The sequence below is a fragment of the Pieris brassicae genome, chromosome 8 (assembly GCF_905147105.1).
Source record: "Pieris brassicae chromosome 8, ilPieBrab1.1, whole genome shotgun sequence".
In the NCBI taxonomy this organism is placed as follows: domain Eukaryota; kingdom Metazoa; phylum Arthropoda; class Insecta; order Lepidoptera; family Pieridae; genus Pieris; species Pieris brassicae.
The window spans coordinates 1,403,964-1,523,788 of NC_059672.1; the positions used below are offsets into that span (position 1 = coordinate 1,403,964).

Here is a 119,825-nt window from a genome sequence, read left to right on the forward strand (position 1 = left end):
CCCACTAATACAACGTGTAATTGAGTACGCTGAAAATATCGAAGTTTATTAAAATTAAACTCAGTACAACGTGATGATTTTTATCAAAAGAAATTGCCACGGGCCCCAGATGGTATAGCTACGCCACTGATTAGATTAATTCCAATTCCAAGCCAGAACGTACGCAATTATCAGTTTCTTTAATGTGATTGGGATGCGAGTAGCAATAAAATAGAACATGGTTTATATTTTTTATTTATATATACATTTACGTTAAGCTACTTAGCGAATTTCCGCCGCAAGACACTTGTGCTTTCTATGAAATCAAAAACTATGCCTACATAAAAGTTAACCTCTGAACCAATTTAAGCGCCAATAAGATTGAATCTAAATCAGTCTTATTAATTGCTACTACTAAACTGTTTTCATCACAGCGTTAACTTAATTTCAGAGAAATACAAATATCTCAGTAAAAACTATAATACCGGAGTAAAAATATGTTGAAATAAATCACTAACAAAAACCAGTATTAAAGTTTTAACTAACGGACAGATCCGTTTTCCTCTCAGCGTTAACACAAATGACAGATATACAATATTACCGATTTAGATTTTACGTACACTTATTACGTATCAAATAAGTGCAGAGATGTTGACATTACCGTTGAATATTCTTCTAAGATTGAGTAGCTATTACTTTAACTCGACAAGCTAAGGTATTCAGAAACGTGACAGTGGCACACAGTTAAGTCTAGACTCCTATGTGAAAAATGTATTGTATTTTTTCATACGGAAATCATTCATCATCAGGTTCTTGTTTCTGAGTTACCCTAGCAGGGTGAAATAGAGCTAATACCCAACATTTCATTATGCATATTTGAAGTATAAAGATTTCATTTGTTCTAAAAAAATAAATGTAAATATTGTGTGGGGTCCTATTTTCGCGTAGGTCGGCAGAAAACCGCTCCATAGAGCTAAGATCCCCTCATTTTTTATTATATTCATTAAAACAGTTACTTGTCCCGCGCCTTGCGTTGAATTTTGGATTCTGGAATTTTTACAGTGAGTTTAATGACTATCTCTTTTAAGTAATATCTATATATTATATATCTATAGGGTAGGTGAGCGATCTCTTTTTCTGGATTTAAAGCAATATAAAATAATATCCTTCCCCATAACGGTTAAAAAACGGCGAAATAATCGAATTTTGATTAATTAATTTAAATTTATTTCAAACAGGCAACTATTTTAAAAGTTTTTTTTATGTATTAGGAGGTAACCCGTTTGTTCACCTGATATTAAGTGGTATCGCCGCCTATGTACACTCAAATTGCCAGAAGGTTCGCAAGTGCATTATCGGCCATTAAATAATTGGTACGCTCATTGCTTTAAGGATCCTAAGTCGAATTAATTAGTTCGGAAATGCTTCAGAGGGCACCTTAATAAATAAATTTAGTTTTGTCTTTTGTTACCATAGCTTTTACACATTGATAGAAAACACTTTAACCGGATCGAAGCTATTCACTATTATAAACTTACAATTATTTTACATAATTTTAAATCTTTGTCACCGTGACCACGCGCGCTGTAAAGCACGCGAAACGTTGGATTTTTTTTTAAATTATGTAAAGTAATTATAAGTTTATAATAATACATAGCTTCAATCCGGTTAAAAAGTGTTTTTTTTTTCAATAAATTTAGTTTTTAAACAAGTACGTTACGTTAAAATTTAATCAATAATTTTAATCGAGCTGTGTAATCGTGGAAAATTTGCCAATAATAAAAAAAAAATTGCGTGAAAACACGGCACGCTCATTAAACACAATTAATTCATTCATTCGTTAATTCAATTAACCTTTAAAAACTAAGTCAACTAAATTCATTACAACGTACAAATCTTCGTAATATAATATCCTTTTGGATAACAATAAATCGACTACAAAAGTGTAAAGACAAAAATAAACGTATGATCTTAAGAGTAACGTTAAACTTATCGGATTTGCGCAACGTCCAACGTATATTAAGGTACAAAATTATCTCTTTCTTTCTCTTCTGGCTTTAACGGGAAATAACCAACTATAGGAATTAACTAATTATACCTCGTTTTCACAATATCTACGGGAAGGGAGGCCGCAGATGTAACTAGACCGGCAATCATAGCGCATGTAGCGTGCAGGGGTATACCGTCAGCCATCCCCCTTGCTAGCAACATTTCACGTGACTGAAACAAAAATTATTTCTTTAAGAGATGGATTAACAGCTCGGTTGTTCATGTTCAGTCTCTCAGCATGAAAGCTCACATAACCAGCTTATTACTTTATTCAACTGAACATTAATCAAATAACTAGATGAATAGTATTCGTTTAGATATACCCCAAGAATAGGGTCATAACTTTTGACATAAACATAAAATTTATTTATTTAAAAAAAAATTGTGATGACACCTGCTGGTAAGTAGATAGTTGTGCGCCATTGACCACCATCGCTCTGGTGACAGTCGCGGTCATTCCACGCATGAGAGCACCGGTGCCTTCTTCGCGACATATCCTGAAAACAAGTGAAAGTAGAAAACTTGACAGGCGTTTAACCTCAACCTAGCGGAACCTATACGCTGTTTTGCTGATACGTGGATGCAAAATGCATTAAATAGTTAAAAAAAAATGTTGTCTTTAAAATTGTAGAAATTGTTTTTGTTTTGCCAAGTTTTAATTCGCTTCCTGCAACTCGAATCCGTAGATTTTCCAAGCAGTTTAATTTCTTAACTATTCCAACCATGGATTTATATATTTTTTTATATGTAACAGGGCAAACGGGCAAGAGGCTCACCTGATATTAAGTGATACCGCCAGTCACACTGACAGAGGCATTCATTTGTTTTAAGAATTGATACGCTCTTTGCTTGAAGGACCCTGAGTTGAAGTGGCTCGGTAACACATCAATGGGCAGCTGGTTCCACATAGTGGTGGTGCGCGACAAAAACTGCCTTGAAAAACGGTCAGCTAATACGAATTTCGTATTGTGCCTCAATGTCCGATGATATAAACTCAGCAAGTATTAATTCGAACAACTCTGAACATTATTCATGGTAAATGCGAGACTCGATTCGATGTCTAGTTTCTATATAATGTATATAATTACAAGAAAGCTGCAGAACTCTTAAGGAGACTTTAAGGGGGTAATGCTACAAATATTTATGAACCGTAATAAAGATTGTCTGCTACAAATGTATAAATACCTGGCCAAAGCATCAATTACATGTTTATAATTCCTTCGTTTATCAGGCGGCAGTCTTCCGTCTGCCGTCATTCTGATGAGAGCAATTTCGGCTGGATTTCCAATCAGCGCGCCCACTCCACCTGCTATACTTCCTAAACCGATTTTAGCCGCGAGATTGGGTGTGCCAAAGTTTCTGTACAAACGTCAAAAGAATATAGAAAATAATATGTCAAAATTATACCAGAAACCACGAACAAATATTTTTTTGGTACCTGTTATCAAAAAAGACCTAAAAAAAAGCGCCACTGGTTTTTTAAATAAGGTTTTGTCACGTTTATTTAAAAAACAGTGATAAAAAATTCTAATGCTATTAGCTATTGTTTTAGCTACATTTATCGCACTCTATAAAAACACGGTTTAGGTTAAAATATGCTCACGATTGATAATAATCAAACACTGCATTGAAACATCCTAGCCGTCCAGTTGTATACGTGGCTTGACGGAACAGCGCTGCACTGAGGCCATTGTAGAACCCAAATACACCATCACTTTTCATAATACCACCTACAACTTCACCAATGGAACCTTTGGGGCCAGCCAGCTGCATCCTCGTTTTGATAAGATCCATAGGTTGTACCACGCATATTGCGAACATTCTGTAAATTTTATTCTTAGACACTTTATGGACAAAATAATCCCCTACCACCTCAACATTCCACAACTAAGCGTTTTTAAAAAGGCAGTTTCTACCGCGCACTACCACTATGTGGAACCAATTCGATTTAATGTCCTTCAAGAAAAGTACCAATTCTTAAAATGCCGGCAACTCGAGCCCTCAGGCATTGAGAGTGTTCATGGACGGCGTTATCACGTGATATCATGTGGGCTCACTTCTCTCAGGAGGCTTCCTGTCCCTTTGCCACCTTCTAAAAGAAAGACTATCATCGTTTTGTGCGTGAAGCGTTAGACTTAGCGCTAAGTATGACTTCTATGTGTCAAATCTAATACGCTTTTGGCTTTAGGCGCAGTTCCAATAATGGTAGGTTTTATACAGTATTTTCGTAGTGAATTGTATCAATTGTTTTTAGTTGAGACAGAAGTCACAGAGTGTCTTGCACATAATTAGAGATTTAATTTTAATTCGTTAAAATGCTGGCCTAGTATCTGCGTTAAATTAGTGATTTGGTACTTCAATACCAATAATAAAATCGTAAGGTACTAGACGAATTAATCGCTGGAACTACTGAACCGATTTTAAGTTATTTCACAAGTAACACTAGGTACTAATACTGCCTATCCGCTAATACATGTATTATAAGAGCTAAAATCGGCACATCATGGTCATAAATATATAATATTCATATACTAGAATTGTGTTTTGATAGATTTATTACGGTTACACCAGTGTATCCTGTCTTTTATCCTATAAACTTAGCTCAAATGCTTTTACATTATTGTTATGTAGATAACACACTGGCAACCTAATGGGCTGATACGCGCGTATTTGCAGATGTGGCTAAATTATTCAACCTGAAAGAGTTCAAAGAGGGTGCACTAATTACATTTTCAAGAAGCCTATTTCAGTCAGCCACTACTTGGTTTGGGAGTTCTTTAGGTAATTTCTATTACATTGAGTGGTCTTAAAATAAAAAGCTTTGGAAGCTCGCTTAAAATAAAGAGCTTTGGAACATTATAGTGGCCAGTAAAGATTTTATAGGTTTCAATGAGATTTCCGCCTACTTCCGAAATCAGTAAGATCAAGTGCTTCAGACCCTCTTAATATATGTTCCATTGACAGACCCCCGCAGCACCATACTCAAAAGATTACCAGATGCCAAGAGCAATAGAAGAACACTTAATACTCACCCACTCAAACCACCTATAACGAAGTTCACCCATCCTGGCATAGTCTTGGGAGCTGGAGGCTTTTTATCTGCCATTTTTATATATTTTCCTATTTTTTTTCTATCAAAGTTTTTTATTTAATTTTAAAGTAATCCATTTTATATGGTTTCAGTTCAGTTTGTGACATTGGCATTTCTTTTTATAAATGTTGACATAGTCTTTATAGGTTTTTTTGTTTTTTACGGGATTTTATGTCAGATAATAATTTCTAGTCCACGCTTGTGTAGTCTATACACTATGCCTACACCACACGACCTGCAAAAAAATGCAAAAAAAAATATATATATCCCTTAACCAATTGTGAGGTTGTGACATGTGACACACTGATCATATTTGTAGCGACCTCTATTATGTGGCTACAATCAGCACGATGCCGTTATATACTGAGTCGGACCAAAACTCATTCCAACCGCTGAGGAAAGATTCTACGAAATCTAGTTTTTTATCTGCCCAAAAATATTTATTTAAGTATCTATTTCTTATAGTAGTATTAGCAACAATTATTCATAGTTTTTATTTACTATATGATTTTACACACAAATCTTTCAAGATTATTATATTATTTTTCTTTTTTGGCATCTGAGGCGCAAACTAACTGTTGTGGGCTCTAGCAGAATGACCAGCGCTGTGGAACCACCATTGTGCTGTGGAGCAGACGTGCACAGCAGAGCACAATGGTGAGCCAAGGTCAGTTACTACCACAACACGCACACATTACACACTCTAAATGTACCTTATTCCTTTATTTATCTGTTTTGATTATTATTATTATCATTTTGTGTTTCTGTGTTTGGTTAGTAAAAAAAATATAATGTTTTGTTAATAATAACATAGATGGCGCTATTATCATTAAATTGATATGATTTTTAGTTTAGACGTGATAAATTTGATAACTGATGCACTATTCGTTTGTGAGATATATATAAACATTATTCGGCCTCTACACTAGGAAAATCAAGTAAGCTAAGTTTAAACGAGGCGAAATGAGCACCGAGGATTCATCACGCTGTGACGAAAACATCAAAAAAGCCCACAAATTTGAAATATCCGAAAAGTCAAGATAGGGAGACCATAAAGTTATCAAAGGCTTTTGTTAGACACATCCTAGATGAATATAGTGAAGCTCTGTTCAAAGTGGGTATAAATAATTTAATGTAGATAGTTTTCTAAGACATCACTAAAGCTTAACCGTTGCAGTAAAGTGCCGCAAAAAGGAGTGACCTTTCTCAGTAACAGTTCAAGTTTCGTACTAAAACCTATTATTTTATTTGCTCCAAAAGTGCATTTTATGCTATTGTATCGCGCACGCATTACTTTTGTCACCGTTACATTTAGGTTGTTATCGTCACGTCATGTTTCTAAGTGGAGTGACGAAGGCTGACGGTGACTTTTTTGAAGTCGAAGCGTCATTTGCCGATATGGATTTCGAAGAAACGGTTGGTTAACCCAAACATTAATAAAAAACTTTGCTTAAAGCTTGGTATTTAATAATGTTTGCCCATGCTATGTTTCAAATTAAAGTCTTTTAGTGTTTTATCATAGAGTGCTGGCCTCTTTTCCACTTCTTCAATAATGTTGTCATTTAAAGAAAACACTTTTTTAACGGATTGAAGCTATGTTTTGTGGTTTTACATAATTTTTAAATTTTCCGACGTTTCGCGTGCTGTACAGCGTGCATGGCATGTAAAATAATTATAACTTTATAATAATACATAGCATCAATCCGTTAAGAAAGTGTTTTCTTTAAATGTGTAAAAGTTATTTTAATAAAAGACAATACAATGATGTCATTATCAATATCGTCTTTTCGGATATTCACTTTTTGTGTTGATGATGACGATTGCGAACGCACTAAGTACACTGAGAGTGATAATTTTGTCACTCATGCGCGCACTGCTATGAAAACCGACAGGCGCGGTGGCATTTTCGTCATGGGCTTGTACGCCGGTCGACGTACATAAATGTCTCCCAGTCACGTTGTAACATGGGTGCATCTCCATACACACATACATCTTATGGATGAGGGAACAGTTACGGTGACAAAAAAAACATGCGCACTAGCCCTTGGGTTATATAACAAGAACTTGTAGATCTGAAATCTGAAAAGAATAACTTCCATACATTAAGTAATCTGGTGCATACAACACAAGTAGATCGACTCTTAGAAAACTTAATAGAAAAACCTATCATAACAAATTTAGAACAATATTCTGAAGACATGTTTCGTTATTGTATTCATTACCTAAAGGCATTTTGAAATATGGGTTACTATAATTTTCGTTATATCAATTATAATAAAACACAATTAATAAAGGATGTGATGAGATGATACTCAACGTATGATATGTTGAGATTTCTTTTTATATGCATACGACACTTAGTTAAGTTAGTTTCTTGTTATTCCAGCTTCGCATCCACACTACCCCCCTTTTTTTGATATCCGAGGTGGAAATGCATTTTCGCATCCTGCCCTCAAAGGTTGCAGGGGTATGTGGGGTTCGACCCACGCCAATATCTCTGCTATTCAGAGACTGGGTGAACAATATCTACTAAATCCACCTCGAGTAGTTCCTACAAAGCCGCGTTACAGAGGCTCCGGAGTCACTGTCGGATTCTAACGGGACCTCAACGGCATGTTACACTCACAAACCTCCGGTGGAGTACACACTACATAGAAGGTAAGAGATGGGCATATCTTCTCTGTACTTCCCATCTTCTACCCGTAGGATTCGTCCTAAAGCGCCCCCTCTCTCGTTCTGTTGTCTCCTTCTGATCCCCACTACCCATAATGTTATCTTAGTTATAAGCTCATGTTTGAAACAATTAAATCTTAAGTCGCGTCAAAACAAAATATAATATAAATAAAATGTTTTAACGACCTTCAGACTTTTATGCAAGCGATAACGATACATATTAATAAGTACGAGTGTGACACAACTATTATATCAATACAAGTAACTTTTAGATAATTTCCTAAAACTATTGTCATCATTGTATGTCACTTTGTAATAGAACCGTACCTTCATGGCGTGATATTTTCCACACATTTTTGCGTTTTTGAACGCTTTGTATGATAGATAAAAGATGGAATTTAGACAACTATATGGAAAGGAACAATGAGGAATAAGAGGAAGAGGGCGCCCCAAAAAAGGTGAAGAGAAGAAGCGGTAGCGAATGGAGAAAATAAGCCATTCTTAGAGTTAGTTGGAAAAAGCTGGAAGAGGCATTTATTTACACGTGAAGAGTTCCGATCGACGGTACTGAAGTTAGCTACGATAACAAGAAAAGAAAATGTAAAAAATCTACGTATGTATGTATATGTATGTATATTATTTCTATGTAATTATTGGATATTAAACGGGCTTTTATTGTTATTATTATTGCCACCGACCAGATAAAATTATTGTTTTGCCGAGCATCGGCATTCGGTTGAATAAGTCATGGAGACTGATGTATCCACTTAAATATTTTTATTCATACTTGATTACTGACACAGACATCATCAACGAACATCATCATTTATGGTCGATCTCTAGATCCTCTTCATTATCAACTCGAGAGGCCGTACTTGCGGCCCAGGTACCCGGATATTTAACAAAGCGCTAACGATATTTTATATATAAACCACCCGTTAGCAACGGGTTTTTTTTTGATTATGATTAACGAATTTCCAAACATTATTACATTTTCCAAAGTCTTATTATTTGCCGACGACGTTAAGGGTGTTTAAGTAATAAGGCGTTACTTAAAAATTTGGATAAACTGCTGCATTGAAATGAAGAACTGATGACCTTTAGTGCGTCTCCAAATAAAATTAATAAATCCTAAAAAAAAAATCCTAAAAATTGACGAATTTTAAAAAGCTTGGTGCTTGTCCCTATACTAATTCTATAGTGTGCTAGCAAATATAAAAATCTTACCACAGTTAAGAGCCTCCGTTTTAATAGTGTTAAAACTTTAAGACATAACCACCTAAAACTATGACGCAAGCGAAGCGACTTTGTTGAAGTTGGCAGCCCTAATTACCTAAAATGATCGCATACAAAGTTACGATGACGGTGCACAAAAATCGTTTGTTTCGACCTTGGCCGTGACGATTAAGTGACGTCATTGCGTTAAAAAGTATATTTACGTCACTACCGCTTACAGCTGCACGTTCATGTGTTTTTTGCAAGATTTTATTATATTTCAATAAATTTATACAATACTAATCAACTATACCTATATATAATCCTTGAATCACACTATCTATTAGTGGAAATATAGTGCGTTCTGGTAATCGCGTTCATATAGGTCGTACACGTAATTTTTGTTTCGTTATAATCGATTTTTAACAAAATAAAATTTGAGTAGTAAGGTCCAACACTACGTGGATCGATAGGCGTTATTTGACCGAATTTTATCGATTAAAATAAGTTCCTCAATATCGCGGGCGCACGGGTCTTTTACTCCCGTACGTCAAAATGTATATTTTTATTTATTCATACTTCGTTGCAAAAATAAAACAAACACAAATAACACAATACATAAAAATTACAAGGGATGCAATGTACAATTTGATTGGTGTCTCGTATGTAAATCTTCCCTAAGTTATGACTCCCGTATGCCAAAAGCATAATCAGTAATTTAAAGTCATTGACAGTTAGTAATGGTCACTCATATATACAATTTTGGAGGCATTGTGGACCAAAGTATTTCGAATGTTATGCTATTTTTGTGTATAGGTGTTATATGTTATAATAGGATGCAAGCTATGTTTTATACCAGTAAGTGAGGTGAGACTTTTTTAATGATTTGGACATACATAACCTGTCAATCAATAAATAAAAAAAAGATGATAACGAAGAACATTGTTCTATCCATAAGAGAAGTGGATGCGTAGCCGTCCCAAGCAAACCTGTATCCGATGAAGCTAGAGCTGGAAAGACTGTGGACACCCTCTGCCCTATCCAGGAGTCAAAAGAGAATAATTTATTATTATACGTTAAGTTTTCCATAAGTTATTGAAAATGAGAGGTACTTGTTAGGAGATAACGCGAAACATTAATTAATTTGTGTTCAAAGTGTCGCTTGATTAGATTAAATGCGACTAGCAACTATTTTGAACTGTGCTTTACAGGTTTTACTGTATAAACCCAGCCTTCTGTGCCTGACAAACGTTTTTCAATTGTAGGGTCAGATTCAGAGACGAGAATTAGTTTGAAGTATTGCTGATGTACGAGAAATTCATATATAGTTATATGATAAAATAATTTGTTACTGAGTCACCACCGCCTGATCAAAACATCTGCTGTGACGTATCAAGACGTAGCGCAGTTTATTTCTAAATTAGACGTTTAGGCAGGCTGCCTTTCTTGCTAAACGTTAAACTCCAGACAAGTTTTAACACCTAACAATGAACACCTATATTTTTATCATTGCTTAGCCAATGTTTGTTATAAAACTTTGTTATTATATATAAATACTAATACTTAAAAACCCTATTCAACGCTTTCTGATAAAGCATTTTTTTAATGACTGTTAGTGTAAACATACTAATATAACTATATGACTAATAACAGCCGTTCAATCAGCCAGTCTTGATTATATCCAGTCAGTCGATCAAGTAGGAAATTGTGAAATAACTTGGATCGATGACGTTTCATTGCTTCCTTGGCCTTTTCATTTCAATTTGGTTCCACATTCTGCCACCTAGCGCAGAAAGCTTTCCAAACTGTCAATATGGCGTTGCTCATGGTTTCCAAAAAACAGCAATGTTACATTTTAAGTCTCTCTCTTCATTCGGCAGCTCATGTCTGAGATTCGTGGTCAGCAAGAAAGCATTTGGAGCGGACCATCTGTTGGTGAACGGCCACGTGTTTGCCTTCTGTGTTACCAACCGGGATCAGTTTTTCCAAGTTCTCATCGCCTCTGGGGATTGTATAGCCGAAGTATGACAAAATTCGCTATGTATATAGGTAGACAGGCGACTCATGCATTTAAAGATATTAGACATTTTTATGTCAGAGGTTTCATGTTTAATTACTGTCACATGGACAGCCTATCGTACGCATGGCCTAAGCATTAACCAGCCACTTTATTAAATGATGCAGGAAATGCTACCGCGGAATATCACTTAGGTCGCTTAAACGGCGCTGTTTAGTTAAAGGGCTAGGCTGTTGATTAAACTGTTGTTGATTAGTTCGCTGCGACGTTAACAAAAGATGTGTTATTGACATTAGGTGTTATCAGCGCGTCAATTCCGTTTGTATAACATAACAAATGCTAATACATAATACGAGTATATAGCTGACTTGCTGTATAAATCGAATTTAAATTTCATCTAAATGGGATGACATACCTAGTTTGGGTCTGGGATTCAGATTTCTGTATCTGATGTAAGATCATTCCTCAATCCAAAAGGCGAGTAGGTGATCAGGATTATGCACGGGAGCCGTTCACTGTTTGCATTTAAGCCAAGCCGGTTTCCTCACGATGTTTTCCTTCACCGTTCGAGCGAACGTTAAATGCGCACATCGAAAGACAGTCAATTGGTGCCCAGCCGAGGATCGAAACTATGATCTCGGGGATCAGTGTCCCACGTTGTAGGCACTAGGCCAACAGTGCACTAGTATTGAACTTTACCATTCTTTTTTCTATTTCATAAGCGCTTCTCTCTTAACTTGTATTTTTGTTCTATATATGAGTTTCCAAAGTATTGACAAGCTTTTGTGAATACAATTTAATTTTTTATAGCGCAATTACTGACGTAACATTTTAGAAATAAGGGCCTAATCAAGGCAGAATCTTATCAATATTGACTATGTCTTGAGATTCTTATCTGACTACCGCCTTGAGTCACAACTATTACTTCATAACTATCGTTGCGTTATTAATGTTCTAAACTATAAATAATTTCAATTATATCCATCTATGGCTAAGTATGAGGGTGAGTAAAAAAAAGAGTGGCGGAGAGTTTATTGCCAGTTCTTCTCTTCCCTTGATTTGAGAACTGGTAGTAAGTGTAAAATAAGAAGCATTTTATATACATTTCTGAATTTGACGTTCATAAGTGTACATTGTGTTACCTATATGAATAAATGATTATGAATTTGAATTCTGGGTATGCAATCATTTATTTAGCCTACTGTGCCAGACTTTTACGCTTGTCGCCCTGGGATGGCCAGGATCCTCGACTAACCAGTGATTTGAGCGCCATGTCTTTTCTTGATGTTATATGATAACGCCGCCCATGGACATTGAAATTGCCCAAAGGCTCACAAATGCGTTGCCGGCCTTTTAAGAATTAGTACGTTCGTTTCTTGAAGTAGCTTAAGTTGGTTTCGGTTCGGAAATGCTCCAGCGGGCAGCTGGTTCCATATAGTGGTAGTGCGCGGCAAAACTGCTTTAAGAAACACTCTGCAACTGCTGGCTGCAGGTATTATTCCGAACAACTCCTCTGAACATTCTGAATAATAAATCCGCAGAAGATGCATCTAAGAGAACCCACACATCTACGCAACGCCAAGGGATCCAGCCACTCAAAGAAATTAAGTTTTGTACGTCAAAAAACATCAGTACAAAACTAAATTGAATTGATTACGTTAATCAAACATATTTTAACGCAATACTAATAATTATAATATAACACACAATATGGATGACGTGTAAATTTCAATATTAAACTGAATAAAATTGATAATGGTTCTAATACAGATAAATAAAGGAATATTTTATATTTTATATGCTCTGTTTATCTATGAATTCATTAAATTTATATTATAAGATATACTAGTGGACCCATTAACATTTATTTAAATAAATTATTCGAGGAGTTGAATATTATTACATAATTATTTAATGCAAAATAATAAAAAGAAAGTTTGGGTTGTCTCACACCGATTATGCTCAAAAAATAATTAAAGGTCGTATGTATTTTTTACAGACAAATCATTAAAAATATAATCGAACATATCACTAAGATATAAAAATAGACTACATCATACGACCTATACACAAAATAAAATCATACAAAATCGTTTAAACCGTTTCAAAGGAGTTTGGTTACAAACACCGTGTCTCGAGTATATTTCATATAAAGATATACTTTTTGAGTATAACAAATAATCTATATTTATTTTCAAAATGCTCAGTTAAAATACTGTTGTGTTCTGTAATGAACAAGGCACGAATAGAAAATGGCACATAATAGAATCACTAGATAACTGCGGACGTCGATTGGAATAAGTTTTATTACAGATTATATAAAAGATAAAATTATTTTAAACAAAGTACTAGTATATAAAAGTTTGGTTAGGAACAACTACAAAGTAATTAAAGCCGATAACGAGGACCCTGCACCCAACTCCAATACAAAACGTAAAATGAAAATAAAATAGGATAGGAAATCTATGGCGCCGCAATGATAACGTCAATCCAAAATCGAACAATAGCATCTCAGTAAAAACATCTAAAAGTTACACACCAGCAAGACTGAAAAAAAAATTGTTCTATTAGTTGGATTTCTTGCTAGGATATTTTTGATATTTTTATTGACTATTCAGCTAATATTGAAATCGGACCGATGGCTGGCCATGCGTGATACTCGTGAACGGGTGCTTCTTGTGGTGACTGATCGTACTCGAATTCGTGTATGCGGTGATGTTAGTTATTTTCGACTATGTGTTTGCGTGTTGTTCCCACGAGAATGTAAGTGCGTGCTCCTATTTGACCATGCCTCCTGCTGATGTCATGTGGAACATGGTGTGATGGTTGCAGCTCCTTACAAACGTTGTGTAATACAAGAAAAAACTTGGCGATTAAAAAGAGTGGCGGCGAGTTTATTGCCAGTTCTTCTATTCCGTTCTACGCCCTTGACTTGAGAACTAGAAGTAAATGTAAAATTATAATTAATTTAACTTCTTTTTGACGTTCATAATTAGTGTACCTGTTTACCTATATGAATAAAGATATTTTGAGTTTGAGTTTGTCCAGGGTATTCAAGATGGAAGGTGTTAACAATAATCTTCAGCATGTTTAAGTATTGTAATTGGGTCGGAAACTCCATCATGAAATCGATACCGGAATGCTAGAAGCATTTAATGTATACTTCTTTTTTATTGACGTTCATAAGTGTACATTGTGTGTGTTGTGTGTGTACCTATATGAATAAATGATTTTTGACTATTAGAGCACTGGTATTATCTGTCTCAACAGGGTCGGGAACATTACGACGCTAAGCAATTACTGCCTCAACTCCATTTGCCTCCATTTTGTAATTTTAACAAAATTTGGCGATTAAGAGTTGCCAAGTGCTTCCAGTGCCTCTTTTGTTCTACGTTAGTTTGGGTAGGAAATAGTAGTGAATGTAAAATAAGTTACACTTAAAAAAGATGCTGTTTGTATGAATAAGAGGGCAATTCGAAGCTGGATTAAAATAAAAGAAAAATTACTTTTATTTTTTATTAATACATTAAATATACACTTAAATTATTAAAGCAAATTGTCTTATGACGTAATAATACAGATTATTAAATGCAGTTATTTTGTAAATTAGTTCTGGGAAAAATACCATTGGTGTCATACACCAGAAAGCGTACTAATTTTTTTTAAATATCGAATTAGTGGCCAGTAATAACTCGGTTTACTTTTGCCTATTCTTATTTAAATGTCTTTTTTTATTACAATACATTTGAGAAATCGGATACATTCACAAATTATAACTTTATTAACAAAAAAGTATTGTCTATTTTAAAATTCAGTTTTAGGTGCTTTCTTGATGTAGGTCTGGAGTTTTGGCTGAGAGTACACCGCGTCAACCACTTTTTGGAAGCTTGGGTATTTCTTTTCTAGGTCTGGAACTTGGAGCATCACCTTTAGGTAGTCGAACATTCCAGCGAAGACGAAGTCTGCCCAGGTGAGCTGAAAAATAATGCAGAACTTAAACACAGTTCAGGATAAATGGCGAATATCAACATGAATATAAGGAAAAATTAATAAATGTTTTTCAATTCGATTTCATGTATGAATTTTATTTCTAACAAGATCGAGCGCGGTATTTATTACGCTTTGTAACGATGCGATATTATTTTAATATATGTCAACTCAAAAACTTTTAAACTAATTTAAAATATATCGAAATCCTTGTGGAAGGAATGTCATATAATCTACACGCTTATCATTTTGTCTGAATATGATAGTGTAGCTTCATTGAAGCTATCAACTGTATCCTTTACATTTTTTTTAATCGCTCCGATAGCGACTGTTTTTGGTTATGCTGCTTTTCATGGTATTCGAATCACCATAGCAACCGAATCCCAAACTCTAACTACAACTACATAATAATAATGTTCACAGTTAAGCGTTTTTTAATAATTATTTATAAATATTATATTTTTGATTCCTTTTTAATTGTTCGACTGTCGTCTTGGTAACGATAGTATGAATAAACAAATACCTTTCCAACAGCAATGTGTCCGTTGTTCTTTTTGATGATCTCGTCCAGTTTCTCAAGTAATGCCGGGTAGACGTCCTTACTGAATTCCGCGTGCTTTTTGGCCTTCAATTCCGCGTCAGCTTCGTATTCGACGGTAGCAGCCTCTGTAATTGATTACATCTTTATTCTTAACCTATGGTTAAATTTAGACTCCGACTCACCATGTTTTATTATTAACTTCATTAATAAAAGTTTTACAAGAAATTAAAATTTGCGTTCTCAAGTAGGTCTGGTAAATAATAATTCTCTGGTGTATTTATATTATGAAGTGTTTATCAATAATAGTAAACACTATAGAGTATAGCTGTTATTTAGATCTTAGTATATAGCAAAGTATTAGTTACCACATTCGCTGGAACGGTGAAGGAAAACATAGTGCCATGTTAGAATTAGGTTTGAGGGAAGGAAATTTCCGAAAGCCTATTCCAGTTAACCACTTTTTTGGGTTAAGCTTCGGATGCGTCATCGATGTCGAATATTACAATTAATGTTACTTACTCGCACGGACATCATTAACGAAGTCGACATTCTGGTCGATCTCCAGATCCTCTTCAGCATTGGCTCCGGAGAGGCCGTACTTGCGGCCCAGGTACCGGGAGAGGGCAAAGCTCTGTGCGTAAGCCTTACCATCGATCTCTAGTACCGGCATCTGGCCGAAAGGTGTCGCTGTAAAAAAATATATTTTTTTCACACTACATTCTTTGTTTCATAATTATGAAACAGGAATACTTAGAATGATTTAAACATTATATTGTGTTAGATTGATTTATAAATATTCACTCTGGGAAGTTGCCATTACTAGCTTGTAATAGGATTCAATTTGTGGCATAGAACATAGTGTGGGAGGCTGACGTTATAAAAGCAGTCACAAATTCAAAAGGATAGGCCCTTCTGCTAAACAAAGGCCCGAAGGAGACCCCGATACATTCAAAGCCGCCCAGCAAAGTCAACTTAGATTTGAGCAAAAAATCACCTTCACTGTGGAAGGCGGCTTTTAAATTGTTAGCCAAAAGCGCGAATTAACGCTCAATAATCATAAATGATTTACATTTCTACATGTAAAATATACTTTTGGATACACCAAATAATTATTTTATTCAGTGCACACGCAACACGTAATCTACATGGAGATACTTGGTTGTTATCGACTGATTAGATTAATTGTGGCTGGCAATTAATCAATTACGTTTGTGTGTGTGTTTCATTGATTTTTTTGTAGGTATAGAGAAGGTTTTTGTAGGTTAGGGTAACATTTGGATGACTCACGTAGCTCGAAATCATATTGGATTTGAAGTAGGTACGCTACCTTAATTAGCATTGAGTCTCCACTCCGATTATTATCATTAGACATTGTATGTGAATAAGGATATGAATTAACATTTAACAATAATCGTATGTCAACCGTGACGAATCCAAAATAGCGCAACGAGTATGTGCTACACTTTATCTAACGGTTACCGCAAGGAAGACAGCGGCAGATCTCCAAAAAAATGTTGCTTAAACTATATCAAAACGAGTGTTTAACAGGTGGTGGTCGTAAGACATGTTATCACTTATAAATTCGGATTGTACAACCTAGATAACAGTACTTATGCGGATAACACGAGTACTATGTAGATGGCTTTTATTTTTAGAAGGTAATTACCACAGCACATGGAAGTCAACGTTTATCGATATATAAGACATTTGAGTCTTGGTCATATATTCGTCTACGTCATATATTTGATAAAAATATGTTCCATCGGATAAACAGACGAAGATAATATCTAAGTTTCCGAGTCGAGACCGCACGATGTAGTTACTAAAACCGTGGCCTTTAAATGTAAATGGACAAGACCCAATGGACACAAAGGCTGCTGGAATGAAGACCTCGACATAACAAAAGACCAACTGGCCACCCGATGCCTGTCAGTTGGATGAAAATGGAGGACACCTAAGTCCAAAGATGGATCTAAAAGAATGGATTATGACGATGATGATGAAGTCGCCTATATATCAAAAAGTGTTGGATTTCGAAATACGGAAGACAGTTTACGCTACAATTTATACCTATAAATATGTAATTCTTGCAATTTAATTTAAAGCTTAGGTGTCTAATTCATTATGGTTTAAGGTTGACTAAAAATACCAATTTTAAAGAGATCACAGAAAATCTGGTAATAAAACACATTGCTTGCACTCGGCCAACAAAGTCGTAAAGCAATTTTACGACTGTTTTAATATTTTGCATATAACTGTAATTCATTTTTTTCAGAATTTCTGCAAATCATTTTATTATTAATAAACACGATGATATCTTTATTCCATGGAAATTATTTTGTTTACTTAACTTTGATTTCCTGAAGTAGATCGCAACAAACATAAATATAGTTTTCTAACAAATAACCATAAAAGTTAATGCGACAGAAAAGAAATAAAGATTCTCTGTTAAAAGAAGATCTCCGTTGTACCAACGTAATAATATTTCCGTAAAGAGAGTGTTAATACGTTATTACGTTCGAGACATTAGTCAAAATGTGCCGCCGTAATGTGCGGTCACTGTGGTGTCTTCCGTAATTATATTTAAACGGTAAAACAATCGTAATAAGCTTTTGCTCTTCAGTCTATCTAGATGAATTATTGTAATATACATTTGTTTTTTTAACTATTAACACTAAATACAAAACAATGTTAAAATCGTCAAATAATTTAAAATAATAGATTTCATTAGTATCCTAGTAAGTAGCTTTTACTTTTACGACTTTGCTCCCCGGGGCAAGCGATATAGCGAGTTGATCCTATTGGCAGAACAGGAAATTAGAAGAACAATAACCCTAACAATTCCTAAAAGAGTTCAAAAAGGCACTAATTACACATTCCGGAAGCCTATTCCAGCCACGACTCGGTTTGGTAGAAAGTTCTTTGGGAAATTCGAAATATATTGGATGTTCTTCAGTTTTAGAGAACTTCGTCTCAAATGTGTGTTTTCACTTAAAATAAAGAGCTTGTCAATTTCTGGAACATTTTACATATATATGTAAATATTTCAAAACTGTTTTGGGTGCGATACGGAATTGGTGCTTAATAATAGTTGTTTATATATTTATTTGAATGCGACATTCAAGAACTATGTCTAAAGTATAAGTATCTACAGTCCGGAAGTCATTTTCGGAACTACTGAATTAATTTTGTTTTTTTTTAATTGGAATAATAAAGAATATTACTTTCGGCATTTTGAAATGTTTCATCTTGACATTGTAGACACATAGACAATGTCATCAGTCGGAAGGTTCTCTAAAGAATTAACCCTTAAACGCTTGCTTTTCTGTTATGGCAAACACATGAATAAGAAAGCCTATGTATCGTATAGCAGCCCTTCTTTTTCTCTACTTTGCTACCTCTATCTCTATGCTTTGGATTTCTCCATTGCTGTAAACGATTTGATATATGTTTATTAAATATACATACATGGCTTAAACGCAGGCCAGTCCTCCTCGGAAATCCTGTTGTCTTCAAAGTCCTGGCCACCATAAGCGAGGAGTAGACGAACGCTCTCACCAAGGGCCTTGAGGGGGAAGTAGTAGAACTTGACATTAGGCATGATGATCTGAAAATATTAGAATCTGTGAAGCAATTTTACATTTATTTAAAATAAAATGTGAGTATAGGCGCATATAGAAACGGCGGCACTAAAGAAAATTTTCAGAGCCCTTAAAACTAGACCAAAGTTTATGAATGGGAATGTTCTGGAAATCATTGAAAACTACTGCATTTTATTCTATCAACTGGCTGAATATCTTTCACGCCGCTAGTTAAACTTTAGTTTAGAGAGGCTAAATAAACTAGTTGGCTGCGATATATATATTATTCCAAATTTAAACATATGATACAGAATATAATAGGTCTCCTATAAAAATTCCATTTTTATCTTACTCTATTCTCTGTTCATCTTCTATTAGTTTATAGTATATATGGTGTATAAGAAAAATATGATGCGGAAATTGATTTCATTTTTTCAATGGATATAAAAATAAGAAATAGTTTTTGTATTTGATTTTAAGCTTTTAAGAAACAAATTTATAATACTTTTGTGTTAGAGATGATCCAGGATTATTTGAATAAGTAGAGGGTAACTACACTTGCAAATATTTAACATATATTCTACTGATTTAAAACAAAGTGTCAAGTGATACTTACAAGTTTGATTCCAAACAGCTCCAAAAAACTCGCAAATAGCGCAAAGCGTGCTCTCTACTTAAACCCAAAACCTGTATGTGTCGTTCGCGATTGAACGGTTCAATATAACCAGATCTTTAAATCCTCGCTAACGAATGAGTCACTTCGTTGAAAATGATTCGTTCGTTCAATAAGGTCGCGGCGCGCCGTAGCGTTCCGAGGGAATGTGATCTATGAGAGAAAAAATTTGCAATTTACGACAGAGACAATCAAATATGATTCTTAAGTGTAAGTTAATTGGAGCTATAATCTATTTTATTCTTTTAGTTTGCTTCTACTTCAGTTTAATAAGCTACTTTATGGTAATACAAATAAGGTTCAAACTTCAACATTAGTCAGTCATGGAACTACTAATTAAACTAGCCGATATATTTCGAAAAGTTACTCTTATTTTTTAAAACAAAAAAGTTCCCATTTCAATTTTATATTTTAGTGCCATAGTGACATGTTGATTATTAACGAAGTGGCGCGTGAAAGTCATCAAATACGAAAGGTTCTCTCAATTAAAGTAATAACAATATAAGTTTAGGGATATTGATTTATTAAGTAAGTTATTTAAATAATTTATATTTGTTTTCTAAAACTAAATATTTTAATGTATTAATGATTTATGTTGCACTTTGCTCTTTTTGTTGCTTTACAATCCGTTATCCGGAACCTTTAAGTTCGAAATAACCTATAGTTTGTTTGAAATTGAATCAATCGTGAGATATAACGGGTGGAACGAACAAGATCATTTTGTCAATTGCTCAAAATTGATTCAGATCATTCAGATTGAGCGAACTACACAGTACACATGTATACTCAATTGACAAAAACAGCAAACCAAATTGATATAAATGAAAATGGTTTCATTTAATAACACTTGACAGTGACGGTACCTGACTGTTACAACTCTTTATACTTGACATTTGACTAATTAGCAGTTGCACTAGATAATAGTTATAATACTAATTACTGCGTTTTTAAGGCAGTTTTTTCTTCGCAAGGTTTGTGCATTAGCCAAATGCACCCACTGAAGTATTTCCGAATCAATTCGACTTAGGAGACTACTTCAAGAAAAGAGAGTACAATATACAAATTATTATATGGCCGTTAACGCACTCTAGAGCTCCGTGGAATTGAGAGTGGCGGTGTCACTTAAAATCAGGTGCTTCTGCCCGTTTGCCTTGTTTATTAAAAAAAGATGGGTTACATTAATGTAAACCAAAATGTATCTCAAGCTCTTCTCCCCTGAAAGAAACAGTTGACAGGTTATGAGAATACAGTTATCTCTGTTATATTTTTAACAGTAGGAACCTAAAATACAAAGCTATTTATTTTTACGTAACATACATGGACAAAATGTGCGTCTTAGTGCGGAAACTAAGTCAAACTAAATATATTCATACTCGTAGTTATTTATTTTGTATACATGATCACTTAAAGACTCCCTTAATCATAAAAATTAAATCAGTTTAATTCTTAAAATTTCAAGACTCGGAAGGGATATTAATTACATGTAGGTATGTATTAATTGGTAACAATGTTTTGACTTAGGTACAGTAAGTAATCACTTCTGATCAGTGAGATACTCTTATGAATACTCATTAGGAACATAAATTGTAAGGCTTTTTATGTGGACATTAAAATGATCATAAGGCAACGTTAGAGCAGTGTTGGCCTAGTGGTTTCAACATGCGACTCATCCCTGAGGTTATATGTTCAATCCCCAGCTGGGCACTAATTTACTCTCTATGCGCCCATTTAACATTCACTTAAATGGTAAAGAAAACCATCCAGACATGCAACAATTAAATAAATCTGAAATTTACCTAATTCACTTGGAGAAACAGCAAATAAATTTCACCAACTATAGATTATAAATCTGCTACAATAAAGAACTTGCATGTGGACCAAATATTTCCAAGGCAATGGCGTTAGCTTACAGTAACAGAATTTTTATTATGTTTATATTTAAACAGTTCAAAAATTGTATAACAGATATAGACTGTTTTTCTCAACAGGTTGTCCTAAATTTTTAAGCAAAAGCTTTAGAAGAGAAAATGCAAATAAATTTACTCTCACATATACACTCTCATTAAGTACTCTTAGTAGTCTTTACTAATATTTTTTAAATTTTAATGCTGTTTGTCAAACGGACATAAAAATAGATCAGAGCATTAGCATGGGTAATGATTGTGATGATGATGATGTTTACGGTTCACGAAACTTATGTGATTGTGACTGTGACTGAATTAGTGAGTGACCGGACAATACCCCAAAAACAGTTCAGGTTCAGATAAAAATGGTTTTATTTAATGTGTCCCATGTTGTGAGCAAATAGTTTTAGGTGAATGGTAATTGGTTATATTGTAACATATGTAATACACATGCTCAAAGTAAAACTTTATATCATTCAGAACTAGTAAACTTTATTTTCTTTGATAACTTTTGACTAATAGAGTCCAATTATAAACTGTTACTGTGCACACTTGGTATTGTTCAAGCCAGTTATTTGGATGTCATTCAAATTCCTGCAAAAAAATTAAGGAAGGTATTAATGGAGGCACTTCTCCGAACTTTTATCAAAAATAATCTTTTTCCAAGCTCTTCCCTGTACTTTTTTTCTTTAAATAAAGTTAAATATAATAAAAGAAAATAACTATGTTAATACTTATAGCAGTTTAAAGCTAAGGGTGCTTGTATTTTTGGACAATATTTGTTTACAAAATATTATAGGGATTCTTCAATTGCTCTTTGACCCCATGTCTAGGTTATTCATTTTCGCCAATTTGAAAATATTAAATTGTTCATGCAACAAGTCGCAACACACCAGTAATAACTAAGCATATTTAATAAGAGATATCTAATTTTAATTTAGTTATTAAATATATACCTTATGCAAAATGGAACATGTGTGTAGAAATGTTACCATGGACAACACAATTTTTTATGTTTATGGTGAAAGTTCCATCTCATAATGACATGGTGCCTTTAAAATAGTTCTCTTTTTAAGTAATTTTTTGTTAAATTACCTTGGTACACTTTAGATATGATTGCTTAGTAATTATTTTGCATCCTGCATTATCTGTTTCTTTTAGGAGACCAGTTTAGGTGAGAAAATTCCACATATCATCTGAAATAAAGTTAAATGATTATAAATTTATTATTAATGTAGGATGTTATACAAATAACTGGATGCTAACAATAATAGACTATTTAAAAACAATTTCAATTATTATTTATTGGATGATATGAACACTACATTAATACTTCTGAACATTTATTATCAATGATAAATGTGACATCACACCCAAGTAATAAATCTGGCAGAAAGTGAATTTCATCCCTTTTCTCCAAAGATAGTAAGTTGTATGGTGTATAAATGAGCTGTAGTACTACAGTGTCCAAATATGTCTATAAAGGTACAAAGAAATGGTTGGTCTGTTCCAAAAGATCCCAAATAATAATAAACTTTAAAACAAATGTATAAATAACTAGATCACAAGACCCTGAGTATTATAAGAATTCAAATATTTTAAATTATTAAGGAATTTTTTTATGTAATATGTCTGTTTTACAAGGTTCGAGATTTACAGTTGAGGCTTAAGAGTATTCAATTTGGTTTTATGAGGGTGAGATCAGCTCTGAGATTCATGAATCCTTCACCACCATAAACCCTTCACACCATACTGTCAGTAGTAAGAATTATACATGTATAAGTAGTTAATACCATCTTTAACAGGTTCTCCAGTTATAAAAATATATGTTAGTGCTGCCACCAGCAGGTATTTGGCAGAAACAGTGTTGATTGTAGATAACAAGATGAAGGAGGATTGCCTCCAGATTTTAATGCTAAATGCACTAATTTACAACCAGAGATCTATAACAAAAATATCTTGATAACCTTTAAGTAAATTTATAATTTTAATTCTACTTACTCATGAACATTCCTAACGGCTGAAAAAGCTAACAATTATTTATCATTGACATCTTTTGTAATAAACTTATATTTTACATCAATGTTAGAATGTTTCTACTCTACACCAGTGTAGTTGTATTAATTATTATACCTTTTTTAAAATGCTTTCTGTATTCATATTTGTGCATTTGTGTTGGTATTTATGGATCTCCAACTCTTCTTAAAGTTATTTCCTTGTCATACCTCGAACCGTATTTCCAATCTTCAACTATGCTAGTTTTATCGTGGAACGAGCATATAAATGTAGGTCCTTTTTGTATCATTGTTCTTGTTTGACTATGCAGTCCTTCACCTGTCCACTTTTACAGAATGTACCCTCATCTTCAAAATTGATTAAAACTCCGATTTTGTTGTACACTAGATTTGAGACGTCAAACTTTTAACATACATCTAAGTAGTATACAATAGCATTTATTTCGATCTTAGAGTATTCCTTTGATATTTCAGTTATAACTAAGCTTGGAGATACCTAATATTTTGTTAAGTTTGCTGGTTGGACTCCATGCTCAATAAATAATATATTGTATTTATTAATGCGTTATGAAGAAAAATAATAATAAATATACCTCCTAAAAACACTACACCCACAGGTTATCTTGTTCCTAAACTATGGAGTATGGACTAGTATTTCCTTCAAACCTTCCTCCATGTAGTCCACCGAGTATGACTAGTACAAACTAGTCAAATGTCAAGTATATAATGTTGTAACAGTTTTAAGTACATTAACGTGTTAAGATAACAGTTACTGTCACTGTCAAGTGTTATTAAATAAAACTATTTCGTAATATTTATCAATTTCGGTAACCTATTTAACTTGGCAATTGAGGTTTTAGGTCTCAGTTGAGACTTGAGAGCACGCTCTGCACTATTTGCAAGTAATTATTTTGAAGTTGTTCGGAACCAAACCAGTAAGTCTTTCACTTCATACTTTGTTTTAAATCAGAATATTAAATCTTTGCTACTGTAATAACCACCTACTCAGTCTATGACTGCAAATACCGGCTAAAATAATTATTCATCACTAAAATTGAATTAATAATAAAGATAAATTAAATATTTACTTGTCGCGTTCCGTTTATTTAAGGTCGTCAAGTGTATAACACAACAATATTTTTTTTCGTAATATTTTTAGCTTATTTATAAAATATCTTCTCTAAATATCTATCATTGAAAAATTAAATTAATTTTTATATTTTTCTTATACAAGATTAACAGTTAATAAAGTAAAATAAACATTGAACAGACCAAATAAATATATACTGTAAAATATTAGTGTGTCATTTAAATTTATTGTTTTTTTAATTGTAATTAAGTTGATGGACTATTTACGCAAACAATACATGAAGAATAGAAAAACGATAATACTTTTGGATAATTTTGTATTTGGTTTTAATTACACAAGTACACATAAAAGAAAGAATTACTAAATAAAATTACATTTTCGTAAGCTAAATTTTGGTTGTAGTCTAGAGTACTATGGTTTTTTCAATGATTTCAATAAAACAACTAAACCCACTCATAATCTTTGGCCTATCTAGGGTTATTTTTTAGGGCTCTATATTTTTTTCGGTGTATTAGTTTCTATATAACCTTTTTTTTTAATAAAGGACTCCTACATACTAGCCTATCGCACGCAGTCAGTCAGATATGTGACCGAGTAGCTAGGTAGCAGGGGAGTGTCGAAGTCTCCCCTTTCTTAAAAAGGGACATTATTAACTTAGAGGGTTGGCGTCTCACGCCGGGCCTGATGGGCATGGCCATCATATTTATGGGCGAGTTGGAGCCCGCCGACCGGTGCCACCCGCGTTACCTCTTGTGTTAATAACAGTGTCAGTGACATGTTTGACAATGTTGCCGCAGAATTTTTCCAGTTGCGATCTGTGCTTAAGCAACACGTTGGATAGCCCATCCCGGGACACCCTCATACCAGTCTCTCACTTGGCCCTTTCAAATGTTGCATAGTCAACAAGTAAATGAACCACCGTTTGGTCGGTTCTGTCATCACAGTCACACACGGGGCTCGTCAGTTTGAGTCTGTGTAAATAGTGTCCAAAAGCCCCGTGGCCAGACAGGATCTGCGCCTTGTGGAGTACGAAACGCTTTGTCTTGAATTGTTTGTATCCTGTTTTTGTATCTTTAAAAATATTTTTGTGACTGAGGCTGTTTCGCCCCCCACATAGCGCTCGTTCCAGTTGACTATAGTCTTTGAGTCTTGTCAGTCGTCGCAAGTAGAAAAGCGGATACGCTTCATACCCCATTCGCGTCCCCGTCTCCCCGAGGGCTTCCCCGGCGAGAGCATCTGCCCTCTCGTTTCTCGGAGTGCCAACGTGCGCCTTAACCCAAAAGAGTTCAATTTTTTAATTCTATATAACTAGAATTGTATACGAAAAACAGCTTGTGTATGGCAATCAAGGTTTATAATAATTTACCAGAAACATTCAAACTCAAACTCAAAATATATTTATTCATGTAGGTAAATAAGTACACTTATGAACGTCAAAAATAAGTTAAATTAATTATAAATTTACTTTTACTATCAGTTCGCAAGTCAAGGGCGTAGAGCGGGCAAGAAGACCTGGCTAGAAACTTTCCGCCACTCTTTCATCGATTAAATGTACTATTTTCGGAAAAAAAATATTCTATTTATTATTATTTGCGTGAAACATTATAATTAATATTAATTTGATAACGTAATATATTTTAATAATGTGATGATGTAGAAATAAAATAATATGTATAAGAATTGACTATAATGTTATGACTCATGTTGACGTGTGGCAGAATATGCGAACTTTAATTTGTACCATAACATAACATTTCTGTACCATATTCTTGAAAATAAATTATCATTATTATTTGTGCCTATACTCACATTTTATGTGAAATAATTGTAAAATTGCTTCAAAGATTGATACTAATAACAATTTCAGATCACCATGCCTAATGTCAAGTTCTACTACTTCCCTGTTAAGGCTCTCGGTGAGAGTGTTCGTCTACTCCTCGCTTATGGTGGCCAGGACTTTGAAGACAACAGGATTTCCGAGGAGGACTGGCCTGCGTTTAGGCCATGTATGTATATTTAATAAACATTTATCAATTAGTTTACAGCAATGGAGAAATCCAAAGCATAGAGATAGAGGTAGCAAAGTAGAGAAAAAAAAGGGTTGCTATACGGTACATAGGCTTTCTTATTGATGTGTTTGCCATAACAGAAAAGCAAGCGTATAAGGGTAATTCTTAAGAGAAACATCTGACTGATGACATTGTCTATGTGTCTACAATGTCATATTGTACAGTGTTGCCAGATCAGAGGATTTCCCCCTAGATTTAGGGGTTTATCAAGCGTGTTAGGGGCAGAATAGGGGGAAAAAATAGTTAGGGGAAATTTCAAAAACACACAAAACAGAGTTTTTTTGCTATTGTATATCACGATCCTCATTTAAGAACTAAATTGTAGTACGAACATAGCAAAAATGGTCGCAATCGCAAAAACCGTATAAAACTTAAACCCGTAAATCCATTTTCTATTATATATACTTTGCCTAATGCCTTTCATTTCCCAACAATCCCAACATGACCGCCGCTTTAAAGAATGGCGCCATCGCCCATGCTACCATCCGCTTGGTGAGGGCGTCCTAGGGGATTTCTGGGGGGAAATCAAATTAGTCTAGGGTACATCGTCGATACCATCTGGCAACACTGCTACATGATTTACTCCGTAATTTCAAAATGCCGAAAGAAATATTCTTTATTCTTCCAATTAAAAAAAATCAAAATTAATTCAGTAGTTCCGAAAATGACTTCCGGACTGTAGATACTTATACTTTAGACATAGTTCTTGAATGTCGCATTCAAATAAATATATAAACAACTATTATTAAGCACCAATGCCGTATCGCACCCAAAACAGTTTTGAAATATTTACATATATATGTACAATGTTCCAGAATTTGACAAGCTCTTTATTTTAAGTGAAAACACACATTTGAGACGAAGTTCTTTAAAACTGAAGAACATCCAATATATTTCGAATTTCCCAAAGAACTTTCTTCCAAACCGAGTCGTGACTGGAATAGGCTTCTGGAAGGTGTAATTAGTGCCTTTTTGAACTCTTTTAGGAATTGTTAGGGTTATTGTTCTTCTAATTTCCTGTTCTGCCAACAGGACTGTTAGGGTCAACTCGCTATATCGCTTGCCCCGGGGAGCAACCTCGTACAAGTAAAAGCTACATACTAGGATACTAATGAAATCTATTATTTTAAATTATTTGACAATTTTAACATTGTTTTGTATTTAGTGTTAATAGTTAAAAAAACAAATGTATATTACAATAATTCATCTAGATAGACTGAAGAGCAAAAGCTTATTACGATTGTTTTACCGTTTAAATATAATTACGGAAGACACCACAGTGACCGCACATTACGGCGGCACATTTTGACTAATGTCTCGAACGTAATAACGTATTAACACTCTCTTTACGGAAATATTATTACGTTGGTACAACGGAGATCTTCTTTTAACAGAGAATCTTTATTTCTTTTCTGTCGCATTAACTTTTATGGTTATTTGTTAGAAAACTATATTTATGTTTGTTGCGATCTACTTCAGGAAATCAAAGTTAAGTAAACAAAATAATTTCCATGGAATAAAGATATCATCGTGTTTATTAATAATAAAATGATTTGCAGAAATTCTGAAAAAAAGAATTACAGTTATATGCAAAATATTAAAACAGTCGTAAAATTGCTTTACGACTTTGTTGGCCGAGTGCAAGCAATGTGTTTGATTACCAGATTTTCTGTGATCTCTTTAAAATTGGTATTTTTAGTCAACCTTAAACCATAATGAATTAGACACCTAAGCTTTAAATTAAATTACAAGAATTGTAATATTTATAGGTATAAATTGTAGCGTAAACTGTCTTCCGTATTTCGAAATCCAACACTTTTTGATATATAGGCGACATCATCATCATCGTCATAATCCATTCTTTTAGATCCATCTTTGGACTTAGGTGTCCTCCATTTTCATCCAACTGACAGGCATCGGGTGGCCAGTTGGTCTTTTGTTATGTCGAGGTCTTCATTCCAGCAGCCTTTGTGTCCATTGGGTCTTGTCCATTTACATTTAAAGGCCACGGTTTTAGTAACTACATCGGGCGGTCTCGACTCGGAAACTTAGATATTATCTTCGTCTGTTTATCCGGTGGAACATATTTTTTATCAAATATATGACGTATACGAATATATGACCAAGACTCAAATGTCTTATATATCGCTAAAAGTTGACGTCCATGTGCTGTGGTAATTACCTTCTAAAAATAAAAACCATCTACATAGTACTCGTGTTATCCGCATAAGTACTGTTATCTAGGTTGAACAATCCGAATTGATAAGTGATAACATGTCTTACGACCACCTGTTAAACACTCGTTTTGATATAGTTTAAGCAACATTTTTTTGGAGATCTGCCGCTGTCTTCCTTGCGGTAACCGTTAGATAAAGTGTAGCACATACTCGTTGCGCTATTTTGGATGCGTCACGGTTGACATACGATTATTGTTAGATGTTAATTCATTTCCTTAATCACATACAATGTCTAATGATAAGAATCGGAGTGGAGACTCAATGCTAATTAAGTTAGCGTACCTACTTCAAATCCAATATGATTTCGAGCTACGTGAGTCATCCAAATGTTACCCTAAGCTACAAAAACCTTTTCTATACCTACAAAAAAATCAATGAAACACACACACAAACGTAATTGATTAATTTCCAGCCACAATTAATCTAATCAGGCGATAACAACCAAGTATCTCTTTGTAGATTACGTGGTGCGTGTGCACTGAATAAAATAATTATTTGGTGTATCCAAAAGTATATTTTACATGTAGAAATGTAAATCATTTATGATTATTGAACGTTAATTCGCGCTTTTGGCTAACAATTTTGACTTTGCTGGGCGGCTTTTAATGTATCGGGGTCTCCTTCGGGCCTTTGTTTAGCAGAAGGGCCTAGCCCTTTGAATTTGTGACTGCTTTTAAACGGTTCTATGCCACAAATTGAATCCTATTACAAGTAATACCTAGTAATGGCAACTTCCCAGAGTGAATATTTATAAATCAATCTAACACAATATAATGTTTATTAAATCATTCTAAGTATTCCTGTTTCATAATTATGAAATAAAGAATGTGAAAAAATATATTTTTACAGCGACACCTTTCGGTCAGATGCCGGTACTAGAGATCGATGGTAAGGCTTACGCACAGAGCTTGGCCCTCTCCCGGTACCTGGGCCGCAAGTACGGCCTCTCCGGAGCCAATGCTGAAGAGGATCTGGAGATCGACCAGAATGTCGACTTCGTTAACGATGTCCGTGCGAGTAAGTAATGTTAATTGTAATATTCGGCATCGATACGCCTCCGAGGTTTAACACAAGGGGTTTCCACTTCCGGGCGAAACAACGTTTACGCTTTTTATTAATAATTACAAAAATATTTCCATATTCATTAAAGTATCTTATTGGTTCTTATTCTATTGCTGTATAAATATACGAATGGTTAAAGTTCATAATAGAATAAATATAATTTTAATATTTTAAAGAAAAGCCACGAATATGGTCAGACACAAGGAACAAACCTTATAAAGACTGTCTGAAAGCACTTAGTCTTACTGATTTCGGAAGTAGGCAATTAAGAGGAAATCTCGAAACCTGTAAAATCTTTACTGGCCACTATAATCATGCAAGAACTGAGAAGCGTAATTACTAATTAGTCTAGTTCTCTGAATTCTTTTAGAAATAGGCTATTTCAATTATTAAGCTGATAGTGTGTTTATCTACATAATAATAATAATATAGTATATAATAGAGAATTATATTTATTTCCTACACTCAAACCTAATTCTAATTAAAACCGCCACTAGAACACCTAGAATCATATGTCTTATGTTTATGGATATACATTGTACATATAATTTTATTTTATTAATTACTTAAGAAGTCATATGGAACATACAAGTCATACAAACATACTGTAAAACAAAAAACTTGGCGATTATTTATTATTATTAAATATTATTGCCAGTTACACCCGCTCGTATGTTGAAGCAAAACATCATGATGAACCGGGAATATAGTATCATGTGTGATGTGGTAAACTTTAATAAAGAAATTAAAAAAATCGTGCTTTCTTGGTTCTGTGCCTAGTTCTCTTAGTCTTTGTACCTTATTTTCCCGCCATATAAAAAAAAACAAAGCCTCCCAAAAACCTAGACAAAATAGAGAGATCTTTAGATTAAAATCGTCGAATTTTTTCGTGATAATTCTAATATGCGGGCTTATTTTTTGGGTCTAAGGCATGCCGGATTCCTCACGATGTTTTCCTTTACCGTTCGAGTAAATCTTCTTACTACTATAAATCCACATACATACATATCACTAATACTCCAAGGTCTAAATATGAGATATTACATACTTATATTAATATCCGTGTTTGTGGCGCGGAGTCTAAATTTAACCATAGAGTAACAATAAAGATGTAATAAATTACAGAGGCCGCGACCGTCCAATACGAAACCGACGAGAAATTGAAGGCCAAATATCACGAGGATTTTACTAAAAATGTCTACCCGGAGTTGCTCGAGAAACTTGACGAGATCATCAAAAAGAACAACGGACACATTGCTGTTGGAAAGGTATTTGTTTATTCATACTATCGTTATCAAGACGACAGTCGAACAATTAAAAAGGAATCAAAAATATAATATTTATAAATAATTATTAAAAAACGCTTAACTGTGAACATTATTATTATATAGTTGTAGTTAGAGTTTGGGATTCGGTTGCTATGGTGATTCGAATACCATGAAAAGCAGCATAACCAAAAACAGTCGCTATCGGAGCGATTAAAAAAAATGTAAAGGATACAGTTGATAGCTTCAATGAAGCTACACTATCATATTCAGACAAAATGATAAGCGTGTAGATTATATGACATTCCTTCCACAAGGATTTCGATATATTTTAAATTAGTTTAAACGTTTTTGAGTTGACATATATTAAAATAATATCGCATCGTTATAAAGCGTAATAAATACCGCGCTCGATCTTGTTAGAAATAAACTTCATACATGAAATCGAATTGAAAAGCATTTCTTAATTTTTCCTTATATTCCTGTTGACATTCGCCATTTATCCTAAACTGTGTTTGAGTTCTGCATTATTTTTCAGCTCACCTGGGCAGACTTCGTATTCGCTGGAATGTTCGACTACCTAAAGGTGATGCTCCAAGTTCCAGACCTAGAAAAGAAATACCCAAGCTTCCAAAAAGTGGTTGACGCGGTGTACTCTCAGCCAAAACTCCAGACCTACATCAAGAATGCACCTGAAACTGAATTATAAATTAGACAATATTTCTTTGTTAATAAAGTTATAATTTGTGAATGTATCCGATTTCTCAAATGTATTGTAATAAAAAAGACATTTAAATAAGAATAGGCAAAAATAAACCGAGTTATTACTGGCCACTAATTCGATATTTAAAAAAAAATAGTACGCTTTCTGGTGTATGACACCAATGGTATTTTTCCCAGAACCAAGTTACAAAATAACTGCATCTAATAATTTATATTATTACGTCATAGGACAAAGTGCCTTATTAATTTAAGTGTATATTTAATGTAAATAAAAAAATAACAATATTTTTTTCTTTTATTTTAAACCAGCTGGGATTTAGACATTAATTCATAGTTTCTTAAATTTTTCTTATTCATACAAATAGCATCTTTTTTAACTGTAACATAATATTGGACATTTGCTATTTCCCAAACTAACATAAGAGAGAGCTCTTCTGTTCTATCTCTCTCTACTGGAAAGAAACCCTTAGAAACTCCAAGGTCGCCAAGTATTTGTTAAAAAATACAAAAGTCCTGCAATGGCCTGTTGAGGCATTAATTGCATAGCATCGTAATTCCCGATCCTGTTGAGGCAGATTACAACACCACTGTTTTTATCTGATCGTCTCCAGCTTCGTTAATGTCGCCTGGGACTTCAGTGCCCAGGGTCTGCGATACTTGATCCCCTCGGTCTCATCCATTTACCGGGTAATCAGCGCTGGACGGAAGTCCGACCAGACCGACTTTGCTGGTGTGTACTTTTAGATGTTTTTACTGAGATGCTTTATATTGTTCAGTTTTGGTTCGACGTTATCGTTGGGGCGCCTTAGATTTCATATATATATATCTTTTTTTTTCATGTTACATTTTGTATCGGAGTTGGGTGCAGTTTTAGGCCTTTGAAATTGAATATATGATTCAGAAACGACACTTAGCACGATTTCAAGTATGTGAAAATCCAATACATTTTTGCCTTACGGGAGTCGACGACGAGTCGATGTGGAGTCTCTCTGCATCTTCTCCGATTTTACTATGGAGAGTGTTTAGAGGAGTTGTTCGGACTAATGTCTGCAGCCGAGTTTCATCATCGGACGTCACAACTGAGCGTTTCTTATGGAAGTTTTTGCCTCGCATCACCACTATGTGGAACCAGTTGCCCACTGAAAAATTTCCGAACGAATTCGACTAATGGTCTTTCAAGAAAAGACCGTTTCAATTCTTAAAACATATAGCCAAAGATGTAAAACATAATATATACATAAAAGTTCAAAACTTTTTGTTGTCAAAGCTTTGTTGACTCAGCAATGCCTATTTCAACTTTGTTGTGTGGTGTGTAAGTATCGGTATATACGAGAGGGTGTGTAAGTGGGGTGAGCTCATGATGCAGGTTATTTAGCACTGGACATTCGTTTATAAGAAGACCTTGGCCTAGGTCTTGACTTATTCAGTATTATGTTGCAATAAAACTCTATACACAATAAAGATTATATTCTTAATAATAACATAAGATTAACATAATAATAAGGTAACGTATCACCACGACCAGGAGTCCGTGGAATCTCAATGATGGAAGTAGTGACGTCTGTAAATAGAATACAATGAGTTCCTTTGGTGTAAATGAGAAAGATAGTTGAATGATTGCACCGAGACCTTGAAGATGTCGATAGCTACAATTTCAAGCAATTGCGGATTTTCAATATCACGCTGATGTTCCCATATAATCGATTTAAAAATTCAACATTGACATGGAATCACCTTCAGTGCTTATTACAACCTAGCCGTATGATATGACGAAGCCATAAATACTGAAACAAAGTAAAAAAATATTTGTTCTGTTGCAAATATATTTATTACTTTTACAGTGTATTAGTTTAATACATAAATATAAAACAATTTAAAATATAAGAAGCTTATTCGAGTGGTTTCCATTGGCTGCAAAACAGTATTAACTGTGAGGTCAGTTATCAATAGAAGCACGCACTATTTCCATGGGAACATTCTTCACTGCCAATCGTACGCTTTGTGTTAGGGACTCCAATTTATCATGGCGTTTAGAGCTAGCTGTACTCTCTAAAACTTACCATAAATCATAATCCAGCGGATTAAGACCGCGATTAGACGACGGCCAGTCTTCGGCTCTGATGAAGTCCGAAACCTTCGTTTCCAACCAAGACTGCGTAGACCGAGCTTTATGACCCGGCGCCGAGTCTTGCTGGAAGGACCATTCTTGGTTATTGAACATGGTGTTAAGGGGCTTCACTATCTTCTCAAGAATGATATCTTGATACACTTGTGCCGATCTTTTGATACCTTTTTGATAAAAGCATGGCTCAGTCTCTACTTCATAGCTACTAATACCCCACCAAATCATCACTGAAGTCGGATAGTGCCCACGTTGCAGTCTATCGACTAATTGGAAAGCTTCCTTAGAGCTTTGAGCATAAATACGGTCATATTGTTTGTTAAAATGATGCTCAATTGTAAAAATGTTCTCATCCGTAAACAATTTTTTTCTGTGACCTCCCTTTGCTTACCGCTTCAGTAGTTGTTTCGATTTTATCTCCCTATTCTGTTTTAAAATATCAGTTAAAAAATGACTAGTACGTCTCGTATAGGCTACAAGTCCTAAGTCGTCTTTTAAAATACGCGACATGGTTTTAGGATCTTCATCTCCCGAGATAAAATGTTGATGTGAGATGTTTTAGGTGGACTAAATTGTTCGTAGGGTCGAAGGTAGACAGTTTGAAGTGTCCATGGGCGCCGGTATCACTAACCACCAGGTGAGCCTCCTGACGGTTATTTTTGTCACCGTTATAGTAAATTTTTTATAATTGTTACGTCATGTTTCCTTAGTGGAGAACGCTGACGAAGGTTGACAGTGACAAAAGTTCTTTGATATTGAATCGTCATTTGCCGATATGGATTTCATAGAAACGGTCATTGTCTTTGAAATCATCAGACTCAGAAGAAGAAAAGCGCTTTTTTTGGAATCACACCTTTGAAGCCACAGGCTACTAAGTGGATAGTTCTACAATATTTTCTGTAAACTTCGAATGAGTGTCAAATGTTTTGATGCATTTATTCGCATTTTTTTTAATTATGATAATTTTTATTGATTTCATATATAGATTATTATTTCTTAAACATCTAGAAGGCCTATGGGACCTATTCTTCAGCATTACTTTCTTCTTCGCAGTCAATATCCTCTGCATTTCCTGAAGTTTCTCGAGTATCCAAGCTTGGGACAAGGAATAAAAGTTGGTCGAGTAAATTTTTACAGTTCTATTGCTGAGCATTTTTAGTATGAAATTCGAAAATCGTAATATGATTAATTATTAGTTATAATTATGATAACTTTTTCGATTTTTGTAGTTACTTTAAGCAGAATACGAAATTCCACCCGCATCACCTCGATGTCCGCCGTTGCAGAACTGAGCGTTTCTTAAAGCAGTGATTGCGTCCTCCACCATTATGTGGAACCAGCTGCCCACTGAAGTATTTCCGAACCAATTCGACTTAGGGTCCTTCAAGAAAAGGGCGTACCAATTCTTAAAAAGCCGGCAACGCACTCGCGAGCACTCTGGCATTGAGAGTGTCCATGGGCGGCGGTGTCACTTAACATCAGGTGAGCCTCCTGCCCGTTTGCCCCCTATTTTATATATTGTTAACACCTTCCATCTTGAATACCCTGGACAAACTCAAACTCAAAATATCTTTATTCATATAGGTAACACAATGTACACCTATGAACATCAAAAACAGAAATGCTTCAAATTTTACATTTACTGCCAGTTCTCAAATCAAGGGCGTAGAACGGAAGAGAAGAACTGGCGATAAACTCTCCGTCACTCTTTTTAATCGCCAAGTTTTTTTAATGTATTACACAACGTTTGTAAGGAGCTGCAACCATTACACCATGTTCCACATGACATCAGCAGGAGGCATGGTGAAATAGGAGCACGCACTTACATTCTCGTGGGAACAACACGCAGATACATAGTCACTTAACATCAGGTGAGCCTTCTGCCCGTTTGCCTCCTGTTACATTAAAAAAAATACATGGCGCTCACGTTCATATATAGCCATATCTATGGCTATATATGCATGTGCATATAATTGAAATTATTTATAGTTTAGAACATTAATAACGCAACAATGGTTATGACGCGATAGTTGTGACTCAAGGCGGTAGTGAGATAAGATAATCTCAAATATAGTCGATATTGATAAGATTCTGCCTTGATTCGATTTGGTCTTTATTTACAAAACGTAATGTCAGTGGTTGCGCAATAAAGTTTTTTTTTTTAAATTGAAAATGTCTCAGTAAGAGTGCACTTTTTAAAATTTGAATATTTTTTTTTTCATGCAAGTTGCAACTCTGAAATTTGACAGATGTCAACTCTGTTTATCCCGATTATTAAAAATCTTTCCGAAGGAACAACGCGTTATAATTGTGAAAACTCATTACAAAATGGGAAACGCTGAAACCGCTCGCAAACTTAGCCAATTTTTCATCCGAGAAAAAGCACCAAATGTGTCAACCATTCGTAGAGTGGTCAAAAACTTTGAAGAAAATGAATCAATTATGGATACTTAGAATACCTTGCGTCAACGTACCGGTCGGTCTTTTGAAAACATTGCTGCTGTAAACGAGAGTGTCGCCGAAAACATCAATTCGACATCGTTCTCAATAAGTTTCAAATTTCACGACACACTACGCAGCGAATTTTGACTAAAGACCTCCACCTTCATGCGTACAAGATTCAGTTAACTCAGGAGCTCAAACCAACTGTGAATTATTCACATAAACCCGAAACTACTCCGAACAAAACGGAAATCCAACGCGTCATCGCCACATCTCTGTGTCATCATGGAAAATCATCATCATGGAAAATTTCATGAAAAGCGTAATGGCCTGTCATTGAAGCCGTAGGTGTCATTTGCCGAATATTTTATTCAACATGTCTTTTTTACAATACACTAAACATATTACAACTCTGTCATAAAATAATTGTTTTTATTTTAAAATTAAAAAGTGTACTCTTACTGAAACACCCTTTAGAACAAAAATACGATAATATATAAAAAAAACAACTATAATAACTAACGATGGAATACATAATATACACAAAGAGGTTCAAACATTTAACAAAAAAAAATCTAAATTAATAAATAAATTTAACTAAGCTATACCTAATTCTACTGTGTTGAGTGGTGTGTAAGTAGGGTGTGCTCATGATGCATATTTAGCACTGGAGTCGTTTCGATTCGTTTATAAGGCCTTGGCCTAGGTCTTGACATATACAGACATAAGGTTAGATCTAGACACTTGGAAAACTTTATAAAATTATGTTGCAATAAAACTCTATACACAATAAAGATTATATTCTTAATAATAACATAAGATTAACATGATAAGCATAGAGTAACGTATCACCACGGCCAGGAGTCCGTGGAATCTTGATGATGGAAGTAGTGACGTCTGTAAAAAAGATTACAGTGAGTGAGTGAGTGAGTGAGAATGATTGCACCGATACTTTGCGGATTTTCAACATCACACTGATGTAACGTGATGTAATCACTTGCTTATTTCAATGTAACAACGATAATAGTGGTGAAGTTTTAGAGTGTAATCTCTGGATCAACTGACCCGATTTCAAACATTCTATTACCAATAGAAACGTTCACGTTATTTGTTAATCATTCATATATGACAATAGTTAATACATTTATCGGTTGAATTTCAGTACGTCCAAAGTCGGTACGAACACTGCGTTGAAACTACAACGGGATATATGTTTGAGTTATAAAGAAAATTTGTAGAACTTGATGAATTAGACGGGCTGAAAAGTTCGTAGGCTTCATGTACATGGACATGGCTACTAGTATTACATTAATATGATTTTAGTTGGCCTTAGGCTAGCGTGCACCGGTTATTTTTATCACCGTTACATTAAAGTTTTTATCACCATTACATTAAAGTTTTTATCATTGTTACGTCATGTTTCCAAAGTGAATAACGCTCACGTAGGGTGACGGAGACAAAACTTTTTTGAAATTGAAGCGTCATTTGCCGATATGGATTTCAAGGAGACAGAAGAAAAAAACGAAAAGTATACTCAGTACTTTTATCCCATTGGAGTTACAGGCTACTAAGTAGAAAGTTCTACTCTGTGTTCTGTAATCTTCGAGAACATGCAAAGAGTTTTTTCCGTTATTTCCGAGGAGCTTTGATAAATTACTTTGCAGTTTAGGAATATGAATGTCTGTGCTGAAGAAAGGCTAGCTGTAGCTTTGAGGTGCCTGAGTAAAAAAATATATTCGGTAATTTAAGATGATGTTTATTTTAAAACAAGGCTTAATTTAATTATTTAATGTGTTTTTACTCTATTCGTGGCCAATGTCATAAATTTGGGAACCTTCATTCTTCCTATGTAACTTGTAGATGGACTAAACATAAAAGAATAATTTCGCTGGGCGCTATTGGGCTTTTACACTGAGCGTCTTGAATTTTTTTTATTATTTTGAACTGTCTTCTTTTTTAATTTACTGCTTTTAACAATGACACCAAGGATAGCGCAAAATGCTTTTTTCCGTGTCATCGTCATCACAATTAGTTACCCCAAACAATGCTAAATATTATTTTACGTAATTATTTCAAATTAAAGTCGGAGTAGTCTTTCAGCGTTTTATCATATCCGATATTTTTTCCACTTCTTCAATTATGATGTCATTATCAATATCCCTCGTTATTTGTGTAGATATTGACTTTTGTGTAGATGATGACGATTGCGAACGAACGACGCTACGAGTGACATACACTTGTGCAAACATTGCTAGGAAAACCGAACTGTGACAGTTTCGTCATGGGCTTGCCGGTCAGCGTACATAAATGTCACCCAGTTGTCACGTCGTAACATGGGTGCATCTCTATACATATCTACAGGCTTGTTATAAGTAAGGAAATAGACACGGTGACAAAAACAACCTGAGCGCGCATGGACCCTTAACCTTTAAAAGACACATGTATACATTTACAACACAACCCCCCTCCTATATTCACCGGCTACAGGTGCTTCAGTCGCGATTCATGAGAATCGCGACTGGTGCGCCCTTCTATGTGAGAAACGTCGATCTCCACCACGACCTGGAGCTCCCTACCATAGCCCAATGGATGAAGTTGGCGTCCACACGCCACTTTGACAAGGCTAAACACCATCCCAATCCGCTGGTGCGTAATAGCATCAACTATTACCCCTTCCCGACAAAAAGGGCTCGTAGGAGGCCCCGACACACACTAACGGATCCGGACGATCCAATTACTGTAGCAAACAATAAATTAAATGCCGCCCGCGCGGCCAATAATAAAAATAGAAATTCACAGACTAGGGTAAAAAACCGCCTTCACCGGGGAAGGCGAGGACCTTTACTTCGCATTTCGCTCACTCCAGTGAGCTTCCGTCCTGCCCTTCAGGCGATTGACCGCCCCGCGACGGCCCAAGCCGAGGTTCGAGTCTCACAGGAGACGCCCTTGCGCTAGCCGCGGGAAAACAAGCCATTCTGGCCGAGCTACGCTCGCCAAAACATACCGAGCTGAGCTGTAAAGGCCCTTAAGGCCAACAGCGAGATTCCATTCAAAAAAAATACAACACAACTGACTGTTTGTTCTGATTAGGTGTTCGAAACTGTTTAATCGTAATAATTTCAATTTTTTGGAAAGATTTGGCCCAAGGGACTTTTTCCTGTTCTCAGAAGAGGTAATCTCCGAAACTGAAGCTTATTTTGAGGATAAAGACTAATCGTCATCTATAATATGGTATCGAAAGGTTGTATGACCGCTATAATCGTTGTATTGCTCTAGAAGGTAACCATATTGAATCAAATTCTATCAACAACAAGAAAAGATTTCTTTTATGTTAGCCTACGAACTTTTCAGCCCATCTGTTATTACAAACAGTAGGAAAATTCGTATAGTTTTTGAGTTATGGAGAACAGACAAAGCGGAAGATGACTTTGTTTAAAAATATTTAGTGATTGTAATTTCCGAACCAATACGACTAGGATCTTATCCTCAAGAAAAGAGCGTACAAATTCTTAAAAGGCCGGCAACGCACTCGCGAGCCCTCTGGCAATGAGAGTGTCCATGGGCCGTATCACTTAACATCAGACGAGGTTGTCTAAAATTTTAAATATTTTTACTAATTCAGCCTATCAAAATGCTCATTATGTGCTTTAAAAAATTATGAATGAAACCATCTGGCCTGGCATTTTTATATTAACTCTATAAATACAAAACCAGCCTTTATCCTATGTTTAAGATTTGATTTTGATTAAATAACTAAAAAATTAAAACATACATTTTTTTTATTTAAAATAGGGGGCAAACGGGCAGGAGGCTCACCTGATGTTAAGTGATACCGCCGCCCATGGACACTCTCAATGCCAGAGGGCTCGCGAGTGCGTTGCCGGCCTTTTAAGAATTAGTACGCTCTTTTCTTGAAGGACCCTAAGTCGAATTGGTTCGGAAATACTTCAGTGGCCAGCTGGTTCCACATAGCGGTGGTGCGCGGCAAACATGTCCTTAAATGTCACATTTCAACTTGAAATGTCAATTGTCAAATGTATTAAAGACATCGGTGTTGTACAATCATAGGATCTACTCGAATTAAGATCTTTCTCAAAGGAATGTTAGCCTCAATCGAAAGACGTATATTTTTTGTTATATACCTGCGTGGTGGGGAACTGGGTGATACCAGTCGCGGTGGTGTGTAGTCTCCCCGCGTTTGTGGATAAGGCTCGTTTGGACTATCACCGAAGTCTGGAGTATGGCGAGATACGTCGTTAAGCAGCGATAAACAAGAATTTGAGAGGCGTTGATTGAAGCTCTGAAAATCATTGTAGCGTATAACACACACACACTCAAATTAAAATGTTTTTTAGGCAATTTGACTGTGTGAAAATGTTATTAAGAGTAATCTCTATCAAATAAATTACATATTTTTAGTTATTGTTGTATATTTGTATTATTTTCTTTTATTTTGATTTCTTTTTAGTTGTGTAACTGTGAAAAAAAATGTAATTGCTGTATTCTTATCGAATAAATCTTCTGTTTCTTGCTTGCTTTTGCATTTTTTTTATGTAATAGCAGGCAAACGGGCAAGAGGCTCACCTGATGTGAAGCGATACCATCGCCCATGGACACTGGACACATTGCCAAATTTGCTCCAGTGTTCGTAAAGTCCTGGCTAATTCTTCCAGAAGTTTCCTGGGCAATTTGCAGGCTTCACGATAGCACGATAGCGATTGCTCGGAGCATTTCTGTTTATTAGGAATGCACAGCCACGCATTCCAGGACTACGTGACTGATTCCTCTACCCTGAAACAGCCTCTGTACAACCCATCTGTTGCGTTACAGAGGTAATGGGGTAATGGCCCGTATTTGTTCCTACCGTTGTTTTGAGATTAATTTTGTTGAAACTTAGAAGTCGCTTTGTCACTAGCGAATTTACTGCTGGCAATCTTTGACTGTCTGCAGAAAGCGTTTTGTGACCGGATGTTGGAGTTCTGTGGATCTTTGGCGAGAGAAGAAGCCAGCCAGCACGATCCTCTCTTTGCAAACTCGTCGGTAGCATCATTGCCGAAAGATCCTCTGTATGGAAACCCTGTTTGTTATGTTCATTGACTCCAGTGCATGATGACACTCCAGTATTAGTTTATTGTTCATGTTTTTATTTTCTAATGCCATCAGCACAGACGCACTGTCAGACACGAATTTAATACATAAGTAATTCATTTCTAACAGGCTTTAGCTGCTGCGGTTAGACACATTTACATTGAAAAATGTTGAGATTTAAATATTATTTAATTTTTTTCTTCTTCATTGCTTGCACTGCTAACTTTTACTATTATTATTATTTGTTTCTACTGAGTATTAGGTTCTTATTTGTTTTTGGCGACTGAGGCGCAAACTAGCTGCTGTGGTCTCTGGCATAATGACCAGCGCTGTGGAACAAGTGTGCTCCTCAGCATAATGCTGAGCCAGGGCCAATTACAACCACAGCACACACGCATTACACAATTAAACCTTTTTCTTTAAAAAAAATTTTATCACTCTATTATTATTATTTTTTTTGGATTATTGTAATTTTATGTGTTTCTGTGTGTGTGTTTTGTTAGTAATAAATGTTATGTCTATGTCTATGACTATGTCTAGATCAAGAGGTAATATGCCAGCGCCAAAGCCACACCCTGTTTGTATATCCACGTATCACAGCCATATCGTCGATTGATCATGTTCCTCTTCTCTCATGTGTACATGATATTTCTTTCATAATTCTGAATTTGGTGAACGCACAATGCTGACCATAAACAATTAAAACCCAAAGGAGTTAGATGCCCCACGACCCAAAATGACTTACAGGTAGACAGGGTCCCTTCATTTCTCGGAGGTCAATTTTTCTAAATAGTTCCGTGATTAGCAATTCATGCAGGTTTGGAGTACGCGGGCCAAATATTATTTCAATTATTTCCACCACCTGAAACAAGAGTCTTCGTGATTCGCTATCAAATAATACTTCGTCCCTATCTATCAAGTCTCATCTTGAAATAGGTCCTCTGTAGAGACTATAGAACTGTAGACCACGAAAAGAGGTTTATATTTATTAAATTATCTTGTGCCAGATGGACTGATGAAGAGCTAAACAGAAAATTGTAAAATTTCTTGAAGCAGCAACATATACATAATATATACCAGCTGCCCTCGCGAACTTCGTTTCTCCTTAATGTGGTTTTAGTTACCGTGACACGAAAATTAGATATAGCAGTTCGAATTTATTATATTTTGTTACCTTAAAGTGTTTGTCAAACATGGACACTACAATCTCACAGATAACTTTTTATATTGTGATTCTCTAATCGAATGTCACATTGACAACTGACATTTGACTGCTAACAATTTGTAAAACATTTACGTATTGTGTCCCTTTATTCTTCAGTTTTATAAAAATTCACGTAAATCAGAGACAATAGTTTATGGTTTGTATTTGTTACTCACTTGTGGATAATTAGCCTGCAAATCTGGCAGTAAGGAAAAATCGGTTTCAGTCCCGGCACACATCTCGAACATCACGTGACCGAGGGCTAATGTTTCAGGGAAAGGTACTGATGTAGGGCTACGCCCCGTTGCTCCTATCATCTTGTTTTCTAGACCACAGATTCTGAAAACATTAAAAAATGGTGGCAAATTTTTCGTGTCAAATATTGGCAAGATGGCGCCAGTCAATGTCACCCGCGTTTTTTCTGCTAACGAAAGTAATCTATGTTGTTTTATAAATTATTATATAATAAATATATAGGTTACATATATTATATATTTATTTATAATTAAAAAAAACCTTAGAACATGTCACTCAATCAATCCGTTTTTAACACAATCTTCAGTTACACATATACAAACCCACAACCTACACGCATTTTCTTTGTTTAGTCTGTAAACGGCGTTTGGATTTAAAATTAACTTTGTATTATAGTTAAGTAAGCTTAAAGGTTTTCTAAATAAATAAACTGTCGTCATGATTTTCTTTGTTTAATTTATTCATAAACAATTACATGCGAAACTAAATGTAACTAGAAAATTTAGAAGTCTCGATACTGAGAGGAAATTCTTTCAGACAACCAAATGTAAGAAATATCTTTACATAAATTAAAAAATATCATTCCGATGGTGTATGGTTTGAAAAAACCAGGCCTTGTACTGACTGGTCTGGCTCAGTATCTGTTTCATGTTCAATTGTTTTTTCTAATAGGCAAGGTGGGGCCTTATCTTATTTTATTTGTATGAAACAAATGAGGTAGAAGACCGGTAAAAAAATATTTTGCTCCATAAAAAGACCTAAACTTATCCATCCTTCTTCTAGTCTACGCAGGGTGCAAGCAAGAGTTTATTATCATACCAAACAAGTACCTAACATGTAAAACCGAACGAGGTAAATAAATAAAATAAATCTGGTGCGCTACCACCTTTTTAGGTCTGGGCCTCAGATTGCTGTATCGGTTTCGTGATCATTTGTCAATCTAATAGCCTCCTGTCACTGGATCTGAGGAATGCGAATCCTGACAACAGTTTCCTTCACCGTTCGAGCGAATGTTAAATGTGCGAATAGACATAAATACCGTTGGTGTACAGCCGGGGGTTGAACCTACGAGCTCAGGGATGAGAGACGAAGCCAATATGAGGCTGCACGAAAGAGCTTAATAGAAATAATTAAAATGTTATCAGAAATAAGTAATATATAAGTCATTTATGTTTAATTCATAGTACCTCGCTACACCATTTTGAACAATAACATTCCCGGAGTGCAAGTGTTTGAATGGTGGAAATCCCTTGTCTTTAAGGAATAGTAGCGCCTCCAGTATTTGCCTTCCGAAACGGGCGACCTGTGATGCTGGAAGGCCTGTTCCAGCTGGCGTGTATTTCTTTACGTATTCGTCGCTCCATGTACTCTAAAAATATTAGTTGTTTATTTTTAAAATAATGTCAAATAGATTGATACTCAAGTACCTATGACTTTTTATATGGAACAGATTTCAAACAGACAGGAGGCTCACCAGTTATAGTATGTCGCCCCATTATATTACATATATATATATGAAGTGATATGTTAATGCCTACTCAAGTACCTATGACTTTTTATATGGAACAGATTTCAAACAGACAGGAGGCTCACCAGTTATAGTATGTCGCCCCATTATATTACATATATATATATGAAGTGATATGTTAATGCCAGAGGTCTCGCGAACGCGTGGCGATATAAGAATTCTGACACTTTCTTAAAGGACCCTAAAAGTCCATAAGACCTATTGCTTAAGGTCTTCTTGTTAAAAAAAACCATAGTGTAGCAAATCAACAATCTTCTGCGTATGACGTCATCGTACTTAAGTATAATACGACGACGTCATACATCATTTATAAACACTAAACCGATTTAACTGCACTGTTTAATTAGTTGTGCTTCCAGTGGAGGTCTTCACAAATATACACATCCCTAAGAGGCCGGTACCCATCCACATGGGTGTCCATGGGCTGCGGTTTTCCTTTTACTTTATATTAACCACTAGCCTACAACAATAGAATGTAAGCGAAATATTAAACTGTTAATGGCTACGTAACGAAGAAAGTGCCTACGTCTGGCTATACTCTCGGGGCGTAACTCTACTGATTTAGATATTTGCTATGAAACGAATGAATGCAATGTAACTGTTGTAAGGAGTGCCTGTGTCAGGCTATACTCTCGGGGCGTAACTCTCCTAATTTAGATATTTGCTATGAAACGAATGAATGCAATGTAACTGTTGTAAGGAGTGCCTGTGTCAGGCTATACTCTCGGGGCGTAACTCTCCTGATTTAGATATTTGCTATGAAACGAATGAATGCAATGTAACTGTTGTAAGGAGTGCCTGTGTCAGGCTACACTCTCGGGGCGTAACTCTGACGATTTAGAAGATTGCTACGATTATAAAACTAAGAAAGCTTGAGTGAGCAAAATGTACTTTTACTACAAAAGGCTTCCCTTGTACAATACTCTTTCGCCATGTTGGGTTAAGGTTTAGTCTGTTGTGAAAAGATATATGTTAGTTAGTATAAATATACCTTATAAATTAAATCCTTCAAACTCCCAGTTGAATTAAAGGGCGTGACCACAAGAGCGTGGCCGTTACACAACTCGAGATCCAAGACGGGATATATGTATGGATGGTGAAGACCTCGAAAGAGTTCCATTATCAGACCCTGCGTTCGTTCTGAGGGTTCTATGGGACATTGGCTGGTTAACGGCATCTGTGAAGAGATTTTTTAAATATGTAGAGATACAGGTTTTTCTAACGGTACCTCGATATACGAGTGCCCTAATATAGAAGTGTTTTGAGAGTCAAGTATTCGAGCGACCGATGTGGCTTTAAGATGAGAGCAAGATGTGATACAAGGAATCTCACAGTTTCTCCCACCTAAAACTATAATATCCCAAATAGGGATTTCGGGAATTACTAAAGCGTGGCAGATTATGATACAGGGAGATCATCATCATATCATCAAAATTCTCGAGCGCGTCAGATTAAGGTAGAATGAGTTAATTTAATTCTAGAAAGGTTTATTTTTCACTAATCTGAAAGAAAGGGGACGGCTGGAAAATTGTATGAAAACGTCATCTCTACATTTTCAAGCGTGGCTGTTTTTTTATATTTTCAAGGAAATCGTTCAAGGATTACGAAAAATACTACTAGACCTCAGTCTGTTGGCTTGTTTGCCTCGTTTTCGAAACATTTTTTTATAAGTTGGGTTCGCGGTTTTTGCTTTTTGTGCATTTATAAATCAGTATCACATTTTTAATATAACCATAGGTACGACGATGATGTCTATTGAATTACAGTGTAAAAACATATACGTATTCAAAAACATTAAAAAAAAACAACTGAGGTGGTGTTTTAGGTGCTGGAACGGATTAATAGCATTTCAAATAATTTTAATAGGGAACATTTATTTGATATACGAGCAAGGTTGCGGAATGAACCCGTATGTCGGAGTACCAATGTACAGAAAAGATCGACTCCTGAAGATCTGTCAAATGTACCATTAATATACCCTTCAAAGAGACTTATAAAAATTTAATTTAAATTGTGTCTATATCTTTATTATTGGATCACTTAACATCATGTCAGCTTCTAGCCTCACCTTTTAAAACAAATTTTAAAAGTTTCGTCCCTGTCCCTGCTAATTCTATAGTGGACAAGAGAATGTAAAAAAATCTTACCACAGTTAGGAGCCTCTCAGTTTTAATAGTGTTATCTTGTATGGTAAACCAATGCTTATTGGTGCGGTATCCTATTTGATTTAATGATTTTAACAGCGTATACCTGTAAATGTTTTTTTATAAAATACTTAAAAAATACATAACATCAAGTGCATAGTATCAAGCACGATAGGCAGCAGGGAAGTGTCAAATCCCATAAACGGACTTCATTTGTTTAAACTTAGGTCTGGTCGGCTTGACGTCTACCGCCAGGCTCGGACGACAACTACTCCAGAAATATCCACATATTTATGGGCAAGTCGGAGTCTGCTAGCTGGCGGTTTCCACGTTACCTTTTGTAAATCTTTTCGAGCGTGTCAGGTAGACCATCCCTTATGCCTTAACTTAGTCTCGAGTTCAAGATCCCTAGCTCTTTCAAAAGTCAGAGAGTCAAAAAATAAACCACCGCTTGGTCGGTTGATTCATCAGAGCCGTAGGCGTGGCTTGTCTTCACTGTGTAAATAGTGTCCAAAAGCCCCATGATCATTCAGGATACGGCCCATGTGAGGTGCGAAGCGCCTGTCTTCACTTGTTTGTTTGCATCTTTGAAAACATTTTCGTCCCCGACATAGCGCTCGTTCCAGGTGTCAAGCGTCTTGAGTCTTGTCAGTCGTCGCAAGTAGAAAAGCGGATTAAGTTCAAAATGTTAAAAGAACGATGAGGACGCGGTACTTAAATTTGAACTATGTCAATTAATATATTTATCGCATTACCTGGGTGTTCTGGATAGATATTCTGAGCATATGACCATTGCGATGCCACTCTCTATGGGGCTGTCTGGATATCTTAAAAGAAAAACATTTACACGAAAAATAAGTAGGAAATGGGCTCGTATAGCAGGTGGAGATCCTAGATACGATTTTCATAATATGGCGTGGCGTTACAACCTTTTTAGGTCTGGGCCTCAGAATTCTGTATCGGTTTAATGATGGCAAGTAAGTGATCAGCCTCCTGTGCCTGACAAGTCGTCGACGTTTTCGGTCTAAGACAACCCGGTTTCATCACGATGTTTTCCTTCACCGTTCGAGCAAATGTTAAATGCCGAATAGAAAGAAAGTCCATTGGTGCACAGCCGGAGATCGAACCTACAATCTCAGGGATGAGAGTCGCATGCTTAAGTCACTAGACTATCAATGCTCTCATGAATAAATAGAACTGAAATGTATCACCATCATGAATTTAGGCAAAAAGGTTAAACGACTTTAAAAGGGCGAATCTATCTATATATATGTTGCCAGCTATAATTTTGTATTATTTATACAGATATTTTTACTTACTTTGCCTCAGTTGGCGAATTCTTTCCAGAACCGGAGCCCATAATTGATTTATTAAAGAGCTTGGCTAGCGAGTCTATCTTCTGCGCGACCAACGGGGTGCGGTCAGAGTTCTCTTCTGTAAGTTAAAACGTAGTTATATTAGAAGATAAAATTTAGATTAATAGTTAGCATTACTTTTTATTTTCTTGCGAATCATCACAGCGTTTTTTGACTTCCAAGACGAGTTACTTATCAGGTAATTTGAAATTAATTAATATATAATAACATCACTTTACATTCCTGTCGGCTCATATTGCAACTTATATCTCAAGATGCAATCGAGTGTTGATCCTTTGTCAAAACCGTTATGGAATACATTGTGAACCTGCTCTTGGATTAATACTAAAGTTTTTTTTTATAGAACAGGGGGAAATCGGGCAGGAGGCTGATCATCTGTTGTTAAGCGACGACCGCTCATGGACACTCTCAATGCCAGAGGGATCGCGAGTTCGTTGCCAGCCTTTTACGAATTGGTACGCTCTTTTCTTGAAGGACCCAAAATAAATTTGATAGTTCAGTGAGCAGCTGGTTCCTGATAGTGGTGGTGCGCGGCAAAAACTGTCTTAAGGGCTCAGTTGTGGAACGACGAACGTCAAAGTGATACTGGTAGAATTTCCTATTCTTCTCCGACGTTCTCGGTCTCAGTTACGGGTTAAGTCTTAAAATCGACCTCCGAAAAAGGAATTTCATGTTCTATTCTATGCTTCTACTTTAAAGCCGCAAATCGATAATAATTACAAATATAAGTGCGTCCTTAGTCAACTTAAGCAACAGGGTCAAGAAAATTCATAAGAAAATGATATTAAGCGGGATGGGCGTTGTAAAAAGACTTGGGAGATGGGTTTGTTCTACATCTAGGTATTTCTAAAAGATCTACCAGACGCAAACATTTCAAGTTCGATATCCGTGCTCAAGATAGGATCCGTTTTTTGAATACGAGCTGAAGACACGCCCACAGAACATTAACACCTTTTAAATGCAATTAATTATTTGGGACAGATTTTGGATGTTAGATTCAGTTTACGAATACTAGATCATTCAAGAAAAGACTGTTGTGACCAACATTCTGTCTGCTTAACGCCTGTAACTAAGTAAAGACAATGAAGAAATAGCCACTCACCTTCACTCTCTTCTTTATCAGTGGACACTGAACGAGTCTTGAAGGCATTCCTTTTAGCATTTGCGGCAACAATCAAGTCAGGGTTCAACTCCGCAGCCGACTGCGCTCTTCGACACCGGCGTTTTTTCTTCTTATAACTGGACCTGTGCCGCTCCTGGTAGAATCGATCATGACCAGTTGTCTCTGGCTCTTTCTGTTCTTTCCCTTCATTGTTAGCCTTCATATGTTGGTACAGGTTGAACATCCTGACTATAATGTTGACGGTATTTCTGCACTTACTTAACCACTTCAGTTTCAGCACTCACTTGGAAGACACTGGTATGATTTCGTGTAATATGGCCTAATCTTATTATGGTTTATGAGTATTAACTATTGGAGACAAGTAAGCGGCTCGAGAGTATGGATACAATATGCAGAGTTACTAATTGAAGACCTACGAGTCTTAAGCCGGCTTTGTTTGACACACCTACGTAGTTGATCGACTGTTCTGAATGACTACGTCACACCAAGTATTATCGTGTCAAACGATGTGGCCGATATCGAGCAATTGGTAAAACATTGGTTTATATTGAATAAATTTAACACGACACAAGAATTACACGTGTACAAAAAAAATCTTTACCTGATCTACCGTTTACCGTTAATGTTTATTTATGGCTCGGGTATGTGTCCTGTCCGAGCGAAGCCCAGCCGAGGGTAGATTGTCCTTGGGTTTTAGCATAAATCTTGGTAACATATGCACTAACAAAATGCTTTAAAACACGTATACGTGTTAAAAAATTAACAATTTACGCACGCAAAACGACCTAAATACTTGTGAACAAGATCCTAAATTTACACATGAATCCTTGGTATTGAGATTTTGCGTTTTATTTGAAAATTTGCTATATAGCTAATATAATAGTAATTTGTCAATTATTATTTTTTAAGACCGTTATACCGACCCAAGTTTATTTATTTATACGTAAATCCAAACTCAAAATAACTTTAATCATATGGGTTTATAAGTAGGTAAAGTCAATAGAAAATATGTTAAATTGATTCTAAATTTACATTTATTACCAGTTTGCTAGTCAAGAGCAAGAAAAACTGAACAACTGACAAGATCTCCGCTACTCTTTTGAATCGCCAAGTATTAAGTCATACAAATTGTTTGAACTGGAGCAAATAAATCCTAAGGATTAGGATAATTTAAATATTCGTCAAATTTATTAAAAGCTTTAACCATTAATTTACGTTTACAGAGAGCTTTGAATTTATTCGGTGATAGTTCTAGTCTAACTTCGCTTGGGAGCTTTTTGTAAACACGATTACAATTTCCTTATGAGTGCTTTATCTTCTGGAGCCTGGTTGGTCGTACGCTTAATACCACCACCACATACCACAGGTCGTACCACATATCCATATTATAACAGATAACACTTAGGCAATATACAAAGCCATATCAGATCACATAGATAAACAAAATTCTTCACTTCGTAAAATTTTTGTTATATAAAATTAATTGCATCGGTTACGATGTCTTAATGACAGAACTCGTCTAATCCTATCAAAGGCTTAAATAAATTATATAATTACCTTATGTACTAGTCATGTAAGAGACGGAAGTAAATGGCTTTTGTACGTAAACCCCACGTTTTATTTCATTGAGGAACATTGCTTTGGTATTGTTTCTTTGAATTTGTCGGGCTTGAAAAATCCTGTTGCGGATTTGTATTTTTTTAAAGAGGCTGTCAATTTGTTGCCGCTCTCGTCTCTGCAATTATCATGTCCTAGATTATTTTAACAATCCAACAATTTTGTTGAAATTGCACGTAAAATCTATTTCTTATACACAAACCATCCAGTAGCATTACTGACGTGTATAAGTTGATAGGGGGTATCAAAAGGGGTAGGGGTAGTAGTAAGAGGGTAAAGGGAAAAAATTCAGCAATTTCGTGTTTTTCATGTATACAAAGTGTGAGCTGAAAGCGGCTTGTTGGGCAACTTGCTTTCTCTAGAATAAATAAATTTTCTGACTAAGAGGTGAAAGTGATTGGCAAAATTTGTTGCTGACTGTAAAACATCAGAAAACATCAAAATCTGTTTAATTTCTAGCAAGAGGTAGCAAAATTCTGCCGCCCTAGGCTCCAGCCTAATCAGCCCGCTGGTAAATCCACCACTGGAATTTTCACACTTCCTCAGCTCCTGCCGAAAATATTGCTAAATACTTCTAGCTACCAGGGATGTTCAAACAGAGGTCTCTGTGGCAGTAGCAGCACCTACTCGACGGACCTATACAAGCTCACGCCCACACCAGAGACAACTGGCAATGACAGAGACAATGGAGAGGCACAAAATAAAAACAAAATCAACAATTTATAACAATATATTTCGTCTCACAAAATAGCTATAAAAATATTTATATAGGAATTTGTCTCACTGTCACCGTATTACGACAGGAGTACTAAATAAACCTCCAAAAAGCCCATTATTGTCTGGACTCTACATAATAATTAGTTCGATGTGAATCTACCACAATTCTATTAAAAATGCTAAGAAAAATGCGCTTACATATTCGAGAAAATATTTGTGCTCCTAAAATAATCTCAATAAAAATTTAGACAATTATAAAAAAAAATTAAAGCAGAAAAAACACCTTCAAACTGGCAGTATAGTTTTGGCATAAATATAAAAAAAATCATTTTGTCTTATAACGGGTTTATTATCACATTGTGTTACACACACATCAGGAAAACATTTAGTATACAAAAAAAAAATTAAAACTTCATGAATTATAACAAAAATAATCGTGTATAATATAATATAATACGTAATACAATATTGTGAATAATAAAAAAATCTATGAAATTAAAAAACAAAACAAAAAAATTTCAACTTAATCTCAGATATAAAACCTATTTCAATACTTAAAAATAATATAATTGAAAGATGCCGTTGAAACTGTTCTGTGCCGCTTAAGTGGTCGTTCGTAAAGCTTCGCTTTTATAAGTTAAAAAAAAAATATTTTCCATTATTTATAAAACTGTTGCCTAAAATATGTTCTTGACTTATGAATACAGGCTTTTTAAATTTATTTGTAATACAGTGGACTTCGTATTGTGACGGAGACGGGTCGACTGCAATGTTTCTAGATTTTTCCACTAGTTAGAGAACTTTTCAGCAGGCTGTAATATGATTTCTGACCGTTTCAGGAGAGGGTCAATCACATATTAGAAAATTGTAATTTTCATAATGTTACCCTGGTTTTCAGGAAGCTGAAACCTTTTTTCAGTCGGTTTTAGAACATGTGCAGTCGAGTGGTGCAGTTTTCAGGAGACCCGTTTTCAGGCGTTTTTAGGCCTAGGTATAGGCCCTTTGATGAAGGAATATTCTAGACCAAACTTTCTAGGTGTGAGACAAGGAAGAAATGATACGAGGGAGAGAGAGAGAAGATCAGAACTTTCTCGAAACTAGACTGAGCACTCTAGAACGCCGTACGACAAGGACGGAGCAACGTGCGAAAGAGACAAAGAGTGCGGACGTTCTAGAATTGTGCAATCGCTACTCAGTAGCAAGCCCGCCTAGAAAGTTCTCGAATATTGTTTAGAATTATTCCCAGGGATATATAAGCGAGCCGAAACGCGACTAGTGACCTTTAGTTTTGAATGCGATAACAAAAGAGAAACACCGAAGCGATAAAGTGCGAATTAATTCTCAAACGTTACATAGGCAACATTTTTTTATAGCACATGGCTCATCTGATGTTAAGTGATACCTTCGCCCATGGACTCAATGCCAGAATGGATTGCGAGTGCCAGCCTTTGAAGAATTGGTACAGTCTGTTGGAAGTCCCTAAGTCGAAATGGGTTCGGAAATACATCAGTTATCGGCTGATTTAAGGCGAAAGCTGCCTTTAAAATATTCAGTTGTGAAACGACGGATGTCGATGTGAATTTCGTCTATCTAAACAAATAGAAAAATTCACCACATTTGCTGACCATCTGTGTGATCGTTAAGAAAAGCTAAGAAAGTGTCTTTATACTCATATTACTGTTCTATACCCGAAGTCGGCGTTACGGTCTAAGATTTGACGTTTAGCCAAACGGTCGCTAACCAAGGTCGTAATAAACAAAATTCACTGTATTTAAAATCATCAAACAAATGAATTTTTAATGTTCGATTATTTATATTGCATTGGCAGACATTAAAAAAATAAACAAAATAATCTTCACACTACATTTCCATTTATAGTCTATGTTTACTCTATGGCATATTTTGTATCTGTGACCACGTCGCGTTTTGGCGCCATTATTTGCGACCGAGCTGTTACATTGTGTTATTAACAAGAGCAATAGTTTTATAAAATTAAAATATAGCCAAATAAGAAAATTTAAGTTAAATAATTAAAAGTGTGGTTAATTTTTGTACTAATGAGGAACTGTCAACTACATTTATACTTACTATGGTTTTGAACCAAATCTAACGTTATAAAAACACATTAACATATATAAATTAAATCTTTGCACCGCTATAAGTATTCTGTCTCTTTCCAAAACAACGTAAACACAATTTGTTGGAAAGAGACGATAGAAAATGAGATTTTTCTTTAAAAAAGTGATGATTTTTTTTACGTTTATTATAACGCAGTTTACTGGTATTTTAGCTTTTCTATAGCTAAATATATTTACTTAAATGGTTTAAGTTTGAATAATTACGTATACTTAAAGTAGGCAGCGTTGAGTTGTTCTAGGAAGATGAAAGTGAGCACGGTGTGAGGACCCAACCGGGCGTAGTACGGCACGAATCCTTTCCATAGAGACAGCACCCCTTCGTTTTTCAGGAGATTTGACACTACTGACATCTGACTTTGACCTTTGGCCGCGTTTTGTATTCTGCAAGTAAATAATTTTTGAAATTAGAATGTCAACTGATTAACCTCGTTTTGTATTCTGCAAGTAAATAATTTTTGAAATTAGAATGTCAACTGATTAACCGCGTTTTGTATTCTGCAAGTAAATAATTTTTGAAATTAGAATGTCAACTGTTTTCCGCGTTTTGTATTCTGCAAGTAAATAATTTTTGAAATTAGAACGTCAACAGATTAGCCGCGTTTTGTATTTTGCAAGTAAATAATTTTTGAAATTAGAACGTCAACTGATTAGTCGCGTTTTGTATTCTGTAGTTGGAATATACCTCGTATTACCTTAATTAAATGAAACTTATTGTAAATTCCAGTTACTATAATAATTATATAAAAATCTGTAAATAAGGGAAAAATTAACGGATTAATAAAGTATCATATAAATATACTTCCCGAGACCAAAGCTTTTTAAAATGTAGAAAAGCTTTATAAAAATAATTCATCTCTGTTAATTTTTTTTTTAATTTACAAAAAAATATAATATTAGGTCAAAAATGAGTAAATAGCTGTACAAATTTGAATTTGGAATTCCTAACCAAAGAGGAGGTATTTGAGGTCAAAGTGGCCAGTACGACAAAACGCCAATTTCATATGTAAGGACCTAATATATCAATATGTTACATTGGAAAACCGCTGTGGTTTGTATTAATGTAATCTTAGCAGTCTTATTTACGTTTACGTTAGGCTATCTAATATCTGACTGTGTAGATCGTTTATATAACATAGGTCCTGGATTCGATTCCCAGCAATTATGTATCGTGTATTTTTTTGTAGTCTTTTATTTGTCTGCAAAAGAATATTGCACTTATTTTTTTATGAAAATAAATACCTGGTCTTAATTATATCCACGGGCATCGAAGCGATGGTAGTGACGAGACCAGACACCATGGACGCGCAGAAGTGGAGCGTTATACCATCAGGGACGTAACCCACAAACATTTCCCTAGCCTGAAAAGAATTGTTAATATAGTAAACGAATCGTCGAAAGGTCGTGCCTTCGATTCCTGGGGCACCAAAGCGCGCAATTTGCTCACAAAGGAAAACCGTGAGAATACCACTACAAAGTCCATTAAATTTTTGACATACGGGAATCACGCATAGCTGTAAGTACGGACTTTGGATTGACATTTTACAACCCTATATAAAACGAGACTTAAGTTAAGTCTGACCTTCCATGTGTCAAAAACGTAATGGAGTTTGACACACGGGATGTCTCCCGCCACTTAGATAAGTACCGACTTTGAATATGGTAAGATTTCCTAACCCTAAGGGTAAGTGAAACTTAGCGCTAAGTCTGATTGATGTCATAAATGTATTGGAATTTGACACACGGGATTCACACTAAGGTAAGTATCGACTTGAGTTGAGATTTATCCGATCCAAACTATATACTACTGCTATCCTTATACAGGGTGTCCCAAAAGTCGACGTCAAGTCGAAGTTTTCTCATAGGTAATGCCACACCAGTTATCAGAAAAATTAAAAAAAAAAATAAGTCATGTATTTTTGAAGTTATGGATATTTTTTTGTTATTCCAGAAAATGCACACCATGTGACAGTTTTTTCATTCCTGTTGTTACAAATATTTACTTTTTGCCATTTTTTTTTTCTCTTACGTCATCCCGAATAGTGTTTTATGTAACCTATGATCCTAAACTCTGTGCTGATGACTCCAACTTTTAGGAAAATGTCATTTTATACCGTACCAAGTTTTCAAAATTAATTTTCGCACTACTTCAACCGATCGTCCTGAAAAAAAAAATGTACTACTCCAGTTTGGCAAGTAGCTTTAAAAGTTAGCGCATTTAATAAGGATTCTACAGTGGTATAACACTGAGTCGATTATTTCTTAGATCGGCCATAAGATTTTTTTTGTTAAACAAAGTCTGTTTTCAACAATCTCTTTGAGATTACAACAAATGATTCTAGCGCACCCAAAACGTAACTAATGGCGACAGCGTGGTTTAAATAAGATGGAGAGAGACATTCCATAAAATGTGAGCGAGACAGATAGTGACGCTTATGACATACGGACGCAAATAAGTAAAATAGACAGTTTCTTTTTTATGATTAGATTTATGTATATATATATAATTCTCGTGTCACAATCTTCGCTCCCATACTCCTCCGAAACGGCTAGACTGATGATTATGATTTTTTTAATGCATATTCAATAAGTATGAGAGTTTGCTACTATCTATTTTTTCAAACCCCTAAGTCATAAGGGCTGCCCACAATTTTTTTTTTCTTATGCCTACAACATACATAAATACACACAACCCTTATTTGTAACCCTTCTACGATCAACCCCTATTTTTATTATAGTAGATAGGTATTTTTATTGAACTAAAAACAATGTTTCCTGGCAATAATATACATGGCAAAACGACGTTTGCCAGGTCACCTAGTATGATATATTAGGTCCTTACATATGAAATTGGCGTATTTCGTACTGGCCACTATAATCACGAAGTTCTCCTCTTTGGTAAGGAATTCCAAATTCAAATTTGTACAGCTATTTACTCAGTTTTTTCGAAATTTGAACAACTTCTTGCAAGGGAAAACATTTAACTCTGATGGGGCAGTCCAAATCGGCTTCACAGATTTTATTGATTCCCGTCCGACTGTTTTTTTTTAGTAAAGGGATCAATGAACTACCTATGAGATGGCAAAAGTGCATAGAAAACAATGGTTCATACTTTGATTAATTGAATATAATATATTTAAAAATATTCGACTTTTTGTTCCTCCCATACAAAACGCCAATTTCATATGTAATGACCTAATATAATACTGTCCGATATCCTATTAGATATAATGTACAACACTGGCTTACCTGTGAGTATGTGCTCAGTTGTGCCGCATTAACGACCATGGCCCGTCCAACCGTGGGCATCGCACCACGCCATAGCTTCAACACGCCTTCTTCACGAATTATTCTGAAAATATTTATTAAAAATCAACCTTTTTCTAAACTAAACCTCTTTCCAACACAGCGTAAACACAATACGACAGTAAGAGACGAAAGATTCCTTTAGATATACTAGTGTATTGGAACGAATTTATTTTTAAAATATTGGATACATAGATATGTTAAGGTACATTATCACCAGTGGTGTTGTACAACAGTGTTACGTACGGGACAAATGTTTATTTTGGTCTACTTACAAGAGCGAACAATTACAAATTGTGCACCTGTGTATTCGTACAAGGTACAAGTAATGTAGTAACACGCACGCACTCGTTGTGCGCGAACGCAGTCTTGCTTCCACTACCAAAACACATTCAACATAATAACACACAGGCTGCACAACATTTTCCTGTGCCATATTAGCAACTGTTGGCAGAAAAACTTCTCTGTGAACTTTATCGTGAACACAGCATTGCCGGTGGATACAGAAGCCAAACGCGATAACTTCTCAGTACGTGTTCTGAACGTAGCTTTTAGCGTTGGCTCTAATATCTGGTCTAATTTGCTAATTTTGGCCGTGGTTCAATCGTGCGCCTTCAACATCATGATTATCGAACTTAGACTCGACAATAGCATCCGTATGGCACGAAATCGGCCACGCTTAACTAAGAAAGTCTCAACGAGCAGTACAACCTTGGCTCTTACACTCTGTAACTGTGTTATTTATTATATAAAACTTCCTTTAACAATTTGGTAAACTTAAGTGTCTCTCAGTCTTCTCAAAACTGTCACAAATGTATCCAGTTATGGTGAACCAAGGAAAAGGTTTACAAACACGAGCAGGAAAATTCGTAAGCCCCATTTAGTTAGCACGTGGTCCACTGAATGTATGGCCAAGACACTTCTTCAAAAATTTACTAGACTTTTCACGTATACTTTGACCAATAAATACACCTGTATAATAGATAGAAATTGAACACTGACCTCAACAAAGCGTCAACCACATTCTTATAATTCCTTCTCTGTTCAGCTGGCAATCTTCCGTCAGCTGTCATTCGAATTAGCGCCACCTACGCATATAAACAAACTTGACTTCAGACAAAACTGCCATTTGATTTATTTATTGACAGATTATTTATGGTCAAATTTTAACTGTTAATAATAACTAATTGATTTTTATTACCACAAAACCTTATTACCCAATAATAGAGAATTTTTATTTTTACTCTATAATTAAACAATCGCATACAAATAATGAACTATTTATTGCTATGAAATGACTCTAATCTGTTTTATGATCGTTTATCTTAATAGACGAGTAGGTGATAAGCCTCCCTTGCCTGACACGCCGTCAAGTTTTCAGTCAAGGTAAGTTTGGTTTCCTCACGATGTTTTCCTCCGTTCTAGCAAATGTTAAATGTGTGACAGAAATTCCATTATTGGCCTTGGAAACTTACGACCTCAGGAATGAGATTAGCACGCTAAAGCCAGGCCTGCTCTTAAGAAGGTTACGTCTTAAGGGCAAAAAAAGGAAAAACTTTCAACTGGATTTATCAGTCTCTGGCCATGACTTCTCTAAAGCTCTCGAAACGTTGAGTTACTTCAATAAATCAAATTGCATTTCACTTTATCAACTTTGTTTACAATACGCGCTATCGCCTATAGTGACTTTGAACTTCAGTCTGTTGTCTATTTTCGTGTCAATTTTGGCATAAACTCAAACATGAGCAGGTCAATGTGCCATGCAATGTTCCGTTACCATAGTGATGAAATATTGTATTGTAAAGACAATTATTGATCAGTCAAAAGTTACCGCCAATTTTATTTGTCAAAAAATTCGAGTGCCAATTGACAGATTATGTTCACTCATATTTACAGAGTGTTAAATGTTGATGGCCATGGTTTATTCAGAGGCTTAATACGAAATCAATTTACGAGCGTCGTGACTGAGGGGCCGGTTATGTATTACGTTTAGGGGAAGAGGGGTGGGGGGGGCGGTCTTTGATTTTCTTATTTGGTAATTCGGTCAACAGTAATATTTACTTTTTTACACTATGCCTGAAAATAAATTTATACGTTTATATACAATTTTTTTTTTGAGCTTTGCTTACCTTTGCCGACAAGACGAAGGGGGGAGGGGATAAATTGCAGTAAACCTATTACGCAATACTTGAACTGCCCCAACGCTTAACGAATTTAGTCTTTTGTAAACCTCAAGTTATTTGTTTCATTCTTCAAATTTAGATACCTACATTACTACTTAAAAGTTTGTCTATCAGTCTTCTCAAAACTATGAATAAAGCGATTTTGTCTCAAACCCCCAATCCAGTATTCCAGAACGTAATACAAAATCTGACAAACTATTTATTGAAATTCAAGTTCATGATGGAGTCCTCAGAGATTGAGAAATGAGATACCTATTGAACATCGGATCGGATTTCTTTTGAGATTCTTACCTCAGCTGGTGTTCCTACGAAGGCACCAATAGAACCTGCTGCGATACCTAGTCCAGTTTTCATTCCGAAGCCCGGCGCTTCACCCCCGTGTCGCCTGAAAAAAGTCTTTTAGTCTGTAAATCTGTAGCATGTAACCTAATCCGTCGAATCTCTTTCATAACAATATTCTTCCAAAAGGATAACCAATATCGATGTAATATTATATGGCGTAAGATTTAAACTCAAAATAGCTGTATTCATATAGGTAACCAAGTATACTTATGAACGTCAACAGAAAAGATGTTAAATTGACATTTACTACCCGTTTGCAAGTCAATGGCGTAGAGCGATCTAGAAGATTTTTCAAGAAATCCTCCGCCACTCGTTTTAATCGCCAAGTTTTGAGTCGTACAAATTGTTCTTAAGGCAAAACAGAGTAAAGTCGAGACTGTCTATTTTTCATCCACGTGGGTCATACAGCAGAACTTCGACTGAATTATTAATATTGTTACGAAGACGGGTCGACTGCAATGTTTCTAGATTTTTATTCTCACTCATTGATTTTCCAAGAAATAAACCCTCCGCGGCATTTTCTATCCGATCCCCTAGCTTGTAACAATATCCTTAGATTCCAGTGTAACAATCATAGATTTTTATAAGACTTTCCGACCATGTGTCACATACGGCTACCAGATTTGGGCATTATCTCAGAGAGTAGAAAATGGTGGGTGTAACACTTATCGGAAAAGAGTAGAAGATATAAGATTACCGACCAATGTAGAGGACATTTTAAAGGAAATGATTGAAATGGACAAAAAATATTACAGAATGGCAACCACGAGATGGAAATAGGAAAACAAGAAGCAAAAGTTGGGTAGACAATGTAAAGAGGCACAACTTGGCCAAGAGGACCTAACAATAGAAAAGTATGGAAGCAGCTGGGAGAGCCCTGTCTTTCAGGGCACATCGATCGATTGACCGTATTAGATTAAGTTAGGTTACAATTTTTAAAGAAATATTTTTTTTGACAGATGTTCCATCTCCTTTATTTCTGCCACATGAATGCAACTCTATCATACGAATGACCTAAGCATTATCCAGCCAGTTTATTATATGTTGTTACAAACGATACGGCTAAATATGTTTCAGGCCGCATGTTAAAAGGCTAGGCTGTTGATTGATCCACTAATTTAGCTAGTTGGGTGCGACATATATACTGGGTGACAGCAAAACCTTAAAAATAATAACAGACCTTGATAAAATTTCGAAAATAAAAGTATACCATAAACAAATGGTTATTGCCCTTTGAAATACATCTTACAATCATAAGTTGGTCAGTATAGAATATTATCAAACAATACTACACTAAGGTCCTTAGGTCAAAACAGATACAATTTCATCATAAATTTTACGTACCTAAAAGTTTGTAAAACAAGACTGAATCAACCTTTCCTTAAATTATATAAATCAGTGGCGCTACAACCTTTTTAGGTCTGGACCTCAAATTTATGAATCTGTTTTGTCAATCTAATAGCAAAAGGTGATCAGCTCTTTGTACGTGTTGACACACGCCGTTGACTTTTTGGGTCTAACGCAAGCCGGTTTTCTCACCATGGTTTCCTTCATTGTTCGAGAGAATGTTAGATGTGGACATAGAAAGAAAGTCCATTCAGATCAAAACTCAAAGGATCGAACCTATGACCTAAGGGATGAGAGTTGCATGCTGAATCTACTAGGCCAACACTGCTCAAACTTTTCCTAATAATCATTTTATTGTTCACATAAAAAGCCTTAGAATATTTGTTTCTAATAAGCACTGATAAGTGTCTCGCCAATTAGAAGTGTGTATAATAACTGTACTTAAGTCAAAGCATGGTAAAAACAAAGTTATATACTTGTAATGAATTTGCCTTCCAAGTTTTGGACTTTTAAGAATTTATTTAACTTTATCATATCCACCTACGCCTCCATATTTTGTACACATAACTTGTAGTGCCTCATTGTCAGTACCAAGAATATAGTATTATAGTCACATATAGTATGTTTGTGCTAAACCAATAATTCTATTCAGTCAGTAATATTTACAAGTCAAATTCACAATACTATGAGAATTTGTAATGACCATTTTATGACATGTTTTGAAGCAAATTCAAAGAAATACTTTTATGTTTCTTGGTATGTTCTTACCAAATCAGACAATATTCTTGTTCATGCCTACAAACAAGCCTCCATAATCATAAAACAAAGCACTCTTTGTCTATTGTTTCTATTAAATTGAATTTAAGCTATTATGAAAAGAAACAAATGAGTGCTTTAAAACAGTGCAGTTAAACTGATTTAATGTTTATGATGATTGGGTTGTTGGATTTAGTTTGTAAGTGATCATGTGTACATAATAAATAAGTACGAGTATGAGTAATGTTTTTCGCCTGGACTTGGCTTCCTCACTAATACCCATATTTAGTCCATGTATGGTATGTTAAAATAAATAACTTTATATTTCAGTATTTTGGTGTGCATAAAAAATGTCATTAATCTGAGTAACTCTGATAACTCTCCGCCAATGGATCAAGCTGAACCCTATAAGAGGCCAAATTTGCTCTTTATACATTTGCAATAGATGGCCCGGAGTGAAGTACTATTTTGCCTTACTGAGCACACTGAGCACACTGAGCTTCTTGTAACAAATTTGAATTGATTATTAATATACTAATTATATAGTAGATGTTAAAACCATAGCTTGAATAATTTAAAGAACTGAAATCTAGTTGTATATGGCGTACCAGTAAACCTATAAAGATAATACTAAGTCAAAATCTAGAATTATCTTAGATAAATTACTTACTCTCTATAAGCATCAAATAACCAGCTATAAACACCAAGACGTGTAGTTGTATAAGTTGCTTGTCTAAGCAGGCCAGCAGATAGTCCGGTGTATAACGAAGAAAATCCCTCACGAGCAACAATTTCGCCAGCTACAGTGAAGGATGATCGACCACCACCACTTAACTGCATCCGGGTTTTGATTAGATCAAGTGGTTGGACAACACATGTGGCTGCCATACTGAATAAATAAAAAACACATAAATAATCCAATAAGATTAAAAATACAACATTTTGAAACAGTTACATAATATTAACATTACAATAAAAAGTTGAAGGTCAATAACATCAATCTAAATATAGTGTAATTAAATCATTTTCAAGTTTAAATTAATTTAAACTACATTATCTTAACGTATTAAATCATATATGTTATTAAGTGATATGATAATAAATTACACACCCCGCAAATCCACCAAAAGCAAATTTCAGTCCATTTGGGATATATCTCTCCTTTGCAGGTGCAGCTTCATTTTGTCCTTGAGCCATATTTATCGCTTGGTATCTCAATTAATTGTGCCGGGTTTATAAATATAATCACAAATACTCCCAACAAAACACCTGATCGTAATTTTCGCCACGAAATGCTGAAAATAAAATCAATTCCTCAGTGCCCAGTGGTGAGTGGTCAAACAAAAATTCAAATATCATGTAATACTTGTGTCATTTTATAAAATAAAGTGACATACTGACAACTGACAGTTATGGTGACTTATATTTGAAGGCCAAAAACGGACTTTATTTTTTCAATTAATCTAGGGGTACGTCGCCGTGATCATCTGGCAACACTGCTGTCGCATTTTTAGTGCATAACGTATAACTGCATTATCTTGTCTAATTTAAATATTGAAATTGTAGGTCATGTTAATAATTGATATGAATAATAGTTCTTGTTTTTAAAAACAGTCAAGATTTCTTCATCTCAATTTTCTCAGAATAGATGTTTGTGTAATTATGTTTCTGCAACCCAGATTATTTAATGAGTTCTTGGTAAAATCAGGATTTGACACACAAGTGTATGATGCTATGAAAAGCGATGACTTAGCTGATGTTGTTATAGTAGCACTTAATATTCTTAAAAAAACCAATAATCTGCCAGACATGCCAAAATTAATCAAATCTGAAGGACTGTCTAATACACTTCGAGAAACAGGAAATAAATATCTTCCAACTATGGAATATATCTCGTCATTACACTGCTATAACAAAGCACTTGCATGTGCACCAAATAATTCAAAGGCAATGGCGTTAGCTTACAGTAACAGATCGTTTATTATGTTTGTATTAAAACGGTTCCAAAATTGTATAACAGATATAGACCGTTGTTTCTCTACAGGTTGTCCAGACAATATTAAGAAAAAGCTACTTAAAAGAAGAGAAGATGCAAATAAATTTTCTCTCATGGATTCACTCTCATTAAGTACTCTTAAAGTCTTTACTAATAATTTTTTTAATTTTAATGCTGTTTGTCATACAGAGGTACCATTTGTTTCTAAAGATATTAATATTGCAGTGGAGTTTGCACAACCAAAAATTACTGCTGCTAATTTTATTAACAGTGGTACAATAATTGCTATGGAAGAAGCATATATGACGGGGTTAACAGCAGATAACCAATTTAATACCTGTTATAATTGTCTCTCTATAACACCTAATTTGATACCTTGTAGCACCTGTTGTTCCGTATTATTCTGCAGTGAAAAATGTAAGCAAAGTTGCAATGAGCAATACCATAAATATGAGTGTGACATTATAAATGTAATAGAAAAGCTTTGTAATGGTGGTGGACCAAGTTTGATGATTAAGTCAGTTTTAAAGCTGAAAACTAAACTAAAATGGAATGAATTTATTAAAGAATCTAAAACATTGGGAAACAGTAGAATTGAAAAAAGTACTATTAGGGAAGTATTTAATTCTGAAAGTGAATGTTCATTGCTAACATTTCCTGAAAATAGAACCTTTGTTCACGGCATTATTTACAATGCAAGCTTTTTATGTGCAGCTTTACTGCATTATATCTTTAAAATTCCAAGGTTTATGCCCACTTCAAACAAAGATGAAGCTCTCAGAGCTTTAGCACGGGTAATGATGTATTTATGTGTTTATGGTTCACGAAGTTATGTGATTCAGACTGTGACTGATTTAGTAACTGACCAGACAGTATCCCAAAAACATGCAAATTTTGCTTGGTACATGTTTTATTCGAAACTGAAACATGAATGCAAACCAAATGTTATTGTCTCATGGATAAACAATAAAGCAGTATTAATTGCTGTAAAGAAAATTATGCCTGGAGAAGAAATAACCACTTCAAGTATGTAAGTATAACAATGTCATGTCTTGAACCTCTATAGCAGCCTAATTTTTTGTGATATACTATTAACATAATATTTATTTTTTATTATTATTTATTACTATATATTATTACAGTGAACCAACATCTAAGATGTCAGCACATCATGTAAATATAGACCTACTTGTGGGCAAAGGGCAGGTTTGCACATGTATGAAATGCACAAAAAAAGTGTCTCAGAATGATACCCTGTCCAGTGCTCAAATAGAATTCATGAAAAAAGTTGATTATAATTTATTGCATGCAACTGTTGACGTATGGCATATTAATAAAATATCAGAAAAATGCAAAGAAATACTGAATGTTTTAACTGATGTACCACATTCTAAAGAGTATCTTACTGCTTTGACCCAATTTCGTAACTGTCTTATAGTCTGTGAGGCATTGGAAACTGAAAATTTTTGTATTCTATAAATGTCATGAAATTAAAAAGAGATTCCTATATAATGTTATTTCATAATAGCCATAAATTGTAATTAAAAAAGGTTCAGATAAAATGGTTTTATTTAATATGTTTCCTATGTTATAAATTAGTTGTAGGTGAATGGTAATTTAAGATATTGCAACAACACATGCCCAAAGTAACAGTCTATATTGTTCAGAACTAGGATATTTTTTTACTTAATGAAGATCAATTCTAATCCATTACTGTGCAGTCTTGGTATTGTTCAATCCAGTCTTTTGGATCTCTTTCAAATGCCTGCAAAAAACATTAATATATAAATGAAAGCTGTTTTCTGGTATCAAAGATAATATTTTACCATGCAATAAAATTTCCATGTACTTAAAACCAAATATGTAATATATGCTTATTAACAGTGCTAATACTGTTAGCAGTCTAAAGCTTGTATCTATGACAGTATTTTTTACTTGAAATTGTCTTATTTAAAAAAATTGAATTTCAATTAAAGTACTTATTAAATAATTTAAATTAACAGAAAACACAAATTATATCATTAAAAGTCATGCTAGAATTTTAATAGCTTTCTTTATATAGTGGACATTAAGTGAGGGCAGTAAAAGCTTCTGCAATTTTTGCCATAGCCATATAATGTGATATGTAACAATTGTTCCCTAGATACTCTTCAGATTACAACAAATTTCCTGTAATCCATATACTGCAGTCACATATTGCTGCAGCTGTAAATATTGCTCACAAAAAACCAGGAGGATGTTTTTAAATTAACCTTATGGGTTAGTAGGTTATCAGTCTACCATTCCTTGTTCTATCGGTTTCAACAGAATAAAATTGTTTCAGTGGAAAATAAAGCCCGGACCATAAAACTAAAAGTTAATCTTATTAAGAGTTATTAATTCAAGATATATGAGGTTATTAGTCATTTAGAAGTAAGTAGGCAAGTTAAATCATTTTTATCGAGAACTTGCCTGTGCCATTTTGTTAAGTAGAAATATTTTAGGTACTTCTTCGATTGCTCTTTGACCCCATTCAAAAACATGTCTAGCTAATTCATTTTCGCCAACCTGAAAATATTTAATTGTGACATTAATTAATGGAAGAAGTCACGCCACACCAGTAATAACTAAAAATATTTAATAAGAGAAATCTAACTTTAATTTAGTTATTAAGTATACACCTTATGCTAAATCGTAGATGTGTGTAGAAATGTCACCATGCATAACATAATGTTTATGGTGAAACTTCCACCTCATAATTACAAGGTGCCTAAAATTTTGGAAGTTTTCTTTAGGCACATGAGGGTAAAATTTCCGTAACGAATGAAACGCAATAATAATAATTCGTAACGCTATGCGTCACGAAGATGTGCAGAAGAAAAGGAAAGAGCGATTGAGAGAATGAGAAAGGGCGAACATAGCATGGAACGAGAGTAGGGAGCAAGCAAGTCAGAAAGATCGAGAGAGAGATAGTGAGATAGAGCGAACGTCGCATCACGCCCAGTGCCATGGAGCGAGAGTTGCGAGAGCTATATTGAGAAAAATTGAGAGAGAGAGAAAGGGAGATCGAGAAAAAAATACACGCTATTGGTTGATGTATTTAGTAGTTACATATTAGAACTTGAGATGGCAATTCTGTCGCATAACGTCTTGTGCAGTAACCGCAGATTTATTTATTTATTTATATTATCATTAGCAGGTATATAGTGTGTAAACATTAGAGTTAAATTTTGTAATAAATTTGTAAGTCGTCCTATACTAAGCTATTGTTGCAGAGTAAGCAATACACCTGTTATCTTTTTGTTAATTTACTATTTTTATGCTCATTCGTTTGAAGGTTAGGAAGTTTTAATATTTACAAATAAAAAAAATGTTTAAACATGAACTTATATTGCATATTTTACTTATCATAATGCTATACCAATAGAAATCGCGTCGAATAATTTAAACATTGAAGAAAAAAAAAATATTTGTATAAATTTTTGACACTTAATATTATAATGAGTAAAAAATCATTAAATTCCTAACATACCTTTCCTTTTCCTTTCCTCTAATTCTCAGATATCTGACCTTTTAGATTTGTAAAAATATGAGCAAGACTTAAAAATTAGTTTGCCAAAGAAGTTTCACTTCTGACATGTATACACACTCCCTCATTTTAAGTAAAACTTTGTTGAATTACCTTGGTATACTTTAGATACAATTGCTTAGTAAATAAATTTGTAATTATTTTGCGTCCAGCATTATCTGTTTCTTTCAGGAGACCAGTTTCAGCAAGAAAATTCCACATGTCATCTGAAATAAAGTTTAATGATTATAAATTTACTGTTAATTAGAATGTTACACAAATAACCGGATGCTAAAAATAATAGACAATTTTTTTTTTTTAGAAACCATGTTTAATTATTATTTATTGGGTAATAAGAACACTTTATTAATACTTCAGAATTATATACTGTATTAATACTTAAAATCAATGATAAAATTTAAATTTTCAAGACCGCACCAAAAATTAATTTCTGTATTGGCACTGTTCACATGATACATATGACATCACACACCAGTAACCCAAGTAATAAATAGAGCAGCGGAGGTGAATTTTATCACTCTTATAATAAATATATGATGTAAAAAAGATATGTAGTACACTCTATAGCACTACAAATCATTTTTTTATATCCCTATAAAGGTACAAAGAAACTGTTGATCCTGTTTCAAAAAATAATAAAGTGTGAAACAAATGTGTTTTTAATTAGCTCACAAGACCTACAGCATTGCAAATAATTCAAATATTTGTAACTGTTAAGTAAGATTTTGATGTATGTCTCAGTTTCACAAGTTTTTTATAGTGAGATTTATAGTTGAGGCTTAAAGTATTCAATTTTGTTTTAAGACAATGATATCAGATCTGAGATTTATAAATCCTTCATCACCATAAACCTGATAGTAGTGAATATTTTAACATATATAAGTAGTTAATACCATCTTTTACAGGCCCTCCAGTCATAAAGATATGTGTTAGTGCTGCCACCAGCAGCTGTCTGTGGGTAACATCAGTTATTGTAGATAACAAGGAATCTTCACATAGTTCAGCCAAAACTACAATATATTGAACTCCAGATTTTGATGCTATTTGCACTAATTTGAAACCATATATCTGTAACAAAAATATCTTGATAACCTTAATGTTAGCCTAATTCAATTCATATTAATCTCCTTCTCACTCGTGAACATACCTTATGGCTGAAAAAGCAAGTAATTATTTATCATACATTCTTTGGTAATAAAGTTATATTTTACATCATTAAAACTTTTGAAAAGAATGTTTCTACTATTTTCAAATATAGTCTTAACTATTTGTATACCTTTTTTAATACTCTTTCAGCTTCTAATATGATAGTATTCATATCATTTTGGGAGATTTGTGAAGACGTACTGAGGTAATCTTTGATTTCACTTCTTTTGATTGGAACTTTGCTTCCTTCACGACATAATATATATCGAACACACTCAGTCACTGCATTAGTGTGAGTATTTGAGGGCTCTTCAACTCTAGATGTACTTCCCTCTTTTCTTGTCATACCACGATCCATATTTCCAAGCTTTAACTAAGTTTTATTGTGGGACCAGCAAATAAATATAGGTCTAAATGTATATGTTTGACTATGTACAATCCTCCTAATCCATCCTAGCATCAACTTCTAAATTCTAATACCTCGTAAAGTGTATGTTTGTTGTACGGTCGTCGGTTTGAGAGTATATTTCAAATATACGTTCAAGTAGGATAAAATAGCTGTTATTTAGATCTTTAGAGCGTATATATTTCTCTTTTTGATATTTTAATTGTAGTAACGCTTGGATTATTAAGATTTAATATTTGGTTATGTTAGATTGGTTGTGTTCTATTCTATGCTTTAATGTAAATTGTAATAAAATTAGTGCATTTTTTAAATTATTGAATTGTCTATTGTATACGTATAGTTCTACCGGAATCTTATGGCAAATAGGGAAATAAACATTTCTTGAGGGCAATACTGGGGAAATTGGATTCAATGATCTTCATACTATTTAATTTTTATTATCTTTAGTATTAATGAACACGAAGTATATTTATTAGTTATTTGAATTAAGAATGTTGTTCAAGTATTACGAAATTTTTTTTGGAGATTCTACTTCTTCTTCATTCATCTCTACATAAAGTAGTTGAGATTTACGCTTACCATCTTCTTAATTGTAAAACATTTGCACGGACCTATTATTTTACATCAACAATACGTTTGGTTTGTGTGGTAGTTTATTTATACGTATTGATAATTAGCATTATCCATAATGCTAATCAAAATAGTCCTTCTTGATTGGCATTTAACATATTCAAAACCAATCAGTAAGCATAAGTCTGTAAAAACAAATAACATTTATCATGTTAATCAAACGATAATTTAGTTATTCATCATCATCATCCGTCTAGGGCAGGGCACAGTTTTCCTAGCGAGTGAGAATGAGTGAGATTCTTCTTCTTCTCTATTACTTAAAAAATGTCTAACCTCCGAGATTATTTTCCTCCGTTGAAATCAATATCTTGACGATGAATTTGTAACAGTTTTATTACTGTTCAAATTTCCTTCCGAATTATAAAGTAACAATAATAATAAAATTTACTTTATTCCCAATCAACTGTCAATCGGAACTGACCAAGTTGATATTTTTCTTCCTCCCTCTCCGCTTTTGGACCACGCGTGGTAAACACACCATCAATTGATACACCCTCAGCTACGATTCGCCGTAGAGTAGTACTGGATACCCCTTTAATTCAAAATTAAATAAGTCAAAATTAAGTACCAAAGAAAAGTATGATATTATAGGTGCGCGTGAGGCGAGCACCATATAATAATAGTATCTAGGCTAGGCAGTAGGGAAACAAACAAAACCTCTTCGGGCCATTAGTATGTATATTAAGTTAAAAGTTTACACCGAATAAAACAGGTTAAATAACGAAAATAATTGAAAAACAGTAATAGAAAAGAAAGCATTTAAACAAGCATAAATTAATTATAAGTTACGAAGGGAAATCCGTAATTCGCGCGCACAGGTTTCACGTTAGAGAGTTCTAATCACTCTGTCCGCGGGTCGCGCTGCCACTGGCTGCAGGCTCCACCCACCGCGCCCGTGTCATCACACATAGCGGTAAAATCACCGACGCAGTGGTAAAGAGGAGTGGTATTATTTGGTTGCCACAATATAAACTAAAAGTACCAAAACCACTCCAACTTACCAATTCAGTCGCATCGCGCTTTAAAACAGCGAACGGGGCGGGACGTCGGCGTGGATGTCACATTGCGGACGCGATGATCCTCAAAGCGTCGCACCGCACTCAGCGTGACTTTTTTTTTAATATTATGGCAATAGACTTGGCGTGATTTCTCGAGTATTTTGAAACAAACCTCAAAAGGTTGAGGTTGATTTACACCTTCTTCCTTTATTTTACTAACAGTAGTTTAATTTGAAGGACTTGACATTGCCATATGAAAATAATTTTTTAATTTTATTTTATAAGATTCCGATAGTCATATGCAGCCTAAAAACCCCACGGGACGTTTTGATTCCCCTTTTCCCCTTTGGGGTGTAAATCCCCGTGTTGGCATCACTGACTATGCTATTTATAAAAAATCTAGCTATTATGAAGCATACATAAACTGTATTTATTTCTAGTCACAGATTAAACTATGGACTAAAGTCCATCCTACTACAGTGACTACTGTCACTGTCAAGTGTTATTAAATAAAACCATTTCGTAATTATCCCAATTCCATTAACATTTTTGTCAATTGAGGTTTTGGGTCTAGGTTGAGAGCACGCCCTGCACTTTTTGCAAGATTATTTTGGAGCTGTTTGGGACCAAATTTGTAAGTCTATTACTTGACACTTTGTTTTAAATCAGTATGTAATATATTAAATATTTGCTAGTATATTTACACTCTACTCATTCTACGGCTGCAAATACCGGCACAAATAATCCTGCATCACCATAATATTGAATTAATAATAAAGATAAATTGGTATTCACTTGTCTTGTTCCGTTGCTTCAAGGCCGTCAAGTCTCACACAACAGAAATTAAATTGTGTATTATTTTTTAATAATTTGAAGTGTTTCATTCTTATGCTGTATCATATATTTAAGTTTGAACTATATATGTATTGTATATATTTTTTTTGATTTCTCTTTAATATAATGGAGTATATACTTAAAAATACACGAGGAATATAAAAAGCTATGATAATTATGGATGATTTTTTTATTTGGATTTAATTACACAAGTATACATAAAATTAAGAATTACTAAATAAAATTACATTTTTTAAAGCTAAATTTTGAGTTTGTAGTCTTAGTACCATAGTCTTTTCAATGATTTCCAGAAAATTATACAATCAAACGCAGTCATAATCGTTAGCCTATTTTTAAGGGCTCTGTAAATTTTCTTTAGTGCGCCTTTAACCACATTTTTTTTTAATAATTGTAAAATTGCTTTTAAGATTCATAACAATAATATTTTCAGATCATCATGTCAAATGTCAAGTTCTACTACTTCCCCGTTAAAGCTCTCGGTGAGAGTGTTCGTCTACTCCTCTCTTATGGTGGACAAGACTTTGAAGACAAGAGGGTTGCCATGGAGGACTGGCCTGTATTTAAGCCATGTATGTCTATTTAATAAATATATACCAATAGTTTACACCAATGAAAGCAAAGAAGAGAGAAAGAAGCGATGCTATAATACTATACATAAGTTTTTTTTTATGTGTTTGCCATAAAAGAAAAGCAAGTGTATAATTTAATCCTTTAGAGAGCCCCCTAACTTAAGACATTGCCTATATATGGGTATATAGGCATATGCCCACAATATCATATTCATGATTTACAATTTCTTTAACCTAAAAATTTTTAGGCCTCATGGCCCCGAAGAAGGTTAAGTTTAGAAACGCCCTTTTGTTTAATATTGATTTATTCATATAGAATGATTTTCTTACTTAAGGAAAAATACTATCTATCGTATGATGTTCAGCATCACTTCATCACTTGTATTGAATGACTTGCATTTTTTAAATTCCGTGTTTATTCTAATTTCCTGTTTCGCATAGGGTCAATACGTTATATGGCCGTGGATCAAAGTCGTAAGAACAAAATCAAATTTTTTATTGCTATTGTTATTAGGATACATTAAATATTCAAATATATATCTAATTAAAGGTGATTTATCGCTTTCAACATTGTTATTATGTATTATAGTGAAAGAATAACTCAATGTATATAACAGTTAATTTATTAGACTGAAGATTAAAAGCGTTTTACGATTATTTCACTGTTTAAACATAATTACGGACGAGACAGTAACCACGTATGACGACTGTCTAGAACTTAATAATTTATATAATAAGAACGTATCACTCATCGCGGAAATATCATGACCTTGGTTAAACAGAGATATATTGTCACTAGTCTTTATTTGTTTTATGATTATTTAATAGAATCACCATCTAAACTAAAACCATCTTTATGGTTGTTACGGACTATTTCGATAAGTACCTAATTTAGGTAAATGCGTATTTAGTATTGTCTTTTATTAACATAGCTTTTACACATTTAAAGAAAACACTTTTTTACCGGATTGTAGCTATGTATTATTATAATTATTTTACATAATATTAAATTTTTCCCGATGTTTCGCGTGCTAAGTTTATAATAATACATAGATTTAACTCGGTAAAAATTGTTTTCTTTAAATGAGTATTACTAAGATTGTGCATAAAATAATATGTGTTGATTAAAGACATCGCGTTTTTGTTTAAATAAAATGTTTTGCAGAAATTCTGTAAACAATTACAGTACATTAACCAAGGAAGTCAAAAATTACAAAACATAATAGTCGTTATATTGCTATACGACTTTGTTACCCGGGGCGCAAAGTTCCGTTTTTTTTGTGATCTCTTTAACAATGGTTTTTTTAAGTCAATTTACCTAAAATCATAATGATTGATGAATGATTCAGGCGTCAACCATGTATCATTTTGTATATTGCGTGTATACAAATGTAGTGTATTTCACATATATAAATGTAAATAATAATATTATTTACACGCATTTTATAACATAACAATTTAAAAGCCGCCTTTCACGTTGAAGGTGGATTTTTACTCTATTCTGAGTCGACTTTGCCGGGCGGCTTTTAATATGTCCTTGCTATTTGGTATTAGCTCCGATAAAATGTGTCGGGGCCTCATACGGGCCTTTGTTTGGGGGAAGCCGTTTGAAGTTGCGGCTTTAGAACGTCAGCCTCCCGCCAAACGGTTTTATCCCAATCACGCGCAACCAATTGAACATGGCAGTGGACAATAATCCTATTACAAATAATAGCTAGTAATGGCAACTTCCCAGAGTCAATATTTATAAATCAATCTAACACAATATAACGTTTATTGAATCATTCTAACTAGTTCATTAAATCATTCGAATTAAATATCCTGTTTTATAATTACAAATTGAAGAATGTAGTCTAAAAAAACCTACAAGATGCTAAACAATTTTTTTGTACAGCGACACCTTTCGGTCAGATGCCGGTACTAGAGATCGATGGTAAGACTTACGCACAGAGCTTTGCCATCTCCCGGTACCTGGGCCGCAAGTACGGCCTCTCCGGAGCCGATGCTGAAGAGGATCTAGAGATCGATCAGAATGTCGACTTCGTTAATGATATCCGTGCGAGTAAGTAATGTTAATTGTCATCTTCGACGTCGATTCCCAGCAATATTTGCTATATCTAAACAGCGCAGTGGCTACGTGGCCTTGACGCGGAGTCTAAATTTAACCATAGGTTAACAATAAAGATGTAATAAATTACAGAGGCCGCAACGGTCCAATACGAAGCTGACGCGGAATTGAAGGCCAAAAAGCACGCGGAATTCAGTAAGGACGTGTACCCAGCATTGCTCGAGAAACTGGACGAGATCATCAAGAAGAACAATGGACACATTGCTGCTGGCAAGGTATTTGTTTATTCATACTATTGTTACAGATCAAGACGACAGTCGAACAATTAAAAAGGAATAAAATAAATAATATATTAAGAATAATTATTATTAAAAAAGATTACCTGTGAACATTTGGTTCAATTCAAACCAACGATTCGGTCTTAGTTGCTATGATAGTATTAATACAAACAAACAAAAACTTCTCAAGTGGGGCTTGGACAGGACGTTCAGGAGCACATTGGTGCAATGTCTACGATGCATCAAGGATTTTTTATGATGCTGTATTCTCGTATAACGCGCGTGTAAGGTCCCATTTAAACGCGTTGAACGATTCACGTTTAACACTCCTCGTTAATATCAAGAAAAAACTATGTCATGAACGAAATTTAAATAAAAACATATGCATATGTAACTAAAAAATTGTTATTAAAAAATACATACTTCCCAAAACTCTTTAATGCTGTCAAAGTAAAATAAAATTGTAAAGGATAAATATGAGTGATGGCTGATAAATATAGCTTTACTATTATATAGACATAGCGTGTAGATGTATATGAACATCCACTAGTATTTGGATTTTTTAAATTAGTTTAAAAGTTTTTAATATATATAAATAATATCGCGTCGTAATATATACGGGGTTATAAATACCGCGCTCGATCTTAGAAATAAACTTCATACATGAAATCGAATTGAAAAACATTTATTAATTTTTCCTTATATTCCTGTTGACATTCGCCATTTATCCTAAACTGTGTTTAAGTTCTGCATTATTTTTCAGCTCACCTGGGCAGACTTCGTCTTCGCTGGAATGTTCGACTACCTAAAGATGATGCTCCAAGTTCCAGACCTAGAAAAGAAATACCCAAGCTTCCAACAAGTGGTTGACGCGGTGTACTCTCAGCCAAAACTCCAGACCTACATCAAGAATGCACCTAAAGCTGATTTTTAAACTAGACAATGTTTCTTTGTTTATAACATATAACTTGTGAATGTATTGGATCTGATTTTTTTCTTTTTATTCTGAGATTTAAATTAGAATGGGTAAAAATAAACCGAGTTACTGGCCACTAATTCAATATATAAAAAAATAGTACAGTATCTGGCGTATGCGCACATGTTTTTGTCGGATATTTTTCCCAAAAATTAATTTACAAAATAACTGCATTTAATAATTGATATTATTACGTCATAGGACAAAGTGCCTTATTAATTTAAGTGTATATTTAATGTATCAATAAAAAATAAAAGTATTTTTTTATTTTATTTTAATCCAGCTCTTATTCATACAAATAGCATCTTTTTATTGTACATTTACTGGTATTTGCCAAACCAACATATAACAAAAGAGGCACTGGAATACCCTTCAAATACCCTTGACAACTCTTGATCCCCAAATTTTGTTAAAATTACGAAATGGAAGTAGTCCGCAAATGGCCTGTTGAGGCAGTAATTGCTTAGCGTCGTGATGTTCCCGACACTGTTGAAGCAAATTACAATATCAGCTCTAGTAGTCTCCAGCTTCGTGACTGACATCAGTGCATGGGGTCTGAGATACTTGATCGGTTCTATCAGTCTCCTTCATCTACCGAATAATCAGCGGTTGACATGCTGAAGTCCTAACCTCCGTATTTATAATTGTTTAAATATGCTGAATAGTGCTGCGCGCGATTGACCAAAACTCCATATTTTATTATATCCTAGCAAGAAATCGTACGAATTGAAGTCATTTTTTCTGGTGTCTTGCTGGTGTGTAGGTGATTTGACTGAGATGCTTCTTGTTCGTTTTTGATTTGATGTTATCGTTGGGGTGCCTTAGATTTCCTATATATAATATGTATTTTACGTTTTGTACCGGGAGTTGGGTCTGCGCTATCGACTTAAATTATTTCGGAGTTGATCGTAACCAAAATTGTATGTAAGTACTTACCATCACTTTGTATACTCAGTCCATTCCACGACCGCAATTACCGGCCGGTGATGCAATTATGTGCCATTTACTGGAGGATATCGAATCACAGGTTAAAACACTAGATTTTGCTTGAGACGTGTAAAAACTAAGTCCCTCATTTGAGCACGAAGGCGTTCACGAAACCCTTGCAAGTGCTAATTGAATTTCAACCTAATGCTACACCACTTACGGCAGCTATTTCAAGCCACAACACGAAACACTCAAGCGCAAGACGCGTTCTGTTTCATGTGCGTGAGTGTAGGGATCCCGATATCCAGTAACGATTAATAATAGACCTTAATCAAGAAGAATTAAGGATCTGTAGCATTGATTAAATAGACGCATAGGCAAAAACGGAAAGGTATACGTAGTCTTTCTCACTTTTACACCGAAGAATGCTTAATTAAAAAAAAAATTGAAAGTTTCAAAGATTTAAAATATTTGGCAGTTATTATGCTATAATCGCAGCGCGCGTTGTTTTATAAAAGTGGTTACTTCGATGAAACCCTACCTGTATAATAATAAGAATTAAATAGCTTTGTACTAATTAATGGTGATGGAGTAAAAATTTACTTTATTATTAAAACAACAATATAATAAATAAGTTTTAAGTTAAACGTTAACCTATAGTTTAGGTGTGTTATCTGTACAAATACAAGTTAAATGCTTTTTTTATTTGCAGATTTTTTAAGCTGTGTTACAGTAAGCTTCCTTCTCTAACGACTGAGAATCTGAGGGATTATAACTTAATATTTATCAAATCTCAGAGATTCTCTACCTCCGTTGTAACCAATATCTTGTAGAAGAATTTAAAAGACTTTTATTACTGTTGGAATTTCCTTCCGAACTGTTTAGAATTTCTTTACTTGATACCCAATCAACTGTTTATTGAAACTATCCAAGTTGATTTTCTTCTTCCCCCCCTCTCCTCTGTTTACCAGGCGTGGAAATCACACCATCTGATTCGATGTGCCCTCAGCTACGATTCACCGTAAAGTAGTAAAGAAGTCACAATTAAGTACCGAATCAAATTATAAAATAAACTAAAAGTATCAAAACCAGTTAGTCCAACTTAACTATCAACTCTACCACGCGCTTTAAAATCAAACATTGGGTTTGATTTTCACCTTCTTCTTCCTTCATTTTATGATACACATTGAAACCAATATTTCTCGCTTGAGATCGAAGTGGCTTTTTCGCCATTTTCATAATACAACAAATTTCAAGGAAATAATCACAAAATCACAGCAGCGGTTGACAGTACTATAATTTGACGGCTGACACTTGACAATCAAGTGTTATTGAACGAAACCATTTCGTAACTATCCTGTTTTTGTCAATTTAGGTTTAGACTCTAAGTTTAGAGCACGCTCTAAGCTTTTGCAAGTAATTGTTTTGGAGCTGTTTGGAACCAAACTTGTAAGTCTATTACTTGACACTTTGTTTTAAATCAGTATGTAAAGCACGCGAAACGTCGGAAAAATAAAATGTAGAATTATGTAAATAATTATAAATTTTTAATAATAATACCTAGCTTTAATCCGTTCAAAAAGGGTTTTTCTTACTATGAAATATATTAAATCTTTGCTAGTGCAGTTACCCTCTATCATTCTCATTCTACGGCTGCAAATACCGGCTCAAATAAGCCTGCATCGCTAATAATGTATTTATAATAAAGATACATTGGTACTCACTTGTCGCGTTACGTCGTGTCGTCAACAGTATTTTAACTGTATTATAAAATAAACTAAAATTATTTCTTAAGTAAGTAAAAATTAATTACAAAAAGTGTTTCTTATTTCTAGATCCATTGAAAAAATGATATCATATTTTTCCTATACATCATAAATTTTATAAATTTATACAAGATGAACAGAGAATAGAGTAAAATAATATTAGAATAGACCAATTATTTGCTGTATCGTTGGCTGGAGCCCTGGATGATTAAGATTCTCAAATAATCCCGGCAGATGGCGCTGCAGCCAGTATTTTGTTTAATATCCTAATCGCTTGAAATATCATGCAGGACGTCTGTCACGCCACTAGTATATACATATATTTAACGTGTGTTATGTAATTTTTTTTTAAATTGTCATTGAGATAGTGAAGTATTTACCTAAAAATACATGAGTAATAGATAAAAAACGATAATACTTTTGGATGATTTAGTAAGTACCCATAAAGTAAAGAGTTTCTATATGCGCCTTAACTCACATTTTATGTTAAAGAATTGTAAAATTGCTTTAAAGATTCACAACAATAAGATTTTCAGATTATCATGCCTAATGTCAGGTTCTACTACTTCCCCGTTAAGGGTCTCGGTGAGAGTGTTCGTCTTCTCTTCTCTTATGGTGGCCAGGACTTTGAAGACAAGAGAATTGCCGTGGAGGATTGGCCTGCGTTTAAGCTATGTATGTGTATTTGATTAGACACCTAAGTTTTAATTAACATTACAATAACTACAATATTTATAGGTAAAAATTGTAGCGTTAACTGTCTTCCGTATTTCGAAACCCAATACTTTTTGATATATAGGCGACATCATCATTATAAGCTAATCTTTTAGATCCATTTTGAACTTAGGCGTCTTCCATTTTGGCGAATATGTGACATATATTCAAATGTCTTATATATCGATAAAAGTTAATGTCCATGTGCTGTGGACCTTCTAAAAATTAAACGTGTCATCCGCGTAAGTAGTGTTAGCTAGGTTTTACAATTGGAATTGATAAGTGATAACATATCTTGCCACCACCACCTGTTAAACACTCGTTTTGATAAAGGTTAAGTAATATCGGAATTATTAAAAAAGGATTATGTAACTTTGAGGGTATTAAAAATTTTATGGAGTTCTGCCGCTCTGTTCTTTGCGTTAAACATTAGATAGTCTGCGCAGCGCATTGTGCTTCATCACGACATACGATTGGTGTTTGATGTTAATTTATTTCCTCGTACAATGTCTCATGGCAAAATTCGGAGTGAGACCCAGTGCTTATTATGGTAAGGTAACTGCTTCAAATCCAATATGATTTCGACCTACGTGAATCGTACTCCAAATGTTACCCTGCTTCAACAGCGCTGTCTATACCTACAGAAAAATCATTGAATAATCAAGGTAATAGTTGTCAGCCACAATTAATCTAATCAGGCGATAACAACCAAGTATCTCTTTGTAGATTACGTGTTGCGTGTGCACTGAATAAAATAATTATTTGGTGTATCCAAAAGCATATTTTATATATAAAAATGTGAATATATAATTGATACTAATATTATTACGCGCAACGCACCAACGGATGTTAAGTATGAGTGCACTTTGATCCGCGCTTTTAGCTCACAATTTAAAGGCCGTCTTACCCGGTGAGACTGGTTTTTTACTCTAATCCGAGTTGACTTTGCCGGGTGGGTTTTAATCCTTAGCTATTTGGTTTTATCCGGATCCGTTTCAAAGTTGCTTTCATAGCGTCAGCCTCCCGTCAAACGGATAATATTGCTATTGCAAAAAATAGTTAATAATGAAAATTTCCCAGAATGTTTATTTATAAATCAATCTAACACAATATAGGGTTTCTTGAATCATTCGAAATAGTTCAATCATGAATTAATTTGAATTAAATATCCTTCTTTATAATCATAAAATGGAAAATGCTGTCTAAAAAAATCTACTAGATCTTAAACAAATTAAATTTTTCAGCGACACCTTTCGGTCAGATGCCGGTACTAGAGATCGATGGTAAGGCTTACGCACAGAGCTTTGCCATCTCCCGGTACCTGGGCCGCAAGTACGGCCTATCCGGAGCTGATGCTGAAGAGGATCTAGAGATCGACCAGAATGTGGACTTCGTTAATGATATCCGTGCGAGTAAGTAATGTTAATTGTCATCTTCGACATCGAAACGCCTCCGAGGTTTAACAAAATTCAGAATTATCCAATTGTATTTAAAATTTTGATTCTCTCAATATTTTAAATACTTTTTCTAAATTTACCATGTGTTTCTGCAAGGAAACACTGAAAACTATTATGAAGATAAACTAAACACACAACATTTTAAGGTCTCTAAGAACATTATCCATAACCCTCTGAAAAGTTGAAGGGCTAGTCTTTAATTCTATGGTAATTCTCAAAAATTCTCCTTAAAAGTGACCATGCTCTACATTAAAAGCTATTTTAAGGATATCCTGAGGCCATTTGGACTTGATAAAATCCACTTGCTAAATCTAAAGGCGTGAAACTGTCATTACAGTTAAGTTCACACATCACAAGATGTGACACATCGTATATGTTCGGAATAGGATATTTATCCTATATCAAGCTCGTTTCCTCACTATGTTTTCCTTCACAGTTTGAGAGAATGTGATAAATCTCTACTATATTACGCAAAGATCTAAATAACAGCTATTACATACTACATAAAGTTTACTATTATTGATAACACTACATAATATAAATACATGAGAGAAATACTATTTATCAGACTCGAACTTACCACCAATTTTAATTTATTGTAAAAAATTTATCAATCGAAACTTAAAAACAAATAAACAAAATTACAAAAGAATTGTACACAATTCAGATTCGATATATACATTTTTTTCTTATCCTATATCCAAGTTATCTTCAATACCGTCGTTCAGAACCCCTTCACGGGTAAAGGCCTCCTCGAGCTTTTTGCATGTTCGTCTATAGCTTTCCTTGTTCATTCGCTTCCTGCTACTGCTTCAATTTCATCTATCCACCTTCCTTTGGGGTGCCCTTTTCTCCTTCCCATTGGTCCTTTCCATTAATCATTAACCAATTATGGCAATTGAATAGAATTATGTTGCCAACATTTGCTATATCTAGTCAGCGCCGCATCTGTGCGACCGTAGTGGAGTCTTATTTTAGCCGTAGGTTTACTATAAAGATGTAGTAAATTACAGAGGCCGCTACGGTCCAATACGAAGCTGACGCGGAATTGAAGGCCAAAAAGCACGCGGAATTCAGTAAGGACGTGTACCCAGCATTACTTGAGAAGCTGGACGAGATCATCAAGGAGAACAACGGACACATTGCTGCTGGCAAGGTATTTGTTTATTCATACTATTGTTACAGATCAAGACGACAGTCGAACAATTAAAAAGGAATAAAATAAATAATATATTAAGAATATTTATTTTTAAAAAAGATTACCTGTGAACATTTGGTTCAATTCAAACCAACGATTCGGTCTTAGTTGCAATGATAGTATTAGTACAAACAAAAACTTCTCAAGCGGGGCTTGGACAGCATACCAACGTTCTATGTGTGTTCTATGTGAACACGTTCAGGAGACCATTGGTGCTATGCCAATGCATGAAGGATGGCATCCTTTTCCGAATGATGCCATTAGACCAAATTTCTTCAGAATTTATATTATGAATACATATAGAAGTTTAAGAGGTCAAACTGATAATTTTAGTTTTAAATATAATGCTTTATTAATATGCAGTACTATCGTATAGCTGGCGTGTAAAGCCCCATTTAAACGCGTTATGTACAAATAATTCACGAGTTTGTTTAATAAGTGTATTAAAAATAGGTTATTAAAAAAGTTTTATGACGTGGTACACTATCAGAGCGATTATAAAACTTCTTGACTTGATATAAGAATAATATCACATCCTAATGTATCCAGACTAATAAATACCGCGCTCGATCTTGTTAGAAATAAACATAATAATAATAAAAGCCCTTTATACTCTGACCTGTTTAACTTACATGCTATTCTTATAAAATAGTAGTTATCTTAAATCTAATTACCGTAGCAAAATAATAAATTGATTAGAAACCACTTTGGTCAGGTTGTCTGTCGACATAGGCCTCCCCCTATTGTTTCTACGTCTCTCTATCCTTGGCAGACCTTCTCCATCCTTTTGGTAGATCGTCCTCCTATCTTTTAGAAATAAACTTAATGCATGCAATCGAATTAAAGAACATTCCTTAATTTTTCCTTATATTCCTGTTGATATTCACCATTTATCCTAAACTGTGTTTAAGTTCTGCATTATTTTTCAGCTCACCTGGGCAGACTTCGTGTTCGCTGGGATGTTCGACTACCTAAAGGTGATGCTCCAAGTTCCAGACCTAGAAAAGAAATACCCAAGCTACCAACAAGTGGTTGACGCGGTGTACTCTCAGCCTAAAATCCAGGCCTACATCAAAAAATCCACATCAATTATAAAATAGACAATATTTCTTTGTCAATAAATTATAATTGTGAATGTATCTGATTTCACAAGTTTACTTTAATAAAAAAGAGATAAATTAGAACGGGAAAAAATAAACCAAGTTATTAGTGGCCACTAAATCAATATTTAATAAAAATAGTACAGTATGTGGCGTATGCGCAGAAGTTTCTTGTCGGGTATTTTTCCCAGAACCAATTTACATATCTTAATATAATTTTAAAATTGTATAGCATTTAATAATTGATATTACTACATCATAGGACAATGTGCTTTAATAATTTAAGTGTATAAATAATGTATAAATAAAAAATAACAGTATTTTTTTCTTTTATTTTAAACCATAATAAATACTTTCTTAAATTTGCCCTCTAATTCATACAAATAGCATCTTTATTAACTGTAACTTATTTTACATTTACTGCTATTAGTATCCTCAAATAAAGTAGAACAGACTGAGCAAAGCAAGTGAGGGACTGGAAAGAAACCCTTGCAAACTCTTAATCTGCCTGATTTTATCTCTGATGCCAGCCCTAGGGTCTGCGATACTTTATCGGTCTCCTCAGTCTCATTTATTTACCGAATAATCAGCGGTGGACATACCGAAGTCCTAACCTGACCAGCTTCGCATTTTTATTTGCTGTTTAAATATGTTGATTAGTCTCGCGCCTGACGGAAGAATTGACCAGATTTTTTCAGTTTTGCTGGTGTGTACGTTTACATGTTTTTACTGGGATGCTTTAATTTGTTTGTTAATGGTTAGACTTTGATATTGGGGAGCTTTAGATTTCTTATATATATATATATATATTTTACGTTTTGTATCGAAGTTGGGTGCAGGGTCGTCGCTACCGGTTTTAATTACTTTGTAGTTGTTCGTAACCAAACTTTTATGTACTAGTACTTTGTTTAAAATAATTTTATGTTTTATATAATCTGTAATAAAACTTATTCCATTCGACGTCCGCAGTTATCCGGTGATTCTATTATGTGCCATTTTCTATTCGTGCTTTGTTCATTCAAGGCCATCAAATCCCGAACACAACAGCAGTTTTAACTGAGCATTTTGACAATAAAGATACAGATTATTTGTTATACTCAAAAAGTACATTAAATATACTCGAGACACGGTGTTTGTAATCAAACTCCATTGAAACGGCTTAAACGATTTTGTATGATTTTATTTTGTGTATAGGTCATATGACGTTGTCTATTTTGATGAGATTTTTTAATGATTTGTATGTATGAGAATCCCAAGTGACAACCCAAATTGTATAAAGTTTTTTTTTATTATTTGGCAACAAATAATTCTGTAATAATATTCAACTCCTACTAGATTAATTTATTTAAAAAAATCGTTGCATCAGCTACTATTTCTTATAATATAAATTTAATGAATTCATAGATAAACAGAGCATAGAGAAAACAAAATATTCCTTTATAGATGATTAAAAACCCATTCTCAAACAGTATCCTTTTTTATTTGGCATATAAGATTTTACATATGTCGCGGTATAGACGTCAACGTTGTTGTTCGTAAGGACATCGCCGTTTTTCACCACGATGCATATTTCGTATTGAATATTACTAAAATAAACGTCTAGCCATGTTGTTTAATAATAGTGTTATCAATTTCACTAAATAGATCTTAGAATAATTCACAGTATGTACGGATGCAAACAGATTTACAGAGCCGTTAGTTCCGCGTACGATTCCGCTTGATGCCTGGACGCTTTTTAACGACTAATAACGACATCTATGATCGCTTTAACGCAGACAGTTATTAATAATATCAATTATTATTTTGTACTACTAGCTGCCCCCGCGAACTTCGTTTCTCCTTAATGTGGTTTTAGTTAACCTTAATACCGTGACACGAAAGAAAAATTTCACTGTATTATCGTCACTATAATTTGAATTTGATTTACACTTCGGTCTAAGTAACACGTGGTTGGCTATGCTGAGACCAAAAATTTAAAAAGTAGAAATAATTGAATTTCACGGTATTTCGTTAACTACAAAATAAATTTAATTTTTACTTTAGCCTCAATAGCACGTGGTAATCATGATATTGAATTGTAGCTTATATGACACGTTTGTCGGTTTACCATAGCAGTGCCATCTATTGATTACTTACTCAATCCAGTCGAAAAGGATCGACGTCTGTTAGAATCTTTTGGCGTTAACAGATAATTGTGACTGTCAATTAATTATAGACAAATAATTTGCAATAAAATAAAATTGCGACTATAATTTAAGATCTAAGCTATCCTATCTCTTAAGTTGGACCAGACTGCTCACGGTGTGCCAATTTAATTTAAAATCAGTTAAGTAGTTTAGGAGTCGTTCGCGGACAAACATCGTGACAGGACATTTATATATATTACGATGACATTGACAAAGCAAATGTCTGTAGATATGCAGCTTAAATTCAATTAGTTTTTGGCGTATGGGTGTCAGAGTTGGCCGTATGTTTTCGTTTCTGAATCTTACTCTTGGCCTGGACCCTCATACTTGGCCTAGAACATTTATTTCGCGATAACAAAACACAATTCACTCCACACAAGGGTTCATTGATAAAACAATAGTTTTGACTTAAGACGGTCGCGGTAGTCCGATAAGATAACCCCTAGGGTCTTGATAGTCGATATTGATTAGATTCTACTATGGGTGAGTCGTTATACGAATACTCTGTACAAAACGTATAGTCGTCGGTTTGTTTTTCAAGTGAAACTTCTGTATCGGCGTTGTAAAAAAAAAAACCGTCACTTTTATCGGTTACGCGTCACACTATTCCGTTACGCATCACATTTTTCCGTTACACGCCATCTTTCTCTTCTTCCTACCACGGTTGATTCGAAGCGATTCGAAGCCATTAATAACAAAAATATATAATAACGATAACAATGATAGTAATCATTATATTACAATTGATGAAACTCTGTAATAATCTTAGTAGTAATAAGGTAAAAAAAATTTGTATTACTTGTATTCATGTCTATGATAATAAAAGCCTTTTGTTAAATCTTATTTAACCAAGTTTCTGTAAAGTTGCATATGATCATTTTTCGAAAAATAAGGTAAAGAAGTTTTACTTCTTACGTGTGTACACTAGTACACGCACAATTTTTTTTTAATTTACAAAAGCCTCTCATTACTCTGAACACTCATACATTGATACATATAGAACAAAATACACGTTGAAATGGGACAAGCGCTCATGAAGAAGAAAAAATAATAGTTATAAAACTAGAGCAGCGTTGGCCTCGTGACTTCAGCGTGCGACTGCCTTCCCTAAAGTTCGTAGTATCGATCCCTAGCTGGGATTTAACATTCGCTCGAAAAGTGAAAAACATCGTGAGGAAACCGGCTTGCCTCAGTAAGTAGACGACGTATGTCAGGCACAGGCTGATCACCTACTAGCCAAAAGATTGACCAATGTTCATGAAACATATACAGAAATCTGAGGCCCAGACCTGAATAGGTTGTAGCGCCACTGATTTTTAAGTTAAAAACTAGGTTCGGTCAAAATGCGTTTTTCTGGGAAGACGTTAGGTACGAAATTTAAATTCAACTTTGTGCCTGGAAACAGCAAATCATCTCGTATTATCAGCATTTGTTACGTTATACAAACGGAATTGACGCGCTGATAAATCGTACTGTAGCCACACCTATTGTTAATGTCACAGCCAACTAGCTTAATAAGCCGTTCAATCAACAGCCTAGCCCTTTAACTAAACAGCGCCGTTTAAACGATCTCAGTAATATTCCGTGGTAGCATTTCCTGCATCATTTAATAAAGTGGCTGACTAATGCTTAGGCCATTCGTACGATATGCTGACCATGTGACAGTAATAAAAAATATCCAAATATGCTGACATCGAATTGTATTTTACTTTGGCCAAAGAACGTCCAAAGGCGATGGGAACTTAGAGAAACTGTAACAACATAGAAGGCAAAAGATCACCAACCAGATGGACCGATCAAGAAAAAGACTCGCAATTCTCAAAACTATACACTGTCATAAGGACAGAAACCGGTGGAAACAGACAGTCAACTCCAGATGCTTTTTTGCTGACCACGACGCTCAGACATGTACTGCCGATTGAAAAGAGAGAATTAAAATGAGTGACGCCATATTGACAGTTTGGAAAGCTTTCTGCGCTAGGTGGCAGAATGTGGAACCAAATTGAAATGAAAAGGCCAAGGAAGCAATGAAACGTCATCGATCCAAGTTATTTCACAATTGCCTACTTGATCGACTGACTGAATATGATCAAGACTGGCTGATTGAACGGCTGTTATTAGTCATATTGTTATATTAGTCTGTTGTTTACACTAACAGTCATTTAAAAAAAAATAGCTTTATCAGAAAGCGTTGAATAGGGTTTTTAAGTATTAGTATTTATATATAATAACAAAGTTTTATAACAACCAATGGTTAAGCAATGATAAAAATATAGGTGTTTATTGTTAGGTGTTAAAACTTGTCTGGAAGCCTGCCTTTCTTGCTAAACGTCTTGATACGTCACAGCAGATGTTTTGATCAGGCGGTGGTGACTCAGTGACAAATTATTTTATTATATAAATATATATTAATTTCTCGTACGTCAGCAATACTTCAAACTAATTCTCGTCTCTGAATCGGATCCCAAAATCGAAAAACGTTTGTCAGGCACAGAAGGCTGGCTTTTTTTATTATAAAGTAAAACGTACAAAGCACAGTTCAAAATAGTTGCCAGTCGCATTTAATCTAATCAAGCGATACTTGGAACACAAAGCAATTATTGTTATTCGTTATCTCCTAACAAGTACCTCTTATTTAAAGAACTTATGGAAAAAGTAACGTAGTCATTATTGACTTATTCTCTTTTGACTCCTAGATAGGGCAGTCCACAGCGCTTCATCGCATTTCACCTCGCTCCAACTCTTTCCAGCTCTAGCTTCTTCGGGTCTAGGATTCCTTAGGACAGCTTTGTATTTGCTATTCTTATGGATAGAGCAATGTTCTTTGATCCCATCTTTTCTATATTTATTGATTTACAGCTTATATATGGTCAAATTTCAACGAAAAAAATTCCAAATCAATAAATAAAGCCTCTCTTTAGTGGTATAAAACATAGTTTGCATCCTATTATATACTAGTACATATAACAGCTATACTCAAAAAAATGCTTAACATTGGGAAGAGTTTGGTCCAGTGTGTTTCGATAATTGTATGACCAATACTAACTGTCAATGACTTTAAATTACTGATTATGCTTTGGGCATACGGGAGTTATGACTTAGAGAAGATTTAGAAACGAGTTACCAATTGTTACGTACGGATGTTTTACGTCCGTACCTCAAAATCTGACGCTATACCGAGGAACTTATTTTAATCGATAAAATTTATGAAATAACGCCTATCGGTCCACATATTGATTACGTTAGTAGTCAGTGTTTTTTTTAATAAGCGATTATAACAAAAGAAAAATGTGTGCCTAACCTAAATTCGACTTGATAAAAAGACAACAGTAAACTAAAAACATATTGAATCAATTGGATTTTATTTACAAATATTCGTTTATATAATCTTCTTTCTTGTTCGCGATAACCGAAACGTACGTAAATTTCCACCAATAGAGTGTTATTCAAGGATTATTGTATCAATTTATTGAAATATAACAACTACCTATTGTGGGTCACAAAAATCTTGCAAATAAACATACAGCTGTAAGCGGTAGTGAGATAATAGTAAATATATTTTTTAGCGCGATGACGTCACTAAATCGACACGGCCAAGGTCGAACAAAACTATTTTTGTGCACCGTCATCGTAGTTTTGTATGGCATGATTTTAGGTAATTAGGGCTGCCAAGTTCTTCAAAATTGCTTCGCTTGCATTATGGTTTTAAAAAGTTATGTCTCAGGTTTTAATGAATTATAGAATAGCGCGAATTATGACTCCCGTATGAAAAACTCCAATACACACAATGACGTATGGGAATCAGACTAAGTACTTTGTCTCCAGTTTGGTTGAAAATGGGGTTAGACTGCAAGAGGCTCACGTGATGTTCGCTCGCGAGTGCGTCGCCGGGCTTTTAATAAATTGGTACGCTCTTTTCTCGAAGGAACCTAAGTCGAATTGGTTCGCATACAGCTGGGCAACTGGTTCCACATAGCGCTGCAAAACCTGCCTTAAAAACGCTCAGTTGTGGAACGACTGACGTCGAGGTGATACGGATGGTTTCGTGTTCTGCCTCGACGTCTGATGATGCAACTCAGCTGCAGGTATCTTAACAAAGACTTGGAAGCTCTATTTAATTAACATCATTTCTGTGCTCTTGCATCTCACTTGATACTATTCGCTGACAAATCTCGAAAATGTTATGCCATGTTATGTAATTTGTTATTACTATTTGGCTTAATTATTTGATAGTGAAAAACTGAATAAACAATTGTTGCAAAAAAAATTGCAAAAAAATTACGTAGTTTTTTTTTAACACAACGATGTTTTTGTTATATATTTGCCAAATTTCTTTATATTTATAATATAACAACTCCAGACAGAACATTATAAAAATCAACCAATTTATGTATTTATTAAAAAATTAAAACTGTTGGATTGATCGCTTTTTAATAAGATCCAGAAACCAAATTCTTTAAAAACATTTAAAGAAACTTGTATATACCGAGGGATCCAACAAGGCTGTGAGTGCCTGTATGTTGCACGATGAATTAAAAAAAATTCTATCAAACTATTTAATCACCTTCCTAGAAGTTATAGACCATTGCCGCGTAATGCTTTCAAGGGTAAGGTGATATACTTTTTAAGGAGGCCTATTGTAGAGATAGTATTTAGACCATAAGTTATGACAATAAATGACATAACTTATTATATGAAATTATAAAAATAATTATGACATTTGCATGCCAATTTTTATATGGCCACTTTCTTGAAAGTAAACGATTTATTTATTTGAAATAATTAACGCCTGTGTTAATAAAATGCGCAATTTGATTGTAAATCATGTGACAATCAATTTATTTCAGAATCTGTTTCTAAGATAATTCCTTTATTAAATAGGCCTTCCATGCGTGGCACACTTTAGTTTGGATCTAAAATATGCTATTTTCTTTAAGAGCAAGTAATAATTAAGGACAAAAAAGTCTATTGATTTGCATCGATGCGAACATTTGAACGTTGGCCGTACGTAATATTATGTATGTTAAAATTGAATAATAATTCCCATACTGACAGCCCTATTGTATCTTTCGTTGATTTCCATCAGTTGTATCGCATCTATAATCAACAGGTAAGGGCTCATAATAAAATAAGATAATATATCGCTATGCTGTTAGTTAAGGATAAACATTCGAACTGAAATAACGTCTAAAAGGTAAGTCGTATTGAATTTTTAATTTCCTTATTTGATAACAACGAATTATAGTGACACTTTAACTTTTGAGGTGCAATTACTAAATCAATAAATAAAAATAATATAAACTTCAAAGTTTGAATCGGACGTAATATGACGGTCACGAGAGCATTTAGTAACAACTTATACGTACGTTATTCATCAAAAGAGTCATAACTTTCGAGCCTGTTTTAATATAGAGCGGAAATCACGTTCCCTGTTCATAGATAGGCTTAATTTGTTTACGATTTGAATGATTTTTATTTACATTTCCAACCACAGAGTATGAATTTAGTAAATAATTCAGTGGCGATACAAGCCCATATGGGTGGTCTTAGTTGACTACATCGACTACATCTGTTCCTTTCATCATTTTTATTTCATAGACAAGTAGGTGATCAGTTCTGTCTGAGAGATGTAGATTGTTTTTGATGACATGCCGGTTTGCTCACGATTTTTCCTTGGCCGAACGAGCGTCATATAGCAATTAGTGCATCTTGAACCCACGCCCTTAGGGGTGAGAGTCGCTTGCTAACGCCCTATGTCAATACTGCTTTGTAAGAGTCTATTTTGTGAGTCATATGTAACATTCATAATTTTTAATAAAAAAAAATCGAAGTATTCACTTAAGTAACATTGATAGGTATTAGGAAGAAAATTGTTAACGAAATACGGTAAGTAAATTTTAAAAACGTAATGAAAAACTCAAATTCAACTTCCAAATAATAATCATTGATTTAGACAACAGTTATAATTAATTGTTTTTATTATTGTATATGAGACATTTGCAGGCGTATTTTTATATGGCTGTATACGATGTTTTTGTATGATTAATCATAATGTTCCAATTTCTTTGCAATTAACAATTAAATATTCGTTCAAGCATGGAGAACGTCACACTAAGCTACTTCCCATTCAAGGGTTTGGGTGAGGGAATTCGTATGCTCCTCACTTACGGTGGTCAAAAATTCGAAGACAAACGTATACCATGGGAACAGTGGCCAGAGTTCAAGCCGAGTAAGTAAAAAAACTTAATAAAATATCACCTAATATCTTCATGACATTGAAATTATTATATACAGAGATATGTTAATGTGTATTTGATATGTTTCCCTATCTGCTTTTATCTATGTAATTTTTAATCTAATATATAGGTATGACAACATTTGATCAGTGAGTAAACAGTGATGAACTAAAAGGGGAAAAGTTTTTCGTTTGCTTTATATTTTTAATAGTTGTAATGTTAAGTTAGAATACTATTAAACATCATTGCAGTTTTTTGAAGTTAAACTTCTTTATCGGTGTTGGAAAAAATTATCGTCATATATTTTTCGTTAGGCGCCATCTTTTTCTTGTCCCTACCACGGTTGATTTGAAGCCATTAATAATAAAAATATTTAATAAAGATGATTGCAATAATTCTATTACAATTAATGAAATTCTGTAATAATCTTAGTAGTAATAAGGTAAAATTAAATGAATGTGTTATTCGTATTCATGTCTATCATAATTGAAGCCTATAATTTAAACTTTATCTATTTTAATTTTATTTAACCAATTTGAAAACAGATTGATTGAATACATAAAGTTACTACATACTAAATAACATTTGTAAACCTGAAATTCAATTACACCTGTATACAGCATTTCGGTGGCATCTTCAGTGCTGGTTTATAGAGTTCGTGGGCTCCAGCAATCTTTAAAACACTAAGGTCATTGCGAATGTACCAGGTGTTTTATTTATGAAATGTATAACCCCCATGATTTTCATAAACAATGCTCTATGCTAAATGGATATACAAAATAAAGAAATATATACATTCAAAGTATTTTTAATTACCCATTACAGAAACCCCATTCGGCCAGATGCCAATGTTACAAGCTAATGGTAAGACATACAGCCAAACCCTTGCCGTAGCACGGTTCCTGGGCCGCAAGTATGGACTCGCCGGCGAGAACTTGGATGAAGCCTTCGAAATTGACCAGAACATGGACTTCTTCACCGAAATTCGTGTCAGTAAGTATCAAAATTTATTACACGGGATAAATATGGGATAGTCTAGCGGTATGGTCACAGTTTCCGCACTTGGTCCGTTTTGGTCCGTTAAGCCCTCCGTGAAAAGGTGCTTTCTAAGTTCCCCGATACTAAACTAGCTATATCATGAGCATAGAGACAATATAGAATGAAATATATATTATTCTAGTCAAAGTATAAATATTATTTGTTTTGTTGAAATTTTGGAACTGTATCGTGATGATTGAAATTTAGCTTTAACTAAACTACCATTCCACTTATTTTGTACTGTTTAGAATCGTCCACCCCCATGTTCGAACAGGACCCCGAAGTTAAGAAGAAGTTGAAGGAGAACCTTGAGAAAAACTACCTCCCGGGCGCATTGAAGCAACTGAATGAAATCATTGGCAAGAACAATGGTCACATTGCAAATGGAAAAGTGAGTTAATATTTATAAAATTTATTTCTTTATCAAACATATTCTAAGCAACCGGAAACTTATTTTTGATATAAGCTTTGAAAACCACCAAGTCTGTAGTCTATTGAACTTTATATAACGTAGTATAGTAGTATGTGTACTGTTCAGGCTGTAGGTACCTACCTAAATAGTAATAATATTATATGGTTGCTTTTACTTTTAAAAAATCTACAAATTTGTTCACCTTTTTAGTAGCTACATACCAACACATGGAAAATGTTCTATGCTACCCCCTAGAAACTGTTCGCTAAGTACTAAATAAATCTAAATTTTCCAATTTTCCTTTCAATAAAAGCCTTCCCCAAATAAAAATACTCCAGAAATGGTCCAGCCGTCTTCGAGGTATGCGCTTTGCAACATTTTTGAATGTTACGTTTAAATTCTAAACGTTTGACGGCGTTCTTAGTAATTAGGACATATGCGTTAAAATGCGTCTTTATTTGGTAAAATGTATATAGGAACAACAGGCAGTGAATATATTCCATCAGCTTCATCTCTTGGCGATGTCGTAACATCTCTCCATCTGCTTTCCATTCACAATAAAGAGTATTCGAAGTATTTGTTAGTACTAAAACCTTCAGCTGAGTTTCCTCGGCCATTGATGCAAAATACGAAATTCCAGTCAATTTATCCCGAAGAGTTTTAACAACTTTTAAGTTACCTTTGCCAGTATGTGGAACCAGCCAGTTCTTATGCTTCTTTTTTCCTCTTGGGTATCATTCGTAAATTATATATAATACTTAATTTCAATCTATTCTTACGTTGCCTGACCACAAGCGTGTCAACCATTGACCTGTGACTATGCTCGGTCACGAGGGTCGGCATAGGTTTAAAATTTTAATTTACGTTAAACTTAGCTTTTACTGACTCGGTCCTTTTTTACAGCTAAGCTGGGGTGACTTTGTCATCGCTGGGGTGTACGATGCCCTGAAGAATATGCTCTTCCAAATGCCAGATATGGATGAGAAGTTCCCCCACATTAAGAAGCTTAAGGATAATGTTGTGTCATTACCGAAAGTTAAGGAATATGTCGCAACAGCATCTCCTAAGACAGAAATGTAAATAATTAATGTTATTTTAAGAAAACGTGATAATTGTTAATAAATGTATTTATTTTATTTTCTGTATTTCACTTGAAACTTTTGATCAAGTACGTAAGTAGTTAGTAAGAAGTACAAATCGTAGATTAAATATTATGTTCGTGTCGCTTTAGAAACAAAAAATAGTCGACGTTATTTAGCCAGTCCTTTATAGTCCGGTCAATTTAGACATAAGTTACATAAAGTCCCAACAAGCTGAATTTATGTGAAGTTGTTCAAAACATAATTTATTTAACACTTAATTCACAACACACAAGTTTCTGACAACTATATCCGAACACCACCTTTGTCCCGGAAGATGTTAACATAACAAAAAACTAGATAACTGGTCATACTTTGTTTTTTATTCAAAATATGAATAAATAAGATACAATACTAAAAATACATTATAAAAATAACAAAAAAGTAAAATTAAGAGTACTCGCAGCATCACCATTACATGGCAAATTTCGAATAGCCGTTCAAGGTTTCAGAGTGCCGGTTAGCGTAGGGTTGACACATGTATATAACCGACTAGCATACCAGAACTTTACATGGGGCATATAGATATTTTGAAAAAAAATCTTTATACTCAGGGATAATGTAGTGTAGTTTTGTGTGGAGAGGCAGACGTAATCCAATGCATTACACAAAGTAATGCGCCAGTAATCAGATTTAAAGGGAAGGATCCAAAAAGTGAATGTCAATGGAGTGAACTCTCCGGGTGTAAGCGTCCCCCAAGGCTCGATTCTCAAGTCTTTCTTATATTTGATTTACATAAACGATGTCTCATTCTTTGTCAACGGAGTTCATGAGATGGTATTCTTTGACCTATTATTGGACGATGTAAACATGTATATATAGACTTTATTATCTCGTATTAACTGGTTTAATGTAAATAACTCATTACTTAATGAAAATAAAACAAATTGTATGATTTACAACTACTAGCGTAAAGCAAGACATTGGTAAACTTAGTTGACGAAACTGTATTCCTAAGAAGTAAACTCCAGTAGAGCCCTCGCATAGAGACTCTTTCGAAAAGGCCGAGCTCTGAAGCATATGCATAGCTACTTTCACTGCGTTATGTCCTACGGTATTCTACTGTGGGGTCCTGCTGCAGAGATCCAATCCATATTTGTGCAGCAGAAGAGGGCTGTTCGGGGTATATGTCGTTTCCTCAAGGGAGTCGGTACAAACTAAGTATAGGAATTAAATATTATGAAACTATATGGAAACTGTACAACAAAATATAAACGATTTTAAACAAATGGTGACTTTCACCAGTATAATGCATGCTGCAGAAGATAAACCACTTTTTATATGGAACATGTATTAGTTTTTACAACAAACTCCCAAGCGAAATTAGAGAAGAAATCTCTAAATCAATTCAAAACTATCAGTAAGTAATAAAACTTTTTATAAATTTCACGATTATTTAAATGATTTATAAGCCTTTGGAATGATATGCTCCAGTTAAAACAACTTGTATTATTCTGATCTTGGTGATTAAAAAGAGTGGCGGACAGTTCTTGCCAGTTCTTCTTGCCCGCTCTATGCCCTTGACTTGCGAACTGGTAGTAAATGTAAATTAAGAATCAATTTAACATCTTTTCTATTGACATTCATAAGTGTAATTAGTATCTATTTGAGTAAAGTATTTTAAGTTTGAAGTAGAAAAAAAAGCATAATTCTGTGTGAAAAATGAGACAACACATGGACTAGAATAATAATGTATGTATTTAACAAAAATATTAATCTAAACAGATCCGAAATAATGTCGTGGAGGCTATTTTCGTGATTGCACGTGCAGATTTAGATTTTATTCAGTGGATGGGAACCCAACTCTTGGATTTTCCCCCCAAATTTAGATGGAAACTAAATGTCTTGGGGCTTAGGTGTGTTTAGGCTAGTAAGTATTACAAGAAATTAATTTATTTTTCTTAAAAAACGCACGATTCTATATAATTTATATTAAGCCTAGAACCCAACCAACAAAACAAAAACTTATTATTTGGTTGAAGGTTTTGGATCGGCAAACTAGCTGTTTTACTCTAGGATATTGAAGTTTGCTACAGCGAATATACAAAGACAAGTAAGAGAAGAAAGAGATAATATGCAATATTTGTTGCAGAGGTATATCTGTAAAACATTAGAAAACGGCCCTGGAGAAATCTTTTTGATTCCAATGAGGTAGCAAACAAAATATCAGTTTCCACATTGGAGCCCAAAAAATCTGCCGCATTAGGCTCCAGCTCCTTCCTCATCCTGCTGGAAAATCACACAATGTTTCGATTTTTAATTATTATAAGTTGTTAAGTAAATACTTAAGACTAACAAAAAGCCACACCTACTCCTGTGCTATAAAACTCTTAATTATAAAAATTGGTATCATTCAGAAGGATTTTGAAATCCTCACCTATCTCTTTTCATTACAACATAAAGACATTGACAGAAAGAGAGGTTAGTTTTATTGATTCTGCTTTTACGTATTCTGGTTAATGATTGTATACTGTAGTTGAATATTTTAGTTCTGTACATCTACGAAAACGTTTTAGCCTCCATATATTATTCATAAAACATCATTAAGGCGGTCGTTATAGAACACATTGTTTACGATCGATTAATATATTTTTTAGTATTGGTTGGGGTTAGTCAAGGTTTGTTATTAGGGCAGCTTATTTTCTATAATAACCATATCGATTATGATTACTTTCTATATCACTCTCAATGATTGTAATTGGGACTGGGTATTAAATACAAAGGTTTTACAAATCAGTCACATAGAAAATGAATTTCGATGTTTGTAATGGGTTTCAGTACTTCAATAACTCTAAAGAACGGCAACTAAGAAATTTAATCCCTAATATTAATTTGACATTTAGTTTTTAAGTCGCTAATTATAGAGACTTAAAGTCAGGTTGCCTGGAATAGTTCACTTATAAACAATAATAATTACAATTTTTAGTTTACAATTTGTGTGCTGTAAATGTGGATTTATGATATATTTATTTTACGTGTGTCTCATCGTTACTCCTAAACCAGTGGACCTAGGCGAGTCTAATTAATAAAAAAGTCTGGAATTTTTATTTTATTATAATAAAAAAAAGTTTCACATTTCCAGATTGTTATTGGCTTGCCAACCCCATTTATACATTTTGCTACATAGATCTATATTTTCTACATTTGACAACCCTAGGCCACGGTGGGTTCGTTGAATTTGTAGCTATGTCGGATAACAGTCTATCAAGTTAGTCTGCTCGCTGCCGCGCCACCAACGTAGCGTGTTGTCGCAACTCGTGTTTTGAATCTCAAGTATGTATTATATTTAAATATAAATACTTTTAATACAATTAAATATTATTCTATTGAAGTAAATATGTAAAGTATATGGAGAAAACTTTCTTTTTATAGTTTTTCTTATATTTCCGTTAGCATCTTGTGATAAATAAGTCTGTTTAATTTGTATTTTTTGCTTAACTGTCGACGTACCTACCATAAGCTCAACCGATTGGTACACATAACTCTATACGTTTGTTAGTAAACTAAAAATACGATTTTAATGAAATTTTTTTTGTTTGCGTTTACGAGTCACATAGAAAATGTATTTTGATGTTTGTCTTTATTTGACGAAATAATATAATCACAATATGTTATATTAGAAAACCGCTGTGGTTTGTATTCATGTTACCATAGCAGTCTTGCTTAGGAATGCAACAAATGCATATAAAAGTAGTTATACTTATAAAAGTTTATTATTTTTTGTTTATTGCTTGTTTGCTGTAAATCTGGATTTATGATAGACTTATTTTACGTGTGTAAACCGATGACGACACGGGAGTTTCGTTATGAGGTTATTAAAAATGTCAGATTTTTTTAGCTGCGGCACAAACTTGCACGCATAAAAGTTTGTTTTTAAACAGTGTTTCAGAGTTCAGACGTAGTATAAAGGCGACTCAGTCCGCCTTTAATTAATTCTCATTTAATTAGCATTTACACAGATCTAGATAAAAAATAAACGTAACATAATTAAACTGGTCAGTAATACAAATATATAATGTTGTTTGCAGCTATTTTTCATTGGTTCGTCTGTCAAAATAATGTCATACTAAATTCTACTTACTGAAGGCTAAGTTAAAAGTAATAAAACAATATCAAGTATTTTTGAATAATAAGAACAATAACTATATTTCGACTTAAATATTTTTTCAAATGCGAAGAAATACGAAAAGATATCCTAGTGGTTAGACCTCTTTACCCTGAGCTCTTTAAAAAATGGAACGTTCGAGAACTAATACGAGTCTTACAGAAGGCTAATCTTGTTTATAAGGCATCAATAATAGAGATACAGAAATCTGTAGTCAAGGACCATAGAGCATTGTTTACTAGACGCTTTCAAAGTGATTAAATGTGTAAATATTCTGTGCAAATAAACGACTAATTACTATTTACATAATTTAAATTTATCTAAATATACATAATTTATCTAAATAATTATAAGTTTATAATAATAATACATAGCTTCAATCCATTTAAAAAGTGTTTTCTTAATGTGTAAAAGCTATGTTAACAAAAGACAATACGACTAATTATTATTTTTTATTTTGTTACGACGGGACTGTTGTTTATAAATGTATATGTTAGTTTCAGGAAAAATGGAGAACGTTGTATTATACTACTTCCCTTTCAAGGGTCTCGGTGAAGGTCTTCGTATGCTGTTGACTTATGGTGGTCAGAAGTTCGAAGACCACAGAGTGCCCAAAGAGCAATGGCCGGAATTCAAGCCAAGTAAGGATATATATATACCTACTTATATGATCTAAATAACACCTCTTAGTCTTGATAACAATATTATAATATTTTGTTCTGATAAACCGAATACAGAGTTTAAACAAATATATCTAAAATGAAATAACGATGGACACAATGTTCAAGCTATTGAAAGACAAAATGGCGGCTGTTAGATCAGCTGTTTAGTATCAATCAAGATTTTTTTTGTTTATACAGTAGAACCTGTATAACCTTAACATCAAGGTCAATGCCAAAATATTCTAATTCGAGAATTTACTTTAGATTTTGATTTTGGTAGAGTTTTATTAGATTTTTAGATGTTAAGATTTCTTTTTACACATCTTACCTTACATTGTCAATTATAAAATCCTTATCCATGATCCTTATATATTATTGGTAACGTATAATATTTTGTGTAATCGATTATAGTATGTATCATGAATACATTTTGTAATATATACATCTATTAAAAATCCTTAAGTCCATAACTTATTTTTAACGTACTTTAGACAATAAGAATAAATAAACATGTTTATTCATTATAATGCCTTACAATGGGTAGCACTTGGGAACCTTTTTAAGTAAAAAATATATTATAGAATTTGGGTCACTACGAATTCGATTTAAATGACTTTCCTGTCATATATATAGCTATGTCTTATCTCTATATTAATAAACGAAATAAAACAGTAGTCGTTTATCAAAAAAATATTATCATATTATTTTAAATTATTTTGTGTTTATGCCGTTTTTCTTATCATCTCAATCCCTAATACTGGAAAACTGTGACTTAGTTAGCTTTGTTACATAAGTAAAATTAACCAAAACTGTGTCCGATTTGTTGTGTGTGTTGTGGTCTTTTTTCGTGTATTAACAAAAACAATTATATGTCTCTGGATGTTTAAGTCCAACAGTAATTTCTTTATTTCAACAAATGATAGAATTGACAATTGACTACGGGAAACAAGTAGCTTTTTCAATACCTATTTTTGTAGGGACACCTAAGAATGTTGCCCACAAATCGTTAAGATGACATACCTTCAATCGTGTCAGCAAAGTTATTCCAACCCATACTAAGGATATAAGGATACTAGATATCCTCATGGGGCCTTCATACCAGACAGGCTTTACTCTAAGTCCTGCAAATTTTCATACTATACGGTATTCCAGAAACTCCATTCGGCCAGATGCCAGTACTTGAGATCAATGGAAAGAAAAACAGCCAGACCCTGGCTATGGCCCGGTACCTCGGACGCAAATACGGAATCGCCGGAGACAATCTTGAAGAGTCCTTCGAAATCGATCAGAACATGGACTTCTTCACTGATATTCGTCTTAGTAAGTAATTTGATTAAGTAGATAAAATGTTTGATCCTTGAGGTTGTAGGTTCGATCCCCGGATGTGTACCAATGGACTTTCTGTCTTATTTAGCATTCGCTCGTACGGTGAAGGAAAACATCGTTTGTCTTATACCAAAAAAGTCGACGGAGTGTGTCAAGCACTTACTTGCGTATTAGATTGACAAATGGTCGTGAAATATAATCAGAAATCTGAGGCCCAAACCTAAAAAGGTTGTAGCGCCACTGATGAGATAAAAGGGATAGAGTTTGTTTATATAGTCATAATAGCAATTACGGAAATGTTTGTTTACAATGTCGCTAATTGCAATCTTGTATTTATCTCTTTCTGTTAAATTGTGTCAACGCTATGGTGAAAAGAGGTAGATGTAGTTCAATCAGTGCTTGCACTGAATGTATTCTGAATTGGCAAGGACGTCAACCGATAGTAAAGGGCAGGGCGGTAGTAGAAATAGATACAGAGGATAGGAAAAGTGAGTAAAGCAGCAAGTAAAAACTTCATTGTGGTCTTGACTGTACAATAAATATAGACATAATAAGGTTTATAAGGAATAAAAATATTGAATTACAAAATTCCTGTGTTTATTTCTCAGAGGCCTCAACAGTTATGCTGGAACAAGATTCTGCAATCAAGGAGAAGATTAAAGATGACCTGGAGAAGAATTACTACCCCGTGGCCTTGAAGAAACTTGACGAAATCATTGGCAAGAACAACGGACATATTGCCAATGGAAAGGTTGGTGGGATAAACACAGATCTATCTAAAGTAAAAGTTAATTGTTTGTGTGTATACTGAAATAATGTATATATTGAAATATTAAGAGAATTTAAAGAAAATCTTTCCCGTTGACCATGATTGAGTGTTCAGAGGAGTTTAGATTAATACCTGCAGCTGAGTTTCATCATCGGACAATACGAAATTCCATCCGAATCACCTCGAAGTCCGTCGTTCCACAACTGAGCGTTTTTAAGACAGTTTTTGCTGCGAACCACCGTTATGTGGACTCGGCTGCCCACAGAAGTATTTCCGAACCAATTCAACTTAGGGTCCTTTAAGAAAAGAGCGTATCAATTATTTAAAGGCCGGCAACGCAGCTCTGTGGCATTGAGTGTCCATTGGTTAACATCAGATGAGCCTCCTGCTCGTAATCGACCTGTTCTAAAAAAAAAAATTACCTAAAAGGTATACACAGAAAAATTACGTAATATGGCGAAATAGTCTGATTGAAGTCCATAATTTGTACTGTACATAAATAGGATTGGACTAAGTGATTATACTCCTATATACATGTCGCAGCCAGCTATCTTAAATAACTGTTCAATTAACAGCCTAGCCTTTTAACTAAACGGCGCCGTTTAACGAACGGCCTCAAAGATATTCAGACGTAGCGTTTGTTACAACATTTAATAAACTGGATTGCTAATGCTTAGGCCATTCGTACGGTACAGCCATTATTTGGTCAAATTAAATTGCTTAAGTCAAATTCACATTATTATTATCACCACACTCTTCCATAGTAATTGTTGTTTTTCATGAAACATTGGACAACACCATCAAAGTTGTGGTTTGCCGATGCCATATTGACAGTTAGAAGAGTTTCGTTTCGAGTTTGAGAGTGGCAGAAAGTAAACTTAAATTAACAGTCAGCAGGCTAGGCAAGTAATGAAACGTCATCGATCCAAGTCATTTGCCTAGCTGTTCGATCAACTGGCTGACCATCTTTCAGGCCGCTAGTTAAACGGCTAGGCTGTTAATTGAACGGCTAATTAAGCTACGACATACACAATTAGTAATCTTACGACCAATTACAGATTCTAAACGAAGTGATTTACATATGTCGTAATTCTAAAGAACTGTTTTATATAAAAAAAACAGGATTAAATTTGATAGATACATACCGCGAAGTTATAAAATGTATTTCGTCAGAGTTTCAAACATTAAAACAATACGGATATCATTTAAAAATACAATTTTCACCGAGGTCTCAAATGACAATAATTAATTAATAGAAATAATTTCCATAATAATTCTATAACAATACGTGTGTACAATACTTATTTGGCGTAACAAGATAAAAAAATGTTTTTTTTTTTAATGTAATGGGAGGCAAACGGGCAGGATGCTCACCTGATGTTAAGTTATACCGCCGCCCATGGACACTCACATTGAAGGCCAGCAACGCACTTGGCGTTGGTCGAATTGGTTGTCAACTGCACACAGTTGAACCAAAATTCAATAAATACATATCGTGAATACAGTTGTCAATTCTCACGCAAACATACTTTTACTTTGTTGGTATGTGAAAACCTAAAATGTAGGCTAACTTCAGGATGTTGATTGTTTGTGACGCGCGCGCGCATCATAAAACAATTACTGTCATTATTTTTCTCTAACGCCAATAGAAGAGGCCGAGTAGTTGAAATCAATATATAAAACGGTTTTATCATTATAAGTGCCTTAGTATCAAAAAGAATTGGATAACCTTGAGGCCAACTATTTTCCTTGTGCGATCTGTTAGTAGAACTAAAAGTCTTCTTATTATTAACATGTCTTACAACAATCCCAAATTAACTAAGTTACCGTAACTATGTTTATCATGTTTTTAATGAGGTTTTAGTTTCTATTTGTTTCACTTAATTATTCTTGAAGTGAAATTTCTATAGGCACATGAGGATTATTTTTTTACGGACGAAACGCAATAATAATAATATTAACGTCACGAAGGTGCAGCGTTTTTGTCGAAGAAAAGGGAGAGAGCGATTGTGGCCGATTGAGAGAGAGAGTGAGAAAGGGAGATCGAGAAAAATACTATTTGTTGATGTATTCGTTTAGTAGTTACACATTAGAACTTTAGATGGCAATTCTGTCATAACGTCTTGTGCAGTAAACGCCGATTTGTTTATTTACATTATCATTACCACCACGTATACAGTCTGTAAACAGTGCGAATATATATATTTTTTATTATAATATATATATTATATTATTTTGTATGAATATATATATATATATATATATATTCATACAACTACATGGAGTGATCATATACTGGTACATGATCCTCTATTGGGGCTTAGTAATAATTAATTTACAAAGAAGTTTCACTTGTGACATGTGTACTTTGTACGCACGCATTTTTGGTTGCTTGTGTGTGTGTGTGTAAAATTTTAATTTGTTTTAAAACACGTTATTTTAGAACTTATGAATAAATAGTATACATGTGCGTGTCATGATTAATTCAAAATGGTGGCACAGTGTTATTTGTTCAAATCAGCCGTAGACATTTTTATGAGTTTCAAAACAATATCTATGCGATGCGAGAGATGAAACTATACATTTTATTTATATCATATTATATTCTTAAAAAAATACTTATTTTCTATACAGTTAAGTTGGGGTGACTTCGTAATCGCCGGTGTATATGACGCGATGAAGAACATGCTCCTGCAAATGCCGGACTTGGACGACAAATACCCGAATCTCACAAAATTGAGGGACAACGTGTTGTCTTTACCTAAAGTCAAGGAATACGTGGCTTCTGCTCCTAAAACAGATATCTAATTAGATTAAACAAGGCATAGAAAAGCGAACTATTATCTAATTATTTTCGTTTTTTTTAATTTAAAGCGTTCAACTAAAAATGTTGGCAACACTTCTTTATTATTAGAGAATGGCAAAAACATCACGAGAAATTGCTTTATTAGTCAAAACTATTGCCCTAATATTAAAACAAAAAATTGCCTAAATACCTAACGGTTTATAAGATTCTAGTTGACGTAACAACATTTTTAATAATGTATAAAAACTTTTCAGACGCTTTCTCTATGCCCCATTAAAAATTTTAGTCTGTGCAATGTGTGTTACAAGTATTATATGAAATTTTGTAACTATCACTAATTATATATGTAGAGTATAGATAACTATGTTTCACGATTGAAAAATGATTTTAATTGTAAGCACATTATTTTTTTTTTGTTCTTCAACAGTTTAGTTTTCATACATATTGAAGATAATATATTATATAATGTCGGATTTAAAACAGTGATATTTTTTACAAGACCAAGTATGTAGTATATCTTTAAGTATGTTATGTATTATATATTCTATTAAAACACCAATTTTAATGTTTTTGTGGCTTTTTTATCTGAATAAAATGATACACTCTTCTGAATTCTAAACGTACTAAATACAACATATGAATCGGACATCAGAGTTCTATTGGCGAATCTAAACCTAGTTTAAGGTTCAGACGGCAGTTTTTGGCCGTACCTATAACTTACCTAAATGAAATATTAAATAAAATAAAATGTCTTTATTCTATAGTATTAGGTCCTCACATATGAAATTGGTGTTTTGCATGGCAGGAACAAAAAGTCGAATATTTTTAAATAAAATATATTTAATTAATCAAAAATCAAATCCCTTTATTAAAAAAAACCAGTCGGACGGGAATCAATAAAATCTGTGAAGGCGATTTGGACTGCCCCATCAGAGTTAAATTTTTTCCCTTGCAAGAAGTTGTCCAAATTTCGAAAAAATGGTAATATGTTGGAGCAAGGTCCGGGGAGTACGGAGGATGTCTTAGCCATTCCAATTGAAGCTCTTCTAATTTGGTAGCCGTCTGTTGTGCAGTGTGTGGTCTAGCGTTGTCGTGAAGTAGCAGTGGCGTGGAGCGATTGACCAGCCTAGGTTGTTAAGCCGCTAGCTTTTCCATCATGGTTGCAATTGCTGACAATAGACATCAGCCGTAATAGTCTGGCCAGATTTGAGAAAACTGCAATGAACAATACCGGCACTAGTCCACGAAACGCTTACAAGTAACTTTTTTGGGGTTAATTTTCGCGTGGGGCAGGATTTGGCTGGCTGGCCAGGATCCAACCATTGCGCTGAGCGCTTCCGATTATCGTAAAGAATCCATTTTTTATCACAGGTAACGATTCGGTTTAAAATGCCTTCATTATTGTGCCGGTTCAGTAATGTAACGCAGCAGTCGACGCGCGTTTGCCGGTTTGCTTCAGTCAATTCGTGAGGTACCCACCTTTCAAGCTTTTTAATCTTCCCAATTTGCTTCAAGTGAATTAAAACAGTTTTATCACTAACACTGCAGCCTGCAGCTAACTCGGACGTGGTTTGCCATGGATCCGCTTCCACAATAGCCTTCAATACTTCATTATCAACTTGGGTCTCAGGCCGTCCACGGGGCTTGTTCTGCAGGTCGAAATTTCCAGAACGAAAACGTTGGAACCAAAAACGAAGTGTGTTTTCATTTGCAACATGACCGCCATACACATCATTCACCCTTCGAGTCGTTTCCGCAGCACTAGTGCCATGGCGCAACTCTTACTCGTAAATAATGCGATACTTTAAGTTTTCCATTTTGTAAAATGAGTGACGCAAACAGAAAAAAACAGAAGAAAAAAACAAATGAATGACGGTCATCGAAGCATAAGTACATGAGTAAATAGCTGTACAAATTTGAATTTGAAATTCCTAACCAAAGAGGAGGTATTTGAGGTCAAAGTGGCCAGTACGACAAAACGCCAATTTCATATGTAAGGACCTAATATTTTAGTCTTTAAACAATACAGTATAATGTGTAACTTTATTTGTTTTTTTTTAACTGTTTACAACATTTTTTTAACAAAAGTATTACGTGACGTTTAACACGTGATAGTGCATGAGAGTGTGGGTGCATATATACATTGGCTTGGATATATTGCAATAATATGAGCGGATCAGTGTTGTCACTCTTGAAGCTTATACAAGGGACAGGTCAACGATCTGTACTTCGGACCTGACCATTGAAAGGCTGAGATCAGACTGACCTGTATAGTCCTAGTCGAAACTTAGCCTGAAATCTGACTTCCGTATGTCAAATTTTACGTCAGCGACGCGTGCCAGTTGTATCACGATATTTACGTTTACGAAGAAATCTTAATTATAGAAAGTAATTTGATATCACAGCAGTTTACCATAGTTTTAGCATATACTAAAGGTTTGCCTTCGGTTGGAAATTAAAAACAAAATGAATAAGGTGTAATACGAAGGTTTGATAACAGACTTACAGTAGAAATTGGCCGGTCACATTGACAGATGGATCGAAAAGATACTCGTTTGGAATGGCCCAGTGCGTATAAAAAGAAAGGGACAAGAGATAGCAGGAGATTGAAACATAGGGAAGAATCTGGAGGAGTGCATCACTCCGTCAGAGATTGTGTTCTAATAATAAATATACATTTTTTTATTATAATTTATTATTATCATAATCAAAACTTAATTTTGGATCCAACTGGCATCACTAGAGACTATTAAAAGCCGTTGGATGGGATGTTCTTGATGCTTGGAGGATGGGACGGACTTTGGTGGAAGCTTCTTGTTTGGACACGTTGGCCCCATCTCCCTCGGATTACTCCAACTTCGATTTTGTTCCCTTTGGAGTAGAGATTCTTAGGCCATGGGGTTCAAGTGCTTAGGCGCTAATTAAATATTTAGGTTGGCGCCTTGTAACTGGTGATCCCAGAGTTGGTGTGTCCTCGCTTAACGAATAAGTATCGTAATACAGCGATGAAATGCTGTCAGCATCAGGCAGGTTTGGTACACTGAGTCCAAACTTTTCCAATTTGTTCCAATTTTCTATTTATAGGTTTTTAATTTTAAATAATTATATATTTTGATTATTATTATACTATGTAGTTTAAGTAGTAAATACTTAGTTATGAAATATAATAATAAAATAAACTAAATGTAATCCTAAGCATAGCACTCCAATATGCGCATTTAATAGCCGTACGGTGAAGACCATGATGAGGAAAGCGTCTTACAATTAGCCGGCGTGAGTCAGGTACAATCGGCAAATCTTATTTGCCTTTTACATAATTATCAGATACAGATGGCCAAGATCAAGTGGCAGACCAAGGTTGTAGCGCCACTGGTATTTTTATGCTGCAAAATAATTTTATGAAAAGTATTACAGCGCGCTTGATTGTACAAAACTACAATTTGAACGCATATGTAATACGTTTGCTCTTGAACCCTGAGGGCTTAGAATCGCATAGCGTTGCGTAAATATAAAATACATTTACATCACAGCTAAATAAATATTGAGATAAACAATCAGCGCTAATGGAGCTTAGTAAATAATTTCTCGTGATTTTCTTTATTTTATAAAACAACACGAAGAGTATAAATGTCTCGAATTATATTCCTTGTCTATCATATAAGTGGAACTGTTGAAAGAGCTGGATGAGAGTATGGCGGTAAAATTTGGCGGCGGTTTTATTTTAATTTTATTAGTATGCCTATACTGCGTCGCAGTGCTTTCTGAAGACTTGAAAAATGTGGTCAAGCGCGCTTTACTGGATGATGATGTTGAAAATTACAAGCCTGGATATGAAAATGCGTTCGCTGGGCCACACAGAATAAGGATATTGCCCGGATATCTCCATTAGTTATTGGTATGATTGTTGAACAGCAAAATATGTTTGTATATAAAGTTAAATAAAGTCTTACGCAATAAATCTTTATAATGATTAGTGGTGGCTACTCAAAAAACGCACTTTAGGTTGTTTTGGTTTAAGTTGATTGGTCCTTATTTGGTTAAAATAAAACTTCCTAATAATTCGTTGAGAAGAGGTGAAGATGGAATGTGTTTAATTTTTAAAAACTGTAGATTTATATACAAAAGTTATCCTACACTGGCCACTAGTGGTAACATGTGGTACCAAGATGCGAAGGGTGCGTAGACAATAAAATCGAGGCGCGGCAAAAAGTTGTCCTTTTCTGCGCGCAACCATCGAAGCGTACTGTTAGACGTGTTCTGGTATTTGGGTTTTTAAAAAAAAGAAAGGAAAGATGAGTTCAGAATAAAATTGAACTTTTAATTTAATTACTATATTTAAAATGAAGCCAACAAATGTGTGTGCGCGACGGAGGATGATACCGAACTGATTTCCATATTCCAAGCATCGTCTCACCTCTCGGTGAGAAATGCTGACCAAAAAGAAGGTATTAGCACGTTAGCCGAACAGGGTGCAGGATTATAATATAACAACCCCCCGTTTAAGAGTAAACTTACGGGTTTAGGTAAGTTTGCGAAAAGGATAAAAAGGATAATATAGTTATTCCATACGAAGACGAGGCTGAGGATGTGGGGTTTCACTGTTTGAAGAGGTATTATCTGGATTTTCTATGTCTTTGTTTCGGAAAACGCATTTATTGGCTTTAACAAAGATTATAATTGCAATACTTAAGATTATTATAAAGGAAACTATGCTAAAGCTAAAACTAACATAGTCTGAAGGGTCATTAAGGAAATCATCTAAATCATCATCAATTGACTTAATAGGTAAATCGTGAATTAAGTTCAAACTATCAAGATTCACATGACGTAACTGTTGTGTTGAAATATTAATATTTACTTTGGAAAATTCAATCAAATTGCAACAACTGTCATTGATAATGTTGAAGTTTGATACTACAGGACTTATAATAATTTCATAAACACTTTTTGCTTCAAATCTATTTTCTTTGCAAAATGCAGTACAACCGGATGTCAAGGTAAGTATTCCGGTTCCTGATATAACAATGTCAATTGTTTTGTGATTACATTCAATAGTCAGTTTCTCATCATTGGATTCAACATAAAACCATTTGTTATTATTTAATTTATGCCAGATATCAACTTTACCAAATATAAATTTTGTATTACAAGTTTTAGGTAAATTTTCTACAGCTTTAGTGATTATTTCTGTTTCACGTATTGGGTAATTGACAACACTGAGAATATTCAAAGGGTTACAAATATACTGATGTCCAATCATTAAATTACAAGAATCTATATTATCAAAGTTAAAATATAATTTCTTATCTTCACTAATGCCTATAAAAGGTTTTGTTGCAGTAATAAGTGCAAAAGAATTTGGAGATGTCGGGTTATGAGGTACAGGGATAGGTATAACTTTATAAAGATTGTATGTTTCCACATTTACAAGAGGAATCTTTATTACAAATACTAGATGATTATCGATAACATATGAAACTATTTTAGCGAGGTTCATTAGGATGTTAATATTATCTAAATTTAACTCTACAGGGAAATCCTTAAGTCTAGATACATCTTTAATATTATTTACTAAATCTATGTATAATTGTTTAGGAGTAATAATTGAAGGATGAATAGTGTTTGATTTTGAAAACATTACACTACTTACAATATCCTCAATTTTGAATGAAAGTGTCAATAGGCTAGCTTGTAACACACTCAAGAGTTCATCCATGTTTGTTTGAAATTTGACAGAGTTGATGACCTCGGAAACGTTTTTGACGGAAAGAGATAATTTATCGATAACATCGTTCAGTAGGATTTGATTCTTATTAAGTTCGTTCATGGAAGCGTTGAAATTTGTAATTGCTGATTTGGAGATGTAGATGCTTTGTTTAATTTTTAATTTTTAATTGCATTTTAGCAATTGCCTTATTATATCTATGTGCGTCATCCTCATTTAGAGTTCCAAATATATGTTTGAATACGGTTCCAATACCGGCAAACCAAGCAGATCGTTTAGATTTGGAAGTCGTAAGGTGCGATATAGATTGAAAATCCCGAATTATGTCTTTGAACAATGAATCAAGTGGTTGAATTAAATTGTGACATTCAAAGTGGTTGAATGATCCGCTTTGTTGACATAAGTAGCGAATTGTGCCAAAAGCATTCTTAATATTGTCGATGTGAGTTGGAGCAAAGGATATATCAATTGGGATCACTATGTGAATATGATCATTTATTATTTTTGCAGTGCCTTGTGGATCGAAGTAAATGCCAGGACTCGAGGTGATAGTATGAATGTACTCTTCATTCTCGTTTCCCAGGATAGGATTATAAATTATTAGTCTGTAAGAAGAAATAGAAAATTGAATGCTAATTAAAGTTAAGTCTATCACATAATTTAATTAAACATTAATTAATATTTAGGTTTACCTAAGACATTACCTTACTACTATTTTTATTGTATTTAGTTTTCACTGTTGACTGCGAGTTTAACTTCGTCATAATGATGTTTGACATGACGACGATTAATTAAAAGAGATAGGGTGTTATTACCATGTATCCTTACCACTTTATATGGACCTTTCCATATAGGTGATAAGGCTTTACGGAGTCGGACATGGTTTTTAATATACACATAGTCACCGATTTTATATTGTACAGGCCGAGTGTGTCTGTCGTAGTACTGTTTGGATCTTTCTTTAGAAATATTGATGTTTTCTAAAGCTTTTTGATGGGAAAGTTTTAAACGATGGTGTAGCATTTTAATATATTCAGGATAAGTGAGATCTGGTTGGGACTTAAATACTGAGTCTGGTATGTATGGTTTAAAACCGAATATGAGTTCATAAGGAGTAAACTTGGTGGTGCTATGGGTAGTACTATTATAGGTGAGTATAGCTGTGTAGACATATTTATGCCAATCTGATTGGTTTTCGTTTACGAATGATTTAAGATATTCCTTTAAGGTTGAATGGCTGCGTTCAAGTGCGCCTTGCGTTTGTGGATGATATGGTGTTGACCATATTTGTTTAATTTTTAAAAATTTACAACACATTTTAAAAAGTTCTGCAGTAAAATTAGTACCCTGATCGGTTAAGATTGATTTTGGAATACCGAATAAGGATATAAAATGTGTTAAGCATTCACAAGATTCTTCAGCATTAGCATTAGTAATAGGATAAGCCAAAGAGAATTTAGTAAGATCGTCTTGTAGAGTAAGTATGTATTTAAGTTTAATAATACCAGCTTCGGGCAAAGGACCAACTATGTCTAAAGCAACTCTTTCGAAAGGACGAGTTGATGTCGTAGTTATTTGCATGGGAGCTCTATTGATTTTGCGAAAAGCTTTGTTAGATTGACATAAGCTACAATTTTTTACATAATTTTCAATGTCGGAACGCATTCCTTTCCAATAATATCTTTCTTTGATGCGAGAAATCATTCGATTAGAGCCTAATGTCCAGCAATAGGAATATCATGATTTTCTTTAAGTAGTTTAGTAATTTCTGTTGGAACAGGATATATGATACTGTTATGATAGACATTAACTATTATGTTTGTGTTATTAAATAAATAAATTAACATGTTATATATTTTAAAGAATGATTGGTTGTCATACGGGTTTCTAAAGTCGGATATAGCTATTTCGCTGATATTACCGGATAAAAGAATTTTATCCCGTACATGTTTTAATGTTTTAAATATATCTGGGTAAGAGCAATTGTCGAAGTAGTAAACTTTTGTTAAGAGAAGGAAAAAGGTTTTTTCATTTATAAAAAGTTCTTTATAAGAATGGAGTTCTCGTTCTTCATTCAATATTTCTTCGTTTTCTAAATTAGAGAGGATTTCCTCGAGATAAGGATTGGATTCGTCAAAATCGATTGACACCGGTACAAGGATAGTATTGGATTTAGACTTCAGGAGATTTTCATTGTGTTCTTTAATGTGAGTTGTAAAGGTTGTACCATCTTTGGAGAATGCTTTCAAGAACGTGTTGTAATCATGGTTGGACGAAGGAATTATGACAGGAGGAGAACTGTTAGAATGAGACTTGTTGGGAGTTAGTAATTCAGAGGGAATTGGATTATTTTGTAAGTTTGGAGAGTGTAAGTCTTCTAATTGTATTAAGTCGTCGAGAACTCGCTGTGCATCTATAGGAGATTCAGCTTGCCGTTGATCTGGCATTGGATCGGGATTTATTATTTCGGAAGGAATAATGCCATCTGGACTCAGGGGTTCAAAATCGACAAGATGATCGGGATTGAATGGGCTAATTTCATCAAGGTTAGATGGAGAGCCATCACTCTGTATGGGATTTACGGGATATCGTGATAAAGCGTCTGCTGCGGAATTGAGGCGACCTTTACGGTAGATTATATTATAGTCATATTCCGAGAGTTTAAGCCGCCAACGTTGTAACTTGCTGCTAGGGTCTTTATGGTTCATGAGCCAGACTAATGGTCGATTATCAGTTATTATATTGAACTTGCGCCCATAAACATAAGGACGAAAGGTTTTGCAGCCAAAGAGTATTGCAAGAAGTTCTTTTTCTGTGGTGCTATAATTAGTCTCAGCTTTATTCAGAGTTCTAGAAGCGTAAGCTATTGGTCTTTCTTCGCCTTTAGGTCCTTGAGAAAGAACAGAACCAATGGCATATTTAGAGGCATCGCAGGTTAAGGTAAATAAAGAAAGAAAAATCTGGGTAAATTAAGACAGGTGCAGAAGTTAATTTAAGTTTCAATTCATCAAAAGCAATTTGCTGTTGGTTTTCCCATATGAAGGAGACATCTTTTTTTAAAAGAGCAGTTAAAGGTTTGGCGATTTTGGAGAATTCCGGAATAAATCTTCGGTAATAGGACACAAGACCTAAAAAGGATTTGATATCTTTTGGAGTTTCTGGAATGGGGAATTGTGTCACGGATTTAATTTTATCTGGATTGGGTTTTACACCTTTATCGGAAATTACATGCCCTAGATAAATAACTTCACGTCTCAGAAACTCGCACTTATCGGGTTGAAGTTTAAGATTAAACTTTCTAAGACGTTGGAAAACTAACTCAAGATTTGTTATGTGACTAGGTAAGTCGTGGGAATATATGACAATGTCATCTAAGTACACGAAACAACGAATATCTTGAAGACCAGCGAGAGCTGTGTTCATAAGACGTTGGAATGTAGCTGGTGCGTTTTTAAGGCCAAAGGGCATTCGAGTAAATTCAAAGTGCCCTTGAGGAACACTGAAAGCGGTTTTGGGTGTGTCTTCCACCCTAATGGGAATTTGATGAAACCCAGAGGCTAAATCAAGAGTGGAGAAATATTTACTTTGGCCGAGTTGGTCTAAGATCTCGGAAATTTGAGGAATAGGATAGCTATCTCCAATGGTAATGTCGTTTAATTTTCTGTAGTCAATAACTACACGCCATTTGCGATGTCCTGAAGCGTCAAGCTTTTTCGGGACCACCCAGATAGGAGAAGACCACGGGGACATAGAAGGTTTAATGATGTTTTGCTCTAACATTTGGTCTATTTGTTTTGCTACTTCCTGTTTATGAATTTCTGGAAAGCGGTATGATTTTACATGTATAGGATTCTGGGGTGATGTATTTATTACATGTTGGATGGCATCAGTATGAGATAGTTTATCTCCAGGAATATGAAAGATATCGGAATACTGAGAACATAAGTCATGAAGGGCGTTAGATTCCTCAGTATTAAGATGATTCACTCTTAATTGATTAAGTACTTCCTGAGTCCGAGTGTAAGCCTCAGTATGTTGAATATGTTGTAAGGTAGAATTAAAGTTTACTGATTCATGAATCATATCATCAAAGTCTAAAGGATTCAGAGTAATCTCGAGATTTGATTTTAAGGTAACAGGAGCTTCAGAGATATTCAAAACAGATATATTAATTCTTTTATTATTTTTGACTGAGACAAGACAGTTAGCGAAAATTAAATCTTCGTGAAAATGTTGGTCTAAAACAAGGCCTTCTTTCACGTTAGGGTTGGATACTGAACATTCAATAATACTTTATGAACGAGGTGGAATTACATAAACGGGGTTATAGAAATCTATCTTAATTTCATCATTTTTTAGAGTTAATAAATTTTGGTTGTAATCAATTATGCCTTCCAGATCGTTGAGGAAGTCACTACCAATTATGGCATCATAGGGTAAGTTGACATCAACTTAGATGACATCATCTACAGCGTGAAAATCAAAAGTAATGTTCTGTTTATTGCTCAGGAAGAATTTTAATGGAAACTGGCCTAAAGTTTTGGTTGCTTCACTGTTTGAGTTTATTCCTTTAAGTAAGATTTTGGGCGGTTCAAAGAATAGTTTTTTCTGGACGCAAGATTGTTTCATTAGGCTAACTGACGAGCCTGAATCAATTAGGAATTTGATTGGGATTTCAGAGACATTTGTCTGGAGTAACACATATGGTAAGGATCTCTTTATGGCATTGGATGTCACTTCGAACACAGTAGGTGTGTCTTTGGAGTTAGAGCTTGTGGTTGTACTGTGTTGTGTATTGGTATATACAGTGGAATCAGGCAGTCCAAACTTCGCGGCGGAAGCATAAGATTTAGTGGGACATTTAGTTGTAGTGGATACAGAAGATCTAGTCATAATATCGTCTCGTTGGTTAATAATATGGCAACCATGTAGCGGAGCCTTTGGACTTGGATTACCCTGAGAGGATATTGGAGCTTTACGAAATTGACTACCATGTAGCGGAGCCAAGGAATTGGATTTTGATTTACAGGGTAAAGAAATGGGATTACTATAATTGACAACATTGTTGTTATATGTTGTGCCGTATTTTATCTTATGACCCGCACGGCACTTACGCGAGTCTGGGATTAGTTTAAATGATCCACTGTGTCTATGCCTTCTTCATTATTTTCATCAGTAATTTCGTCAGGTATTTGATCTGCAAAGTTTACGTGATTAGAACTACTGTTAGTTCGTGGTTGGAATGTGCGTGGATTTTGATTTGTATTTTGGAATCTTCTATTATTAAATTCGCGTTTTCGGCAGTTTTCTATCACATGCCCTTTAGCTAAAGCTATTGTAAACAATAGCGACAAAACAGTGATTGTGCACTGTTTAAATTCACATTATTAGGAGTGCATTCATATGCTAATGTTGGTTTGTTTTGATAACGATCTCGAAATTGATAATTAGGGCGCGAATAATTATTTTTATTTAGCGGCCCTTGACTTTGAGGATTATTATATCGTTTCCGAGAAGCTTCCATTATTTTCTCTTCGGAAATTGCAAAATTTATAGCGTCGTTTAATGTTTCCGGGTCTCGACATCTGACAATTGTGGATAATTGTGGTTTTAAACCAATGACAAAATGATGCAGAGCTAGATCCTGCATAGCTGCGATTCGGCCAGCAAGTTCGCTTTTCTTTTTTTTTTGGGATAGATTTACTTCCGTCAATAATTTGGATAAGCATGATTCTACACGCAAAGCGAACTCATTAACCGAATCATTGTTCTGATTACAATTTTGTAAGTCGAACAATAAGGCCGAATAATGTTTCTTTTCCCCGAATTGTGTATTTAAAAATTCTGACAATTGTTCCCATGACTCAAATTCTTTAATGGCACATGCACTTTCGGCTTTACCCTCCAACTGACTTAAAATATATTTTAATAGTACAGACCGTTTTGAATCACTTGCTAAATCATAGGCGTTTCCACAATTGTTGAGAAATGGGATTAGTTTTTCCCTAGAGCCATCGAAAGGTTTAATGAATTTTAATAATATATTTAGGTCCATCTTACCTTCGTTGTCTTCCTTTTTTGTTCGCCTTGAAACTGTCTCGGCTTGTGTAGTCATAACAATTAAAGTATCACGTTACTTGTTATGGTATGCGGAGATTGATAAACGGGTATTGAGTTGTAAGTTACAAAAATATTTAAAAAACTTACAGGATGATGTACAAAAATATCATTCTTGAATGGAAAAATATAGTTCCGTCGGTGTTGGGCTCAACTGGGCTGACGATGAAAGACAAGCCTGTGCCACTTATCACACAGTGGACGGATTGAGTTCGATATCACTTTCACAAATACACTTATGCACTTTCACACACAGGAGACGTTACCGGGATTTATAAAAAAAACCCTTTTCGCTGCCACCAATGTTAGACGTGTTCTGGTATTTGGGTTTTTAAAAAAAAGAAAGGAAAGATGAGTTCAGAATAAAATTGAACTTTTAATTTAATTACTATATTTAAAATGAAGCCAACAAATGTGTGTGCGCGACGGAGGATGATACCGAACTGATTTCCATATTCCAAGCATCGTCTCACCTCTTGGTGAGAAATGCTGACCAAAAAGAAGGTATTAGCACGTTAGCCGAACAGGGTGCAGGATTATAATATAACAGTACGAACGTACACTCAAATTAGTTCTATTTCGCGTAATATACTGGATTAAGTCACCATATGTTTTAAAATCGTTTATATTCTTTTGTACACACAAGGCTTCAAGAATATATTGACCAGATAGTGTCATAATATTTAATTCCTTAAACTTATTACGTAGCGACTTCCTCTTAAAACAAATACCCCGCAGCCCGCTTCTGCAGCACAAATATGGATTGAACCTCTGGAGCAGCACCTCACAGTATAGTTTCCGGATCACAAATGTACCATTTCTTCATGTACTTCACTCCGTCCTATACGGCGTGGTAAAAACGCGGGCACTGAAGCTGTAGTAGTACTATTCATAAAAACTAATATCCTTTTGAGGAATTATAAAGGACTTAGGTTTTTCGGTGCTAATTGATGATGTACGTTGGGGACATGGTAGTCTGCTGGCCCCAGAGCTCGTGCTTTCCTCGCTCAATGAATAAGCGACAAAATGCTGCCAGCATTACTGGTACACTGCCCGAAACTTACAAAATTAGTTATTAATTTTAGGCGTCGGGACGTGACGACCCCATCGCCCACTGGTGAAATAACCTGTGACAGAGGTTATTTCACCAGCGCAATCAGTCAATCCCTTCCTAGTGGGAGTGCCATGCTGTTGCCTCCTGGCTTCAGCCAAACGGGCAGGCACGACCGGGGCAGTACCACTGTCTTTCAGAAAACCGGCGTAAAGTGATACAAAAGGTTCGCCTTCTTGTACTCGCGTTTCGTGCGGTGAGAAAGATTCCCAGATCCCATCCCCCTCTACAAGAAATATGAAGGTGCAGAAGAATCAGAATCTACCCCAGGGGGGTACCACACGCGCTTGCGGTGGAGAATCCCCCTCTGGGCGTCCACCACCAGGACACTCAGCACCCGGTGGTGGACGCACAGGCTGCCCTTCGTATTCTGGGGGGGGCGATTCTGCGCTCTTTAAAAAAAAAAATTATCGGTCTCGGGGCAAACGGAGCAATCCAACAAAGGCACCCCCATCCACACTCGCCGTGGACTTCACAAATATTAGGGGGCTCAACTCCAACATCCACGCTGTCCACTATCATTTAGAGACTGCGAAGCCGGCCTTGCTCTTTCTTACCGAGACTCAGATTTCCTCCCCGGCTGATACTTCTTACCTCTCCTACCCGGGGTACAAATTGGAACATTCATTTGTGCCGCGGGCTGGAGTTTGCGTGTACGTCAGAGAGGATATCTGTTCTCGTCGCCTCGGGACGCTTGAAGGAAGGGACCTCTCTAACCTCTGGCTGCGCGTAGACTGCGATGACCATCCGCGATTCTACGCATGCCTGTATAGGTCCCATAGCGGAAATACCGAAACTGACCGACTCATTGAGCACATCCAAATGGCTACAGATTCCCTGCTCGAAAGGATTCCTACCGCTGAAGTCGTGATACTTGGCGATTTTAACGCCCACCATGCCGATTGGCTCGGCTCTGAAACTACCGATCACGCGGGAAGATCCTTTCACGACTTTAGCCTACGACTTGACGCAAATGATCCCTGCGATTACGCGAATACCAGATGTGGATGGTCATAAACCTTCTTTGTTGGACCTTCTGCTGACTTCACATCCGGAGACCTATCAAGTCTCTGTTGACCCGCCATTGGGTTCATCAGATCATTGTGTGGTACGGAGCATTGTGCCGCTCACGCGCCCTTTACGGCCTAGCTTTGCGGGCTGTCGCCGTGTGTGGCACTATAAGTCAGCAGATTGGGATGGGATGCGGTCTTTTTTTTGCGTCCTACCCTTGGGGGCCCATTTGCTTTTCGTTGAGTACTCCGGATGCCGTCGCTGACTCTGTCGCTGATGTGGTCCTGCAGGGCATGGAACTTTTTATTCCATTCTCTGCGGTGCCGATCGGTGGCAAGTCCCAGCCTTGGTTTAGGCGTTCGTGCAAAGAGGCTTTGCGCCGTAAGCGTGAATGCTTTAAAGCCTGGGCAGAAGCGGTGACATCCTGTGATGCGGCTATCGGCGAACATAAAAAAGCATACAATTCAGCCTCTAGGTCCTTCAAACGGGAAATCGCTAAGGCAAAGTCAGAGCATATTGCCAGGTTTGGTGAGAAATTGGCCCACCTTCCTTCGGGAACTCGAGCCTTCTGGTCTCTTGCCAAAGCTGTCCAAGGGAATTTCTGTCAGCCCTCTCCACCACTGCATAGGGAGGATGACTCACTGGCCCATACTGCAAAAGAGAAGGCCGATCTTCTAGGCTGTCTCTTTGCGTCGAACTCAACTTTGGATGATCAGGGGAAGGAACCACCGACATTATTGCGGTGTGATACTACGATGCCTGAAGTTATATTCCGGCAACGTGCTATCCGTAAACATATATTTTCCCTGGACATCCATAAGTCGAGCGGGCCTGATGGCATCCCCCCAATTGTGCTGCGTACTTGTGCTCCTGAGTTGGCTCCGGTCCTAACGCGCCTTTTCCGGTACCTGTACTCCCTCAACACTGTTCCGAAGTGCTGGAAGACAGCTTTGATACATCCGATCCCTAAAAAAGGCGATCGCTCTGATCCGTCCAACTTTCGCCCAATCGCAATAACCTCCTTGTTCTCCAAAATAATGGAAACCATTATTAACGGCCAGCTCTTGAGGTATCTAGAGGGCAGCCAGCTGATTAGCGATTCTCAGTACGGCTTTCGTCGTGGTCGCTCAGCTGGTGACCTCCTTGTATACCTTACACATAGGTGGGCAGAGGCAATTGAGTCCAAGGGAGAGGCGTTGGCGGTAAGTTTGGACATAGCGAAAGCCTTCGATCGGGTGTGGCACAGAGCACTGCTCTCGAAGCTTCCAGCCTATGGGCTCCCCGAAAAATTATGCAACTGGATTTCCAGCTTTCTCGCTGATCGGAGCATTAAGGTCGTCATCGACGGAGCATGCTCCAACCTTAAACCCGTCAATGCTGGTGTCCCACAAGGCTGTGTCCTATCCCCGACCCTGTTTATTCTGCATATTAATGATATGTTGCAACTTAGCAACCTTCATTGCTATGTGGACGACAGCACTGGGGATACTTTTTACACAGGCCGGGCAGGTATTTCTCGGGCTGTTGTTGATGAGTGCCGGAACAAACTTGTGTCTGAAATCGAAACTCTTTTACGTGGAGTCTCGGGCTGGGGTAGACTAAATCTAGTCCAATTTAACGCGCGTTTTCCGCTAAAAAAACTCCCTTTGTCGCTACTCCCCTCTTTGAAGGCACTCTCCTTAAAGCCTCAGCTAACATCGGAATATTGGGCGTTGACATATCGAATAACGTCCAGTTTCGCGGTCATTTGGAAGGGAAGGCTAAATTAGCCTCCAAAAAGCTTGGTATGCTCAGCAAGGCGAGACGGTACTTCACTCCGGGCCACCACTTGCAACTCTATAAAGCGCAAATTCGGCCCCACATGGAATACTGTTCTCACCTCTGGGCGGGAGCTTTCCAGTACCAGCTCCTTCCACTTGACCGTATTCAACGAAGAGCGATTCAAATCGTCGACGACCAATCACTTTCCATGCGGCTTGATCCCTTGGCGTTGCGTAGAGATGTTGGGTCTCTCTGCATCTTCTACCGCATTTACCATGGGAAGTGTTCAGAAGAGTTGTTCGGTCTAATACCCGCAGCTGAGTTTCATTATCGGACGTCAAGGCAAAATACAAAATACCATCCGTATCACCTCGACGTCCGTCGTTCCACAACTGAGCGTTTTCTAAGGCAGTTTTTGCCGCGCACCACCACTATGTGGAACCAGCTACCCACTGAAGTATTTCTGAACCAATTCGACTTAGGGTCTTTTAAGAAAAGAGCGTAACAATTCTTGAAAGGCCGGCAACGCACTTGCGAGCCTTCTGGCAATGTGAGTGTCCATGGGCGGCGGTATCGCTTCACATCAGGTGAGCCTCTTGCCCGTTTGCCTGCTATTACATAAAAAAAAAATAAAAAAATATAGTTTTATCTTTAATTATTGTTACTATGAATATATGATATGAATATATTAAACACTATATTAGTGTATTACAAATGTATTTATTGGTAACTAACGCTATTACTCAATTCTAAGCGATCATTATGACCAATTAGAATTGAGAATAATTTGAGAATTAAAAAAATTAATCAATGGCGCTACAACATTTTCTAGGTCTGGACCTCAGATTTCAGTATCCGTTTCATGATCATTTGTTAATCGAATAGGCAAGTAGGTGATCAGCCTTCTGTGCCT

General features: G+C 35.0%; 11 protein-coding genes and 1 long non-coding RNA gene across 21 annotated transcripts; 6 read left to right on the forward strand and 6 right to left on the reverse strand.

The window, feature by feature from the left end:
• Positions 1-218: 218 nt before the first annotated feature.
• Positions 219-5,224, reverse strand: LOC123713334 (mitochondrial 2-oxoglutarate/malate carrier protein-like). Its single transcript, XM_045666940.1, has 6 exons — positions 5,061-5,224; positions 3,632-3,850; positions 3,214-3,387; positions 2,423-2,525; positions 2,078-2,199; positions 219-1,026 (listed from the first exon to the last, which is right to left on the reverse strand). Exons 1-6 carry the CDS (start codon positions 5,132-5,134, stop codon positions 846-848), a joined length of 873 nt encoding a protein of 290 aa, XP_045522896.1. The 5' UTR covers positions 5,135-5,224; the 3' UTR covers positions 219-845.
• Positions 5,225-14,668: 9,444 nt separating this feature from the next.
• On the reverse strand, positions 14,669-19,893 carry LOC123713340 (glutathione S-transferase 2-like). 3 transcript variants are annotated; one of them, XM_045666945.1, is made up of 5 exons: positions 19,750-19,893; positions 19,021-19,159; positions 16,072-16,239; positions 15,535-15,677; positions 14,669-14,999 (listed from the first exon to the last, which is right to left on the reverse strand). In XM_045666945.1, exons 2-5 carry the CDS (start codon positions 19,151-19,153, stop codon positions 14,829-14,831), a joined length of 615 nt encoding a protein of 204 aa, XP_045522901.1. In that variant the 5' UTR covers positions 19,154-19,159; positions 19,750-19,893; the 3' UTR covers positions 14,669-14,828. The 3 variants fall into 3 exon arrangements, with proteins under 3 accessions (XP_045522901.1, XP_045522903.1, XP_045522902.1); XM_045666947.1 differs by having other exon boundaries at positions 19,021-19,175; positions 19,750-19,881; XM_045666946.1 differs by lacking the exon at positions 19,750-19,893 and having other exon boundaries at positions 19,021-19,379.
• A 2,292-nt stretch (positions 19,894-22,185) lies between these two features.
• Positions 22,186-24,238, reverse strand: LOC123713344. The gene is made up of 4 exons (XR_006754172.1): positions 23,844-24,238; positions 23,504-23,653; positions 22,806-22,906; positions 22,186-22,304 (listed from the first exon to the last, which is right to left on the reverse strand). It is a non-coding gene; the product is annotated as an uncharacterized LOC123713344 (long non-coding RNA).
• A 282-nt stretch (positions 24,239-24,520) lies between these two features.
• Positions 24,521-32,201, forward strand: LOC123713342 (glutathione S-transferase 2-like). The gene is made up of 5 exons (XM_045666949.1): positions 24,521-24,660; positions 26,683-26,821; positions 29,971-30,138; positions 31,309-31,451; positions 31,987-32,201. The coding sequence occupies exons 2-5, from the start codon at positions 26,689-26,691 to the stop codon at positions 32,155-32,157; spliced, it is 615 nt and encodes a 204-aa protein (XP_045522905.1). The 5' UTR covers positions 24,521-24,660; positions 26,683-26,688; the 3' UTR covers positions 32,158-32,201.
• Positions 32,202-37,520: 5,319 nt separating this feature from the next.
• LOC123713332 (slowpoke-binding protein) lies at positions 37,521-49,738 on the reverse strand. Its single transcript, XM_045666935.1, has 10 exons — positions 49,433-49,738; positions 48,274-48,388; positions 47,710-47,781; positions 46,958-47,060; positions 45,802-45,987; positions 44,470-44,651; positions 43,204-43,366; positions 42,569-42,685; positions 40,878-41,035; positions 37,521-37,632 (listed from the first exon to the last, which is right to left on the reverse strand). The coding sequence occupies exons 1-10, from the start codon at positions 49,674-49,676 to the stop codon at positions 37,584-37,586; spliced, it is 1,389 nt and encodes a 462-aa protein (XP_045522891.1). The 5' UTR covers positions 49,677-49,738; the 3' UTR covers positions 37,521-37,583.
• A 3,488-nt stretch (positions 49,739-53,226) lies between these two features.
• LOC123713333 (mitochondrial 2-oxoglutarate/malate carrier protein-like) lies at positions 53,227-63,213 on the reverse strand. 3 transcript variants are annotated; one of them, XM_045666937.1, is made up of 7 exons: positions 62,968-63,213; positions 62,527-62,745; positions 59,703-59,796; positions 58,231-58,316; positions 57,172-57,274; positions 55,165-55,283; positions 53,227-54,306 (listed from the first exon to the last, which is right to left on the reverse strand). In XM_045666937.1, the coding sequence occupies exons 1-7, from the start codon at positions 63,051-63,053 to the stop codon at positions 54,126-54,128; spliced, it is 888 nt and encodes a 295-aa protein (XP_045522893.1). In that variant the 5' UTR covers positions 63,054-63,213; the 3' UTR covers positions 53,227-54,125. The 3 variants fall into 3 exon arrangements, with proteins under 3 accessions (XP_045522893.1, XP_045522895.1, XP_045522894.1); XM_045666939.1 differs by lacking the exon at positions 53,227-54,306 and adding an exon at positions 54,354-54,476; XM_045666938.1 differs by lacking the exon at positions 53,227-54,306 and adding an exon at positions 54,542-54,590.
• A 136-nt stretch (positions 63,214-63,349) lies between these two features.
• LOC123713331 (SET and MYND domain-containing protein 4-like) lies at positions 63,350-65,408 on the forward strand. 3 transcript variants are annotated; one of them, XM_045666933.1, is made up of 3 exons: positions 63,350-63,822; positions 63,901-64,882; positions 64,995-65,408. In XM_045666933.1, exons 1-3 carry the CDS (start codon positions 63,519-63,521, stop codon positions 65,329-65,331), a joined length of 1,623 nt encoding a protein of 540 aa, XP_045522889.1. In that variant the 5' UTR covers positions 63,350-63,518; the 3' UTR covers positions 65,332-65,408. The 3 variants fall into 3 exon arrangements, with proteins under 3 accessions (XP_045522889.1, XP_045522890.1, XP_045522888.1); XM_045666934.1 differs by having other exon boundaries at positions 63,350-63,803; XM_045666932.1 differs by having other exon boundaries at positions 63,350-64,882.
• LOC123713335 (non-structural maintenance of chromosomes element 3 homolog) lies at positions 65,404-69,332 on the reverse strand. Its single transcript, XM_045666941.1, has 5 exons — positions 68,697-69,332; positions 68,314-68,488; positions 67,514-67,626; positions 66,304-66,399; positions 65,404-65,617 (listed from the first exon to the last, which is right to left on the reverse strand). The coding sequence occupies exons 1-5, from the start codon at positions 68,922-68,924 to the stop codon at positions 65,555-65,557; spliced, it is 675 nt and encodes a 224-aa protein (XP_045522897.1). The 5' UTR covers positions 68,925-69,332; the 3' UTR covers positions 65,404-65,554.
• A 1,758-nt stretch (positions 69,333-71,090) lies between these two features.
• Positions 71,091-75,585, forward strand: LOC123713339 (glutathione S-transferase 2-like). The gene is made up of 5 exons (XM_045666944.1): positions 71,091-71,234; positions 71,886-72,024; positions 73,919-74,086; positions 74,225-74,367; positions 75,134-75,585. Exons 2-5 carry the CDS (start codon positions 71,892-71,894, stop codon positions 75,302-75,304), a joined length of 615 nt encoding a protein of 204 aa, XP_045522900.1. The 5' UTR covers positions 71,091-71,234; positions 71,886-71,891; the 3' UTR covers positions 75,305-75,585.
• Positions 75,586-77,656: 2,071 nt separating this feature from the next.
• LOC123713343 (glutathione S-transferase 2-like) lies at positions 77,657-82,828 on the forward strand. Of its 4 annotated transcripts, none has more exons than XM_045666951.1 (5): positions 77,657-77,722; positions 78,576-78,714; positions 79,998-80,165; positions 81,224-81,366; positions 82,338-82,828. In XM_045666951.1, the coding sequence occupies exons 2-5, from the start codon at positions 78,582-78,584 to the stop codon at positions 82,506-82,508; spliced, it is 615 nt and encodes a 204-aa protein (XP_045522907.1). In that variant the 5' UTR covers positions 77,657-77,722; positions 78,576-78,581; the 3' UTR covers positions 82,509-82,828. The 4 variants fall into 4 exon arrangements, with proteins under 4 accessions (XP_045522907.1, XP_045522906.1, XP_045522908.1 ...); XM_045666950.1 differs by lacking the exon at positions 77,657-77,722 and adding an exon at positions 78,329-78,471; XM_045666952.1 differs by lacking the exon at positions 77,657-77,722 and having other exon boundaries at positions 78,567-78,714.
• A 6,966-nt stretch (positions 82,829-89,794) lies between these two features.
• Positions 89,795-93,516, forward strand: LOC123713336 (glutathione S-transferase 2-like). The gene is made up of 5 exons (XM_045666942.1): positions 89,795-89,888; positions 90,790-90,923; positions 91,756-91,923; positions 92,217-92,359; positions 93,284-93,516. Exons 2-5 carry the CDS (start codon positions 90,791-90,793, stop codon positions 93,458-93,460), a joined length of 621 nt encoding a protein of 206 aa, XP_045522898.1. The 5' UTR covers positions 89,795-89,888; position 90,790; the 3' UTR covers positions 93,461-93,516.
• Positions 93,517-96,691: 3,175 nt separating this feature from the next.
• LOC123713337 (glutathione S-transferase 2-like) lies at positions 96,692-103,756 on the forward strand. Its single transcript, XM_045666943.1, has 5 exons — positions 96,692-96,792; positions 98,122-98,265; positions 99,439-99,606; positions 100,221-100,363; positions 103,016-103,756. Exons 2-5 carry the CDS (start codon positions 98,133-98,135, stop codon positions 103,187-103,189), a joined length of 618 nt encoding a protein of 205 aa, XP_045522899.1. The 5' UTR covers positions 96,692-96,792; positions 98,122-98,132; the 3' UTR covers positions 103,190-103,756.
• Positions 103,757-119,825: the final 16,069 nt, after the last annotated feature.

Excerpts from the sequence above, each read along its gene's own strand:
- LOC123713336 (XM_045666942.1), top strand. The coding sequence starts at position 90,791 with ATGGAGAACGTCACACTAAGCTACTTCCCATTCAAGGGTTTGGGTGAG. Across the intron at positions 91,924-92,216 it reads CTTCACCGAAATTCGTGTCA|AATCGTCCACCCCCATGTTC; the intron begins GTAAGTATCAAA and ends TGTACTGTTTAG. Across the intron at positions 92,360-93,283 it reads GTCACATTGCAAATGGAAAA|CTAAGCTGGGGTGACTTTGT; the intron begins GTGAGTTAATAT and ends CCTTTTTTACAG.
- LOC123713337 (XM_045666943.1), top strand. The coding sequence starts at position 98,133 with ATGGAGAACGTTGTATTATACTACTTCCCTTTCAAGGGTCTCGGTGAA. Across the intron at positions 98,266-99,438 it reads ATGGCCGGAATTCAAGCCAA|AAACTCCATTCGGCCAGATG; the intron begins GTAAGGATATAT and ends ACGGTATTCCAG. Across the intron at positions 99,607-100,220 it reads CTTCACTGATATTCGTCTTA|AGGCCTCAACAGTTATGCTG; the intron begins GTAAGTAATTTG and ends TTTATTTCTCAG.
- LOC123713342 (XM_045666949.1), top strand. The coding sequence starts at position 26,689 with ATGCCTAATGTCAAGTTCTACTACTTCCCTGTTAAGGCTCTCGGTGAG. Across the intron at positions 26,822-29,970 it reads CTGGCCTGCGTTTAGGCCAT|CGACACCTTTCGGTCAGATG; the intron begins GTATGTATATTT and ends ATATTTTTACAG. Across the intron at positions 31,452-31,986 it reads GACACATTGCTGTTGGAAAG|CTCACCTGGGCAGACTTCGT; the intron begins GTATTTGTTTAT and ends ATTATTTTTCAG.
- LOC123713331 (XM_045666932.1), top strand. The coding sequence starts at position 63,519 with ATGTTTCTGCAACCCAGATTATTTAATGAGTTCTTGGTAAAATCAGGA. Across the intron at positions 64,883-64,994 it reads GAAATAACCACTTCAAGTAT|TGAACCAACATCTAAGATGT; the intron begins GTAAGTATAACA and ends ATATTATTACAG.
- LOC123713339 (XM_045666944.1), top strand. The coding sequence starts at position 71,892 with ATGTCAAATGTCAAGTTCTACTACTTCCCCGTTAAAGCTCTCGGTGAG. Across the intron at positions 72,025-73,918 it reads CTGGCCTGTATTTAAGCCAT|CGACACCTTTCGGTCAGATG; the intron begins GTATGTCTATTT and ends TTTTTTGTACAG. Across the intron at positions 74,087-74,224 it reads CGTTAATGATATCCGTGCGA|AGGCCGCAACGGTCCAATAC; the intron begins GTAAGTAATGTT and ends AATAAATTACAG.
- LOC123713333 (XM_045666937.1), bottom strand. The coding sequence starts at position 63,053 with ATGGCTCAAGGACAAAATGAAGCTGCACCTGCAAAGGAGAGATATATC. Across the intron at positions 62,746-62,967 it reads GCTTTTGGTGGATTTGCGGG|TATGGCAGCCACATGTGTTG; the intron begins GTGTGTAATTTA and ends TTATTTATTCAG. Across the intron at positions 57,275-58,230 it reads GTGGTTGACGCTTTGTTGAG|AATAATTCGTGAAGAAGGCG; the intron begins GTCAGTGTTCAA and ends AAATATTTTCAG.
- LOC123713335 (XM_045666941.1), bottom strand. The coding sequence starts at position 68,924 with ATGGATCGTGGTATGACAAGAAAAGAGGGAAGTACATCTAGAGTTGAA. Across the intron at positions 66,400-67,513 it reads TGTATCTAAAGTATACCAAG|GTTGGCGAAAATGAATTAGC; the intron begins GTAATTCAACAA and ends AAATATTTTCAG. Across the intron at positions 65,618-66,303 it reads TACTTAACAAAATGGCACAG|GCATTTGAAAGAGATCCAAA; the intron begins GCAAGTTCTCGA and ends TGTTTTTTGCAG.
- LOC123713340 (XM_045666945.1), bottom strand. The coding sequence starts at position 19,153 with ATGCCTAATGTCAAGTTCTACTACTTCCCCCTCAAGGCCCTTGGTGAG. Across the intron at positions 15,678-16,071 it reads CGTTAATGATGTCCGTGCGA|AGGCTGCTACCGTCGAATAC; the intron begins GTAAGTAACATT and ends AATCAATTACAG. Across the intron at positions 15,000-15,534 it reads GACACATTGCTGTTGGAAAG|CTCACCTGGGCAGACTTCGT; the intron begins GTATTTGTTTAT and ends ATTATTTTTCAG.
- LOC123713343 (XM_045666951.1), top strand. The coding sequence starts at position 78,582 with ATGCCTAATGTCAGGTTCTACTACTTCCCCGTTAAGGGTCTCGGTGAG. Across the intron at positions 78,715-79,997 it reads TTGGCCTGCGTTTAAGCTAT|CGACACCTTTCGGTCAGATG; the intron begins GTATGTGTATTT and ends TAAATTTTTCAG. Across the intron at positions 81,367-82,337 it reads GACACATTGCTGCTGGCAAG|CTCACCTGGGCAGACTTCGT; the intron begins GTATTTGTTTAT and ends ATTATTTTTCAG.
- LOC123713332 (XM_045666935.1), bottom strand. The coding sequence starts at position 49,676 with ATGTTCAACCTGTACCAACATATGAAGGCTAACAATGAAGGGAAAGAA. Across the intron at positions 48,389-49,432 it reads TGATAAAGAAGAGAGTGAAG|AAGAGAACTCTGACCGCACC; the intron begins GTGAGTGGCTAT and ends TTTAACTTACAG. Across the intron at positions 45,988-46,957 it reads CTGAGAGGCTCCTAACTGTG|ATGCCGTTAACCAGCCAATG; the intron begins GTAAGATTTTTT and ends ATCTCTTCACAG.
- LOC123713334 (XM_045666940.1), bottom strand. The coding sequence starts at position 5,134 with ATGGCAGATAAAAAGCCTCCAGCTCCCAAGACTATGCCAGGATGGGTG. Across the intron at positions 3,388-3,631 it reads GTGTTTGATTATTATCAATC|AAACTTTGGCACACCCAATC; the intron begins GTGAGCATATTT and ends ACGTTTGTACAG. Across the intron at positions 1,027-2,077 it reads GTAGATATTGTGAAAACGAG|AATCCAAAATTCAACGCAAG; the intron begins GTATAATTAGTT and ends TAAAAATTCCAG.